This window comes from Rhododendron vialii, chromosome 10a (assembly GCF_030253575.1).
Source record: "Rhododendron vialii isolate Sample 1 chromosome 10a, ASM3025357v1".
NCBI lineage: Eukaryota > Viridiplantae > Streptophyta > Magnoliopsida > Ericales > Ericaceae > Rhododendron > Rhododendron vialii.
Window position 1 is genome coordinate 22,897,806 of NC_080566.1, and position 144,179 is coordinate 23,041,984.

The following is a 144,179-nucleotide window of genomic DNA, read 5'->3' on the forward strand; positions in this document are numbered from 1 at the left end:
CTCATAACCATCCTAAAGATCAAAATACAAATACTTAAAGTAAATAGGTAAAGATACACTTCATATAATTTGAGAATCTACCATTCTTTCTTAGCGGTTCAAAATAACAACATTATACTTGAGTAAGTAAGTAAATAGGAAGTAAGTAAGGATTTCCTTACCGTTCTTCTAGGCGGTAGTAACGGCTTACGGAAAGTACGTCGGTGGTCGGATGGAGTAACTTCCTACGGTATGCCTTCGGGAGCTTCGAAAGAGAAAGGTCTCTCTCGAAACCTAATCTTGACTAAACTACTTAAGCTTTTTGGATCGGAGGGTGGTCGAGTGGCGGTCTAGTGGTGGCTTTGGATGAGTTTCTTGAAGAACACAAGAAGAACTCAAGAACAAAGGAAGAACAAAAAGAAAGAACAAGAATTTCTAGAGAGAGAAGTTGCTAGGTGAAGGTGTGAGTTGAATGAGAAACATGGGGTGCTATTTATAGGCAAAATTCTTGGCTCTTCCTCTCTCTCTATGGCCGGCCCCTCTCTCTCTCTATATCTCCCATGGATTTGCTTCATTAAGTCATCAAATCAACCTTTCAACCAAGTCATAGCCCTTTCTCCAATCTTAGGCCAAATCTTAGGTGTAAGGCTATGAAACCAACTAAGATCTTTAGCCTTTCTAGGTAATTATAACCTAGGTCTAGCTTGTAGTCAAAGTCTTAGGCTAATAAAGGCTAGGATTGTGTCATAAAGGTCCATCATAGGTTGTCATTAGGCAAAAATAGACTAAGGCCTATTTAGGTAGCTTGCATGGCTAGATTAGTCCTTGGATTGGACTATGGGAGATTTGTTGGAAGGAAAGGAGACAAGGGGTACAAAATTTGGTTTTAAACAAAGCATAGAAGTACAATGGGGAGTTAAGTTTGGTTAGGAGAAAGATTCACCCATGGACTTGAAAGATGTAGGAAGATATGGAAGATCAAGGAATGTACAATCCCATCTTCTTCTCTCTTTCTCTCTCTCCCTAGTACTACATATATATATATATATACATACATAAGTAAGATAAGAAAGTACAAGATTTTCCAAATCAAAAATCCTATTAAAGAAATCCAATAAGGCACATGTTGATTTAATAAATAAACTAGTGTACTAATGTACTCTAGGAAGATCAACTCCCCAATAATTTAATCCAATTGGGTACAAAACCCCAATATAAAATAATATAGGAGTACTTAGGAAAATCTTAGGTTTTAAAGACTACCAAGTACTAGCATAATAAAACATTTGTACTGTAGGGGTTCGATTTAGGAGGAGGGACCTTGGCCTGAACTAGTACTTCTCTTCCGCTGCTCTGTTCCTCCGCCGCTGAACCTGCAACAAGTCACTAAGGCTGGAATAGCCTAGTGACCCTCCGACGATCAAGTTAAATGTAAGGAGAGTTGCTTTTAGGTCTAGGGTTAGGAAAGATGGCATACCTCTCAAAGATGAATATCCCTTTGTATTTATAGACCTAGGTTAACTTGGGCTCCAAGCCAGTGCGTGGAGGTCACGCTTAGGTAACCGCCCTTGGTGACATCATAGATGACGCCACGGGATAAGACGGTTACGAAGCACATGGGCAGATGATCCTTTTCGCCACGTATCGCTCATGGTCCCCTCCTGCTATGCTGCATTCTGCCAAAAGTCCCAAGCGGAATGTACACCTCGGTAACTAGCCGAAGTGTAAACAGGAGACTTGACTCCGAGCGAGTAAATAGAAAGATATACACAGGCCCATGTCAATATGAGGCCTCGGTTGATGGTGGTCCGGTTATATTACCGAGACGATTACCGAAGCCTCCACATGTACCTCATCCCATGGGGTTTTTGAAAAAGACTAGTTTATTAAACCCATGTACTTAGTTGAAAGAATAAGGCTATTACCCAATGGATAATAAATACCCTAACTTTTATTATCCAATAGACAATAGTAACTAGGGAACTTTTTATAATAAAATAATCAAAATTGTCTTTTTAGGAAATTATAAAATTCCATTTATGAGTACTTGATATTCTAGCAAAGAATATAAAATTTAGGGTTTCTATTATCCAATAGATAATAGTTTTCCTAACATTTATCGTCCAAAGGACAAAGAATAAATCCAAAATAATAAAAGAAAATAAATAAGAAATTTCTAGGGTTGAAAAGGTTGACTAGTCAAATCAACTTTATTAGAAGGTTCCCTAGTCACATCGGTACTTTATTTGGTCAAAAGACTCTATTATTCAAGGGTCACTAACTTCTCTAACGGTTATTACCCAATGGATAATAATTCTCCTTGCGGTTAATAACCAATGGACAAAAGAGTACAAGTACCTTTTATTAAAATAAGATTTTGAAAAGACTACATGTACTTTTAGTCAAAAGCTTATTGTTCAATGGACAAAAATTACCCTAAACATTATGGACCAAAGGGTAAAGGCAAAAGTTTCAAAAGGTTCAAAAGGTCCAAAAGGTTCATCTAGTAACTAGGTGAGTTCGGTTGCTCGATTCCTCCAAGTAGTCGGTTAGAAACTAACTAAATTGGTCAAGTAGGGTTTCTAGTCGAGACCAAAATCTAACTACGACGAAAATTAACAAGAAATCATATAGCTACTCAAGAGAAAATAAGTAATTCAAATAAAATTCAAATATTTAACGAAATTTTTTACTGACTAAAATTCAGGGTCGTTACAAAAATATTATATTTCGGTAATTGGATGCTGAAAATATATCTCAATTTCGATAACTAACTGTCGAGTATAATTGAAAATTTTTAACGGGCTATAGGAGAAAATAAAGTGCTGCGAATAGCAGCGCCAAAAAATAAATATTGGAGAAGATATACCCCAATAGAGCTTTTGACCCAAACTTTCACTCAAATTTGGGTTACAAAGTGGGTAAGGGTTAGAGATGCTCTCTCTAATCCATCTCTATGGATGAGAAATATTGAAGAAAATTTTTGTAATTTACTCACGGCTCTCTTTATTTTTTTTTACTTTTTTGGAGAATCTTGAAGGGACCCATCTCCTTTTTAAAGATTTGGTCCTCCAAATTTAGAGGATCAGAAGTAAATTTATCAGAAGCAGAGGGGAAGTTGTAGCACTTGTTGAAAACCTGAGGGAGAGGTTAGTGGTATTTACCCCGAAGACGGAGAGAACATGAGAAAACCAGAAAAAAGAGAGGAAAAAAAAGGAAGAAACGCCGTTGTTCTCTTGGTATCTCTCTATCTCTCTCTGCATTGCTACTGAGTAGAGGCGGCCGCATGAATCGAGACTTCTCTCGTCAGAAGAGAAGAGATCTCTCGCCCCGCCCTTGAAAACTTGTCTGTTCTGTTTGTTACTCTACTAGTTCTATAAGCGTTCGTGTGTGTGCGCTGCAGAAGACTGTGGAACAGATTGGGTATTTCCCCATTTGTCATTCCCCTTTCGTTTTATGTTTTGACGATTGTGTGAATGAGCGTAACCATTGACAATCTTACTCGTTTGTTTCTTTAATAAAATATGTTCTTTTATAGGTTCGGAATCTTAAATGTTGTTGTGCAGTTTGCTCCTTTGTATATCCAATGCAATAACAGCTAGGTTTTTCTTTTCTTTTTCACCCACACCCCGAAACTTCTTCTTCTTCTTCTTGAGTTTCTTTATCTCTACATTGTTTATCAGCGATTCAGCGAAAATTACTACCACTTTACACGCTTGTTTCTCTCTCTTCTTTCTCTGTGTGTGTACGAAATCTAGTTTGGATGCTTAGGTGGTTGTTGTTGTTGTTGTTGTAGGCTGTGGATTCCTTGACTGCCAGAATGCCTCTATGTAAAAGAAAACCGTTTCCGTTGGTCGAAAGGCCCCAGGATTTAAAGCCTCAAGAGCTTGTATTCCTGGTTCGGCTAACGAAAGAGATTTTCAGGGATTATGGGTATCCATCCTTACTCTTTCTTTCGCTTTCCTGAAATTGCTTGAGTTTTACTCCTATTTGAGGAGTGCGGTTTTTGTTAGCATTAGCTTTTCTGTGTCGCTCGTCACTTACACTTCTTTTGTGCTTATTCTTAACTTGTGATATTTCTAGTGAATACATGAATCGGATAAATCTATATTGCCAGAGAGTTTGGACATGCAAGGTTACTGGAAAGACTAACTTGACTTTTGAGGAGGCATTGGCGTCGGAAAAACAGGCAATGGAAAAGGTTCAGCAGTTCCCAAAAGAACTAGTCACCCCTGTGCTGCATGATGTCCAATTTAGTAAGGATTCATTGCCCTCATGTATCAATTACTTTTGCAGATCCTTCTCTGCAGGCTTCTCTATCTCTATCAGTCACCTTCTTTCCCTGTCTTTTTACAAGCGAGCTGAGCTCACGCTTGAGTTTTAGGCTTGTTCAGTAAATGAGCCGTGATCGAACACTACGAAGCTCAGCTGCACCCCTACCTATCTCTACTCTACATGCCATTGTCAAATATTTGTTGATCTTATGATCACTTTGAAAGGATATGTATTATGCTTTTCCATACTTGGAAACTTAGTTACAAGTCCGATATTTGTTAATCTTATGATCATTTTGAATCAATTTAGTGTGAATCCGTTGGGAAAATGAAAACAAATCATAAGTTGCAAGTGAAAGTGCTGGAAAACCAAGAAGAGAACAGTTATTAGCCTATCTTTGTAGTTACTGTGCATATCAAGTAATTATTTTATTGGTCATTGGTGGTCTAAGAATTAACTATCATGACTTACTAGAGCTTTACACACGATGATGTTTAGAAACAAAAGAGTATTGTTTTATGAACACTTAACTGAACTTTTTTTTTCCCCGTTCTATTGGCCTTTAATCTCTAAGAAATGCTGACTAACCTGGGTACCATTGAATCAAGTTCAAGGCACAGGTTCCATAATTGCACAAAGAAATTCAGAATAAATACCAATTGAAGGCGGAGTATGCTTCGCTTTTAGTGATAAGATCTTCAGGATGCAAAAAGTGCGTGTTGCGCAAAGTTTTTAGATTGGTCTAGAAGAGCCGAACGAAATACAATCTTAGAAAGAGCATAATTAGACTATGAGGTTGAACCAACACTTGATGTAGCGGCCCATCATAAGATCAATGTGAACATCATGAACTGTCCCATAAGAAAACCAGTCATTGCTGCGTTTCTAGATTCTTAAATTGTCTTTTTCTTCATTGGTGACTATTCATTCTTCCTGTAGTTGCATATACATCCACTTCAATCTATACAAATATATTGGGTTGTTTGTTTCTGCAGGCATGCTCACACTAAAAGATCTAGCCAACAAAATTGCCACAAAGTTACAGGAGAATTTGACCGAGGGCACTGAGCTGTATGGAAAAACAAATAATCGGGTTTATCCTTGCAAAATAGTCAAAGTTCTTGTGGAAGAGCCTGACAGAACCCAATACGAGGTAGTGTGGCTTGACAAAGACAAGAAAATAACTGGAAATGCGGTAGTGAATGGAGAAGATTTGGTACGGAAGAAGCTTCCTTTTAGTAGAGAAGTTCTGAAGTCTTTCATAAGAGAATCTACGTATCGAAGTGTACCTTGGGTGCTACATGATAACTTGGCCAGGAAGCATGGAATCTCAACTGATCCTCCTGAAGGGTTAAGAAGCAAAGTTTCCTTCCAGGATGGACGTGTGGTCATTATTAGGAAAAGAAGTGTAAAAGAGGAAGATGTACAAAACAATGGGGTAATCATCGACGTTCTTGAAGCTTTGTTTTGTTGAAAGTATGTGATTTTGTGGTTTCTATGTTTGTACAATTCAGGGAGGAGAAGTGCTCAGGAAATGTAAACGGAAGAAATCTGGGAAGGAAAATTTAGAATCCTTAATCCCTGAGAAAAATTCTGAAAAAGGTAATGCTTTTTCTGTTTATTTTTTTCATCCTGGGTAGAATGGTAAGAGAGAAAACTACTCTGCCATGTTCGGGCTTTTCTGCTGGAGTAAATGTTTCAGAACTGATTATTGGATGTTGTAACTTATTTTATTCTTTATCATGGAATCTGCAGAGCCCGTTAAATATCCAATTGACGATCTACTGGTTGAACCCGCTTCAAATGATCCAGTTTTCACTGAACGCCCTTCTCCGTCAGGGGACTTCAATGTTCCCATGGAGTGTGTTGGGGATCTTTTAATGACATGGGATTTTTATTCTTCTTTTAGCAGACTGTTGAATTTGTGGCCGTTTTCCCTTGATGATTTTGAAAATGCTCTCTGCCACAAAGACAGCAACTTGATCCTCATTGTGGAATCTCATTTGGCTATTCTTCGCTTGCTTATAAAGGATAACGGGGACTATACCCTGGCTATACAGAAGAAAAATCGGAAGCCAAAGGTTGAACTAATGAAACAAGATATTTGCATACTTGTACTGAAAATAGATATGATCCATCTCTTATTACCTGATTTGTGGCACTGCGGTGTCTTTCTTCCCAGTTATCGAATCTTCTGATTTTGTTTTTTTTCTCTTTAAACTTGCAGATTACATTAATCACTTGGACGGAGTATTTGTGTGACTTCTTAGAAATGGTTGATGTTGCTGAACTATCCAATCATATGACAACAATTAGGCGGGGTCATTATGGCCTTCTTGACATTCATGCGAAATTAGGAATTTTGCGAGTATTGGTTGCACAAGCCCTTAATACGAACCTTATTAGGAAGAAGTTGGATGAATATGTCGAACAACAGCAGGTTCTTGCATCTACAAGGAGAGAGGAAGCATTGGAGGAAGGGAGAAAGAAGAGACAAGATAAAGAACTTCTGAAGGCAGAGTCTCATGGCAAGGAAATTATAGAAGGACGAAGTGGAGAGTCTGTAGGAAGCAGCTCAAACACAATGGTGCATGGAAATTACAGCAAGCAGAATGGTTATGTAGCAGATAAACGGAATAAGGATGCTGTCTCATCTCCAGGGAAACATGCATTTAAGAACATTTTAAAGTTAGTTTTTTCAAAGAGTATTGCCCTATGAGTTGCATTGCATATTCAACCTTTCCTGACTTTCCTACAAAACAGGGGACAAGTAGACACCACAATGAGAAGGTATGGAAAGCAACAGAAGGTCGATGATAAAGCTACAGTGGATATTAAAAAAGGTTCAGCTAAGAAGGGAGCTCAAAAACTGGCTGGGGATGATGGATACAAAGCAATGGATAGGAGTAAAGAATGTAGGGTACGCCTCTCTCTGTCTCTCTCTTGTATGTTCATGAAAGATATGTATGGTCCCAGATATATTGACGGAAAAAGAAGAACAATCATTGCAGGTTATTATTGACAAACATTGGGTATTTTGAGAAATATCTGTCCATTTGTTCTTATTATACAAACTTGCCATAAAAAGAAAAGAAGAAAACAATAGCCTCTACTTCATGTTCTTTTCCATATTTCTTCCTCAACAAATCCAGGAGTCAAACACAACCTAAATGGACACTTAAGCAAATGTTTGTGAGAGCATATTTTCTTGTCCTTTTGTGTTAACATGGTGTACACTACAGAAAGAGTATCTTGAAAGGGAGATGGAGAAAAGATTCATTCGCACCAATCCCATGGGTAAAGACAAGAACTATAACAGGTACTGGTTTTTTAAACGGGATGGGAGGATCTTCATTGAGAGTTCTGACTCTGCACAATGGGGCTATTACAGTACCAAGGAAGAGGTATTCATGCTGCATGCATTCGAAATTTCCTAGTTATCTGTTAATTTCATTGTTCTTTTGGTGATTGTAGCCTCCCTCTCTTGACAGCTTGATGTCTTTATGGGCTCACTGAACCGAAAAGGTGAGAGAGAGAGGGCCCTCAAGAAACAGCTGGATAAGTATTATACTAGAATATGGTGAGTTAGTCTAGAACTGGTTCTCAAGCTACTTTTGAATTGCCTTTGAGTATGCTGGCTGGGTATTCATATTCTTTGCTTTCCTCCTGATTACCATTATTTAGCTGAGTTCGAATGTCTTGGCACAGAGTGTTTCTATTGTTTGATGGCTTATAGATTGTCCATTTCTGTCCTATCTACTTTTGAATTTACTTCCTGTCTGATTCACTACGATTGGCAAGGTGCCCCCTGCAGCTACTTTATCTTTTTCGCCACATACACATACAAACTCAAACAGAGACACATTTACATATATGCCTGTATCCAATTGTGTATCTATGCATAGTTGTTCATGTATGATTGTAAATATCATCTATTCGACAGTACGTTTCTTGGACAGGGAAGTTTTCAAGGATGTGATATATTGCAGTACCAGTCCCTCATATTTGCATGAAGAATCTTCTTATATGAAGGTTTTAGAGAATGGCTCACTCTTGCCTCTTGGTTGCTGTTAGTGAAGCTTGCTAGTCCTTCTAGTCCTTTTATTTTGGGGTTGCGCACTTAAGTATTAATCTTCCTTTCTGGAAATCAGAGTAAGTCTCGCCACTGGTTATTATAACTCAACCTGCTAACTTTGAGGTTGTGGCTTGGATAGCACTACCACTTTATGCATAAAGGCAAAAGACTAGGTCCGTGCCCAATCTACCGGTCCTAAACACCCATTACATGGGACTAAACTGGCCAAACATAAAACTATGTCTTCAACGTCTAAAATGACACTTAATTCGATTATATATAAACAAAAAAAGTCACCCACCTCTGTAGGAAATCACAGGACATAAGTCCACTCAGCCACCTCTTGGAGAATCGTGTTTGTTCACATCCGTCATTCTAGTGTCAACATTACAAAAGTCCACTAAGTGGTTCATTGTCCTGTTCTATGTTTCTCCATTACTCTTGACCAGACCAGCCATTACTTAGTATACTTGCCTTGTCTTCTCAATAACCAACCAACCCTCAACTTCGACCACCATTAACCATTGTTCATACTACTTAACCAATCATTCTTTGATCCTGTCCATCTCAAGTCCTGATTCAACAATCGAGTTTATTCTAGATTTCAGCTACTTGGATAGCCTCTTACATGTCAAATATATCATGATAGCCATCATATTTGGAAGTGGTATCTGCTAGATCTTTAAAGATGCGAAAAAATATTCACGATGGTATAGTTCAACTTGCTTCCCCTTCAGAAACCCAAACACTTCTGTTGGCCCCCTTTTTTTTTTGTATCGGACATGTCCGAGACAATGAAACATTTCCAAACTTGTGTGGGACACGCCAAAACGTGTTTCATTGCATTTATTATTTATTATTCCGATTATAAATGCTGGGTAGTTGCGGGGAGGTTGAACTGCAATTTTGAAAAGTTGGGTCTAGGTTCAAAATTGCGATGAATGCTTACTTATTGAACACTTGTTTAGTGATGTTTGCAATTTGTCATAATGTCATATTCTTGAACTTTTATCCCTACTCCAATATGAATGATATTTTCGTATTGAATAGCTCCCTGAAACTTGCCCATGTGCAAGTCTACGTCACCTTGTTATGTTACCAGTGCTTCTTTAACTCTCTATATTTTCCTTAAAAATCAAATTGTCTTCTCCTTAATTCCCTGAAATGTCATCCAGGTTTCTTGTCAGCTAACCCTGGTAAAGACATTTTGGATTTTCTCATGTTACGGTGTTTGACATGTAAACTTAATTGGGAGTCCTGCAAATGGCCGGTCAGCCGGTGTCCTCCAGGATTAGTCAAGGTGCACATTGAAAATATGGGGGTGTGGATAGGAAGGACATTAGTATGCTGAAGAAGAGCTTTGCAAGATTGATCACCTTCTCTTCTAGCCTTCTAGGAGGAGCGCTACATAGTTAGCTGTAATATCACTAAACCCCCTTTTTACTTGGGTTTACTTTCTGTTGGTGAATCTTGCATTACAGTAATGAAAGGGTGTTGGTTCTCCATTCAAAAGCTAACTTTCAAATTCCAGCAGATTATTAATTTAGGGTAGGTCTAGTAAATAGGGTAGCTTGATGAGAGGATAGCCCTTGCTTTTTCTACCAAGGCAACTTTGCATGATCTATGACCAGAATTTGAGTATATTTTAGTATTGATAGTTTATTTTCGATAAGCATATATATGGTTATGAGAGTAGTGAATCATTGCAAACTGTATATTTCTGTCAATGGTTAAGCAAACGCAAAGATCTATATCTATATAGTTTTCCCTCTAACATTGAAGTTTGCAGCTTGGAACTACAAAAGAGATCAAAGGAGGTAGCTCACAAGATTGCGACAGATGAAGCTGTTCTCCGGAGGTCAACACGGGTTCGTGCCCCGCCTAGGAAGTACAATCCCGCTGTTGCTTTCCTCAGGTATGTTAACAAGTGGAAGGAAGACTAATAACTATTGTCGGAATATGAAGAAAGAATTCGTTTTAGAAATTGAAGAGCCTCTTCATGATTTCTTTAAATGGAAATTCGAGGTTAAGGGGGCCAGTATGGGGTGGAGCATTTTTTGGTTGTTTCCAGCCCCGTAATGATGGGATGGGTAATTGTAACTGAGCCTCTGTTTTCTAGATGACCTCGTTCGGCAATTTAAATTACAGTGGCATGTATTTGTGGATTCTTTAAAGATTCGAAACTGTCTTTCAGTTTTTATTTGTTCCGAATAATCGCTCAAAATGGCACGCAAAGAAGTTGGATGACAGGTGATTCTCTGGATATTTACATGTTTTTCATTTGGGTTTAGGAAACAAGAGAACCTAAGGATATGGTATACACCCAACCGGTGCGATATTCAATTGTCAACGAGAAGGGAACAGTGGAAATGGTTAAAGTGATTTCTTTCTGTCTAGTTAGTTACGACGTAATTTTTGTGTCTTTGCTCGTTCCAAAAATATTGTCTTTCATAAACAGTAACAAAATAAAGAAACAATACTCTCTCGAGACCCTCTCCTCCCAACACACCCACAACCCCCCCACCCCCCCCCCCCCCCCCCCCCCCCGCCAACCGCCTTCCCCACCTTGTCCCTTCTTTTTCGGTTTTTTTTTTTCTTTCACTTTGACTAGTATTTTTTTTGTTTTACTTTTAAAAGTAAATAATTATTGTTTTATTTTTTTTACTTTTACTATTTTTTTTATACTTTTAAAAGATTTTAATTACTGTTTTAATTTTTTTTAATTTTTCCTAATTTTTTTTACTTATAAAAAACTTTAATTACTGTTTTTGTTTTTGTTTTTAAACTTTTACTAGCTTTTTTTTGTTTTACTTTTGTTAGTTTTTTGTTTTACTTTTAAAAGACTTCTTACTATAATTTTAATTAATAAATGAATAATTAAAACATAACTTATACTAACATAACTTGTACTAATGTTAATTAATCAAACCAAACATAACTTGTACTAATTTCATCGAAGAGTGAAAATACATGAAAATTCAATTTCTAATCAATGTTTCCACCAAATTCTGCTCCGATCCCTTTTGGTCTTGTATCTATTATTTCTCGCCACAAACTAATTCGTGTTGTATAACGAGCAGCCTATCTTTTAGCTTGGTCTAATGCATTGTTCCACCACCATATTGGGAATGGTGGTACAGAGTAATGAGGCTGCAAAAAAAGTTGCACAAAGTGATTGTTCCCAACATAGACAATAGCTATTTCAATGTGCTCTTGGGCTGGAACTGGAGGGAATCTCAATGGGAAGTGAGTAAAACAACCTAAAGGAAGCCCATCAAATGTATGTAGAACAAGGTTGTACGCCGAAGCGATGACAACTCCCATATTCATAGCGTCCATCCAATACTCATTTGGTGTCGAATCTTCAAAGTAATTTAAAGACCGTTATTAGGTGGTCTGCCCAACCTATTTCTGGATATAGCGCATCGTATAGATCCATATTTTGTTCAATCTCATTAATGAGATCTCTTCGAACTTGAGCCCAACAATCTTCACCATACCCTATATGAGTGGCTATCGCTCTAAATACACAATGACCGTCATCTCGGACATCATTAATGTGAGAAATATAATGCTGATAAGCTCGAGGTAAATGCTGAATGTAGTCGGTAGGGATGGATGGAACTGAAAATTCAGCACGGTTCGCTTGAGTTTTGTGAACTCCCTCGCCCCTCCCACGTCTCCTAGATTCGACCCTAGATGATGAAGTCGACGCTTCTGTAAAGGAAGGAATGTGTCGTCCACTTTGCTCCTCTCTACCAGTAGGTCGACCTCTATGAGCCGTGTTATAAGCTGGGCCTCGAACTGTGCTCTGAGATGGATCCCTCATATCGATAATCCTGTCTATCATGTGCTCTCGCGTAGATTGATCCATTCCACGTAATCTGTCTATAACTTCATATGTTCTGTCCAGTCGTTCTCCCTCGTCATTCACAATGGGCGCGCGCATGGACAACTTAGTCCAATGATCGTGGATACTCTGAATCGGAATTGGCATGGAGTACCAACGGTAATATGCAAGATCATGTCTGCATGGCAATCCGTGCGTAATTTTTATTGTACAGTCGCACAACTGGAACTGGAGGTAGGATGCATCTTCAGCGCATTGTAGTTAAACATTGATGAGCTCCATTGCCTCTAACGAAATGCGAGTTCTTACTTGTTGAAAAAGTTCGTCATGTATTTGCCAATGGCGGGGGATGTTGATAGATCTCTGAAATGACCTCCGAATGTCCCCGAACTGATTTTTCAACATCTTGTCTATTTTCTTAAAAGCTTGTTGTAAGGATGACATAGTACCCCCCAAATATAGCTTCAGCCTCGCATGTGCGGACTCTGCTCTATAATATAATAATGAACTGTGTTTAAATACGAAAGTTAGAGAAATATTCTTTAGAGTAGTAGAATAATGTACGTACTTGAAATAGTAAAGGTAACAATGCATAAAGTAACTATACCTCTGACCTGAATTGCTTCCGAGGTGCATACACATTTATCCATGCTGCCACAAACCTATCTCTGTACGGCATTAACCATGTATTGAAAATGTATTGTAAGAGCTGCGGGTGTTGTTTATAGTCATCGCACATGGCATTCCACTTCTGATTGAAAGACGCTTCGGTCGTAGAATTAATAAGCGAGTGTCATGACATGTTAAAGTCGTTAAACGACGGACCAAGGACCCCTCTGCAGTGCTTTATTATGCATTGGTTGATGTGCCAAATGCAAAGAATGTGACGTGCCGAGGGGAAACATGCTTCAATGGCGCTAAGAAGCGCCAAATCTCGATTTGTAACAAACACCGATGGCAACAATGCCCCCCTTCTAAGCATCCATTTCTTTAAGGTACTCAGGGCCCATGTCAAGTTCTCTACCTTCTCATTTGTAAGATGTGCAAACATGAGAGAGTAAGTGCACATTGTGGATGTGATACCCATAACCTCCAATAGTGATAACCGGTACTCGTTGGTCTTGTATGTGGCGTCAATGACCAATATGGACGGAAAGTTCACAAATAAGTCTAGGCTTTGAGGATGAATCCAAACAATATCAGTGATTTCATTGGTGTATGGATTTGTACGATATTCATGAAGGTATCTTTTCTGTATTAGTTGATTCAAGACAAACTGAGTAGGACTTAGACCGTCTTGTTCTGCTATGTTATCTATATATTTGAGGTTATATATGCTTTGGGCACATGTAGTGTTTAACGGATTTTTTTTCTTTAAAACACTAAGAATTTCACGAGGCGTTGTGTTGTCCACCATGTTGCGCACAATTTCTTTCTCCTCTGGTGTTAGCCTTGACGAGTACTCATGCCCATCAAAATATTCTGCTGTTTCATGGTTATGGAAACCACATTCAACCCTTATACCCCACATGATACCTGCTGGAGGTATTGGTATACCTCGCAGCTCAAATGAGCACTCGCATTTTTTTGTCTCAGTATTCTTTTGTGAGGATTGCCCTTCAACTGCATTCTGTGCCGATCTATACTTTCCACTTCTTCACAACTAGGAATGCACTTTAGCAGCTTGCCACCAATTAAACTAGCAAATTTCTTAATAACAATAACAATACCATTTTCTTTACCGACTCTTCGCACCCAAGCTACCATGTCGTCTCTACTTTGAAAAATCTATAAGCAAGAAAAAAAGAATACGTATAAGTGCAACATGATCCAATCTAATATGCATAATTTCTGTACTTTTAAATTAAATAACTAATATGCATAAGAACAACAGTTTTAACTAACCTGGTGAGTTGTGAATTCAAGTGTATAGTCACGAAAATTATGGGAGACGCCCTTCCCACTAATAACATCATTCTCAACGGACCAACTATCTGAAAATGACAAGTTGTAGTTATCCATAATGTTCTTCTATGTTTTACGAACCGGTGTGGAAAAGGAGGGAGGAGCCGTGACAGAGGAAGGGAGAGAGAGATAGATGATGGAAAGATGGTGATGTTAGAGGGATAAGCAGAGAGATGGAGGTGATGGGAAGAAGATGGTGATTTTGGAAGGATAATGCTGGATATATAATGATAAAGGGTGATGGATGAATGGTTATAGTTAAAGATAAGAAGATAACAAAAAATCTGAATGTGTGGTTGTAATTGAAGATAAAAAGAAAATCTAAATGAGTGTTTATAGTTGAAGATAAGAAGATAAAAGGAAATCTGAATAAGTGGTTAGAAATAAATTAGATAAAAGATATAAATAAATACAAAATTAATAAATTCAATAACATAAAAGAATTATAAAATTTTAATAAGAGTAAAAAAATAAGAGTAAAATTTCAATAACATAAAGAAATTTACTCACGTATATAATATTAAATAATTTAAAAATACATATAAAGCTTAAAAAAATAAGTGTTCCGATTTTAATTCGTTTGAACCGGTGCGAAGATCTTATTTTCTTATCATTTCATCCTAAATGGTCGTAATGAATTTTTTGCTCTAAGTCCTTTCAATGAGTACCCTAAGAGAGACCTAAAACTAAATAATAAGCCTTATGGTACTTGTTGAAAGGCTTTTGAGCCAAAAATTCATTATGACAATTGAAGACAAAATTATAAAAAAAACAAGATCTTTACATCGATTCAAGCGGATTGAAAATTGGAACACTTAAATAATATTAAATAAATAAAAATGAAAAAAGATATAAAAGTTATTAAGTAAATAAATAAGAAATAAGAAAATGCCGTGGGTTGAATTATTGTCGGGTATAATATTAAATAATTTTAAAAATACATATAAAGAGAAAAAATAAGTGTTTTGATTTTTAATTCGTTTGAACCGGTGCGAAGATCTTATTTTTCTTATCATTTCATCCTAAAAGGTCGTAATGAATTTTTTGCTCTAAGGCTTTTCAATGAGCACCCTAAGAGAGATCTGAAACTAAATAATAAGTCATAGGGTATTTGTTGAAAGGTCTTCGAGCCAAAAATTCATTATGATTATTGAAGACAAAATGATAAAAAAAAATAAGATCTTTGCATCGATTCAATCGGATTGAAAATTGGAACACTTAAATAATATTAAATAAATAAAAATGAAAAAATATATAAAATTTATTAAGTAAATAAATAAAAAATAAGAAAATGCCGTGGGTTGAATTATTGCCGGGGGGTATTTTGGTCTGGGGGGTGGGGTCAGGCGGGGGGGTGTGTCAGGGGGGCGCGCAAAGAGATTTACTACTCTCTCCGTCTCATTTTTAGAGTCCAGTATTTCATTTTGAGCTGTCACTTAATAAATTTCCATTAAGTATCTATTTTATAAAGTTAGTGGTTAAAAGTTTTTGCATTTTCCATTTTGCCCTAAAAGTATATTTCATTTTAAAAAGTTAGTGAGTAAAAGTGTAACGATGATGTCTTCATAGAGGGTAAGTAGGAAAAGTTGAGATAAAAGTTTATGTGAAATATGTAATGATGATTTTTTATTAATAAATTGGAGTTATGAAACATGACACTTAAAAAGGGCAGAGGGAGCACATTTTTTGAACAAAAAAAGTGATTTTTCTTAGAACCGTTAGATTGGAAATTAGCTAAATAACAACTCTTTGCCCAAAATTATGTTCATAAAGTGAGGTTGTTTTGCTAAAATGGTTTTGTGATTTTTTATCATTGAATATTTGACTAAGTACTTGTGAGCATGTAATGAAAGTATTTTGACTCGCTTCTTTTTTTCCCCAAATTGTTTCCAGGACAGAACATTGAAGTGCTAATCCCCAAATCCCGTCCCTAATATTTCTTGTGAGCATGTAATGAAAGTATTTTGACTCGCTTCTTTTTTTTCCCCAAATTGTTTCCAGGACAGAACATTGAAGTGCTAATCCCCAAACCCCGTCCCTAATATTTGTAGTCCTCAATAGTCAATCCTAAATCTAAACCCTAAGCTATGTTTGGTTTAATGCAATGGGAAGTGGAATGGAATGGTTATTCCTATGGAATGTCTACTTTAATGTTTGGTTCACTAAAAATTGAAGGAACAATTATTCTACATGAAATTATTATTCATCCAAATAAAGGAATAGCTATTCCAATTGAAAAGTTAAAGAATTACAATTCCATACCACCATTCTTTTTTGGATTGTTAATGCCACTCCTAAAATTACTATTGCCACTTTAAATTTTGCTAATGCCACTCTCAAAATTTCTATTGCTACTTCAAATTACATTCCGTTGAGATGTGACTTTAGCATAACAAACACAAGAATTGGAATGCAAATTCTATTCTTGCTATAGATTTATAGCCACAACCAAACGTTGGAAGAGGAATTATTCCAATTTCATTTCATTCTTAATTTTATTCCAATTTATATTCCATTCCATTCAACAAAACGCACCCTAAATGTTGAATCCTAAATGGCCAAAGTAATTCCTTAACACTAAGGTATATCGTAAACCCTATTTGTTGAATGCAACCCGTTGTTTGTTGGATGCAGTCAAATTTTGTCATCTTCCCGTGACTTTGCCATGTCATATGCCAAAGCACGGGTGGAAGGTGGTCCGTGAAAAATCAAGTCAATCCGATATGTGTAAGTGCTCGATCCAATTTTTTAAATTTCTATTTTTTTTAAATTGGAAAATCCAATCTTTTATTTTTTTCGATTTTTCAAAAATGGAAAGATTGGGTTGAACACTTACACATATCGAATTGAGCTAATTTTTTACAGGCCCACTCAAATATATATTTTTTAAATTATTGAACGGCTTGAATAATCCGTGCGGTCCCTAGAGTGGGCCCACACGGCATGCGATGGCCGCCCCATGAGGTTGTTGTAGCATTGTTATATTTTGCTAAATGGAGCCATTTTTTAAAGAGGGGTGCTAGGGTCCATGAAAAAGAATCATGGATTGACTCTTTGAACATTCTTTTTCGTCCCATTTTGGTTGTCCTTTTTTTTTTATTATATTCGTGTCAATTTTCATTCGCTTATATCTTCTAGTATGAATCTTCAAAAATATATAATATTGATCTTATTTTATAGATTTCAATTTGCTTTATAATACAAGTTGTCAAAATCATAAAATTACTATAAATTGAAAAATATATTCAAAAGATACAAAAGTGATAAAAGAAATAATTGAAAATCAAAATGGGATGGATGGAGTAATTTGCAGGGACTTGTCACATCTTGAACATATTTTGTAATAGTGACTTGTCAACTCAGCATCAGCATAGATAAAACCCTTCTTCTCCCTCCCTCCCTGTCACGACCCTGACCAGCCTCTTGAGGTCTTAATCATGACAAATGCCAGTGATTTCTCACTAAGGCCAAATCGCAAATCAAATATCATCTAAGCAAGCAATACTCAAAAGGGGCTAAATATAACAGCGGAAGCAAAAGTTTAACTTTTATTAATAACAAACCAAAGTCTTACATAGATTTACAAGCCAAAAGGATAAACCTCTCAGAGCTTTGCTTACCTACAAATTTACAAACTAAACAAATCATACACAAAGCTAAGTGACCATGAAGCATAACTTCATTTTCCAAATATACAACACATCTCAAAAGTAAACACTCTGTCACACTACGCGTCGCTTCCTGAAAGGTGGAAAAGAAAATACATAAGCCAAAGCTCGTGTGAGTGATTAGTACTTAACTCACATGCCTTCCATGGACAATGCAAAATAATTTGATAATATTTCAAAACAAAGAACTCAAAACCATAAGCCAATTATAATGCACATTCCGCTATTCAAAATTCAAAGGCTACAGGGCGTCCCCAGTAGTGGATAAGCCAGACGTCTACGCATTATCCCAAAACACACACCAACCTCAAACACCCTTGCTAGCCATTAAGCCGTCCCCTAGCAAGACCGGACGTTGGGAATGCCATTAAATAGATTCGCAAATATTTCACAAATAGGTCCACCTTTCATTGTTATCCATGGAGTACATAATTTATAAAACATGTTCAAATAAACTTGATAATAAGCTTGATAAGGAAAACAAGTTCAAAACCATGTGTTTAGGTATTAAATCACTCACCTCGATCCACGTGACGATGCGAACTTCCTAGAACATTCAATCAAATGGAAACATGTTTAGACAATACTCAATAATTCTATTTATGCTCAATACAATACTCTAAAAGTGTTTAAGTTCAATTCAATCCAAATAAATCATACTCCCTTTCATCTTAAACCCAAAAATATTGAAACCAATGCCAAAAGTTGCACCACTACAAACCCTACACTCAATAAAAAATCCCAGGTTCAAAAACAAGAGGAGATTAACCCAACAATCAAAAGAAAACAGATTCGCAACCACTTTCGCACCAGTCAACCAACCCTGCTTTAGAAATTCACCAAAAATTGTATACTTAACCAAATTACTTGATTCCATCGCCAATCTCTTCTTAACTTAAATATGCAACTCCTGTAAAAGACCCAAAGCCACCCAAAATGTTCATCATGCCCAGAAGTTAAAAGGAAACAGCCACGCACAGATTCGCACATCCAGCAAACAGACAGTATTCAAAAATTCATAACTAATTGTGTGATTATCGGTTTTGCATGATCTTGGTACCGAAATCTTCGTATTGAAACGTACTTTAACTGTTATGAAGACACCAAAAATTGATTCCTAACAGAAGAGCTCCCAAAAGACAGATTTCCAAAACCCACGAAATTTTCAGCATATACCAGATTTGTTCAAGACTCAAAATAAATGATCAAACTTGATTCTCGTACATTAAACCAACACTTAAACATGTAAAGAAGGCAAGAGATCCCTACCTCGAAGGTTGAAATTTAAAACCCCAAGAATCTCCAGGCAAAACCTCTCCCGGAAACACCTCCTCCGAGCTAGAGCAAGCAATATCCAAGACCTAGAACGTGAATATATGTTGAAAAAAAATGGCCAAACCCTTGTGGACTTGACTGATTATGAGAGACATAGATGAGAGAGAGCGAGAGGCCGAGAGAGGAGAGAACGGGAGAAAGAGAGGCGTACAGGGGAAGATAATAATCTTCCCTGATATTTTGATCCTTATATAGGCCAATTCACACACACACCCTTCAAGTATATAACTACATCATCAACTCCCACAACTTTATATTCTTATACTTTAATCCCACATACATATTATCTACATCAAATATCTTAAACACATTTTAAAATCATAAAGTAAAAGAAAATTATTCCGGGTCTCTACATCCTTCCCTCCTTAAAGAAATTTCGTCCTCGAAATTTTATACACCAAGTCTGCAATAACTAAAATACACAATCGTCACATTAGTCAAGAAAAACACAATAAACCTACAACCGCAAGACCCAAGAAAACGCAACAAGTCTAAAACCACAAAGTTAAAATCTTATACCGATTGTTGAATTCAAAATTTGCAAATAGGCATCACAATCCAAATATATATATATACATATTCTCGTTCTCAAACTAATGAATCCTTCTAGAATCAAATTAGTAGGTTTAATAGATAATTAAAAGCATGCTTCTATCATTCATGGAGAAGACACCAAAAATGTTTAAACCCTCTGATTTCCCATTGGAAGATTACAAGTTTCTTTCTTGACCAAGAATTTCATGAATTTCATGCACACAGTCATGTGAATCTTTTAACAAATAAAAAATAAAAAATAAAAAAAATACAATTCAGTAGTGTCAAGGTGCACTCTACGATTCTTGAATAACCTTTCAAGTAACGATTTGTCTAGGATTCATCAAGTCTTTCACTTAAACGAACGATTATTCCAATACTTCATATTCCCTTCGCAGTTCATCTAACAAAATTAAGCACAATCATCAACCCCACAAGGTTCGCAAACCCATATCAAATCAATCGCCATAACACTATAACAACTCAAAACCAACTCATTGTCTAGGCCTACATTCAACAACACGTAGCACACAGGGGTGCCGATTCACTCTCGATAAGTAAAATCACATAAGCATATATTCCACATGGCACAAAGCACGCAAGCAGGTAAGTGTTAGGCCAATGGGTACATAAGCACATTATCCATAAAAGACACGCAGCAGTCAAACATTAAACAGGACCTACAATAGAGACCAAGTCCTCTCTTTTCAAGGTTCAAAACTAGAGATGTCCAAAGGCCCCTCGTCATCTTTAAACTAAACTACTTCAATTCCTTTTTTTTTTTTTTTTTTTTTTGAGATAGCAGACAAGGTGATTTTTAAAAGAATCACTTGCTTCCCATAATCCACCAATCGGTTCCCTATCTCCTGTTCGACAGATAATAAGCACTAGGTCCTGCCGACACCAACACTTCCTTCACAATCAAACACTTATTCAAGCAAAATATTCAGAACAGCTATCCTCGAAAGACAATTAGATTAGTTCAGGGAGGTAACACTTTACGCAATATCATGATATTAAGCCAAACTTATAAAAGTCACCATTGACAACTCCTTCCGCCAATTCATCTATAGCCCTAGTTGTTTCTTACTAAGACTTGATGACACACATCTTTGAGGTACACAAACACATATCCATAGTGAACTTATCAGACAATAATAGATCATTAAGCAAGCATACTCCTAATAATGTTTCTCTTTGTTTTTCTTTTTTGCAACTAGATTTTTTTTTTTTCCAGCTCAAAGTACTCCCATATCCGAAAGTATGAAATCAACAAGCAAGTACAAATTATTATTATTATTATTTTCTATGACGTCACATGATCTATTTGGATTCAGTTTTATAGCAAAATGTAAATCTTCCCGTTGTTTATCTTGTTTAAAGAGCATCTATTCTAAATGTTCAATCATGAAGTCACGATGGCCAGTCGCACTTCAGGTTGAATATCTGGAAATAGATTCTCAAGGTCTTAGAAAATGAGTTTCGCCTATGAAATATACATCCACATTTTGTAATCCACACATCTCTTAACATAAACATATTAGACACGCTATAGATTCAAGCGCTACCACTTAAGACAACACAAAACCCGCACCAAATGTAAATACCGTAAAATATAAATAAACGCACAGAACACTCACTAAAATGTAACAACTAGAAAGCCTAATGACACCATGTCAACCACATTTATACCCAACTATACTACAAACACACATATTCTCAAAACAAGCAATCTTCAGCCATCACAAGAATTAAAGAAAGGAAGCAATCAACAGAAACCACATCACTTATAAGGTCAAGCCTCCATTTTTTTTTTGTCATGGGTCAACAACACCATACGCTCAACATAATTGCAAACGCAATGCCACGTAGATAATTGAAAGCTACTCACATGATGCACACATAGTTCATGTCCCAAATGCAACCACCAAACCCCACGAGACTAAGTGTCTCCCCATGGTCCCGAGGTATTCCAAACCTATGCTTTGATACCAAGTTGTCACGCCCTCGATTTTCAACTAAAACAATAACATATTTTCTACAAACAAAAGTCTTTCTCTCAACTATATTTACCCTTAAATGTCATGTCAATCCAAACAAAGAATCAAGGTCTCTTTTGATCTTCTCTCTAAATTTTTTTTTTTGTTTAGGTTCAAGGGTCAAGAACAAGGAATTCATAACTCGAGTCGAATAGATTTCTCGATGAACGTTATCAAGGAAGTCAATCAACGATGCCACGCACGAGAAATGATGTAAAGGATGGCCAAAAACCAACCCGAGACCTCAAGGAAACAAGAAATCAAAACTAGGCCAGATCATGATGTTAATCATTCACACTTCAGGTTTTGACCATATCTGATCAAATAACATAAATTTAAGAACGACATTTAAACCATTGAAAAGTAGACTTCTTCTTCTTCTTCGAAACAAAGGTCATACATCAAAAAGAAACGGAGTTCGGGTAACCTTACTACAGCCTTGCGATTATGGCTCAACGTAACCATGAAACTGGTGTGAACGCAGAATTTGGTTCAGTTTTGGATGCAAATCTGTTATCGCTCGGACATACGCATGATGCATGGGATGTATCGTTGGAAAGCTTTATGTGTCTAGTTTCTAACAAAATAAACGGTGCGTCAATTCGAGTCCCGAGCTAGGAGTTTTGGCCATTTTACCAAAGTCCGCCGGTGCTGTCAGATTCTACGCGGGAATAAGTAAAAATTGATTGAAAAATCATAACTCTTCCATCTTAAATAGCACAATAAAATCGACCATCACATTCTGCTCTCCTATTTTCATACCAAATGTTCCTAAAATAGAACACATATGAAATTCAGGCAATTTAAAAAGTCAAGTAGTATGGTTACGACTAGTTAAAAGCAAGAACATATACAAAGATATACAAAGACAAAAACATTTTATACCAATCAGATAACTACATAGGCAAGGTATACCTATTTGCTCTAAATTAACCCCATGTACATCTTTAGGAATTGATTTATCAACCTTAACTCGCATATGCCAATCAATGATACACAAAACACATTTCTATTTCGACATTCAAAACTAAAAAGAAATATACCACATATACATCAAGGTATATAACTTAATATCTCAATACCTTTAGTTCCACCATTCACTAGTAAAACACAACACAGCACATAGTCGCTAAGGATACACATAATCACAAAGCATTCAATTTTCAGTTACACGAGTTCATCCTATAGCTCTGAGGGTAAGTGTAAGTGTAGTCATAAATAGTGCTCCGGTCAAGATAAACAATCCCTTCGAATAACCCCTGGAACCATCCTAAATACTTTACATCGAGACTATGTTTCCATTTCAAACTCTATTGAGGTCCTATAAATCCCAAGGATGTGTCCCTAGCGATGTGACCTTCCACACTTTCGGTCGGACCATGCTCTGATACCAAAAACTTTGTCACGACCCTGACCCGCCCCTTGAGGTCTTAATCATGACAAATGCCAGTGATTTCTCACTAAGGCCAAATCACAAATCAAATATCATCTAAGCAAGCAATACTCAAAAGGGGCTAAATATAACAGCGGAAGCAAAAGTTAACTTTTATTAATAACAAACCAAAGTCTTACATAGATTTACAAACCAAAAGGATAAACCTCTCAGAGCTGTGCTTACCTACAAATTTACAAACTAAACAAATCATACACAAAGCTAAGTGACCATGAAGCATAACTTCCTTTTCCAAATATACAACACATCTTAAAAGTAAACACTCTGTCACACTACGCGTCGCTTCCTGAAAGGTGGAAAAGAAAATACATAAGCCAAAGCTCGTGTGAGTGATTAGTACTTAACTCACATGCCTTCCATGGACAATGCAAAATAATTTGATAATATTTCAAAACAAAGAACTCAAAACCATAAGCCAATTATAATGCACATTCCGCTATTCAAAATTCAAAGGCTACAGGGCGTCCCCAGTAGTGGATAAGCCAGACGTCTACGCATTATCCCAAAACACACACCAACCTCAAACACCCTTGCTAGCCATTAAGCCGTCCCCTAGCAAGACCGTGTAGACACCCCAATCTGGGCTTCCAGATTAGTTTACTTACGGTATTTGATTCCCCGATGATGAGTCAGGTCGAAACAGTCCCGAGAACTTGGAATGGCTTGAGTTTGGCATGTGTGGAACCCATCCTTAACCCTTAAACCCTTGAATCAGAACCTGGACCTTGGTCTGAATGTCGCGCGACAATCTAGAACCCTCGCGCGATGGTTCGTCTGCCAGGTGGTGGTCAAAGTCAAAGCTTTGACCATTGACCATCGCGGGGCTGGCTGGACCCTCGCGCGATGGTCTCACTCCATCGCGCGATGGTCAACACCTGTCATTTTCACCCAGATTGCGTGGTGGTCAGGGGGCTACAGGCCTATGTGACCCCGTTTTCTCGGCTGAACAGCGTTCTGGGGGGGCTCCCCTTGCACCACCTCACCCCCCATTCTCCCATCACCTTTGCCACCCACTCCTCCACCAAGCATTTGTAACCAGCATTGTTGGCTGGTTACAAGGCCTTGGTTAGCCATCCACTAACCCCCTTCTCCTATAAATACCCCCCCATGCTTCCTTGCAAAGGGTTACCAATTTCTCTCCAAGAAAGAAAAAGGAGAGCTCAAGCACAAATACTTCACACAACTCAAACCCACATAATCACCCTCCAAATCTCACCATCTCATCATTCAAGCCATTTCCAAGGCACTCAAGGCAAAGGTATAATATCTTTCTGTTCACTGTTCGAACCCCTGAGGGGGGCTGGCAGGGTCAAGGCTGGTAATTGATACCAGTTCTGGCCCTAAAGCTGGCAGAGTTTCAAGAGCCATTAGCAGGGAAACCCTCGCGCGATGGTCCCAGATGCTCGCGCGACGATTCTGTCTGCGTGAGAATGGACCACGTGGGGAAGGGACCCTGGTATTTAAGTTTATTATTGTGCTTATAGTCTGTTAAAAGTCTTTAAAGGAGATTTAGCTCACTGCTTTGCTATTTTGCATGTTGAAAATCATTGCTAGGCTTAGTTTATAACACCTCTTGGTTTGGAATGCTTTTGGGATGCTCCTGAACATGTCTCAGAGCCCCAAGTATGCAAAGCAATTCCTGGAAGTCCAGTCAGAACAATCGCGCGGCTGTCTCACACTGTCGCGCAATGGTTCTCTCTCTCCCAGGGAATGCCCTTGCATGAGCAGCTTGGCCTTGGCCTTTGTTTAGACACCCCCACTGTTTAGGGGTTGCTTTTTCATAATATTTCTATCTGTTGGTTGTAATATTGTTTACTTTCAAGTACCCATAAACTGCTTGGTTTGCACCTGGGTGAGCACTGGTCCTTCCAGAGCCCAGAAGGGAATGAAATTCAAACCATTGGTGAAACATGAACACTCGCGCGAGGGTATGGATATGTCGCGCGACGGTTTGCTCGCATGCGGATGAACTCACGCATGCAAGCTGGCTGTTTCTTCGTGCCAAAATCATACACAGCGCTGTCTTGATGTATGATCGATGTTTTGAACTTCGTTCCATTTATTACCTGTCATCTTACTAATCCATGCCATATCTCATCACATCCTGCAAACTGCTACAGTTTTAAATCCCCGATTAACTGTTCCCCCGCCCTAATTGGCTAAAAATTGATTAATGAGACAAAATCGCAAACAAACATTTTCGCAAATGCCTAAGTAGAGACCGATCTCCGGATTGGGCGAGAGGGGTGCCATAAAACCCTTCCCCTCTCGTAACCTGGCTCCCGAACCCAGATATGGTTATGACGGACTGGTTCCTTAACTTTTTCAAATCAAACAGCGCGGCAAGTGCTTCGAGATACGGTTCCTTGGGTGTCGGACCTTCAAAACCCAAGTGGCGACTCTGTATTTTGCGAGCGCTTGCTTCCCCGCTCGCGCTCCCTCGATCCGGGCATTCTCGCGTTTCGGAATCCGGAAGTTCCGAAGGGCACGCTGCCCACACCCGCTCGCGCTCCCTCGACCCGGGCCCCTTGCCTCGCTTTTCGGAATCCGGAAATTCCGAAAACGGGCACGCATGCCCACAGTGGCGACTCTGCTGGGGATCGAACCAATATTGGTCTATACTCAAATTTTAATACGCTTGAGAACAATCCCACAAAAGTCTGTCAAAATAGTGAGCTTCGCGCTGCTAAAGAAAGGATTGGTGATTTAACAGGACCTCGTGTCCGGCCATCCTGACTGGGGCTTTTCCGATTGTTCTCTCGTGTAGTTTCTTCTAAGTATTGATCAATAAAGAGAGCCACATTTGAAAAGGCATTTGCGAATTTGCGATTCTATTTCATTAATCAATTTCTTTAGCATTTTTCATATGCATCGATGTGGGATAAGCCTCGTTGGATCGTTTTGGCAATCCGGCACGGTTTACCGGAGCACGGGGACCCCGAATGACCAACAACCTTCGACGATGATGAGTCATTCTACCGTTCGACTGTTGCTCTGCGATTACGCGGACGACGGGAGGTATATCTTGGCTCTAGTCCGAGGAACCCGTTACAAGCCAAAACCAGCCTTTGCATATACAAAGCATTAGAACTCTCCAAAATAGGACAGGTACCTACAGGGTAAGATCTATTTGCATCTAACCCCCATATACTGTCTACGTGTTACTGCTTTCCCTATCGCATGTACTGTACATCTATAGGAGCATACTTAAGGTTGTTTTGTCTTTCGAGTTTGTCTTACGCTGTCTAAGACGTTGTTGGACCCGATGAGGAGTCGTTCATTCTGTCGAATGTTCGTTATCAGTCGCAAAGTCCTTAGTTCAATGAGACTTTGGGAAATCAAAATTTACTACATCCTTGGCTCATGCCCGATTAAGGATTCAACCAACAATAAGGAACAACGAAGTAGTGATGCCGTGTCACTAGCGCCACCCAGGTTGAAGTGCGTTGTCACTATACACCGCGGTGTTCAAGGTTAAGGTGTCACGCCATCAACGCCGAGTTGTTCCAAGTTCGAAGTTGAATTTTCAAAAGGGACTAGCCAAAGATTTAGTCTATTTTGACTTCTTTTAGGATCTGTCGATTTACTCAAGGACACATCGCCGAAAAGAATTCTGAGGATTCCGGCAACGTCTGAAACTCGTGAGGCAAACTCGTCTCTGGAACTGTACATACATACATTCTGTTTTGCGTAGGAGCATGTTTAGGGCGGCTTCTAGGTTGTCTCTCTCTTTCGAGTCTGTCTTATGTTTATTAGGACGCTGCTAGACCCGATGAAGAGTTGTGCATCTCGATGGTGCACGTTGTTAATTTTTTTTCTCAAAGTCCTTAGATCAGCGAGACTTTGAGAAATCAAACCTTATTAAGTCCTTGGCTCATGCCCGATTAAGGATTCGACGGACAATAAGGAACCACAAAGTATTGATGTCGTGACATTGATATCATTCAGGTTACAAGTGCCTTGTCACTTACAACCACCCCGGCTAAAGCACAGCGTTGCTCACGCCACCCCGGTTAAGGTGTCACGCCGTCAATACCGAGTTGTTTCTAATTCAAAGTCGAATTTTCAAATGGGACTAGTCGAAGACTTAGTCTGTTTTGACATCTCTTAGGATCAGTTTGATCCATTCAAAGGATACACCCTCAAAAAGAATTCCGAGGATTCTGGCAACCTCCGAACATCATGAGACAGACTTGTCTCTAGTTCTAGAGTCTAGGGTTGACACCGACAACGACGTGTACATTGCATTTTGCTGTAGGAACACCACTGAGCTTTTGTCTTACTTTGCTGTCCAAAGCTTAAGGCCATTGCATCGTCGGAGAGTACCGAAAAGAAGAGCCAAATCTGCTTGGGAACATTTGCCGGAGCTGTTGCACCTTTGCTTCCAAGGTCATATCACCTGCCTCGTTCATCAATTCAGAATGGCAGTACAAATGGAGCTGGCTGAGCTCAAGAAGGCTGTAGAAGAATTGGGTCACAAGATGGACAAACAGATGATTATGGTCCAGGGACTCGTTGGCCTCGTTACCTCCACAGTCCCGCAGCCAGATATGGGGCTAGTCAAATAACCTCCTCAAGCCTACCATTCTCCAACGGTCGGAATCAAACTGTGCTCAGGAGACATGTTCAACGACCTGGTTGAATTCCATGAGGCTAAGACTCACTCGAAGGAGGATGTTGATTCCTTTGTTGAAGCCATTGCCAAAGGGGAGGACATACTTAGTGATGAATTCAGCCCCGAAGGCAAAAGAATGCATCCTATTGATGAGGCAATGTGTTACAACTGCGAAGCAAACAAGGGTTCCGCTTTGGATTCTCAGTTCACTCGCCGAAACCCACCAAGGACTTTCTCAGGCTTCTCTACACCTTTGGCCTCAATTTATGAGAAGCTCCTCGATGCTGGTTCCATCAAGCCCCTCAATCCAACTCCTCTACCCAAAAATCCATCACCCAACTTCAAGTATAACCTCTATTGTGCCTACCATCAGATGCCTGGCCATCCTACCAATGCTTGCTTCCGGCTTCGACATGCCGTTCAAGATCTCGTTGATTGTGGTATCATCACAACCCCACCACCATCAACAGCCGATACCAATCAAGTTCAAAACGCTCAAAGCTTCCGAGCCCGAACCCAACCCCGGAGTTTCTCTGTCTTCGAGGCACCTCTATCTACAGTAATGGAGAAGCTTTTCCAATCTGGGCATCTCAAGCCTTTGACCCCGACTTCCCCACCCAAAGTCTTACCAGCCAACTGCAATGCAAACCATTTCTGTGCCTTCCACCAAATGCCTGGCCATCCCACTGACGCATGCTATCGTCTTCGACATGAGATTCAAGATCTCATTGACAATGGCACGGTTCAAGTTCCACCAAAGCCTAACGTCATTTCCAACTCCTTGCCTCAACACAACTCTGACCCTCTGGTTGGTCAGATATCTATCACCTCTACTCAAATCAACCCGAGCTCCACCATATTCAATCCTAGCCACTATATCGTCCCAGAGAGCCAACCCAAACCAATTGTATCCATCCCGTTCGAATCGGAGATTAACATGATGGCTGTAGGTTGGGCAATTGAGGTCTTCACTATCGACACCTGGATTGACAGTAATGAGGAGCTTACAAAGGAGCGGACTGGCCGGTTGAAGTCCGTTGATCAAAGGAGCACCGAGTAGGTTTGGTCAAAGAAGCTGAGGAAGCCGAAGTGCTGTTGCTTGGGCCTGACACCTGCTGGATCCTACCTCTTTTTGTGGAAGCTATGGGTAGCTTTTTAAATATTGCGTTTTCAAAACCGCGTCTAGTTTGCATTGGCGTTTTGTCTGAGTCTGACACGGAGTCTTTTGCATTTGTCTAGTCTAGCTCTGAGTTGGAGGTTGTGCCTCTTGGCCCTCCACGTCGTAGCTTTTGTTTCAAATTTTGAGTCTGCTGTACTTGGTAACCCCGAGGGGCTTTCTTTATGATATGCATTATCTTGCTTCTAAGTACTTCGCTGGCTTTTATATAAACTTTGTCGACTCTGACGACGAAGGGATAGATTTCGATGGGATCATCCCCAAGGAAATGTGTTCCCTCGCCGAAGGGGAAGACAAAAGGCGTGCTCAGCCTATTAAAAGGAGAAGTAGTTTCAAATAAACTTTAAAGACAAGTATAACCTCCCGAAAGGTTCAAGGTTGGTCCAAGCACTGCCCCCAAAGGAGCATTGCGCCCGGTCAGACAAGCTCGAAGAATTCAGCAACGACTTGGCATGGTCTCACAAAGACACGCCTGGTATTGATCTTGAGACAAAGAAACATCGAATCCCTTTGCTACCAGATGCCAAGCCAAAAAGCAGAAGCTCAAAAGGTCCAGCGCCTCATACATGTTCAAGTTTGTAGGAACAGCGTTCCACCAAGTACAAGTTAGCAAGTTCAAAATTGGCCTGGAACGAGACATGTCAACCGAAGCACACTGGACTCTGTGCTATCAAAAGCCATCTTATCTGGGGCTACAGCCAAACGTCGACGACCTCGATGGCAATCAATTTCAAATACCTTGGTCAACATGGATCAATTCAAAAGTCTTTTTCCTGAGAGAAGCTCGTTGGGCTGAAAACCCCAAGGGTGGGCAGTTCCAAGCAAAAGTTAGAGCAGCCTGCTAGACCAAAACCTTTGAAGGTGGTTTAGGCAAAAATGAATAGGCAATATTCAAAAGCTCGCTAAACCGAAAACCCGAATGGGCGGTTCTAGGCAAAAGTTAGAGCGTAAAAGGTGAGGTAAAATACTCGAGTGAACCTTGGCCTGAACTACATTTTGACCTGATTCCCTAGCTTGGGATACGTAGGCAGTCTCTCTTTGAGACTCGGTCACATTCTATCAATTGGATCCATGGTTGACATTTTGGGTACACATCAAAGGTCGAAGAGGATCGAAGATCAGATCAAGCTGCATTGGAGGAATCAGAAGGGGGAAAACCTTTGTCTTTCAATTTTATTACAAACTGCTTCTTCAATTTACAGGCTGAGCATAAGTCTTAAAATATTTGAAGCATCAAAAACAGAACGAAATGCTAGAGGCCTTAACCGGCTCACAATTTATTTTAAGTTCAGCGAATTCTGGTATAAGCAACCGTAGCGCGTTTGTTCGAAGTGATGCGCGTTAGTCTCAAACCTGCGCACGCTTCTTGCAACAGATAGTAGCAGCTAGCTACTACCCTCGAATGTCATTCCAGGGACTTTTGCCAAGTCTTGTCATACCATGCAAGTCATATGGACTTAATGTGACTGCACGGGAGTGTCGGTTTCAGTCCGGGCCTATACGAGTCATTATCTGCGTCTTATGTCCGTTTTTGCGACATTTTTCCAGCTTTTCAATCAACTGTTGTTTCGAGATGCTTTTCTCGGTTTTGTTTGTACAGGTCTTTGTGCCTTTTTGCGGCTTTCGCGAGTGTCAGTTTCACCTGTCTAAGGAATGTTGAGAGTTTTTGGCTTATTAATACCCAAAAACTTCATTATGTTTCGTGTGTCTAAGGGTTTGCATTATACCTTGGGGCTCTTTTTCCCTTTTCATTCGAGCTAGGCAAGTCTGTTTATGTGCGCACGTCAGTGTGTCGATTCAAATCACTTGTCAATGCAAATTAGATATTAGTGGTTAGTTTTTGCATTCTCTTCAACACTTGTAAAATAGTGTCAATAAACTGGAAAACGCAATTGTTACATTGCTACCCTAGTATCAGTAATCCGGAAGCAGCGGAATCTCTTGAAGCAGCAAGGGCGCGTCAGCCCAAGGCCAAGCAAAGCACATCCATGGGGCTCGTCCGCCCAAGCATCAAAGAAAGGGCACGTAGGCCCACTACTATTGCTACATGCCAATTGGGCACGCCAGCCCGCTCAATGTCTCTCTATCTTGGTGTGCATCTCCAGGGCAAAAGGCAGTAAAGTACTTGGGCTCAGTGGTAGTTCTTAGGCGTCGTTGTCCTCGTAGGAGCCGCCCTTAGCTTGCATCTACATTTTCAATTTGTGCATTTTCTTAGTATGCATCTTTGCATATTGTATATCAAATGTTTAAAGCAGGAAAATTCTATGACGGAATCGCTTCTGTGGGTTAGTGCAAGTATGGGGGAATGACACACGCCACTTTCCTTGTCTCATTTGCCATGGTAACCATCAAGCGCACAACCTCGCTGTCCTGTTCTGTTGGCACTTAGAATGCACTTTGGGGAATCAGAATTCAATCCAATTCAACGGCTCGATCATTCTGCACACTGATCTGCCCGACTCAAATCAACGACAGCCGGTCCTGTCCATTTCTCAACGGCATGATCATTCTGCACACTGATCTGCCCGACTCAAATCAACGACAGCCGATCCTGTCCATTTCTCAACGGCATGATCATTCTGCACACTGATCTGCCCGACTCAAATCAACGACAGCCGGTCCTGTCCATTTCACAACGGCTCGATCATTCTGCACACTGATCTGCCCGTCTCAAATCAACGACAGTCGATCCTGTCCATTTCTCAACGGCTCGATCATTCTGCACACTGATCTGCCCGTCTCAAATCAACGACAGCCGGTCCTGTCCATTTCTCAACGGCATGATCATTCTGCACACTGATCTTCCCGTCTCAAATCAACGACAGCCGGTCCTGTCCAAATCTCAACGGCTCGATCATTCTGCACACTGATCTTCCCCTTTCAAATCAACGACAGCCGGTCTTGTCCAATTTCCAACGGCTTGATAATTTTGCAAAGTGATCTTCCCGTCCATCCAAATCATCGACGACGGTCAGCCATATCGTCCGACTCAATCAACCCGATGGTCAGCCATATCATCGATGACAGTCAGCCATATCGTCCGACTCAATCAACCCGATGGTCAGCCATATCATCAACGACGGTCAGCCATATCGTCCGACTCAATCAACCCGATGGTCAGCCATATCATCAACGACGGTCAGCCATATCGTCCGACTCAATCAACCTGATGGTCAGCCATATCATCAACGACGGTCAGCCATATCGTCCGACTCAATCAACCTGATGGTCAGCCATATCATCAACGACGGTCAGCCATATTGTCCGACCCAATCAACCTGACGGTCAGCCATATCAGTCATTCAACGACGGTCAGCCATATCAGTCATTCAACGATGGTCAGCCATATCATCCATGACGGTCAGCCATATCAGTCATTCAACGATGGTCAGCCATATCATCAATGACGGTCAGCCATATCAGTCATTCAACGATGGTCAGCCATATCATCCATGACGGTCGGCCATATCGTCTATCTCCACCAAATCAACGGCTTGATTATTCTGCACACTGATCAGCCCGTCTTCTGTCATGTCTGCAACGGTTCGATCATTTATACTGATGATCCTTCCATCCTGTCTTCAACGGTTCGATCATTTATACTGATGATCCTTCCATCCTGTCTGCAACGGTTCGATCATTTATACTGATGATCCTCCCATCCAGGCTTCAACGGTTTGATCATTTATACTGATGATCCTTCCATCATGTCTGCAACGGTTCGATCATTTATACTGATGATCTTCCCATCTAGACTTCAACGGTTCGATCATTTATACTGATGATTCTTCCTGTCAAATCCCCCAACGGTCTGATCATTCGGCACATTGATCTCTCCGTCCGCATTCACGACAGCTAGTCCTGTCAAATCCCCCAACGGCTTGATCTTTCGGTACACTGATCAGCCTGTCTCCTATCAAATCCCCCAACGGCTTGATCTTTCGGTACACTGATTAGCTCGTCTCCTGTCACAGTTCTCCAATGGTTTGATCATTCGGCACATTGATCTCCCCGTCCGCCTTCACGACAGCCGGTCCTGTCAAATCCACAAACAACGACCAGAACATCATTCGATGGTCCGTTCATCCGCAACTGATTGTTCCCCAGGAGAGTCCGTCTTGGCCTGTCCCGAATGACAATCACCCTCAGTCTAGCCGCGAGTGCATCTTCCAGCAGGCTTATTGCTCTGTCTCGGATGGTCTTTGATAAGGAGATTGGCTCTGATTCCCTACAGATGGAATTCAACCAGCCTGACACGACCTACCCGTGTTTGTTGGAATACTTTGTGCCGAGGATAGCTTGATCCCCAGCAACGACGGCCTGTCCCATCAACATCTGCAGCGACAGCCTGTCCTGTCCAAATTCGATCAACAAGCGGCGATGCATTCGTCCACTTCTACTTCCATCCCCAGCGACGGTCCGTCCGTCAATTCAACCAATAAGGTTCTGTAAGTATGCTTGTCTACTTTGCTAGTATGTTCTGCTCTGGATTGCCTTGAGGGGTGTCTAGAATTCTTTGACGTTACTTGTACCAAGTCAATGGTGCTTCAAGTGCCGTCAAAGAGGGGCTACTGTAGACACCCAATCTGGGCTTCCAGATTAGTTTACTTACGGTATTTGATTCCCCGATGATGAGTCAGGTCGAAACAGTCCCGAGAACTTGGAATGGCTTGAGTTTGGCATGTGTGGAACCCATCCTTAACCCTTAAACCCTTGAATCAGAACCTGGACCTTGGTCTGAATGTCGCGCGACAATCTAGAACCCTCGCGCGATGGTTCGTCTGCCAGGTGGTGGTCAAAGTCAAAGCTTTGACCATTGACCATCGCGGGGCTGGCTGGACCCTCGCGCGATGGTCTCACTCCATCGCGCGATGGTCAACACCTGTCATTTTCACCCAGATTGCGTGGTGGTCAGGGGGCTACAGGCCTATGTGACCCCGTTTTCGCGGCTGAACAGCGTTCTGGGGGGGCTCCCCTTGCACCACCTCACCCCCCATTCTCCCATCACCTTTGCCACCCACTCCTCCACCAAGCATTTGTAACCAGCATTGTTGGCTGGTTACAAGGCCTTGGTTAGCCATCCACTAACCCCCTTCTCCTATAAATACCCCCCCATGCTTCCTTGCAAAGGGTTACCAATTTCTCTCCAAGAAAGAAAAAGGAGAGCTCAAGCACAAATACTTCACACAACTAAAACCCACATAATCACCCTCCAAATCTCACCATCTCATCATTCAAGCCATTTCCAAGGCACTCAAGGCAAAGGTATAATATCTTTCTGTTCACTGTTCGAACCCCTGAGGGGGGCTGGCAGGGTCAAGGCTAGTAATTGATACCAGTTCTGGCCCTAAAGCTGGCAGAGTTTCAAGAGCCATTAGCAGGGAAACCCTCGCGCGATGGTCCCAGATGCTCGCGCGACGATTCTGTCTGCGTGAGAATGGACCACGTGGGGAAGGGACCCTAGTATTTAAGTTTATTATTGTGCTTATAGTCTGTTAAAAGTCTTTAAAGGAGATTTAGCTCACTGCTTTGCTATTTTGCATGTTGAAAATCATTGCTAGGCTTAGTTTATAACACCTCTTGGTTTGGAATGCTTTTGCGATGCTCCTGAACATGTCTCAGAGCCCCAAGTATGCAAAGCAATTCCTGGAAGTCCAGTCAGAACAATCGCGCGGCTGTCTCACACTGTCGCGCAATGGTTCTCTCTCTCCCAGGGAATGCCCTTGCATGAGCAGCTTGGCCTTGGCCTTTGTTTAGACACCCCCACTGTTTAGGGGTTGCTTTTTCATAATATTTCTATCTGTTGGTTGTAATATTGTTTACTTTCAAGTACCCATAAACTGCTTGGTTTGCACCTGGGTGAGCACTGGTCCTTCCAGAGCCCAGAAGGGAATGAAATTCAAACCATTGGTGAAACATGAACACTCGCGCGAGGGTATGGATATGTCGCGCGACGGTTTGCTCGCATGCGGATGAACTCACGCATGCAAGCTGGCTGTTTCTTCGTGCCAAAATCATACACAGCGCTGTCTTGATGTATGATCGATGTTTTGAACTTCGTTCCATTTATTACCTGTCATCTTACTAATCCATGCCATATCTCATCACATCCTGCAAACTGCTACAGTTTTAAATCCCCGATTAACTGTTCCCCCGCCCTAATTGGCTAAAAATTGATTAATGAGACAAAATCGCAAACAAACATTTTCGCAAATGCCTAAGTAGAGACCGATCTCCGGATTGGGCGAGAGGGGTGCCATAAAACCCTTCCCCTCTCGTAACCTGGCTCCCGAACCCAGATATGGTTATGACGGACTGGTTCCTTAACTTTTTCAAATCAAACAGCGCGGCAAGTGCTTCGAGATACGGTTCCTTGGGTGTCGGACCTTCAAAACCCAAGTGGCGACTCTGTATTTTGCGAGCGCTTGCTTCCCCGCTCGCGCTCCCTCAATCCGGGCATTCTCGCGTTTCGGAATCCGGAAGTTCCGAAGGGCACGCTGCCCACACCCGCTCGCGCTCCCTCGACCCGGGCCCCTTGCCTTGCTTTTCGGAATCCGAAAATTCCGAAAACGGGCACGCATGCCCACAGACCGGACGTTGGGAATGCCATTAAATAGATTCGCAAATATTTCACAAATAGGTCCACCTTTCATTGTTATCCATGGAGTACATAATTTATAAAACATGTTCAAATAAGCTTGATAATAAGCTTGATAAGGAAAACAAGTTCAAAACCATGTGTTTAGGTATTAAATCACTCACCTCGATCCACGTGACGATGCGAATTTCCTAGAACATTCAATCAAATGGAAACATGTTTAGACAATACTCAATGATTCTATTTATGCTCAATACAATGCTCTAAAAGTGTTTAAGTTCAATTCAATCCAAATAAATCATACTCCCTTTCATCTTAAACCCAAAAATATTGAAACCAATGCCAAAAGTTGCACCACTACAAACCCTACACTCAATAAAAAATCCCAGGTTCAAAAACAAGAGGAGATTAACCCAACAATCAAAAGAAAACAGATTCGCAACCACTTTCGCACCAGTCAACCAACCCTGCTTTAGAAATTCACCAAAAATTGTATACTTAACCAAATTACTTGATTCCAACGCCAATCTCTTCTTAACTTAAATATGCAACTCCTGTAAAAGACCCAAAGCCACCCAAAATGTTCATCATGCCCAGAAGTTAAAAGGAAACAGCCACGCACAGATTCGCACATCCAGCAAACAGACAGTATTCAAAAATTCATAACTAATTGTGTGATTATCGGTTTTGCATGATCTTGGTACCGAAATCTTCGTATTGAAACGTACTTTAACTGTTATGAAGACACCAAAAATTGATTCCTAACAGAAGAGCTCCCAAAAGACAGATTTCCAAAACCCACGAAATTTTCAGCATATACCAGATTTGTTCAAGACTCAAAATAAATGATCAAACTTGATTCTCGTACATTAAACCAACACTTAAACATGTAAAGAAGGCAAGAGATCCCTACCTCGAAGGTTGAAATTTAAAACCCCAAGAATCTCCAGGCAAAACCTCTCCCGGAAACACCTCCTCCGAGCTAGAGCAAGCAATATCCAAGACCTAGAACGTGAATATATGTTGAAAAAAAATGGCCAAACCCTTGTGGACTTGACTGATTATGAGAGACATAGATGAGAGAGAGCGAGAGGCCGAGAGAGGAGAGAACGGGAGAAAGAGAGGCGTACAGGGGAAGAAAATAATCTTCCCTGATATTTTGATCCTTATATAGGCCAATTCACACACACACCCTTCAAGTATATAACTACATCATCAACTCCCACAACTTTATATTCTTATACTTTAATCCCACATACATATTATCTACATCAAATATCTTAAACACATTTTAAAATCATAAAGTAAAAGAAAATTATTCCGGGTCTCTACACTCCCTCTCTCTCTCTCTAGACTTCTAGCCTCTCTCTCTCTCTCAAATCTTTCATCTTCGGCAACCGCCGGAGGGGGGAGGCGCCACCCCTCCTCCCCCCGGGCTCTTTTCCTCCATCTCTCTCTACCTCTCTACCACACTATCCCTCCCTCTCCGCCTTTCCTCCTCTTCCCCTTCCGCTTCATTTTAACCCTTTTTTTTTCTATTATTCACAAAATTGAACGGCGACGATGGTTTCGGTGGTGGTGCTGGTCGTTTGCTGGGTTTTTGCCGGAGCTTGTGGCTATCTATGTGTGGGTTTCTCCAGATTCGTCTTGTACATGCTGATTTCGGCCGGCAGATCATCGTTGGGGTTTCTCAGTCACCAGAGAGCGGTTTTGATAAGATTTGTTTCGTCTAGTAAGGCTCCGTTCCCTCGTCTTCTCCGTCTCATATCTATTTTTTTCGACCCCCTTTCTGTAACGCCCCGAATTTTGGGACAGTTAAATAGGACAATTTCATTGAATATTAAAAGGAGTCTGGCTCAACATTACAACATAATTTCAAAAGAGTACTTCTAATCAACAAAGAAGGGGTAGCTAGGGTTCCTATCTACTGCTCCGTTTCCTCTTCCATTCGGGCCAGCTCTTTGGCTCCAAAAGCTTCCAAGATATAAAGTTCACCCTGTTCATCTATGAGATCTGACACATTATACTGGCATCACCACCAATATAATATGTCAGGGTCACCAAAGGTAACACCGTGAGCTACGAAAGCTCAATAGAAATACCCATACCCGCTAACCCTTATCTTACAAACAATTGATCAAAAGTTAACGATTTCGACATGTACATGATTAACTCCACAAGTAACACCACATTCACTATTCAACTAACGTTGGTGTCTATGAGTCCTGAGTTTCTCCTACACGACTTCTCGTAGACCGTGTCATCATTTTTGCACATTTCATTAACCTTATCATCATTTCCAAAATCCGTTTAACACACCCAACCTCGGTTCCGCCATTCTGGGTTTCCGAGTATCCTCTCAATGGTTCCGCCGCACCGGGTTCCTATTGGCACACTTTGCATTGGCTCCTCTCCACGGATAACCAAGCCACACACCCAACCTCGGTTCCACCGTTCTGGGTTCCTGAGTATCCTCACAATGGTTCCGCCGCACCGGGTTCCCATTGGCACACAAAACACACACCACACAATGGGCTACCATGTCGGGCCACATTGCGGTTCCAAAACATTTCACCTTTTCAAACATGCCTTTTCATTAACCACACCCTAGGTGTCATGTTTCTACTTTCTCGATTTTCGTGTCTTGTTTTCATGCATAGACTTCGCGGTAGGACTTTTCACAAACATAATCATTCATTGTAATCTTGAATCTAGACTAGCAAGATCATCCAACTCTATATTAGTAATCATGCTCATAACTATCCGAAGATCAAAATATGAATACTTCTATCAACGATAAAGTCTTATCTTTTGAAAACCGTTCTTTCTTTCTTTGTGGGAAATTCAAAACAACACATGTTTGTTAGAGTAAAAGTAGCTTATTCAACATGCTAATTTTTCCATTATTAAGATACACTTGTTGACTACCATGCATGACGATAATAAATGATAGATAACCTTATCTACTTGAAAACTAAACAATAGATAACCTTATCTCCTTAAGGAAAACGACGAGGATATTGATACTTTAAATCAAGAACATTCTACTTTCTAACGTACGATTCTATGCTATACATAGAGTTAGTGGACTAGGGGTTCTACCTTTCTTCTTGGCGGTAGTGGCGGCTACGGAAAAAGTACGTTGGGCGGAGTAACTTCTTAAGGTATGCTTCCGGAAGTTTCAGAAGAGAAATGTTTCTCTCGTAACTTGATCTTGACTAAACTTCTTGGACTTTATGGATCGAAAAGGTGTTTTAGGATGAGTTTTAGGAAGAACTTCAAGAATAAATCGAACTAGGCAAGAACAAGCAAGAACACAAACTTTCTTAGAGAGAGAAGTTGCTAGGTGAAGGTGTGTGTTGAATGGCATGAGGGTGGTGCTATTTATAGCAAAATTTTGGACTCCCCCTCCTCCCCCATGGCCGGCCCTCTCTCTCTCTTCTTTCTCCCATGGATTTGCTCCATGGTCTTGTCATTTCAAGCCTTTAACCAAGATTCTAACCTTCCATGACTTGTCATTTCTACTTTAAGCCATACCTAGTTCATCATGAAGATTTTTATGGCTTGTCATGTCTTAGCGTGGGCTATCTTGTAAGAAAGAACAAAATGATGGCTAGGATTGTGTTCATGAAGTCTAAAATGGGTTGTCAAATAGGCTTAAGGCTAGGAAGGTAGCTTGTGGGAGTGACCAAAGTCACATGCACACACCACACTCCCTCCCTTTCCCTCTCTCCTTCTCTCCTTCTCTCTCTCTCTCTCTCTCTCTCTCTCTCTCTCTCTCTCAGCCCATCTCTCTCTCTCTCTCGTAGTAGTAGTAGTACTATGCATATATATATATAACCTTATATGTGTTCCTAGAGAATCTAGTAAAGTGACTTTTATGGGTGATTTAGGGTTAAGGCTATAAGTCTTCTAGGCCTGCATGCATGCATGGCTAGCCTTGCTTCTTTTGGAAGCAAAATGATGACTCTCTTTGTATGACTTGTCTTGTCATATATATACATTCAATGGCAAAGCCTAATATCTATTATCCAATGGATAATATTTCCCCTAACATTTATTGAACAATGGGTAAAGAAATAAAGGTGCTAGGTATGGGCTTGAATGACCATTCAAGGGGTAAAATGATTATCCCTAATGGCCTAATGGTTCAATTAGGGTTTGGAGGGGTTCATAAGGCTCAAAGATGGTCAAAAAGGTCTAATTAGGGTTAGGGTAATGTAACTAGGTGAATCGGTGATCCGGTTCCTCCAACTAATCGGTTGGAAAATAACTTTACTAGCCACGTGGGCTTTTAATCGAGAAATGAAATTTAAAGGACTAAAATCTAATTATGACGGATTATAGGAATTAAAAGAAAATTAAAAGCAATTATTATGTATTTAAAAAGAATTTCAAATAATAAACGAGAATTTTTATTCATAAAAAAAATTCCGAGTCGTTACACTTTCCCTTGTTGTTTTGCTCCCGTTCGTCGGCCGTTAGTTTGTTCATTTGTTCTCGGTCGGAGGTGCTATTGGGTCTTCTGATTTTTGCTTAATGGCTAGGGTCCTTTCGGGTTTGGATGGAGCGGTCGGCGTTGGCTTCCGCCGTGGCTGTCGTTGGGCAGCCCGATTTTTGCTTAACGGCTTGGTGCAGCTTCCTCGATAGTTTGGGTTTGCTGGCTTCAGTTTTCTTACCGTGGGTTGCCTGTGGTGGCTTGGTGGATGTCAGTGGTGAATTTTGGTGGTGGTGGTGGTGGTTGTGGTGGTAGTGGTGGCTCTGTCTGTGGCGAGAGGAGGCAATTGTTGGGTTAGGTTTAGGATTTTCTTATGTGTTGGATTTTCATTGTTGTATTTGGGCTTGTAGGCCCTTCGGGTTTTCTATGTTGTTTTATTGTATATGTGGGCTTTTAGGCCCTCAGGTGTTACATTGGGCTCGTCCCAAAGCCTTGGTTCCAATTCTTGGTTGGATTCCTTTCCTCTCCCCCTAAAAAAATGGGAAAATGACGGTCTAGGACGTGTTTTGATAATTAATACCCGCCACAGACATGCTAAAAACATTTTGTTAATGCTGAAAATTTCGTTGACGGGGTATTAATTATCAAAACACGTCCTGGACCGTCATTTTCCCTAATAAAATGCTATTTTGCCGTTAAAAAAAATATAAATCAGCATCGGCATGCCTTCGATTACACTATTCTTATAAATGCAACCCATATTTTTGCTGACAACATCCGATTTCCTAATTGGCCGCACCCATTCACTTGGAAACCAATGACTTGTCAATTTAGCGAACAATGCCTCGTTTAAATTAAACTAGGTCCACCTTCGTGCACAGCACGAATGCATACCCGTTGAAGGAAACAAGTTTTGATATAGGCTAGATATGTATTGTTTGTAATTTTAGAGCCTGAAGCAATGGAAATAGGTAGGAAGATATATTAAATAAATTTATCAAAGTAGCAAAAGCATTATTAGATGGTTTACACACTACAAGAAATCACAATTTTCCCGGCATTTTTTAAACGCCGGCAAAAGTGAAATGAACGCCAATAAAAGTATTCCAAGCGTTTATCCCGGCGTTTTCCATGAACACCGCGACAGTCGGTGTTGGGAATACTTGCCGGCTTTTACAAAACGCTAGGAATAATCCCCGCGTTTTTTCCAGCTAGAATCCATACCGCCTCCGACAGGGAATTCCCCGCGTTACTAAACGCCAGGAATAGTTTTACTGATACCATTTTTCCCCATTTGCTATTATTTTCACTTGTTCATAATTCTTTAACAAACATATAAGTAATAAAGTAACAAATACACATACAAACAATCCATAATATCATACAAATCTGCCTCTCATAATTCTAAATGAAAAACATATTGTCCAAAAATATTCACAATATTTTCTATCAAACCACATACAATGTTTCGTAATTATACATTGAGAGTACACTACTCAACAAATAAAAAGATGCTTTCTGAATTCTTCTTGTACTGACGAGGTCTTCAAGAAATGAAGAGCACTACATCAAAGCATCACTGAAAACCAAATAGCAGCACCTCCATTCTGCAGAACATTAAAATATCATTCCTAAGTAGCAGCGACGAATATATGCATCAGAAATAGAAGATACAACATCAAATTGGGAACAAATCGGTCTGAAGACAGAAGCTGAGACATTAAACCAACATGTACTCAATGCTTGGCATCTCAACTGTTGTCAAATTCAATTCAAGCAATTCCAGTTCAGTTTTAGAAAGGATCTCAGTAACATTATAGTAAATGAACAAAGATCTGCCTGCAAGGGGAACCAAACAGAAGCACCTTTAGAGTTGTGGAGGTATTTTACATGTTTGTGGCTAGAATAGAGCACGATACTATAGAATTCATATTTGTGCAATGTAAAAAAAATGACGACAGGTATCAGAGAAGAAAATAGTTTGCCATATCAATTAATAGTAAAAAAGAGTCAATATCATTTTTGTGCACCAAAAGCTGGAAAAATAGTAAGATTCTTAGAAGTACCACTCTCCTACATGCAAGCAGCAATAGCAGGCGACTATCAGTGATGAAAAAGTGGTTACTTTCGCTGTTCATATGTAAGCCCAACGCTTCTGTTCTATCTTCTAGCAAGACTTGTATATTAGTAGGAAAACAAGTCCAGATTCTAATACTAAAAGGTTGAACTTAGGATACTGGACTTCAATCTCAAACTTGCAGTTCAAGTGTTAGCAATCCAACTATTATACCCTTTAGCACAATGTCAAATTGATGACTCACAATGGTAAAATGACAATTTTAAGTCAGTAAAATACTTGTAGAAACCTACCTGCTCCACTAAGCACAAAGAATCAAAATGCTTGATATTGGCATCAGGTGAGGCCTCAAGAATGTTCTTCATCTCCAGTTCCTTGATCATCAGAATCTAAATCCTTCTTAACATTTCTTTCAAAAAACTGCACAAGTCAGCGAAAAAGAACCTTTTATAAAGGAAGAGCCCTAGTTCTATTCTAAAAACAAACATTAAAATAAAGAAAGACTATAAGGAAAGAGAGTTCAATATTTCTTAAGAAGTAAACAAAATTAGGATACATCAAAGTCTGTCTGATTGAAAGAGAGTCCAATAAATGGGGTTCAAAACAAATGCCAAGAACTAAGTTCCGTGAAACCTACTTTTAGGACCTGTTTGATAGTAGGATTGGACCATAGGATAGGATTACCAAAGTGATCTACGAACCAAAAACCATGCTTGGGTGATTTCATCCCATGGATTAGGAATCCCATGTGATGCCCAATCCCCCTAGCTGATGGGATTAGCCAACCTAAGAGTGGGGTGTTATTGCTAATCCTGTCCCATAGGGTACATGATGCCTTCGTATATATATAAAGTTAAAATAATTTATATGTAGGTATATATATAGTATGCAGGCATGAATAATAATTAGACAAAACTATGTAAATAATTTAACCATTCATAGCCAAAACAATGACATTAAGGCAATAATATTGGAGGACACTTGATGGTTCTCCATCAATCCATTTCTGGCCATACAACAATCTGATGAGAGAGTAAGAATAGCTTGGGCCAAATGCCATGAATTACACTGACTCATTCACTCAACAAGTTGGATTTTAGAAAATTATAGTCCTAAGATGATGGCTAGTTGCATAGGATGGGAAGTTTGTACAATGAAAAAGGCAAAGTTAAGAACATATCTCCTCTTTGTCTATAGTAGTTTATTTGAGGGAGAGAGTAGAAGCACTTGAAGCTCAAATTGAGAGTCAATTTTGGATCTTTTAGTTGAGACGATTTGGGAGATAATTTGGGATACTTTTATGCAGTAATATGGATATGATGATATATAATGAACAATGGGGTCATGGGCTCTCCATTTGTACTCATTGAATCAATGATATTCCCTACTAATGAAAAAGAAAAGCAAAAGCTTTTAACTCAATCAATTATCCCTATCAGCAAAATCCTCAATATGTTGCTGAACAGAGAAGGAAAGTAACGATAGAGAGAGAAGACAAAGAAATGAGGGCTGCAAGTGTTGTTCAGCACACTACCCTCAAATTTTTAATATTCCAACCCCAGATGCAAATCTCATCGTCCAACAAGTAACATGACAATTTATAAATCAGAGAAAAGTTTGGTCAAGCAAATCTGGATCATGTACTCTTCTGCTATAGGTGATACAAAACTCAAGCCTCATTGATTAATTATTGGGCATCTAATTTACATCAAGAAACCCACATCTCAAAAAAAAAAATTGAGAAACTCCATGTAAGTTATTGGGCTTTCTTGACTAAATCAAGAGACCCAGAATCAAAAACTCGTAGGTATATTATTTGGTGTTCTTAACACCTGCCATGGAGAGAGAGAGAGAGAGAGAGAGAGAGAGAGAGAGAGAGAGAGAGAGAGAGAGAGAGAGAGAGTGAGTGTGTGTGTGTACCAGATCTATGGCGGCGACAGATTTTGGAGCAGGAAAAGTGCAATCTTGGAGTTGTACGGGTAAAACCTACCTCTTGCAGTCGATGAGTGACTCTGACGCCGACGCCTCCATGAGACAGAGGGAAACATAGACGTGAGAGAAATAACAAAATCGAAATTGAGATAACCCTAAAGACACTTTGAACATGAGGTTGAGAGGTCAAGAGAGATTACCCATGAATATTGACGACCAAAGCGTTGACGATCTTGTTCTTCAAAGTTGAAAGTACGGAGGGGATGAAAGAGAGAAAGAGAGAGATGTTGCAGCGGTGTGTAACTTGGCACGGGATCTTTTGTCTGACTTTCCCTGTCCCAGCCCTCCGTCCCGCTCCTCAAACAATAACACGTGTAGGTCACACCAAAAACCAAAAGGCTAAGCTACACCCAATCTTTTTCTCTACTGTGGAACCCTTGTCGACGAAACACAATTTTCTCTCTTCGACATATCAACTCCTCCGTCATCGATAGCACTCTCATCTTCCGCCGCTGCCGCCCTGCCATCACGCCCTTACTTTGATCTCACCCAGCCTCCACAAGTCAAGAATCAGGAGAAACCAAAATTCTTATTTTGCATGAAATTGAAAACCTAATCACTATAACCCCTTTTTTATTGGGAAAATGGCGGTCAAGTACAAGTACATGTTTTGAGAATTAATATTTGTCAAGGACATGCTAAGAATATTTGTTAATACTGAAAATATTTTTGACAGGTATTAATTATCAAAACACATCCTGGCCCGTCATTTTCTCTTTTTGATTCTCCAAAATTTGAGAGTGAATCGCTAAAGATTTGGGCAATAGAACATTACTAAAAGGATCTAATCAGGATGGATTGATTAATATATTTTTTTTTTTTGAGGAAAAAAAAAATTCTAACTTACCCCTTTTAGTATTATATGGGGGGGGGGGGGGGGAGTATTTATATGTGTATATATATACTGTAGAGAGAGAAAGAGAGAGAGAGAGAGATCAGTGGAAAAGTGATGGAGAGAGAAAGAGAGAGAGAGAGAGATCACTGGAAAAGTGATGGTGTTGTAAACCAACCAGATCAATTTGCACTACAAGAAATTACACCATTCCCGACTAACAGTTTAGTCGGCAAAAGGTAGGATTTTAGTCGGCAATTAGCTTTCCTGACTAAAAAATTTGGTCGGCAATTTAGTCGGGGAATTACGGTCGGCAAAGGTAATCGCCGACTAAAAAAAGTTTAGTCGGCATATGTAGGTTTTCCCCGACTAATTATTTAGTCGGGAAATATTTAACAAATTACCGACTAATAATTTAGTTGGGAAATATTTTTATAAATTACCGACTAATTATTTAATCGGGAAATATTTGATAAATTACCGAAATATTTAATAAATTACCGACTAATTATGGTTTTAGTCAGCAAATATAATGTTTTAGCGACTACATGGTTGGTCGCCAAATGTAATTTTTGCCGACTAAATATGATTTGGTCGGTGAATATACGTTATTAGCGACCAAATAATTTAGTCCCCAATTACTATTTCCATGTCCACGTCATCACCAAAAATGAATATTCCACGCTGGCACTATCTGGCCCCTCGAGCCACCACTTAGAATTTTGATTTGTGTACTTTAATTGACAAAGTGCTATTCCCAGGATTCGAAAGCCCGACCTCCAGTCCCATGCGCAGTAACTGTACCAATCCGGCTAGCCACTCTCTTGTTTAAAGCATGAGGATTTAATTTATATATTATATATTCTATACTCCTTAAGTGAATGCATAAGCATGATTTCTAATTGCGCTTTGCAAAAAAAATTAAGTGCTTTATTTTTTAATCTTTTGAGCTAGCTCGAAAATTTTATTTTTCTGATTAATATATTCTAAAATGTCATAATTAATTTTGTTTATCTCCAGGCTCTTAAAGTATGTGCTCTTTCATTTGGTTCAATGGCTATTTTGGCCCTATAGCCAAAAATTAATTTTGGACTCTTTAGAATAAAATAATCAAAAAAATAAGATTTTTTCACCGGTTCAAACAAATTAAAAATGAGAGCACTTAATTTTTTAATCATATTTTTTAATATATAAACAGTCTAATAAGTGCTCCAATACGGTTTAAAGTCCTGCCGATAAAAAAAATTGGTTAAAGTCCCTATAGTGCACAGCTTGAGGGCGGCCTAAGCTTCTTTTTTTTTTAAATCGGAACCGTCTATCTTTTTACGTTAAGAGGAATTCCATCATTCCTGCAAAAAAAGAAGTAAATCCCTTATCTTTACATACTTTGATCGGACGTAAAATATCATTCTAACAATGAATTTGCGTCCCGATCAAGGGGCTTTCAAAACTCGATAAATCCAAAATTTAACGAGAATGATTAAAACATGAAGTACAAAAAAATGAACAGTATTGATCATTGTGATTGTATTGCGATCGTCTGGCTACTATATATTAGATTATAGCACAAGACATTGATTCATAAACAAGTAAAATCAATGTATAGATTTTAAAGGTAGTTGTCGGCTCATTTTTCTTAATGCTTTGATCTAAACTGTTAGGATTTTACATCTTACCGATTATAGCATTGTCACAAAAAATCGGAGATAATTAGATATTGGTGATCACATGATCAAAAAGACATTTAATACATTTGAAGATTTCGATCGGGAAGGTTGCATCGTGATCAATGTATCGGATCAATTATTTCCCTTCTTGAAGTCTTTTTCCACTATCAAAACCATCTATCTTTAATTTATTATGGGTTAGATCATTCTTACCGAGATTATAGTTGATCGATTTTCGTTAGACAATTGATCAAACAAAAAATACCTTTTTTATAATGAGTTCATGTGTCAATGAAGGGGTTTTCTAAACCTGATCGAATCACAAATTTACAAGAATGAATAATTCAACAAGTGCAACAATATCAACGGTCTCGATCGTCATGATTGTCTCGCAATCGTGTGGCTACTACAACAACGAGTGCAACATAAGACCTAGTTGATTACCAAGTAGATCAAAAGTATAAATTATAAAGGTAACTACTGAGTCACATTTTATAATCCTCAATCTGAACCGTTAGGATTTTATGTCTTACCGATTATAGCATTGTCACCAAATTCAGATATCATCCAATATCTGTGACCACATGATCGAGCTATTTAATGCGTTCGGAGACGTTTAAGTGTTATAATGCACTAAATGAATCCCGCCGGAGATCTTTCTTGGCAATCGAAATCATCCATCTTTGACGCAATACGAATAAGATCATTTGTACCAAAAATGAAGTTAATCCCATATAGGTAGACACTTGATCAAACAAGAATTTTTTTTAATTTAAGAATTTGTGTGCCGATAAAGGGGCTACTTTAACCTGATCAAGCCAAAATTTTACAAAAAGCCTATGATTAAGAAGGACAAAAAAATGAATGGTTTTGATCGAAAAAGTTGCGTTGTGATCTATGTAGTCGGAACAAATATTTCATTATTGAAAGTTTTAAAAAGGGGGAAAAAATTGATATTTCATGACTAAAATTGTTTTTAGTCGGCAAACATATATAAATCCCGACGAAATAAATTAGTCGGGAAATTTATTTCATTTTTTGATTTTTTTAAATTGGTGAAAAATGCTTATTTTTCCAACTAAACCTATTATTAGTCGGTAAAACTAAATAAATGCCGACTAAACTAATTAGTCGGTAAATGTATGTCGTTTATTGATTTTTAAAATTCGTAAAAAGTTTCTTTGTTACCGACTAATCATATTATTAGTCGGCAAACATAAATAAATCCTGACAAAATTAATTAGTTGGGAGATTTGTTTCATTTATTGATTTTTTAAATTGGTGAAAATTGCTTATTTTTCCGACTAAAACTCTTATTAGTCGGTAAAACTAAATAAATGCCGACTAAACTAATTAGTTGGTAAAATGTATTATATTTATTGATTTTTTAAATTCATAAAAAATGATTTTTACCAACTAAAGTCATTATTAGTCGGCCAATATTAGTAAATACTGACTAAACTATTTAGTCGGTAAAATGTATTTTATTTATTGATTTTTTAAATTGCTTAAAAAAATTAATTATCGCCGACTAAACTTACTTTTAGTCGGCAAAAAGGTACTATTAGCGACTAAAATATTCTTAGTCGGTAATAATTAACACTTCTACCGACTAATTTGTATTTAGTCGGTAATTGGTCAATATTTGGCGACCAACGTTTTTTTAGTGTGCAATTTTAGTCGGGAATTGTGTAATTTGTTGTAGTGTTGGTAGGAGGTTAAAAAGAGAGAAGACAATTGTTCAACGAAAAGGGGGTGAAGACAAAGGTGAGATTGTGTGTGGCTTAGCCTTTTGATTTTTGGTGTGACTTACACGTGTCATTGTTTGAGGAGTGGGATAGGGAAAGTCGGACAGAAGATCCCGTGCCGTGTAACTTCAGGAAGGGAGGGAGAGCAAAGTGGAGAGGAATACTTGGACGGGAGAAGAACACGTGTACTCCTATAGGAATGGTACATTTTCAATTGCCGTCTAAGACAATTGTAATTACCAAAACAGAAGCAAGCAAATGGACGCAATTACCCCCAACCTCCATCCTTGAGGTTGCCCAATCAAGGGACTTAATTGGAAAAATTGAGCCAAAAATTGCCGTCCCCCAAACTTGTTCTTATTACTCCGTGTGTGTGTGTGTGTGTCTACATATATATATATATATATATATATATATATATATATATAATAAAAAAGAACGGTTTTTGAATTTTATGTACTACATAAATCCAACGGCCCTTATCCCTACAACCCAATATAACGGCCAGAAAGATGGGAATACCTCATTAGATAAAAAACCCTCCTCAAAAATAGAAACTACCGGTATTAGTTTAGGACCCGCAATCTCACATTACCAATAATGTTTTGAGGTAAGCGTGAGATTGCTATTTGTATGACTGTGAATTCTTAGGGGGTTTTGACCTTAATTTTTTTTTTTTTACCTTAGTTTCTAGGCATTCGGAACTCTAGGAATTTTATATCGCATTCAAGGTTTTGAACTCTTAGGGGGTTGTGGTTTGGGTGCTTGACCTCTGATGCAGGCCCCTTGGGCCCTTTGTCGTGGTGCCACTTTTTAGTGGCGAGGCTCTTGGGCCTGCGTCAGCTGGGTTGACTCCCACATCGAGAGTTTGGGTATTGTGTGTGTGTGTTTAAAGGGTCCATTATGCCTCTCCCTAGTCAGCAATTGTCTAGGTGAGTTAGTATGTGGAATTACCCTCTTGTCCTCTTTCAAAACTCTAGGAATCGCTATCTTAAAATTTTTCCAATTGGGTTATGCCAGTTGTGATCAATAATATGTAGAGTGATCAATACCCTATGATCAATTGGGTTTATGAATAGTTGGTAGGGTGATCAATACCCTGTGATCAATTGGGTTTTTTTTTTTTTTTTTTGACCCTGTGTAGTTGCTACTTTTGCCTAATCTAGCAGAAGGAAAAAGATGTAAGAATTGTTTTGCTATTTGTTTGTAAAAATTGGAATGCTAATTTATTTACCTTATTTTTTAGGTTGTTACGAAAGTAAGCAAAAGTGAGAGAAATGCTGGCTAAAAGGGAATTTTGTCTAAGTGATACAGAAAAATTATAAAAGAAATTTAGTTGAACAAGTTTAGTATTCTGTGTTGTCTGTTTTGTTCATGATTAATTCAGTTACACACTTGCAAAACTATATGTTTGATTTCATTGGTTTTAAGCTTATTTATTGTAGTTGTGAAGAGGAATATGGAAAATGATTTGGTCATGGTCAATAGTAACAATTTTATTGGTTGGTCTTGATATATTCCATCGTGCCTTTAAATACAAACAATTGAAGCTTGCTAAAAAAAATGAGTTTCAAGACATGACGATTTCTTAAATGCCGATATTCGAGCCGTATCTTCAGGCACGGATAAACCCTAGTGTGTGTGTATATATATATGGGCTGAACACAAGGCGATTTTGGCTGTATGCAAAATAATATCATATGGCACTTCTTTTTTTTTTTTTTGGGTGCAACGGAATAGTTTTCTTCGTGTGGATCTCATATGGTACTACAAAGATTAGGGGTGAAGGGTTAGAAAAATAATGTTGGCAAAATTAGCAATAAGGACGGTAAAATAGTTTTTATTTAGGGGAAGAATGCTAGTAAAATAGTTTTCAATAGAGGTCCTTCAAATTTTTGTGTTTTTTAGCCATAAGGCCAAAATATGTTTAGGCACTTTTATAGGGTTTTAGGATGCAATTTCATATTATAGGATTTTAGTGGTTTTTGGCACTTTCATATATAGGTTACCCTAGGATTTTAGGCATTTTCATGGAATACCCTAGAGTTTTAGACACTTTCATAGGCACATTTATTCTTATGTTTAATTGCAAAAAGTGCTTGTCATTGAGTTCAAAAAATATAAATATGAGGAATTTTTAGCTAAGTCTTCCCGGAATGTTCAACCAATCTACTCACTGCATATGAACAATTTAAAAAATACAAAAGGTGAATTTTTTCTTTTTTAATAAAAGTTAAATTAAAAGATGAAAATAACCAAAAAGAAATTATGAAAGGAAAATTCTAAAATCAGCCCAATGGGCTGACAATAATGAGTGTGTATTAAAGGGTATATAAAGTACACAGAAATACATATTTTTTTTATTTTCTAGTATGCTTATCGTCAGCTAATGAACTGACAATAGCAAGACCGATTATTGAAATCTGCAAACAAGGTGTTCCTCTCCTTTTTTCCTGGAAAAGAGTGTCTCCTCATTTAAACAACAGAAGTGGATAACTTCAAATACCACAATACGCTGGATCGATCACTCTCTCACCTATGCGTTTCTTCCAGAAAACAACCTAACCGGTGGTCGGCCGTCATACCGATGACATCCAACCAAACTGCGTCGTACAGTGGTGCCGACATCAAGATGACGGCATCAGAGGGGTTTGTGTTCCGGAGTGGGCGGTGGACCACTTGGACGAGGACGAGGACGAGGAGTGGGCGGTGGGCCACCAGTTTGGAAGAAACAAGACCACATGGTTTTGGTGTTGGTGCTTTCCGGAGGATCTACGGTGGGAGCAAGAGGAACAGGAGTCGCCCACCCAACGTGCAAGAGCAGTGGCTCAGTTACCCGACACATCCTTCAGCAATTGCAGAACATGAACATCATTGACTTCGACCCCAATGGTGGAAGGAGAATAACATCAAGTGGGCAGCGTGATCTTGATCAAATTAAGTTGCTGGGAGGATTGTGGTTACTGCTCCTTATTCGGAGCCTTGATTTAGATTAATGGTGATAGCACTGTTTCATGGTAGTCCACTTGTTTTGTTTTTTTTATCGGCAAAAATAAAGTTCATTAACTTATAACACAAAGTACAGAGATAATAGGGGCTTGGGTACACTGACTTGACCATCCAAGACCCTCTTCTCCAAACACATGGAGGAAACTGATTTTAGCTCAACAGGCTGAGCCCAAACTAGGAGGAAAAATCCGAATAAACCCAACAGTTGGTAAGGAACCAACCCAAACACCATTGAGACATAGCCTATAACACGTATTGGGACAAGTTCATAACACCTTTTGGGCCAAGCCCAGCACCTAAAAACCTAGAAAAAAAACAGAGCCTGAACCCTAATGTTTGAACCAAAACCAAAACCATCCCAATCGCAACCAAGCATTCCATTTGCAACCTAATTGGGCCAAGCCCATTTGCAATTGTTCCGGCCCACACCAAACAACCAACACTACAAACCCTAGGACTGAAAGCACCACTGCCGCTGCTGCTCCTCCGCCGACACTGCTCCTCCTTTGAAACAACTCCATAAAGCCGCTCCTCCTCTAATTGTTGTAGCCGTTGAAAATAGCCCTTGCTGCCTAACCCGCTGCCTCCGCTACACCGTGAGCCACCGTCCTCCGACCCCACGCCTTGATGCCACCGCCCCTGAAAACACCAACCTACTCTAGCTCTTAAACCGCCGCCGCCACTACAACCCCTCAAAACCCCTTACAGCCGCCATATTCCTTGCTACCGCTAGACCGTTGCCGCCACTAATCTCCCAGATCCTACCTGCTGCTACCCATCTAGATCACCAATGCCTTGCTGCTTTCATGAGTGGACACCACCACGCCGCTACCCCGCAAAACCACCTCTCCACCTCACCTTGCCGTTGCATGCCCCAGTGTACACCTGGTCACCTCTCCACCTATCACCGCCATCTACCGCCGATCGAGAAATGGCCCCTACGTCGCCACCAGAGTACAACCCTTAAGGACTAGAGAAACAAGAGTGGAATGAAGAAGGGAGTGGTTCAAACTTATTGAGGCAAAAAAAAAACTGTCGCAAACGGAAACCTGCAAAAGAAAAAAAGTGACGGGGAAAGGAGAATAGAGGGAGACCCCGGGGGAGGAGGAAGGAGGCGGCACCTCCCCCTTGGTGGAGGAAACCCTAAGTGTTTGTGTGGAGAGAGAGAGAGAGAGAGAGAGAGAGAGAGAGAGAGAGAGAGAGAGAGAGGGGAGAGAGAGAGAGAGAGAGAGAGAGAGAGAGAGAGAGAGAGAGAGAATTACTCAACTGAATATATAGATAGATTCAAATAGATTTAAATATTACATACTCAACTGAATATATATTCCATTAGTCCACTTGTTTTGTTATATACATTTTTTAAAAAATATGAAGAAAAAGGTTAAGTGTAAAGTGAGAACAATAATAATTTTTTGTAGTATTTATGTAAAAAACAAATAAAGACCGGATCAATTCCTCTGTGGTCTTCGAATGAATGCTATTGCAATATTTTTTTACGACCCCAACCACATATTTTAAATCGCTATTTGTTTTGTCATTTTTACGAAAAATCAAGCTTTTATGATACCGATAATTGCTTAATCTATACACATGCATAAAATAACACTATTTATGAAACCGAGCCACTCCCTCCTCATATTTCCGCCCTGGCAACCCATTCAATTGAGAACAAATGTTATGAATTGGTCTTAACTAGTGCAACTATCTCAATAGTTTAGGGATCAACGGTTGTTCAAATTGGCTTTGGGTGTTCAACTAACCCATACAAGATTTCAAACATAATTTTCGCTTCCTCCATGAACAGGTATTCTAATAAGGGCCACTAGCTGGGGTGTTCAACAAACGTAGTCGCTTCATACAGCACTTTTTTTTTTTTGGTTTTTTGCAATTGGTAGACGTCATTGATTAACTCATAGGAGGAACATCAACAGCTGTACTTCGTTGGACCCACCTTGGATAATCCCCAAGCCAAGTACTCGAAGGAGATCTAGACTCACTGGATAGGGCATAATTAGCAATCTCATGCGCTACCCTATTACAATTACGATGAACAATGATTAAAACAACTAGTAATGGATAATGAATCACGAATAATGACTTCAATGTTGGTCTTCACTTGTAGCTTTCGTATCATCCGAATCACTGCTTGGGCATCGCCTTCAAAGATGTAGCGAGTTTCCTCACGGTTACTTGCAAAGACAGCAGCTTCTCTGAATCCCATTAGCCTCCACCATCTGTGCAGATTGGGCCCTATCAATGTGGACAGCCCGCATACCACAAATACCAAAACGAACGAGCGATTATCTCTCATCATGACCATCCCAACACCTCCCTTCCATGTCCTCATCAAAAACTCCATCCATATTGATCTTGAGAACCCATAGGCTGTGGTTCCCGCATCTCAACATTGACATTACTGACTTCATGACCTAAACATTCCTTCTTATCCTCACTGTTGCAAAACTCATTAAAATCCTCTACCGCTCGCGCGTTTATCTGTGGTACCTCCTCACTGTTGGAAAACTCATTAACATTCCTTCTTTTATTCCTCCCACGACCGTTTGAAAACCCATTTGTTGCGTGCTTTCCAACATAGCATTCAGTACTTGCGGAGGAAAACATCCGTTAAAAAAAAAAAAAAAAAAATTCAAGCGTTGCATCTATTCTTGGCCTTTTAGTTAAGATCAAGAACAGTATCGCCGATTAAAACAAAAAAACAAGTGTGGCATTTGTCCTCGGCTTTTTTTCTAAGATCATGAAGTGTAGTATTGCCGATCGATCATGTAGCTTCTGTTCTCGCCTTGGGTAAGATCAAGTGTAGTATTGCCGGTAAAAAAAACAAAAATCAAGTGTAGCATCTGTTCTCAACCTTTTGGGTAAGATCAAGTGTAATATTGCAGATAAAAAAAAAGAGTAGATCAATTATATCATATTTTCTCGTCCTTTTGGCTACGATAAAGGGTAGTATTGCCGTTCAAAAAAAAGATAAAGTGGAGCATTTGATCTCGGTCTTTTAGCTAAGATAGATCCAGCGTAGTATTGCTGATCTAAAAAAAGATCTAGTGTGGCATCTATCTATTCTCGGTTTTTTGGCTAAGATCAAATGTAATATCGCCATTCAAAAAAAAACTATCAAGTGTAGTATTTGTTCTTGGCCTTTTGGCTAAGACTAAGTGCAGTATTGCCGCTTCAAACAAAAGAGCAAATGTAGTATCTGTTCTCGATCTTTTAGCTAAAATCAAGTGTAGTATTGCCGATCAAAAAAAAGATCAAGTGTAGCATTTGTCTCAGCTTTTTGGCTAAAATCAAGAGTAATCTCGCCGTTCAAAAAAACAAATCAAGTGTAGTATTCGTTCTTGGCCTTCTGGCTAAGATCAAGTGTAGTATCACCGATAAAAAAAAAACAGATCAAGTACAGCATCTATTCTTGTACTTTTAGCTAAGATCAAGTGTAGTATCGCCCATTGATGAATCGGTTTACAAGTGGACTCAGACTGGATCATGCAAAACAAAGAAGAACTATGGACACCGGTGTGGCTTGGCAACACCCCTCCGAAGCCTAAGTCAATTGGGATTTAAAAATATGAATAAATTTCAAATACTAGAACTTGAATTGTTTGAAGGTTTTCGGATATTAAAATCTGAATGGTATTAAACCTCTAGGCATTTAATATAATTTTTTGTAGAATATGATATTATCAACAATATTCAAATTCTAGAGTTTGAATTATTTGAAGGTTTTTGGATATTAAAATCTGACTGGTATTAAACCTCTAGGTATTTAATACAATTTTTGGTAGAATATGATATATTGTCTACATTATTTGAACTCTAGAGTTTGAAATTTTGGCATAATTTCAAGTTATAGAATATGATATTGTCTACAATATTCAAACTCTAGAGTTTTAAATTTTGGTATAGTTTCAAACTTTAGAATTTGACAATGTTGGGACAGAACCAGGTTAAAAATGGAGGAATTATGGGTTATCTTTTGCTGCTGTTTTGGCTCCGAAACTACAACATCCATGGCTACCTCATCCTCGTCAACTTCCATTTTCATTGCATAGCCTTTTAATCCCCAATCAAAATGCACATTGCTCTCATTTGTTGGGTCCAAGACTTCTTCTTTACCAATGGAGGAAGAGGAAGCAATGGAGGTTTCTATTGAGAGTTAGGAGGTGGGAGGTCAGAGTAAGGAGGCAGAGGTGGATTGGGTTTATGGTGGGAGGTGGGAGCTTCTAGAGCTTGGTAGTAGGACCAATGGTGGTGAACGTGGAAATAGAAGGAAGAAGATGAATATGATTCTCTGATGGAGAATATGGAGGGAAACATGGGTTATGGGCTATGTTTTAATGTGGTTATATGTTTGTGGTTGTATGTATTAAAGTAGGGGTATTTTTGTCCATTTTTTTAGGGCATTTTTTTTTTCCGAATATGATTTACCAAAAAACAGGCTACATGTAGTAAATTTGCAGTTGTATTTATAAACTCCTATGGAAAAACAAAGTTCTTTTTCTTCTTTTACTTTTAGGCTCCGTTTGTTTCGAAGTAAGTATTTTTCTGTAAAATGTTTCTCATTGTCCGGTGTTTGGCTCCCCAAAAAGTGCCAAAAATATTTTTTTATGTAAAATATTTTACATTGCACGGGCAAATTTGTTTTACCGTCGAAGGCCCCGTAAGTCGTTGGTGACGATCTTCGTCGACCTTCGTGTCTGAGTCGCCCCATTCGTCTCAGTAACTGTCCAATACCTAACTAGTTTTGCAAAAGAAACCCTTAACACGAGTCGGAATGGGACCTACCAATATATGTCCATATACATACTTATGTTTTTATGCCTATTATAATACTGTATATAGATATTTTTTGGGTTGGTGTTCGGTGCTATTCCACCTCCCATCAAAAGGTCGGACTATTTTTTCTTTCAAACAAACACCGGAAAATGAATTCGAGAAAAATTGTTTGCTCTCATAATATATTACAAGAAAAATATGTTACTTTGTAAAATGTTTCACATTGAAACAAATGGAGCCTTATTCTCTTCCTCTCTCTTCTCTATCTCACTCAATCTGTTATTTGCAAACAACAAATGAAGTGTTAGCCTAATTCCTGACTTAGTAACACTATTGTCTTCTTATAACTAGTAGTTAATTCTCAAGAAAAAAAAAATGGGCATTCCAATTTATTTGTTCTAGCAAATAATTTCAAGGATTCAAAGAATCTGGGCATTCCAAATTATTTGTTCTAGCAAAAAATTATCAAGCAAAAAATCTCGGCATTCCAAATTCTCAATTCAAGGATTCAAAGAATTTGTTCTAGCATTGTTTTGGATCAAAAAGCCTTCTCAATTTATTTTCTTTTACCAATCAAAAGAACATCTTTCTCTCAACACCCATGGAACTTGTAGCTCCTCGGCATATATCTCAATAGAAGTGGTATAACCTGGGCATGCTAACCAACAAGATGTGACATAACTTGTGCATTATAACATGCTAAAGCCAACCAAACAAAAAAAACAACAACTGTAAACAGCTAAAAGCCATCACTTAACCAAATAAAAACTTATACTAAAGCCATCACATAACAAGCTAAAGCCATCACAAAAAGGCATAACATAAAGTTACGCTCATGTTCCAAAAGTGCATCACAAAAGGCATTGCATTTGTTAAAAGTGCACCCCACACTGACCAACGAAAGCTAAAATTAAACATAGGTTTAAGTTTTGTTCCAACTAGACTTGAAATTTAAGGACACAAGTCACACAACTTCTTCACCATTATCATTTTTTCCTCATCATCAAGGCTGAAAAAGTGATCAACCTTTTGTGCATCTTGGGTGATTGCCATTCCGGCAAGGGCCCTAGACTCAACTGTGATTAGAAGTTTCCTAAGTGCATCATTAACTTCGGCTCTTTTCTTTGAGAGGTCATGTGCATAACTCATCCTACCTCCAAGCATCTCAATCTTAGCATCAGACCTCTCAAAATATATCCCCAACTTGTCGGTGAAATTATTCATTCCAGCCAAGATGTTCTCAAAAACCTTAGCCTTTTTTTTTTTGAATGCTCTTCAGGTGACTTGTCAATTTTGTTCACCGTGGTTGAATCATCACAGGCTTCCTTGGGAGCCTCATCTAAGTTCTCAATCATATCAGCTGCACTTTCTGCTATCTCTCCCGTTGCTCTGTCATTCCCAAAAATCATGCACCAATCTTCATAGTAAGGGAATGACTTGAACCTTAGCCCCGACGCATTATTGTCTATCTACAAAAGATTTAAAATGCAATGGTTGTTTACATGGTTAACATGCTGTAAATTGCTAGACTTGATAGGGAAAAAAGATTACCTTGCAGTAGTTCTCCCAAATTTTATCGTCCACTACTTCGATCATATGTGTTGAGTCATTTCAACTTAGACAGAGTAATAGTTTTTTTTTCCAAACCTTCAACTTAGACGAAATATGAGGACTGACACGAATCACTACAAGAAAATGCACTTTTAGCGACTAAATTTGCCTACGCAAGACATTAGTCGTTGGCAAAAGCATGCTTTTAGCTACGAAAAATCAAAAGCGTCGGCAAACTTATCGAAAATATTAATTACTTTTCGCGACGTAGATACTGTCGTAGGCAAAACAATTGGATTTGGATTGGCTGCCCGTCAGATAGAATGAGGGAAATATTTGCCAACACTATCGTACTTTTGGCGATGCAATACGCGTAGCTATAAGTAAAACCTTATGGCAACAAGCATTTTACGTTGGGAAAAGGTAGTTTATTGGCAAACATTTTCCAACATAGGTTAATTGTGGTTAATGTGTTTTTTTTTCTAAATTAACTATTAATAGAAGCCTTTGTTTCTAAATTTAGTATTTCTAAATTTTTCTCTCCCCCACCTCTAAAAATTTCTCTTTTCCAAGTGAGTTGTTGGAGTAGGGAAAACACTAGACCAATCTATCTTCCCATCGAGGGAAAGATTTATCTTTTTTTTGGATATTTTACCAAAGTTAATTCAATGTTGAAACAAATTGGGGCTAGCCTAGTTGGCTAGGATTCTTTTATTTCACCAAGAGGTTAGGAGTTCGAGTCTTTTCATTGTGTGGATATTTTTTTTTTTTTTTGTATTTGTATTTGCTGGGGTTATTTCCCCCCTTAGGACTTGTAGTTGAGTTGGGTTGTTGAACTTGTTTATCTCATGGACTTGATGTAGTATCCCGTGGTTTGTACTTTATATTTTATACATGATGTAATGATCTCTCCTACCAATTAGCAAAAAAAAAATTTCAACATCAGGATTGTGTTATTTTTCCTTTTTTGTCTTGAAACAAATAAAACATTTATCCTTGCTACGTGACATTTTTTGTAGTGTCCAATAAGTGGACGATATATCAATATGATTATAGCGGCGCCCATTATTTTAAAGCAAATATTTTTTCAATTGTTTGATGATACTAATTTTTCTCTCTAGGACGTCTTAAAACTTTAATGATATTGAAATACAATCGGAATTATTTAATTTTAGGGATATTTTCTTTAGCTTTTTATTAAAATTTTTTGGAACAAGTATTCGTCTCGGCGAGATCAATCAGAAAAGTATAACATAAATCGAAGTTGAAAAAATTCAGAGAAGGCAACACTAAACACAAAAAAGACAATTGTTAATTTCAAATTTTCTCCGTCTCTAATACTTTTTTTTTTTTTAAACTTTTGGTTGTGAATTTTTATGTCTAGACTCCTCTAATTCAGATGAATAATTAATACTCTAGAATAAATCCAATACCAACTAACAATTTTTTTTGAAAAAAGTAATAAACATCCAAAGAAAAATTTAGCCGTTCCAAAGAGCTCCAATTAAACAGGTTGAATTGTTGGATTTGGATCCATTATGGCCCCACTAAGCAAATGTAATTGGAACTGGCACAGAAAAGCATAAAATTTTAGGCGGTTTAATTCCGCGCTCTAATTTATTTTCGTTTCATTCCCAGTTTTCTCATGATTTCCTCCTCTCTCGCCTCTTTGTTTCTCTCTCCCACCTCGTTACTCCTCTATTCTTCCTCTTATATATTAACCAATATCTAAGTAATATTACTCCTATATGTTATGCATTTTTTAATAATGTTTGATACAATTATTTAGTGGATCTCAATAAGACGAAACTATTTTAACAATCGAGGCCATTGATTTCATTGTGCTTATTGATTAAATCATTATTATAAAAATTTAGCTCGGCCGGGTTTAGAAAGCGCTTTGATTGGGACGCAATTTGTTTTTTTTGGATGATAATTACCATCCGATCAAATGTGTAGTGATACCCGATCAACTTCATTCTTGGTACAAATGATGAACTTCATAATATGTATAAGACAAACGGTTCGGATCAAAAAATAAAGACTTTGGAGGGGGTTGGGTCTTGCAATTTAACACTTTAATGCCTCAGAATGTATCAAATGTTGTCCGATCAGGCGGTCCTCGCACTACAAGAAAAATGAAAATTAGTGACAAAAAAGTGGCGACGAAATTTAATTTTGTCACTAAATGAGTATATTTGGCGACGAAAAAATAAATTCGTCACTATTTTGATAACTTTTGTGACGAAATAATTTCGTCACCAATTATGCCTGTTTAGCGACGGAAAAAATATTTTCGTCACTAAAGGTACCCATTTGGCGATAAAATACATTTTTCGTCGCCGAAAACTTAAAAAAGGTGACAAAATTATTTTTTGTCGCCAAAGATAATCATTTGGTGACAAAAAATATATTTCGTCGCCAAATGTGAGCAATTTAGTAACGAAATATTTTTTTCGTCACCAAATGCTTAACTTTGGTGACGAAAAATAATTTCGTCGCCATTTTAACGCTTTCAGCGACAAAAAATATATTTCGTTGTCAAATGGGTACCTTTCGTGACAAAATTTATGAATTGCGCTTTGTCACTAAATATATTTCGGACATAACTCTTTACTAAAATCTCCGATTGAGATAATTCAAATTGGGTTTGAACAATAACTCAATTGCCTACAACTTTCATGTTTATCAAAATTGCTAATTTTAATGTTTAAAGGTCCAAAATTACATTCGAAATATATTTTCATGTTAAACATATGTGTTATATATTAGATATTTCAAATATTTACTGAAAAGTGTGTGTAGTGCAGTTGGTTGGAGCTTGCGCGAAAAACTCAAGGGACTCGGGTTCGAAACCCAGCAGGAGCAAGAAAGATGGATTTCTTTTCCCATATGAAAACATCTTTCGCAACGAAAAATTTCGTCACCGATTTCTTATATTAGTGACAAAAAATTTCGTCACCAATGTGATCTATCGGTGACGAATTTTTTCGTCGTCAAAAAGCACAATAAGTGAGGAAAAAAATTTCGTCACCAATTATTCACTTTTTGGTGACGAAATATTTCGTCATCAAAAGACACTATAGGTGACGAAAAATAGATTTCGTCACCAGGTAGGAATCCTCGACAACCTTTAGTCGATAAATTTTTTTTCGTCACCTATATTATTTGTGACGAAAAACATGCAATTTATGACGATTTTCATTCGTCACCCAATTGAATTTTTCTTGTAGTGTCGATATCCGATGATCTTCGATTTTTGTGACAACTATGGAATTAGTGAGACGTGAAATCTTAACTGTTCAGATCGACCACTGTAAAAATTTAAGTTGGTAATGACTTTTTAACTTCTAAACGTTCAATGTAATTCTTAACAAACTAAGTCTTGTGTTGTACTTGAACGTACGGTAGCTATTCGACCGCGACACAAATACGATGATCCAAACCGATGCTTTTGTTTTCCATATTGATTATATCATTCTCGTAAAAATTTGTCTCGATTGGGTTTAGAAAACTTCTTTATCGAGACACAATTTTATTAACAAAATGAGTTTTCTATCCGATCAAGTGTATAGCGATACCTGATTAACTTCATTTTTGGTATGACTGATGTACACCCTAATACATAAAAGATGAACGGTTCTGATCGGGGAAAAAAAACACTCAGGTGGGGGTCAGATATTGCAATCCAATACTTTAATGTATCAGGATGCATCAAATGTGGTCTAATCAGGCGGTCGCTGATATCCGATGATATTTGATTATTGTGATAATGACAGAATCAGTGAGACGTGAAATTCTTATGGTTTAGATCGACCATTACTAAAATATAGTAACTGGCTGATTAAGAGGCCGCAAGTTCGAATTTCATGAAGGCCAAATATTCTCAACCTTTGGGCCACTAGAGGTTGCCCGATCATTTATTTCAACGCCCTGAAATCAATTGTGTTGGGCGTAAACTGGTCCGAACATTTGATATTTGAAAAAATAAAATAAAATATGCAACGAAAGGGCATAGAATTTGTATATGTGATACGTTTATATATATGATACGATACGAGAAGGCATGGGTTTGGTAAAGTTTTATATTTTGTCTTTTTTTCTAAGTAGTATAGTTTTTTGATTTTGTTACATATGCAGATATGACCCATAGACGTCATCGACATGGGGGAGAGTGGATAAATGACAAGGCTCGAGAGCATCATGTATGTATATTATACATTCTTAGATGTACTGCTATTCTGTTTTTGTTTTATCTTTGCAGTTTTCTTGTCACGAACTAACAGATTTAAATTTGACAGGCTACATTAAAAGCAAAGCTTAAAGAACAATCGCAGCCTAATGTCACTAATCCTTCATCCGAGCGACAAATTTTCGTTGATGTGCTTGGAAAGAGGTCAGTTTATGTGAAGGAATACGGGAGCCGCATGAGTACTATTTCATCATTCAATCAACCTCAAGAACCTGATCCCGAGGCAAGTGTTCTATAGAAGAAGGTTGACGATCAAGCTAAGACCTTGACTAAGCATTCTCGGACAATGACAGTAGTTCAAGGCCTTCTTCAGGTGTTGGCTATAAAAGCAGGGGTTGATCCAGCCCAAGTTCAGGAGGTGATCGATAGGTGCAATAGTGAGGCGGGCACATCAGATGAAGAGGCGGATGCGATGGGCAACTCAAACGAATTAAACACATTAGATGAAGAGGATGATGAGGCAAGCATATCAGGTGAAGAGGATGATGCAACTTCTACTGGATAAGTTAAAGGTAAAACGATAATTTTCTCCTACATCCTCATTTGTTCAATTCCCATCAAGATAGGAGTTACCAAATTAAGTAATCAGATATTATTTAATACATGTATTGTATGTAGCATTTCATACATCTATCATTAGTTGTTGAATCAAGGGCACTCGGCCATGATCAGGACCACACTCAAGAACTACTCCTAACTCATGGTTCTGTGCACTCTAGGAAGAGTTCGGAGCAGCTCTTGTGGTTCAACCAACTCCTTAACCCAAATTGGGCAGTCTAGTTCTAGGTGTGTGGGAGACATGAAAATTCTCTCCTGGAATGTTAGAGGCTTGGGCATGAATGAGAAAAGAGGCATTGTGAATGAATAGAAAATTGGAATGTTGTTACTGCATTGACAACACTAAACAAAAATTTGTAACAAAGAACTCTATTTTTCTATTTTTGGAGAGACTGTGACTATGGTTACTTAGAAGTGGATCCAGAAGCCAGAAGGTAGTGCTGGTAGTTAGGACTATTTGGAATTGATTAAAAAAACCAGTTGGTTTTTGAAAATAAGCAAGCTGACTGGATGGAAAACATTGATTTAATCAAAGCAAGGGTGGCATTATGGGTAACAACCAAAAATGATGGATTCTCTATGGATGATATATTATGTTTAGACTTTACTCCATTGTGAAAGCTGGATAAATCAGCTTGGTCTGTGTTGTGTGTGTGGTTCATCTTGGGGGGGGGGGGGGGGGGGGGGGGGGGTGTGTTCCCTTTTCTCTGGGGAGTGCGTGTAGGCAAATGATGGGTCTTATTTGGCTTTGATGTTCCTGTGGAGCCACTTAATTCAGTGTGGCTAGTGGCACTAAATCATATTTGCAGATCAATCATGAAGTAAAGGGCTTTAGGTCTCAAATGAAATTGGTAATCTTGGGCATATGATATTGAATCTGTTGGTGCACATGCTGAATCTATTGGTGCACCTGGTGCCAATTCTCTTTTGTGTCTAAGGATTTTTGGATGATGTTTTTTTGGATTATTTACTTTTTTGGTCCCCAAAGTATTAGTGAGTGACCAATTTTGTTCCCAATATAAACATTTGACCAATTTAGTACCCAATGTTTAAAATTTGCGTCAATTTGGTCCCGATCCATAACGCTGTTTCTTGATTCCGTCAAAAAAAGGGGCATTCTTGATATTTCACCTTATCATCATCTTCTTCACACCCCACACCCTAATGTTGTGAAGTAAGCCTGATGGCTTCAAGGGAAACCCAGAATCTGCAAGAAGCAGCTGGAAAAGGTGGAAGCTTCACAGCCACCACGTGCTCAACGTGGTGCCGTCCATGGAAGCTCCAAGGTAAGAAGCTTGGTTTGACTGTGACTAGAATTGGTCAAATTACTTAGTAACTAAGAGATTGAATTCGTAGTCTATACATACAGACTTGTAATCCTTGTAGTATAATGAATTAAGTTTGAAAAATCAGTGAGATACTGAGAGAGAGAGAGAGTTCCAGGGAACCCAGTTTCTCCTCTCCTGTGAATTGTAAAATTCGTGCTTGTTTGTTCAATAAAAATACAAATTGTTTGTTACGTGTTGTAAACGGTGACCTTGCGATCCTCCAACAAGTGGTATCAGAGCACGGGTCTCACCGGAGGTCATCGGAATTTGTGTTCGTTTCACTGCTGTGAAAACAGGTCTGAACACGAAGTGGTCTAAAACTTTATTTGACCACAGGGGCTGAAGCGTCTCACTGAGACAATCACAAACGTTGTCGTCCGCCGCTGTAACTCATCGAAACTAAGCTACACGTGCCAGTTGCAGGAGACGCGTGTGAAGCGAGTTAGATTCACTCGCGTGAATAGCCAAGGGATTTACCCCGATGAAGTGACCATGGCAACTATTTTTTTTTTTTGGCAACTGACCATGGCAACTGTTATTTCAGCTTGTGCTCATATTGGAGCATTGGACTTGGGTTAGGGTGTGGAGTGTGAAGAAGATGATGATAGGTGAAATACCAAGAATGTCTCCACTTTTGATGGAATCAAGAAACGGCGTTATGGATAGGGACCAAATCGACGCAAATTTTAAACGTTGGGTACTAAATTGGTCAAATGTTTATATTGGGGACGAAATTGGCCACTCGCTAATACTTTGGGGACCAAAAAGGTAAATAAGCCATGTTTTTTGTTGCAACTATTTTCTGCTGCTATCAAGGGATGTGGGTGCTTTATTTGGCTATGGGTGTGAGGTTTTTCAGGTTAGGCTGCTGTCAAGTAGTTCAGGCAGTGGTGTTATCCCAATTGTTGGAAAGGTCAAACATGTGGGAAGCTATACCTCGTACACTTTGTGGGGTACTTAGCCTAGGTTTACTTTAAACCTTTGGTCCCTTCCAACATGTGGGAAGCTATACCTCGTACACTTTGTGGGGTACTTAGCCTAGGTTTACTTTAAACCTTTGGGGTGTTCTGTTCCTCTCCTCCTTTTGGGGTATTCTGTTTCAATAAAAGTAGGTACTATTATTTTCACAATTACAATAGTAATTATAGTTCTCATTGATGTTTTTTTGGATTTATTGACAGGTTGATGATGCATTGGTTTGGCAAGGCAATGCGATGGAATCACTTAATGTTTTCGGATCATATATATTTTTTATAATAGCTTTGTTGGTAGGATACTTGGATATGGTAGACTTGGTAAATTACTCTTGGCTATTGAAATGTATTGACAAAGTTCCTTTTTGGATATTTTAGACTGTTAGTTTCTTTTGGGATGTACTTGGATACATATGGTATTGATTTTGTTGAAATTTGATAACAGATTCTATGTTTGTGTGTTTTTAAGGAATTTTGGTGGAATATAAATTTAAATTTATGAAAATTGAGCTCTAAATTTAAATTTATGAATATATTTAAGAACTTTGCCAACGGAATTAACTGTGGGCAAACGTATGGAACATACAATACAAATTATTTTTCCCACGCATTTTAGGTGTTGGCAAAAGTAGTACAGGAAAAAAATTAAATTATAATTTAATGCAAATGGTGCTCTTGCCAACGAGCAATTTGTGTTGGTAAAAAGCTTGTCCTTTGCCCATGAAGAAAGCCATTGCTAAAGTTTCTCTTTTGCGTTGGCAAAAGTAAAATGTTGTCCCCATTTTTCTAGACTTTTGCCAATGCACAACAATTACCAACACAACTTGGACCTTTTGCCAACCCTGAAAGTAGTTGCTAAAACTCATTCATTTACCCACGCATAGACTTCTCGTTGGCAAAAACTATTGTCGACGCACCTTTAGCCGTGCCTTAGCGAAGCAACAAATTTTGTAGGTAAAATCCTATGCCAACGAGATTGAACTTTTAGCCACTTTTTTAAAAGCGAAGGTGATATTGCTTTTTCTTGTAGTGAATGCTAGTGCCAGGCAAAGCAACAAGTAACATTCCCTCTACTTTCCTCAAGTATCCAGACTTTCAATTCTTTCACCTTTGACAACCATTTCCTTCATCGCATTAAGAAGTGCATCTTCCTCCCTTTGATTCCATGAACGCCTAATTGCATCAGCAACGTTTTCTTCGGCATTCCCTCACTCCTTTGCCTTCCCTCCCTTCTTACGAGACTTAGTAGGCTTCTCCATGCCTAATATAGTCGATGCCCACATTCATTTTTACACAATTAAGCACATCAATGTCCACAAATTCGTGTTCAAAGCCACAAATAAAGTCTTACAAACAAATACATGATAAAAACCCCAAATAAAGTCCAAAAACCAAAGACGACATCAAACCCACAAATAAGTATTCAAAGAATTACATAAAGTCGTACAAATAGTATGTGATCAAAGCCACCAATAAAGTCTTAAAAATAAATACATGATTAATGACATGATGTTACAAATAACAAGGGTACTCTAATTGCCACCATGGCCCCTTCATTCCTGCCACTCTTGATAAATATGTTGTGCAAAGGCATCTCTCCAGTCAGTCCATTGACCCGATGTCTCGACTGTATCAATGTATTCATCATCATTATCTTCGTCTTCGAGGTTATTAAGTTCATGTTCATGTGGGTCAACACTCATCTCTTTTCTAATGTGATTATGGACTAGACAACATGCCATAACAATACGACACTGCGTTCTAATGGGGAAGAATGAGTAACTCCTAAGAATAGCCCATCAAATTTTTAACAAACCAAAAGTCCTCTCAATGACATTACGGGCTAGGGCATGCTTCATATGAAAGTACTCCTCATGGTCCTGACGAGCTGGACCATCCCATTCTTTCAAATGGTAACGCTTTCCTCTGTATGGAGCTAAGAATCCTACTGCATTTGTGTAGCCGGCGTCAACAAGGTAATACGAACCTGTGTATGATTGATTTACAAATTTATGTACTTTTTTATTAAGAAATATGTTGATAAAGTTACATATGTAATAAAAAAAATATACCAATGGGAATTTTTAGCCCATTTGTCCTAGTCATAGCATCGCGCAAGATTCTAGAGTCTGCTACTGACCCTTCCCAACCAAATAAGACATAGATTATTTTCATATCTGTGTTACAAACACCCAACACATTTGTAGCCAAATCTCCTTTTCGATTCCTATACCTTGGTCTGACAGATGGACCAACTCGAATATCAATGTATGTGCCATCTAGTGCCCCCAAACAATTCTAAAAATATTGCAAGAAGTTAATTATTTTTACTTAGAAACTTAAAATAACCATATGAGTTATGTACTCAATTTCAAATGTTACTTGAAAAATTTTCCACCTATCATCTGTGCATGCTTGAGTTATAGGCTCAGGCTTGACGAGCAGTTGACCTTGCAGGCGTATGACAGCCCAAAGAACATCATTGAAATGCCTACTAACAGTTTGACTTGACTGGAAGAAGTGGTACTTAACAACTCTATTCTTATGGTCGTGTGCTATGGTGTACAAAAACATCGCAACTTTCTCCTCCAAACAAACTGACCTTGAATGGGACAACCCCCCAACTGTTTCAATTAGGTTACATAGATGCATAAAGCAATTCCTATCCATCCGAAGTTGCTCCAAACAAGTTACGTCGCTACGATGCACTAACCGATTGATGTTATCGATTTGTTCTTGGAATTGGTTCTGTTCCGTAAACCTAGATTCGTGTTGAGAGTAATATCTCTCAAGAGCAACTTGGACCACAATTATAGCCAAACCACACACCACTTTTTTCTGCCTAATCAAATGCGTCACTATGGTGAATACCTCGGTCTCCTCCGAAGTATAATCCAACTCATTTCTAGTGATATCCATCTACTAACAAAATATCAAAGTAGAAAAAAAAAATCAGTGTTCTAGATCTGGACACGACGGCCTACACTAGTATATTGCTTACTCAATATACTCGTTCGGAAGTAATATATTCTAGGGTTTCAAAAAATCAATTGAAACAGATTCTAGGGTTTAGAAATAGTTTGTGACTAAACATTATTAAAACTAAAACACATGAAGCAGAAATCAAAGCAGAAATCTCAAGATCTCAAACGAAAACAAAGCAGGTTTCTCAAACGGACTCATTTCCAGAAATCTCAAGATTGAGATCGAGAGATCGAGATCGATCGAGAGAGAGAGAGAGAGAGAGAGAGAGAGAGACGAAGTACCAGGTTTGGAAGACAATCGCCAATTTTTTGAATCGCCTCAGAGCTGCTCTGGTGTAGAGAGAGAAGGTGCGGCGAGAAGAAGAAACGTGGAAGCGATGCTTTTATATCAGTGGCATTTTTGCAATTCTTGGAAAGTTCCCTTCCATGTTTTTTTGTCTGGGATAAATAATCCCACAAACACAACAACACCCCCCCCCCCCCCCCCCCCCCCCCCCCCTTCCCTTTGTATTATATAATACACCTCATATAAGGATTAAAACAATCCCCAGATTACCAATCCCAAAGCGCAAAACGGGAACCAAACGAGAGAAAACACGGGATTTAGACGCGTTTAGTCCAATCCCAGGCAGCTAATCCTTGAATCAAACAAGGCCTAATAGTAACTAAACTCGGCTGTTGGAGATGGCTTCATAATGGATTTCAGATCTAGAGTGATTGCAGCTTTTCTAATATGGGTCTTAAATATTGTAGTATCACAATAAATTCCAACCATCTACGGCAATTACCCTGTTGAGGAGGAAGTGGGAGACATAGAGACCCTTGGATCAAAATGATCCTGACCTTTGTTGGGAAATGTCTTTTTAGACGGCCCGCACCGTTGTGCGAAGTAAAATAGATTTTCTTTTAACCTCTTCATTTCGTAAATTCTTTTCCTCGTTCATCAATATGTTCTTTTCACGTGTGCGTGCATACATGGGTTGCAACAAAGTAGAACAACAGAAGTCAAATATTCCAGAATGGTTCCTGGAACTGGTTTCGAAAGTTCTTACAAGAGGTGAATTTAAAATTGTTAGCTCCATTAGTACTAGGCGAGGCAACATTTCAAGGGATAAAGAAGGCTGCCCTCATAATTCATATGGAGCTCACCTGCCTATACAATGGATGTCTAAACCCAAGTCCAAGTGGGTGAAGGTAAACATTGACGAATACATCCAATCGAATGCAGGCTTTATTTGTTCATGCTTTAACTTAAAAACTTCTAGCATTTTGAATGGAGGGAGAAGCCGGAAATGAATTTGAATGGACCCTACTTTGCTTATTTTTTTTGTTACAATAAAGGTAGAACTACAACAATCAAATTACACACAACGCTGGCAGTGAGATTTATTGGAAGCCAGATCAAAGGAAATACGGGCTTGAACAAACATCACATCTACCTGAAGGACCATTGAATTTCCTCTAGGGTTCATCCTTTGGTTTTGGGACCCATAGTGTCACAAACACCACAGTAAAAGCCGACACTATTGCATAACTGGCAAAGGTCCCTGTTGAAGGGTACTACATAGTTAGTACTACCTCCGTTCCATAATGTTTGTCCAGTCCGCAAAACGAAGACGTAAAAATAATACTCCCTCCGTCCCTTTTTAAGTGTCCTGCTTCGTAATTTCAACTTATTAAAAAAACACCATCATTACACTTTTCACATCAACTTTTACCTCCACTTTCTTTCTTTACCCTCTATGAAAACATTTTTTTTTGATCCGTCTATGAAAGCATCATTATTACATTTTTTGTAACGCCTCTAATTTTGGGAACGTTAAATAGATAATTTTATTGAAAAACTAAATAGAGTCTGGCTCGATATTAAATTGTAATTCTCACAAATATACTTTTATTCAAACATGAAGGGAAAACTAGGGTTCCTATCTACTGTTCTGCATGTTCCTCCATCCTAGCCAGCTCTTCGGCTCCAAAAGCTTCTAAGGTGTAGAGGTCACCATGTTCATCTATAAGGTTTGACACATTATACCAGCGTCGCCACCAATATAATATGTCAGGGTTACCAAAGATAACACCGTAAGCTACAAAAAGCTCAATAGAATAATCTATACCCACTAACCCTTCATTTACAAGCAGTAGATCATAAATTAATGATTTCCACATAGTAAATGCATATTCAACAAAACAGCTAACAATGACACATCCACCTTCACTATCCAAACTAACGTTGGTGTCCATAATTTTCTGAGTTTCTCCTACGCGACATTTCGTAGACCGTGTCACTGGTTTCACCTTTCATTTACCAAGTCAACATTTCCAAAATCGTTTTTAATACACCCAACCTCGGTTCCGCCATTCCGGTCTCCCGAGTATCCCACAATGGTTCCGCTGATCCGGGTTCCAATTTTGGATTTTTCGAAAATCATTAAAACAATCATGTTGGCTCCTCTCCACGGATAACCAAACCACAATTCATCCCTCGGTTCCGCCATTCCGGATTCCAGAGTATCCCCACAATGATTCCGCCGATCCAGGTTCTCAGTAGGTTTTTCGAAATCGTTTTCACACTCACACCACACAATGGGCTATCAAGCCCGGCCCCATTGTGGTTTCAAAACTTATCTTGCCTTTAACACACCATAGGTGTCATGTTTCAACCTTCTCGATTTAGGTGTCTCGTTTTCATGTAACGACTCCGCGGTAGGACATTTCACATTCGAAATCATAAATCGTTCATTGTAATCTTGAAATTAAACTAGCAAGATCATCCAACTCTATTTTACTAATCATGCTCAAATCCCTACTTAAAGTATAACGCCACATGTACGGACGCCTTTGGAGTGAAAATCACTTATGCTTTACAATAAGACAAGTAATATAAGCAATTCATGTATACATGCCCATAACCATCCTAAGATCAAAATATGAATACTTCTATCAAACGATAAAGTCTTATCGTTCAAAAGCCGTTCTTTCTTCCTTTGTGGGAAGTTCAAAACAACATATGTTTATTAGAGTATAAGTCAATTATTCCAACATGCTCATACTTTCATTAGCAAAAATATGTTGGTTAACTATCATACATTCCAAACTTTATAGGTGATAAACAACTTTATAAACTTAGAGAAGACGGTTAGGGATGTTCTACATTATATTTAGAACTAGAGAGTAAGGACATTCTACTGTTCTTCTTGGCGGTAGAGCGGCAACGGAAAATGAGTTGACGATCGGGCAGAATGACTTCCTATGGTAAGCTTCCAGTAGTTTCGAAAGAGAAAGGTTTCTCTCGAAACTAGATCTTGACTATACTACTAAACTTTTTGGATTGAAAGAGTGGTCGAGTGGTGGTTTAGTGGTGGCCTATGATGAGTTTTTTGAAGAACTTAGGAAGAACTCAAGAACAACTCAAGAACAAGAAGAACAAAGTAAGAACACAAGAATTCTAGAGAGATGAGTTGAAAGGTTTCAAGGTGTGAGTTGAATAACATGAGGAGGGTCCTATTTATAGCAAAGATTTGGGCTCTCCCTCTCCCCTCTTGGCCGGCCTCCTCTCTCTCTCCTTTCTTATGGATTTTGCTCCATTGTTTGGTCAAATCAAGCCTTTCAAGCATGCCATGACTTGTCACTTCCATTTTAGGCCATAACTTATGTTATCATGAAGGATTTTTGGCTTGTCTTGTCCTAGGAAGGGTTAACTTGTAAGGAAGAACAAAATAATAGGCTAGGGTCATGCTTAAAGTAGTCTAAAATGGGTTGTCAAATAGTATATAGGCTTAAGGCTAAATGGTAGCTTGTGGAAGTGAACAAAACACATGCACACATTCCACCTCTCCCTCTCACTCTCGGCCTCTCTCTCTCTCTCTAGTACCATGTGTGTGTGTGTGTGTCTATATATATATATATAAGTATACTAACGTACTAAGTAGTCCTATTAAGTCTATGGAAAAGGAGATGATGAGAGGTAAGGCTTTCAATGATAAGAACATTGTCCAATGGTTAACACTTTTCCTAGATAGTGTAAATATGTATATATAGACATATATAGGCATGCTTATAATAGGCTATGAGGTGTGTATACCTATATATAATCACATATATGTACTTAGGGAATCTAGAAAAGTAACTTTGGTGGGCAATTTAGGTTAAGGGCTATAAGTCTAAGGTTGACATGCATGACAGGGCTAAGTTTGCTTCTTTTGGAAGCAAAATGATGGCTTCCTATAGTCCATGATTTGTCTTGTCAAATCACATATTCATTGGCAAATCCTAATGTCCATTATCCAAGTTATAAAAATTTCGCTAATAATTATTGACCAATGGGTAAAGAGGTAATGATGGTAAGTATGGCCTTGAATGATTAGTCATGGGTATAAATGATTATCTCTAGAGGTCTAATGGTTCAATTAGGGTTGGGAGGGGTTCACAAGGCTCAAAGATGGTCAAAAAGGTCTTCGGTTCCTCCAACTAATCGGTTGAAAACTAATTTTACTTGCCATGTAGGATTTCTAGTCAGGAAATATAATCTTAAAGGGCTTAAATCTAATTGTGACGGATTATAGGGATTAAAAAAGAATTTTTTAAAAGTAATACCAAGTAATTAAAAAGAAATTCCAATATGTAACGAAATTTTTATTTATTGAAATTTCAAGTCATTACATTTTTACTCACTAACTTTTCAAAATGGAATCTACTTTTAGGGGCAAAATGGAAAATTCACCAACTTTTACCCACTAACTATACAAAATGGACACTATTAAGAAACAGCCGAAAATGAAATACTAGACTCTAAAAATGGGACGGAGGGAGTACAATTTTTGTAAGAAAAATTCAATTTTTTTTTCAACGATTCACTAGATATCAATGAGTCCTTTTAATTTATGAAAAAAGTTTGAGTTTTTTCTTGAAAGAAGTGCATATTTTTTAGTCCTAGTTTTGCAGATCTGACAAACAATTTGAAATGGAGTGAGTACAAGTTAAACGAGAGAGAGAGAGAGCCTCCACTGCTCCACACGAAAAGTAAGAGAGAGAGAGAGAGAGAGAGAGAGAGAGAGAGCCTCCCCTGCTCCACACGAAAAGTAGGTTTGCAGTCATTGTAACCACCCACGAGGTCATCCAATTCAACAATGTTGCTACGCTGCCAGCAAGGCCTTTTTAATTTACGAGAAGAATCTGAAATAAAAAATTCTTGTAGTTTGAGCACTTGAAAAAGAGCAAGTCATCTCTATTATTTTTGGCAGTTTTAAATTTCTATGAAGACAACTCTCATATGTGTAACATTGCATTCGGTAAAATAACAGGTTAATCTACATGCTACCGACGTTTTTATTTTAAGACGCAGAAAAAGAAAAGAGGTTTTTTTTTTAAATTAAAGAGGACAGGTAGGAGTCGGTAGTTAAAAGCTTTCAACAATCCACAAGGGGTTGCCAAACTTAAGCTTCTAGACATGTTTTATGAATTATGAACGCAAACTAGAGTCCTCATTGAGTGGCCAGTCAAGTAGGGAGACAAATAGTGTGTTGTTCCCATTCAAAAGTTCAAAGTAACTGCCCCATTAGCTTGACATTTCCTGAGCCTATACAGCAGTACTTAAAAGGATCTCTGGAGTTATAACATCACTTGGTAAAGCTTATACGTCTGATAGAAATCAACCCCCAAACAGCCTAAGGTGAAATGACTGGTGGTTGGACTGGGAACCAAAAACCAAACGATTTGCTAATCTAACAACTGACAACACGATACAGCATTTCTCAGGACCGAGAATTAAAAAAAAGAAAAAAGAAAAGAAGAAGAAGCTATATTCTGTTTTACATACACTCACTCTTTTATCAGTTAAACCCAAAAGTAAATTCAGAATACCTCAGACATAATAATCCAAGGAATGGCTCCAACACCCAAAGAAAAGGCAATCACGAAAGCCTGGAGAGAAACAGTCCTTAAAAGCTTAAGATGCAGCCACAAGAAAAAGAAGAGCATAGACATAAAACTGAAAGAAAAATATACTGAAGATAAACAAATAGAAAGTTAAGTAGAAACATACCACAAGTCCAACGAGTGACAATATTCCCAAGGTGCTATGAAGATGAGAGTTCTTTAACACCCACTCCTGCTTAGTGAAAACAAAAAGAACAATGAAAACAGGAGTTAGTTATTTATGGAAAATCAACTCTTCCATCTCTAAATATTTGATTCAAACAAACCCTATTTGGAAATGGAAAAATGTGGAGCAACTGAAGCATTACTGGCCCCTAACAAAAAATGCAAACAAAAATGCAACAGAGACAAGGAGGAGACTAGCATGGATGAGGATACCTGCATCAAGGATTTACAGATCGTGTTACTTTGGTAATTTGGTGATTTTTTCTAGCAATATAATAAGTGTAGGTGGACAAATTCAAGTTGTGCTCTGAACAGCACTGGAATGCAGCGGCTTCACGTGCCTCTTGAACGTAACCCTAATTTGTTAACGTAACCCTTGTCCTGCAAAACAGACAAGGAGTGAGTGCACCTTTGCCTCTCGTGGCAAAGGCCCTCCGATGCCTTTGTTAGTATTTCGTACTAGCGATCAAACCCTAATTATCAGTAGGAAAGCAATAAGAATGCAGTGTATTGCGTACCTTTTACCTCTAGGTTTACTTTCTATTTATAGATTTATGGATGCTTGCTGCCCAAGTATCCATATTGCCTTAGGTTTCCTACCTCGTATAGGAAAACCAGGATATCTTGGATTCTCGTTCCCTTATCAGTTTATTTCCTTAATCCTTGTAGGACTCTTTCCATAACAAGCCGAACATCCCATACTCGTTGGGTATCTTTCTTAGATCCTATATTCTTGGGATCTCATCCCGTAACGGAATACCAGTGATTCTGGACACTTCTAGAATGTTCCCTCTAATAGGACTTCTCTCTTTGTTCGGCCATCTCATGGCCGAACAGACGGCCTGGACCAGTTACTTCTCATGTAACTGGTCCTAAGGAAACAATTTGGACCATATCCTTTCTAAGGAGCTCGCCTCCTGTTCGGCTCTCTCTTGCTGAACAAGTTTCTTGAACAGTGGCATTTCTTGTAATTTTCCTTGTATTCGGTCCAATAACGTCTCGTGTTATTGCACCGAGAATCGTACAATCTCTCTGGACCATTGACTTCTCATATCACTGGTCCATAATGCGTTGACCTTCTCTTTGACCGTGCTCGGACTCGTTTTGTACTTGTTCGGGAATACCTCCCTACAATTGCTCCCCAGCTTTGCTCGTTTATATTTTACTCAAATGACGAATAAAGCTCTTTTACCGAGCAAATTCATTTTGTTTCTGCACCCTATTTCATATATTGGTGCAATGTTTCATCACGTTGCTAAGAAAAAATCATCCTTTCTTGTGGCCGTCACAGGCTTTTAGCCCTAACCTTTACACGTGTCGATCATCATATTGCTTTACATTAAATACGAACAGACGTGTTTATTGGAAAACGGAACACTCAAACGGCGTCTGTGATGACGTTTCACGTACGCCACCAATTTTTAGGGTATTTTTGGATTTTCGTCCCATTTTCAAAAACCCCAATCTCTCTCTTAGACTCCTTCTACAGGAAAAAAAATGGTTCAAGCTCTTCCCCGCCATTGAAGCTCTGTTCATCGTCTCAAGGCCTCTTCTTTTCTGCTCTTTAGGGATTCCATCGACTATTCTCGTAAGTCATCACTTCTTCTTCTTTACAACTCCATTTCTCTAGTAGATTGTTTACAATCACGTTTTAGGGTTTTATCGTCCCCTTTTTTTTACTTCAAAAGAACCTCAAATACCTCTCTAGTAATGGGAAGATTTCGAAGACACTGTAATACTCCTCAAACCATGGCTAGTTTCAGATCTCGATATGGGATTCCTGACAACGTAGCTATTGTTTTGGCTCCTGAGGATGCCATCCGTGAGAGTTTCGATTTCGATACTCTTCACATTCCAATGGTAGCTATTGTTGAGGGCGGGGTTAGGTTTCCCTTAGCTCCTCTGCTCCGCCAAGTCTTAGCATATTATAGGCTTTCCCCAGTGCAGGTTTCTGCTAACTTCTTCCGAGTAGTTATGGGCATAAATGCCCTAAATCAAATGTTAGGGACCTCCCTAGGCTTGTACGATATCCACCATCTATATAGCATTTCCAGAACTGGGGATGCCCTTACGTATTATTTAAAAAGTAGGGATTCTAGAAAGAAGCTCGTTCTCGAACTCCCTGACTCTGCTTGAGGGGATGACGACGACTTTCTGATCGTTACGGGCAACTTCGAACCCAGAGACGAGGACGACCAAGTGATTGGTTTTCATGCCCCTCACATATTCGGGAGCCCACGTTAGTGCTCTCCTTTAATTTCATATTGTTTGTCCTTTTTCATAGGAAAAGCTTTTTCGTGCTTCTAATTGCTTGTGCTTTGCTTTGTTTCAGCGTCAAACATTAACCGAGGTTATAATATCATAACCCCTCAAGTGCACGTAACTGACATCAGACGAGCACTTGCTTTCAACGGTGAAGGGACATACCTTGCTGGCCGAGCAAGAGCGGCTCAGGTACTCTTTAGCTACAAAGCATCATACGGGGGTTTTATGGATCGACGTACCCGTGCAGCTGACAACCCTGCAATAGCTGGTCCTTCAAGACCAGTTCCCGAACAAGAAGAGAGGCATTCTCGGACACCTCCAATCTCCGACGAACCTATTCCTCTTGCCGAAGAAGCTTCCAGCTCGACATCTGATTCTTCTTCTAGTGGCAACACCCCCTCACCTCCTGATATGAACCGACCAATTGATTTAGGCAGCCTTCTCACCATCCCTGGTCAAGGTCGTGGCACTATTCGGGGCCAAGGGGGTCAAGGTCGTGGCCGCCGCATCCAAACTCAGACTGATGCTCTTCCTGGATTTTCCCCAGAAGACATTGAAGCCATTCACAGAGAAAAACGTCAAAGGGTGGAGGAATCCCAAGAAAGACCCCCACCTTCTTCCTCGTCTCCTGCATCTGCATGGGCTCCCTCTTTCTCTCATGGGAACCGAGCCATCACTGCTCGGGACTCTGTTGAGACTGAAGGGACTGCACTTGCATTGTCCCAGGCCTTTCTTTTGCCTGTGGACATGCAAAAGGAAGTTGCAATGTCTCCTGACAACCTCCTTAGCTCTTTCATGTCCCATAACGCCAAGGTAAAGTTTCTTTTTGTAACCATAGCGTATATAGCGTTTGATATGTATGTTTATCACAGCTGTTGCTTGATCGTTCCAGGTGATGCAAAAAATGGTGGCCATGGCTCAAAAACTCAGCCAATCTGAGCCCCAACGTGCCAAACTGGTCAGCGAGAACAACAAGCTTCAACGCACCATCATCAGGCTTGAGAGAGAAAGAAACCTAGCCCTGGGAGAAGCTGATGGACTTAAAGGACAACTGAAGGGAGCTGAGGATAGCTTACATCAAACTCTGAAAGAATTGGAAGCGAGCCAGACGGAAGCCAAAGCTGCTTTTGAGAAGGGGTATAACGAAGGAATCAAGGTTGCCACTGAAAGCTACACAAGCCAAATGCCTGGAATTCAGGACCAAGTTTGGGTGGCCTCTTGGACAGCTTGCCTTGCCAAAGCTGAGATTCCTGAATCATCTCCTCTCTGGACCAACATTGAACTGCCCAGTGCTGCTAGTCAAGAGGAAGATATTGCAGAGGAGAGAGATGAAGAGTAGGTGGTGAATATGTCTGAGCAACATTCGTCTGAGCAACATGTTCCTGATGTTGAACCAGGTGAAGTCATGACCAATCCTGGCCAGAAGGAAGTCAGTGGTGGTCAACCTGAACATACTTCGGAAGGCTCGACTATTCCAGCAGCTCCTACGACTGCTCCTACAACTGTTCAAGATCTCACAGAAGACGAATAAATGCAATCGTCGTGTTTTTGACAATCTCCTCCTATTCTCACACTTTAAGTTTCGCGTACTTAGAACATCACACAAGTGTTTCGTACTTGCGTTCTCACAAGTGTTTCGTACTTGCATTCAAGTGTCACGTACTTAAAAGTTTTCGAAATCTCACAAGTTGATAGCAGTGATTAATGTTTCACGTACTTAAACTTGAGTTTAAGTTTCACGTACTTAAACTTTTGTTTTAAGTTTCACGTACTTAAATGTTTGAAATTTACACAAGTGTTTCGAACTTGTGTTCAAGTGTCACGTACTTAAATGGATATCCTTTACCCTGCTCCCCAATACGAATGAGGGAAATTAATTTCGTAATTCGTATTTAAAACAAATACCAAAAAAAAAACAACAGTTTATACTAAAAAAGTAACTTTCATTCATAAACTGTAAAACTATAGAGGGCGTTACTCGTACCCCTTGTAGCTAAAATAACAAAACTAGAACACAAGAGAGTTTTATTCGTAACTCTCACACAATCACGATGTGCAAAAAGAAAAATTTATTCATATAAAGAACTTTCTCAGATTATGGACATTCCAAGGTCTTGGCACTGGGTTCCCGTCCAAGTCCGCCAATCGATAAGCCCCAATGCCCGCGATTTCTGTAACTCGATATGGGCCTTCCCAATTCGCCCCTAGCTTTCCCTCATTAGCCACTTTAGTATTGCCGAGCACTTTTCGTAGCACAAGGTTTCTTACACCAAACTCTCGTGGGTGTACATTCTTGTTATAACTTTTGATGAGCTGCTCTTGGTATGAGGCCAAGTGCACCAGGGCCCGCTCTCGTCGTTCCTCGGCAAAGTCTAACTCAATCTCCAAAGCTCTGTCATTTCCTCCACTTTCAACCAAAGTGGTCCTGTTGGTCGGCAGACCTATTTCCAATGGAATAACAGCCTCTGTTCCATATGCTAATGAATAGGGGGTCTCTCCCGTAGACCTCCTAGGCGTTGTTCGGTATGCCCATAGAACCAATGGCAATTCATCAGGCCATTTCCCCTTTTGTCTTATCCAAACGTTTCTTAATCTCATCAAGAATTGTTTTGTTTGAAGCCTCTGCTTGTCCGTTGCTTTGAGGGTAGGCTAGAGTTGAGTAATAATTTTTTATCCCATACTGGGCACAGAAAGTTTTGAACTTCTTCTGAAATTGTGACCCATTGTCTGTAATCAACGAATAAGGTACCCCAAAGCGAGTTATGATGCTCTTCCACACGAACCTTTCTATCATAGGTTCAGTGATCTTGGCCAATGGCTCTGCCTCGATCCACTTAGTGAAGTAATCTGTTGCAACTAGTAGGAATTTTCGATTCCCAGTTGCTTTGTGCAGTGGACCTACTATGTCCATTCCCCATTGAGCAAACGGCCAGGGACTTGTTAGCGGCACCAGGTCCTCGGCTGGTGTTCGAATCATAGGTGAAAATTTCTGACACTTCTCACAAATTTTTACGTACACCTTAGCATCTTCTTGCATGTACGGCCACCAATACCCTTGGGTGATTGCTCGGTGGGCTATGGACCGACCACCAGCATGGCTTCCACAAGTTCCCTCGTGAATTTCGTGGAGGAACTTTTGCACCATCTCAGGATGCACACAAAGCAAGTATGGTCCTGTAAAAGACTTCCTATATAGTTTTCCTTCTGGGGATAACCAGAACCGAGCAGATTTGGTCCTAATTTTATGAGCCTCCTTTTTGTCCAAAGGGAGTGTTTCATCTCGTAAAAACTCCACTATTGGGTCCATCCAACTTGGTCCTTGGTTCACGTCCAAGACCATCTCCATACTTCTCCCAATGCTCGGCTCAGTCAGATACTCCACGGCTATTTTTCTTTTAAACTCAGATGGTACAGCTGCGGCTAACCATGCCAATGAATCTACATGAGCATTCTTTCCAGAACTTATCTGCTCAATATACACCTTTTCGAAGGTATCAAGCAGATCTCTGGTCACCTGTACATATGCCGCCATCTTCTCGCTCCGTGTTTCATATTGCCCGGACAGCTGATGAACTACAAGCTGTGAATCACAATATACCCTAACATGTTCGGCTCTTAGGGTTTTTGCACTTCTCAAACCAGCTAAAAGTGCCTCGTACTCCACCACGTTATTGGATGCATTGAACCCAAGCCGAACTGATAGCTCCAACATTGATCCTTCAGGGGGGAAAAGAACTACCCCTATACCTGATCCGGTATTGCAAGCTGACCCATCAACGAACAACTTCCATTCCAAGGGATCTTGTTCGGCTAATGCCTGTTTCTTCGTTACAGGAGACTTTGCTTCACACTCCTTTCTCGTAGGAGGCAAAGGTGCAACTGTAGGTGAGAATTCTGCCACAAAATCTGCGAATACCTGGCCTTTGATTGCTGTGCGCGGCTGATAGTCGATGTCATATTGGCTCAACTCAACGGACCAAGTCGAGATCCTTCCCGAGAAGTCTGCCTTTCGGAGCAGTGATTTTAATGGGAACTCAGTGTAAACCACAACTTTATGGCTCTGAAAATAATGTGGCAATTTTCTTGTTGCTGTCCTTAATGCTAGGACCAATTTTTCGAGGGGCAAATACCTTGTTTCGGCATCTAACAAAGTTTTGCTCACATAATAAACTGGGATTTGCTCGGATCCCTTATCTCTTAAAAGTACTGCACTCACAGCATGCTCAGAAACAGCTAAGTATAAAATTAGAGACTCACCTGTTTCTGGAGTCGAAAGAAGAGGAGGAGAGGCCAAATATCCCTTTAGATTCTGGAAGGCTTGTTCACATTCTACTCCCCATTCGAACCCTTCCCTTTTCTTTAACAGCTAAAAGAAAGGTCTGCACTTGTCACTTGATCGGCTAATAAATCGATTAAGAGCTGCTGCCATCCCGGTCAATCGTTGGACTTCTTTCGTTGTTCGAGGACTTTCCAGATTTTGTAAGGCCTTTATTTGGTCGGGATTCGCCTCTATTCCCCTTAGAGTTACAAGATGGCCCAAAAACTTTCCAGAAGCGACTCCAAATGCACACTTCAAGGCGTTGAGTTTTAACTTGTATTTCTTCAAAATCTCAAAAGCTTCTCTCAAATCTGCAATATGGCCTTGCCCAGCTTTACTTTTTACCACCATGTCATCTATGTAAACCTCCATAGTTTTGCCGAGCAATTTTCTGAACATGATGGTTGCCATTCTCTGATACGTTGCCCCTGCATTCTTCAACCCAAAAGGCATGACATTATAACAGTACAACCCTCGTGGTGTAATAAAAGACGTCTTCTCCTGATCTGGCCCGAACATTGCAATTTGATGGTATCCTCGATATGCATCGAGAAAACTCATCCGCCCATATCCCGTTGTTGCATCAACCAACTGGTCAATCCTTGGAAGAGGAAAACTATCCTTTGGGCACGCCTTGTTTAAATCTGTGAAGTCAGCACACACACGCCATTTTCCGTTCTTTTTCTTGACGACAACAGTATTTGATAGCCATTCTGGATAATAAACTTCCCTTATTGCCTTGGCTTCCAACAAATGATCCACTTCTTCGATTACAGCGTCAACGTGCTGTACGGCTGCCCTTCGTTTCTTTTGAATGACCGGTTTATGCTGTGGATCTATATTCAAGTGATGGCAAATAACATCTGCACTTACCCCAGGCATCTCCTCTGGTGTCCAAGCAAATACATTGACATAAGTTTTCAAGAAACTTATCAGTTCACTCTCTTCCTCTTCTGGCAGTGATTCCCCAATTAGAAAATACCTATCTGGATCAGTCTCGTTGATCAGTGTTTTCCTCAAATCCTCAACTACCCTTTCGGTTGGGTCTTTTCCAATATCCTCAATGGTCGGCAGATCTGGAATTTCCACAGTATTAACATGGTGGGCATTATGGACTCTTTTTATGATGGATACCAAACATTGTTGAGCTATCTTTTGGTTACCTTTGATGTGCTCAATCCCATTAGACCCTGGGAACTTTACCATCTGATGGAAAGTTGAAGAGACTGCCCTCATCTTGTGCAACCATGTTCTCCCTATAATCACGTTATAGGAAGACGGTACATCCACCACTAAGAAGTCGGTTCATAGCACCACTGTCCCAGCCCGAACAGGCAGAGTTACCTTGCCTAACGGCCAAACTGCTCCTGCTCCAAATCCGACCAATGGAGTTACTGATTGTACCAAATCTTCTTGTGTGAGCCCCAGTTTCTTGAATGCATCATAGTATAGCACTTCCGTGCAACTCCCTGAATCCACCAGGATTCTTTCCATATCATATTCCCCAACTCGTAGGGTTATGACCAAAGCATCATTGTGAGGTACCTGGACTCCTCCCAGATCTTCATCTGTAAAAACTATGCCCTCGTTGCTTGCCTCTTCGTTGCGCTCTCTTTTCTTCCCCAACTGCATTACATGTTGGTCATGTTTCACTTGTCTCTGAAGCAATCTCACCTCATTTCTCGTATAAGGTTCGGCTAATCCATGTATCATATGGATTACCCCTTTTGGATTCTGTTCGTAATCCAACTCCATTGCCTTGTCTTTATCCTTGGAATCTTCTTGGATAAATTCTTTGAGATAACCTCGTGAGACTAAATCATCAAGATGCCGTTTAAACATCTCACAGTCCTCAGTCATGTGACCCCAATCCTTATGGTAACTGCAGTGCTGATTCGTAGCACGTTTTGCATCTTTATTCCCACCAAGAGTTGGGGGCCATTTGAAATATGGTTGATTCTTTATTCGATAAAGAATCCTGTAAATGGGCTCTTTCCAAACCGTGTTTATTGAAAAGAATGACTTGGGATCCGGGGCTTGTTTATCCTTGTACTGCTCCTTCTTCGCCTGCCCATAATCTTTTCTTTCACGATAAGTTTTGGGCTCTGGCTTGTCAGCTTTCTTTATAGGCCCCTTTACTTGCTCGGCGGCCAACTTTCCATCCTCTCGTAGGATGTCATCCTCGTTCCTGGCCTGCTGCTCAATTCTCTCCATCAATTCTGCCAATGTCTGCACGGGACTCATGTTTAGAGACTTACGCAGTTCCCCCCGAACAGGTAAGCCTGTTTTAAACGTGGCTATTGCGTATTCTTCACTACATCCTTCAATCTCGTTGAAGGTTTCCCAGTACTTTTTTGCATAAGTCCTGATCGGCTCGTCCTCTCCTTGCTTCATAAAAGTAAGACTCTCAAAGGTTTTGGGAGCTTTCCTGCTCGTCAAGAACCGTGCAGTGAATTCCTTGGCCAACTGCACCCATGTTCGGATAGATCGTGAGCCCAATTTGTGGAACCACGATAAAGCAACCTTCCCTAAACTCGACGGAAACATCTTGCACATGATTGCATCATCCCCTTCATGCATAAACATTGCTTGCTGGTAATGCTGTATATGGGCCACGGGATCAGCATCTGTCTCGTAGAGGATGAATGTTCCGTGCTTTACCCTGGTCGGCAATCTATCCTCCTGTAACTTTTTTGCAAAAGGGGAGGATGCTATATTCTGAAGTGCTTTCCGTGCTGCTTCCCGTGCAGTCATGGCTTCATCCTCTGGTCCTTTTTTGGATCTAATTCGTTCCCAATCGGAATCAGGTCTCTCGTACCTGTCCCTATGATGTTTTCTACTCCCTTCCTCCTCGGGGGTAGAGCTTCGACCTCTGCTTCTCCTCTTTCTTGGAGATACCCTCCTTCGCTCGGGTGTTCGGATCTTGCTCCTCCCTTTTCGTGGAGAAGTTTTATGTCGCCTCGGGGTCAGACTTCTGCTTCTGCTCCTCCTTCCTCGTGAAGGAGCCTTTTGGTACTGTACCAAAGCGTATTCACTGCCTCTAGAATTTCTTCGAGATAGTCCAGAGTCCTCCGGATGTTCTCTGATTCTCTCTAGTTCTCTGATTTCATGTTCTCGTTTTTTGATCAAATGAGCATACTCCTCAATTTCTTGTCTCTTCTTATCAAGAACGTCTTCGCTACGGTATACACTTCTGGAGTGTGCAATCGATTCATCCCCTCGATAGGATTTAGTCCTTCTCGTGGACTTTGATGCTGTCTCTCCATCTCTATTTCTGGAGTTGCCGTGGATAGTAGGGGGTGGCCCTTACTCGTGGTCCTCTTGTGTCCTCCTTCGGGCTTTCTCGGAGCCCCTGGTGGAGACTTATCCCCTCCTCCAATTAACACATCCTTTGGGTCGTGTGGCGTTGCTGGATCTACTTCCACCATGGTCGTATTTCAAAGGGAACTCTTTTGTTTCCCACAGACGGCACCAATTGTAGGTGGACAAATTCAAGTTGTGCTCTGAACAGCACTGGAATGCAGCGGCTTCACGTGCCTCTTGAACGTAACCCTAATTTGTTAACGTAACCCTTGTCCTGCAAAACAGACAAGGAGTGAGTGCACCTTTGCCTCTCGTGGCAAAGGCCCTCCGATGCCTTTGTTAGTATTTCGTACTAGCGATCAAACTCTAATTATCAGTAGGAAAGCAATAAGAATGCAGTGTATTGCGTACCTTTTACCTCTAGGTTTACTTCCTATTTATAGATTTATGGATGCTTGCTGCCCAAGTATCCATATTGCCCTAGGTTTCCTACCTCGTATAGGAAAACCAGGATATCTTGGATTCTCGTTCCCTTATCAGTTTATTTCCTTAATCCTTGTAGGACTCTTTCCATAACAAGCCGAACATCCCATACTCGTTGGGTATCTTTCTTAGATCCTATATTCTTGGGATCTCATCCCGTAACGGAATACCAGTGATTCTGGACACTTCTAGAATGTTCCCTCTAATAGGACTTCTCTCTTTGTTCGGCCATCTCATGGCCGAACAGACGGCCTGGACCAGTTACTTCTAATGTAACTGGTCCTAAGGAAACAATTTGGACCATATCCTTTCTAAGGAGCTCGCCTCCTGTTCGGCTCTCTCTTGCCGAACAAGTTTCTTGAACAGTGGCATTTCTTGTAATTTTCCTTGTATTCGTTCCAATAACGTCTCGTGTTATTGCACCGAGAATCGTACAATCTCTCTGGACCATTGACTTCTCATATCACTGGTCCATAATGCGTTGACCTTCTCTTTGACCGTGCTCGGGCTCGTTTTGTACTTGTTCGGGAATACCTCCCTACAATAAGAGAACTAAATCTTCATTGAAATTTGAAAACTTGCTAAACCCACTATAAGAAGCAACCTGCGACCAGCTTTGTCAATTAGCCACGTAGTAACCCCAGTTGCAATAACCTACATCAATGACAGACAGGTTTCTAATCACAGCTCTTGGCACCTGAATGAACACAATAGAGTTGCAATAGTTTGCAGTTTACCTGAATTGCTCCAAGTCCAAATGTTGCCATATTGCTTGATGAAACTCCTGTTAAAATTTTGAGACAATAAAAGAGCCATCAAGGTCAAGTCTTTCAGAAGAAGTTACTTCCTTAAATCACCAAAATTAAACTCCTCAAATGAAGCCCAAATTCTCTTCCAATACATTACAAAGGATAAAACAGAGCCTTTGTAGTGACATTCCAACATGGCAAGAAATAAGATATGAATGGGGCACAAGCACTGTTCGGTTAAAGTGAGAACGATTTTCTTGGCGTTCATACAACTGAAAGGACAATGGCATCTTCAGTAGGTGCAATATCACAGCAACCTCTTCTCAAGGGGCCACATCCAAGAGTTGGTCTTGCTTGTCATGCCTAGGTTCATGTCTTATAGCCTTGAACTGTAGCTTTTGTATCCCCATCCCCTAATGTCAATGGTTTCTAACAACAAGAGTTATCTCGTAAATATGAAGTGTCAAAGCATACAACTCAAAACAAATCAGCAACGAGTGGAGAGGCCGCCTAGGCTCATATACTAGTTTTCGAGGTGATAATTAACCGATGTGGGACAATTTTTAACCTCCCCCACACGTGTGACCCCCCAACTTGGACGTGGAGAGGTCAACAAAGGATTTGGAACACATGGATCACAAAGAAATAAAGTGCAACTATGACACAAACAAAGGGAAAAAGCCTCTGAAAACCTATCTTTGATACCATGTTAAAGTATCCAACTCAAAACCAATTGGCAACGAGAGGAGAGTTCGCTCAGGCTCATATACTAGTTTTCGAGGTGATAATTAACCAATGTGGGACGTCAATTTCAAACAAAAGCCAATCCACCATACCCTCCATACTTCTCTCCTTGAGGGCCCCATTTCGGACCCACATTGATGATTTATACCATTGATCTCGTACATCAGCCTAGAAGAATATCTCTGAAATAAATCAGTTTGTTTGAATATTGATAGATAAGTGAATAAACCATATGCATGTGAACAGAATAGACCGCTTAAGTTCAAAACTATATTTACTGTCCCTTTTGTACAAGTTATTCACACATCGATCAAATGTCCAACCAAACATGATTTTTTTGGAGATGTTCTTCTAAGCATGATGTACAAGATTAACAGTTTGGATCATCAATGTGGGTCCAATATGGCTCCTCAAAGAGAGAGTATGGAGGGGTATGGTGGATTGGCTCTTGGAGGAGAGCTGACCCCTCATGATCAATCCCTTCACCCCATCTCTCTTGGCAGAAGCAACAAATGTGGATAAACTATGATGCTCCAAAAAGCCAACTTTAGTGTTTTTAGAAAGGTCTCCAAAGTTTGATCTCACAACAATCAGAACGTGGAAGGAAAAGTGACATTACATCTTAAGCTAAACTCTAAAGAGATATGTACCCACTGAGCCAATTTCAAGGTTTCTTGATGAGAGAAGGAATCTCGAGTATTTCCACATCCTGTACAACCACATATTCTAGTAAATTAGGTATTGCCAAAGAACTGTTTTACAGTTTTACCATAAATTGCATCAGTTATCAGTTCTCGCACCCATAGAAAAATCACCCACGACAATGGAAGTTCAATGGTTGTTCTAAATTTTGATTCCATTGTTTGATTTCTACACCAACCAAACATGAAGAATAAGTGGAGGTTTTGAAGACTTGTACAATCAGAGAAGGTACAGAGATTTGAATTTCAAGGATGAAGATCTTGTTAGATAAACATGTTATTCACTAAATATTCTCCTCATTTAGTTCTCCCTCATTGATTTTGAAAGTTTTATGGCTGTTTACTTGGTTCCAAAGAAAACTTTATATCCAACTCAAAGCCAATTGGCAATGAATGGAGAGACCCAAATGTTATTAAATGATTACCCGTTCCACTTCCAAGCAATGTGAGACAATATTTTCCTTAGCCCCCCCCCCCCCCCCCCCCCCCCCCCCCCTTGCAGCTGCATGTTTGAGGTCTGTCACGTATAGCCTCTTTTTGGGTCTATCAACATGCAGCTTTTTTGTTGGTCTGTCATCGTGGGGTGTAGATTGTGAATAAAAAAATATTGGGTGGAATGGGCCCCGTTCTGATACCACGTGGAAACTTTATATCCAACTCAAAGTCAATTAGCAATGAGTGGAGAAGTCCCAAATGTTATTAAGTGATAACCTATTCAACTCCCAAACAATGTTGGGACTATATTTTGCTTAACAGTTCCCTTTGTTTATCCAACGTAATTCGTACTATTCGAAGATAACACATCACAAGTCCAATTAATCTTTGATTTAAATGTTTTGAGTCAATTCTGCTCTGAAAAGGTATAAATCAGTTTGTTAGCTTTATGCGGATAGTAGAATGGGTATGAGAGAGAAGAACGTCAAGAATGTGGCCTAATCAAGGTGTTTCAATTTACTGTTTTTGTTTTAAACTTTTTAACATCGAGTCATTAGCAAATGTGGTTTCATAATCCCACTTGCTCATCACTTTGCCCAGCCTCTAGTAGAAGCAGTTCAGTAGAAGTTCTTAATGCGCAATTCAATCTGCTCATGTTTCAAACCTGAACAATATCGAAGGCACAATCCTAATTCTGCCTTGTAGGTTTTATAAAACACGAATTTTTTTGTTAAAACAATCTGTGCATGATATCAACAATTCTTTGGTATTCATTCCAATGATGCTGTTACGGAACGCAATAAGCCTGCGACTTTACTTATTGCTCTATTGGCCGTCTTGGAACTCGGCACCCACTGATACTATTACCTAATAGCCTAACCAGTATGATTTTTCAAATTGTGGGCTCATCAGTGGATTTAAAGGGAATTAAGAATTGATCAATGGAAAATTCTAAATATCTATTCACCTCTTCCCTGGCAATTCAAATTTGACGAACAAATTAAAAAGCATCTCTGACACCATAAAATTAGCTACAACTAAATAGATTTCTTGAATATTTTTGACACATTAGCTATATCTAACTATATTTTTGACAAGTAAATAATGTGTCAAATGCACAATAGGGGATGCAAGCGAGTAACCAATGTATGCACAAAAAGTAGTATACTCTATTCTTCTTGTTATGTAACTGGCATGGGCAATCGAAATTACAAACGTCAATAAAGGAGGAAATCCAACTACCACCAGTCAAAGCCTCACAAAAATGCTCAAATTATAATTAAATGAGAGAGTGCTGAACTAACCAGCAGACTTAAAGATATTACTGGAGTAGAATAGAAATTGATACCACAGAGTTGCTGGAGCACAAGTAATCCAATTCCTACCTGCAGCACAATTTATCATCAAAGAAGAAAATAGAAAAAAAGTACTAATATCCATTGAATTTTGTTTTTGATCAGATTATCCATCGAATTTCAATGAGATAGATGTTAATATTGTGCTAATGCAAAAATTAAACCAGAAAGCCAGCACACCATCAAAGGATACCACTAACATTTCCGCTTCAGATCAACTAATCGAATGGAAGCTCTCTTGCTTGATGATGCCACAGATCTCTGTACAAGCTATCATTGTATGAGACAGCACAGGGGTTACCGTGTAGAACACAGTCCACAAGAATAAAAATTATGGTTTGAACAGGAGATGAATGCTCAAAATTGGCTACTGGTTGAATTGAAATAAACAAAGTGCTAGGAGTCGAGTCAGTACCTTTATCTCGTTCACTTCTACAGAAATATCTTTGTCAAATCCCCGCAATACTTGCAAAGAGGTCTCAAAGTCTTCTGTCAATCCCATATTAGCCTATATATCATTACAAAAGAGCGATATCAGTGTTACAAAGAATCAAGTGAAACCAAATTAAGAAGACCTTTGTTCAAGACTTTACCAACCAACGAAGAGATTCTGGAATGAAAAAAAGACCAGGTATCAAAATAGTACATGGTAAAGTTCCTGCAATAAGTTGCACAATTTCCACGTTTCAGATCCCATCTAAACTTGTTCATTCAGTATATTATGAACAGTTGAACTGGGACTGTGTAGCAGGAACATGAACAAGTTACATCTAACAACAAACAACAACACTTTGAGAGCTAGAACAACTTTACTAGATACATTTCTTGCTAACCGAAGCTCAGGAACAGTAATTTACTGCTAGGCATCTCAATAGCTTGACTCTATCATTCAAACACAATGCCGTTTAAGGTTACGGAGAAGGCATCACCACATGCCCCCTCCATTTTCCAACTAACATACCAATCAAGCATTTGAAAGAGAACATAGCATTTACTGCAATATCGACTCATATACTTCTGTTTAAAAAAACTCACAGACTTGCATCAGTAACATTTCAGCAACTTCCTAAAGCTGATAAAAGTTTGGCTAGAGTTGTGGTAGTGCTCACCTATAGCAGCAAGAACTCTCCAATTGAGAAATAGTCCAAACAAATATGCCAACATAATTCCAATTGTCACAGCGAGCTATGAAGGGAAAAAGGAAATGAGTATAGCAAGTTGCTTTACATGGACAGGGATATTGACTAAAGTAGTGCGGAAAGAAAGTTGAGTAGAAGCAACTAACAAACCCAACCTAGTTCACAGATCCAAGGCTACCTCTCATGTTTTGAGGTGCTATCTCAGCTATATATACAGGGACCTGAGAATAAACAACAATCTACCGAAGCTTTCGCAGTAATTCCAATCGGACACTTCAAGGAAAGAGTTACCGTGTAAGAAATTATGCCCACACCGAATCCTTCCAACAACCTTCCCATGTATAGAAATGAGGAATCCTATGGGAAAATAGCAACATTCATAAATAATACTGGGCAATCAATTCAAAAAAATCATGAGTTATAACTCACTTTGGCAAATGAAATTGTGAGCCACCCGATTATATTTGGAATTGAAGCAATCATAAGTGACTGCAAGGCGATGACAAACACCATTAGAAGTGCATCTCCATAGCAATTCCTAATCAGGGTTCAAAATGCCAACAGTACTGTTTACACCCGTTTTTGGCACTCAGTCCTGGGTAAGCGTTGGAAGGCCATTTAATTATCTTTTAATTAAATTGTGCCAAAAATAAAGAGGTATTGGATTAAAATTAATGGGCCAAGACAATATTTATTGGGCACGGTTAATTTTAATTTAATTCGGCCATGGGCTTAGTGTTTCTGGGCCTATTTGCAAAAAGGAATTAGTTGGCCCATGACCCATGAAAGTTAATTAGGTGTTTTTGTGGGATAAACATATAAATAGGCCATTTAATTTAATTAAATGGACCATTACCCAAGAGTCCCATAAAAAGTGGAAGGTGGGTAAATGCTTAGTGTTTTGCAATAGTTGCTCCTGTTGATCCACGGAAGAAAAGGAAACAAGTTGGTGGGAATACTTGCCCCATGGCCATTTGACTAAGTCAAATGGCCCACTACTCTTTGATACCCACGAAAAGAGGGAAGAGGGTGGCCCATTACTCTTGTTTAATTTCCAGTAACTTCTCATGGTAAAAGAAAACATGTGGGTTTCTCTTATAAATCTCCAATAACCACCCATGATCCCACTAAATATGTTAGTGGGTAGTTATTTCGGACACTTGGCAAGATTTGGAGGCTACTCGGGACACATGTCAGCTCGTGGCGAAGGCAGATACTCGGCCCAGATCTGGATCAGTGCACTATTTGCCCATGATCTTTTGTAACCTCCAATAACTACCCATTACCCATGATCTCATGAAGGGGAAGTTACAAAAGACACATGGTGCCATGAGAAGAGGACAACAAGCCATTTACATGCAGAAAATCGAAGACCCTTGGCCTATAAATACTAGAAGACAAGAAGAAAAAAGGGTTCCCACACCAATCAAGCTCAACGCTTAAAACAAAAGCCTTCCCAGCGAAGCAACTATCTCTATTTTCTCACCCTCACTCAATTACTTCACCAAGTAATTGGGGTTTCTATCTCTCTTGTACCCCAACTTTATTATTACGAAACATAATAAAGTTATTCATATCTCTCTTCATCCTTTACTTTATTATTACGATATAGTAAAGTAATTCTACGTTGTTACTTTCTTTCCTACACGATTAGGAAATTATTAAGTCCTCGCACGAAGAGGCAAAACCACGGACCTTCACTGCAATCCAGCCCTTAGGTTGCAGCACTATCGCCCTCCCAGATCTAGAAGTCAGAACAGGGACGCTCAGCCCTTTACGTTAGACGCGACAAGTCTTGGCACGCCCGCTCAGTCCTTGAGCCATTTCGGAGCCGAACATCTTTTTGGCACGCCCGGTGGGACCCTAATCGTCTAAGGGTTTTATCATGGTCAGGAAGCCGCAGCAACAACCGGATCCACCCATCCCGGATCCACCACAGAGTCCTGAGGGAGTGGCAGTCGACGTGCCATTACTCGAGGAAGCTGGTCCTCAGATAAGCGCCCAAGATCTTAGCGACGCTACCGACAGCGTCAAAAATTATATGTTCATGGCAGGACGTGAGATCTCCAACAACGTTACGAAGTCAATCTCGCAATCGTTCACTCAGTCCTTGGAACCTCTGACCATAGCAGTCAACAAGATGATTGCTACGCTTACAGAGAGGCTACCGCTCGCTCCTCAGCAGGAGGGCTTTCCACAGTTTGGTGTCTTTGGCAACGGTCAAGACCAAGCTGGCTTATTGGGGGTTCCTCCCCCTCCTTAGACATTTTACCATGCCACTTCGTCTAATAGCCCTACACTCGGGGGGCAAAAAGAGAAGGGAGTTGTGATTGGAGGAGCTTCGACGCCTCCAAATAACGATCAAAGGTTTCTTTTGGTCGAGGACCAGAACAAGCCCGACAAAGGTGATAAGACAGACAAAAGGCCTTTGCAAGGAGGCCAGGGCTCGGGAAAGGACAAAGGAGGTACACATACTCCTCAAAACTCTGATACTCGGGGGGCAAGTCCTGCCCAGAACCAGCAGGCACAAGAGGCGCACCCACAGCCGGCTCCTGAGCCAGACCTAGTCATGGGAAGGAATCAAGTCTTGAACCTGCTTCAGGAGCAGTTAGGACCTGGTTTCAGACCTTTGGGAAGGCCAATGTATAGGAAGCCTCATACCGAGGAGGTGGACAATACACCTTTCCCAAAGGGTTATAGAGTCCCAGAATTTCAGACCTTCAATGGTGAGAGCATGCAGTCGACGGTGGAGCACATTGCGAGGTTTCAAGTTCAATGTGGAGGAGCTGGGACCATCGATGCTCTGAAGTTGAGGCTTTTTCCCAATTCCCTTACTGGGACAGCCTCCACTTGGTATATCAACTTGCCACCTAACTCGGTGCAGACCTGGGCACAGTTGGAAGAGATGTTCCAACAGCAGTTCTACAGGGTAGAACCAGAAGTGACGTTGGCAGACCTGTCATGCTATCGTCAAACCCATCTAGAGTCTGTGGAGTCCTACCTCTTACGTTTCAAAATTGCTCGATTCAAATGCAAGATAGTCCTTCCCGAGGCCGAATACGTGCGTATAGCACTAAACGGCCTGGGCTTTGAAATGAAGAAAAAGTTTTATGGAACGGAGTTCAGAGACCTGTTCGAATTATCTTCTAAGGCTTCTCATTATGAAAAGTTCTTAACGGAAGAGCAGGACAGGAAGACGGCATCCAAAGGGACGTATTACCGCGACCCTAATTACGAGGTTGCTGCAATGGAAGCAGAGGCAGACCCAGACGTGGCAGTGGCTGAAATTATCAACAAAAAGCCATATGTTTGCAAGGCCTTTGTCAAGATGGAGCCCACAAAGCAGTCAGCCCAGAGCTCTTTCAATAAGTCAACCAGAACCTATACATTCGACGTGGGTAGGGCTGAAGCTATCTTTGATCAACTCCTGGCCGACAAGCTGCTCAAACTGCCCTTTGGTCACAAGATTCCAACTGCAGAAGAACTGAAGGGCAAAGAGTATTGTAAGTATCACAATTCTTGGAGTCATACTACTAACAACTGCATAGTATTTAGAAATGATATCCAGGACAAAATTGAGCGGGGAGAGTTCAAATTCCTTGAGAAAGACAAGCAGCCCATGGGGGTGGATGGCAATCCTTTTCCTTCAGGGCTGAGTACAAATATGGTCTCCGTTAACATGAGGGACATGCCTAGGACTGTTCCTAAGCAGAAGATAAGTTTGGGAGCCCCTTCCAGAGCAGTCTATAAATCCAGCCCAGGCAGGTATTGGGATCCTTATTATGATGAGGGTGATGTCAGGACAGAGCGGGTTAGAAGGTTCGAAAAACTGAATTCTTGGTGGTCCAGACCTTCGGGAGTGAGGAAACTAGAGAAACCAACTTGTTCCATGGTGTGTACAGAATGTGGACATCATGCCAGTCCTAGCAAGCCAGTCCTAAAAAACATTATTGTGGGAAGGGCTGAGTCAAGTCCTAAGGAGCCACGCAGGTCTAAAGGGAGAAGGGTTGTACGCGAATCTGTGTTCAACCGAATTCAGCCAGGGTTAGTTGAAATTGAAGATGAACTCGTCAACCTGAGGATATCTGCTCCTTCCAGGGATAAATTAAGGGTTGTGAAGCCTCCAGTTACTCCTCCGGATGAGTGGCATAGGGTTGAACATCCAAAGTTTCCCACTGAACCTCCACCTTTGTCCAGATCTCAGAAAAGGCGCCGCCAACGTTTCAGGCAGGCAGCAAGAAGGGCTGAGGAGGAAGCAGACTTACTTGACGATCCCATGAATGAAGACGACCTCATAGATGGAGATGATCCCAAGGGGAAGATGAAGATGGAGATCCCAGTGGAAGAGCCTATGGTCGAAAAACCTAAGGCTAAAAGAGTGCACAAGCCCTTGGAAAGGATTGTGGAAAAGGCTATCGTTGAGCCTCCTCCAAGGACTTTACCCCAGAGGAAAATCCCATTCTAAAGGACGTACAAGGAGGTCGTTACCAAATCACCTCCAAAGCAGGCAATGGTACCCAAGAAACAACCTCTCCTGGAAAGAACTCTTAAGGAGGCTAGGATTCAGCCTCCACCAAGACAAGTTACTTTGCTCCAGAAGACAACCCTCGAACCTAGAAAGTAGGACTCGGGGGGCAAGTCGAAGTTGAATTCGCAGGCCAAGGTGTTTGTCCCTGGACAGGGGCATAACATGTAGTGCAACATGGTTGTGTTTTTACCAGCAGATTTGGAAGCCAAGGACAATACTCCAACAGCCATGGAGGGAGATGTTGTAGAGATGGGGCAGACAGCAGAGATCTTAAATGAGTCCTTCTCTGTAGGACTGAATGGGCCTTCAGTGATCGTGCTGAAGGACGAGACCGAAGAGAAGAATGAAGATCGTGCGGCTAGCGTGATCTTTGAGAGGCCGAGTCCTACAATGAACAAACACATCAAGCCCTTGTACATTGCTGGATGCCTTGATGGGATGCCAGTGAACCGTATCCTGGTAGACAACGGTTCAGCAGCCAATCTCATTCCTAAGGCCATGATGCAGAGGCTCGGGAAGACTAATCAAGACCTGGTTTCATGCAACGCCACCTTGACTGACTTCACTGGAAAGGAGACAGCATGCCAAGGTATTTTGATCATGAATTTAACGATAGGGTCCAAGACCTTAACAACACCTTTCTTTGTGGTCAATTCACACTCTTCCTTCAATGTTCTACTGGGGAGAGATTGGATTCATTCTTGTCTAGCGGTCCCCCTCAACCCTTCACCAATGTCTTATTTTTTGGAATCAAGACGACGTGGAAGTAATATGGGCTGACCGTAGACCATTCCAGGCCTCTACAAACCATGCTGAGGCCCACCTGTATGATGAAGGGGTTGGTCCAATGAAGGTGGCAGGCCTTGACAAGTATGGCCGCCACAAAATAGCCCCCATTCATAACAAGAAGTCAGCTGAAGAGGTGAAGGCACTTTTTCAAGAATTAATCGGTCCAATGATTACGGAGTCAAGTAGGCCGATTATAGCTTCATCCAAACACCCTTTTCAATGTCAGTAAGCCCTTCAGAAGCAGAGAAACATGTGGCTCTTTGAACCACATTGTCAAGGTTTGAAGCCTATTTACTAGAGAAGAGGCTGATGGGAAGTCAAGAGTCCGAGGAAGATTTTTCGGCTTGTGCGGCCGAAGTAATCAACGAAGATGAAAACCTGGTTGAAGATCTTGATGAAATCCGCCTGGAAGACCTGGAAGCAGCCCCAGCCAAGTTGGATGATTTAAAAGCTGACGTGCAAGATCCTTTGAAAGAAGTTAATTTGGGAGATTCAGAGAATCCCAAACCTGTATATATTAGTCAACTTCTGCCAGAGGACGTGAAGAAAAAGTTCATCCAGCTCTTAAGGGAATTCAAGTCCTGTTTTGCTTGGACTTACGAAGAGCTGCCAGGTTTGTCCAGAGACCTAGTGGAGCACAAGTTGCCTATACAACCAGAATTCAGACCTTTCAAACAACCGCCAAGGAGGATGTCCAATGAGGTTTACTTACAGGTCAAAGATGAGATCGAACGCCTCTTCAATGCTGGATTCATACGCACAGCCAGGTATGTTACTTGGCTCTCTAATATTGTGCCAGTCCTTAAGAAGAACGGCAAGGTCAGAGTATGTGTAGACTTTAGAAACTTGAACTTGGCTTCCCTAAAGGACGAGTATCCAATGCTAGTCGTAGATCAGTTGGTAGATGGAGCTTTTGGTCACAAGGTCTTGTCCTTCATGGATGGGCATTCTGGTTACAATCAGATCTTTATCGACGAGGCCGATACGGCTAAGACCGCTTTTAGGTGTCCTGGAGCCCTAGGAACCTTTGAGTGGGTTGTAATGCCCTTCGGCCTAAAGAATGCTGGTGCTTCGTTCCAGCGAGCAATGAACGCCATATTTCATGATTTCATTGGCCATTTCATGGAGATCTACATTGATGATATTGTGGTCAAGTCTCAGTCCTATGATGAACATTTGGAACACTTGAGGAAGTCTTTCTTGAGAATGCAACAGTTTGATTTGAAAGTAAACCCCTTGAAATGTGCCTTCGGAGTCTCCGCAGGCAAGTTCCTTGGATTTTTGGTCCACAACAGAGGGATTGAGGTTGACAAGAACAAGGCCAAAGCAATCATGGAAGCGAAGCCTCCTACCACCAAGAAGGAGTTGCAGAAGCTCTTGGGTTCGTTCAACTTCTTGAGAAGGTTTATCTCAAACCTAGCTGGAAGGGTTCAAGTCTTTTCTCCACTCTTGAAGCTGAAGGACCATGACGCTTTTGTTTAGGAGGCAAACCATCAAAAGGCCTTTGATGAGATCAAAGGCTATTTAGCAACGGCTCCAGTCCTTATGCCTCCCATCAAGAACAGGCCGTTGAAGCTCTACATCTCGGCAGTTGAGGGCTCTATTGGAGGTCTCTTGGCTCAAGATAACGCTCAAGGAAAGGAACAGGCGATTTATTACTTGAGTAGGTTGCTGACTCCTTGTGAAAGGAGATACACCCCTATTGAAAAGATTTGTCTTTCCTTGTACTTTTCAGCAATAAAATTGAGGCACTACATGCTTCCTATTTTGGTTTACATTATGAGTAAAACAGACCTACTTAAATACTTGCTTTCTTGGCCAATCATGAGAGGCCGAATCAGCAAATGGTCTTTAGCTTTAATGGAGTTTAGTTTTCAATACGTTCCTCAAAAGGTTGTAAAGGGTCAGGCCTTAGCAGATTTCCTTGCTGATCATCTTGCGTGGATATCGGCGACGAGTCCGAGTCAAGTCTTAGCGCCCTTGAGATATCACTCACTCCTTGGACACTACTCTTTGACGGATCAAGGACTCAGCAGGCCTCAGGCTGTGGAGTAATTGTTATTTCTCCTCAAGGCCTGAGGACTGAATTGTCTTTTCAATTTGATTTCCCATGTACAAATAACCAAGCTGAATACGAAGCAGTTCTTATAGGCCTTGAGATCCTAAGAGATCTAGAGGCAAGAGAAGTAAAGATTATTGGGAATTCAAACCTTGTAATCAATCACTTGGCGGGAACGTTCAAATGTTATAGTGAGGACCTGGCTCCTTATTATATGGAAGCAGTGCAATTAATCCAAGATTTTGATAATGTCACGGTCAAACACGTCTCAAGGAGTATGAACACTGAAGCCAATAGCTTGGCTCAGGCTTCTACAGGTCTGAAGCTAGCTCCAGAAACAATCCACAAGATCATCACAATCCAAAAGAGGTTGTTACCTTCTGTTAGAAGGAGAGGTCTAGGACTGGAGGTATTTACTTCTGACTTCACAGGTGAAGAATCAGATGATGAACCAGAGAATGATTGGTGTACACCTATTATTTCCTTCCTAAAGAGGCCTCATCACAGAACTTCTAGGAAAGTAAGGAGAAGGGCTATGAGCTATATCCTCGTGGGCGATGAATTATATAAGAAAAGCTTTAAGGATGATTTACTTTTAAGGTGTTTAGGGCACCCTGAGGCCATGAGGGTCATGAGCGAAGTCCATGAAGGAATCTGTGGCGCCCATTAATCTGGAATAAAGATGAGATGGCTAATCAGAAGGTATGGATACTATTGGCCAACCATCTTAGAGGATTGTATTCGTTTTTCTAAAGGATGTCAACCTTGCCAAGCCCATGGCCCAATTCAGCGTGTTCCTGCAGCTGATTATCATGGTGTGGTCAAACCTTGGCCATTTAGAGGTTGGGCCCTTGACGTAATTGGAAAAATTTATCCGCCCTCTTCAGGAAATCATACTTACATCTTGGTAGCCACGGATTACTTCACCAAGTGGGCAGAAGCGGTGCCATTAAAGTCTGTAGATCAACAAGAGGTAATCAAGGTGGTCAAGGAAAGAATCATCCATAGGTTTGGACTACCTGAACACTTGGTTGCAGATAGGGGTATGATATTTATGGGAGAACAAGTGGTTAACTTTGCTGCACAACAAAATATTATTATCTCCAATTCTACTCCTTATTATGCACAAGGAAATGGCCAAGCTGAATCCACCAACAGGACTCTTGTCAACATTATCGAGAAAATGGTGGAAGATAATCCAAGGGCCTGGCACGAATTGCTTTCTGAGGCCTTATGGGCCTACAGAACCTCAAAGAAGGAAGCCACCAATATAACTCCTTATATGTTGGTATATGGGCATGATCCAGTCCTACCAATGGAAGTAGCAGTAAAGTCAGCAAGAATTGCATATCAAAATGGCCTCACTCCTGCAGATTATACTCAGGCCATGCTGATGGAGCTTGAGGACTTGGACGAAGTTAGGCTTGCAGCCCTTAATCACATGTTGGTTCAGAAAAGAAGAGTCGCTAGATCTTATGACAAACGTGTAAGGAAAAAGAGCTTTACTGAGGGTGACTTGGTTTGGAAGGCGGTCTTTCCCTTAGGGGAAAAGAATCCAAGATATGGCAAGTGGTCTCCAACCTGGGAAGGACCGTACCAGATTGCTTAAGTCCTTAGAGGTAATGTTTATCTTCTTATGGACCTAAATGGTGGTTTATTTAAGCATTTAACAAATGGAAAGTACCTAAAGCATCACTATCCTACTATGTGGGAGATGAGAGACTTTGGAGAAATTCAATCTACCAAACCATAATGAAATTTCATGGCAAGGCCTGAACGGAGGCCGTAGTACTTACTATGCAAAATTCAAAAAGGCCTCAAGTTCAGGCCACCTATCATCAAACCAAACCATTGCCTTGGCCATTTAAAGGAAAGTTCCAGGCCAGGCAAGAAGCAGATAAACTAATTATTACAAACCAAAGTTCAAAAGTGAAAGTTTTAAGGTCAAGACCTACAGGAGGCCTTCAAGACTGCTTTTGAGGTTTGCCCACGAGGTGTCAAGGTTGGCAAGCTGAGCTTCAAGTGTATCCCTCTGCCCACGAAGGCTGCGACTTCTTCAACCAGGAGGTTCAACTTCATTTTCTGGCTTTTTGATCCAGCTTTTAGCTCTTCATGATGTTAGGCCAGGATTTTGGATTCCTTCCGAAAGTCTTCCATTCGGCTTTCAGCTATTGCCAATTGAGTTTTGAGATCTTGAATTTGGTTGGAGGTGGCAGTGATATTTGCTTCATTGACCTTGATATCCTCCTTCAGCTGATTCCATTCAGAACTGAATTTGGTGAGCTCCATATCAACCAGATCCAATTCTGCCAACTTGGCATTGACCTTGTTAAGTTCGTGGGTGGAAGAATCATGGGACTTGACCATGGTAGGGAAGTCTTTATGGAAATACTGAAGGGAGGTCTCCTCTGTACCCAGGGCCTAAGATTTAACCAATACTTCCATGGCTTTCTTGATACTCGAGGCTCGAGCCGGATGGACAACAGCCTTGAAGTTTTGCAGAAGGGCCATCCTAAGAGCTGTTTTGGCCTCAACCACTTCATCCGGTGTAAATTGAGATTGGGAAGTTGATCCAAGACCATTACCTGAGGTTCCAGAATTGGCTGCCTTCAACAAGTCCTGAGCAGACTGAAACAAAGTGTCCAGATCTTCTTCTTCTTCTTCTTCCTCTGTTATGATGACAAATTCAGGAATGACAGGAGGATCAGTCGAGGGGATAGGTTTGGTTGCTGGAGAGCTGGGCTTCTCTGGAGTCCTGGAGGAAGCTTCATGTTCAGGTTCTTGTTGGGGCATGCCTAGCCCTTTGTCTTCTATCTCTTTCTCTTCCTCGAAATAATCATCAAGTTCCTTGGGATTAAGAACAAGAGGTATTAGATGATAGTAAGGGGCCATAAATGCTGGAGAGGACATGTCACAATACATTCTTACAATGGGATTGCCCGCTGTGGCAGACACGGTATTTTCAGAGTCAATCGGAGCAGGTTTTTTCTTCCTTAATCTCTTCTTGGTAGGAGCAGAATCAGCTTGTTCTTCTTTGATCTTGGAAGTGGGCTATCAAGAGATAGGAGATTTAGCAACAGGTTTCAATGAAGCTAAGGGCAAAGCCAGGAAGAAGACAAACCTTTTCCAAAGGGTCAGACTCAGGAGAGCTGGTTTTTGCACAACTCCTAGTTCTACCAGCTACAGTGGTCTGAGAGGCCTGTGAGGAGATTTAAAGCATAAGTAATGTACGAAAGGAATGGAGGGATGCTAAAGGAGTTTTACCTCTGGCGCCTGCTTGCGTGCGAGCATCTTAGTCCTTTTGGGCTTCTGTGGGGCAATTTCAGCAGGGGTCTCATCGGGAATACTCTCTGAACCTGGAGACAAGGAAGAGATTAGCCCAAAAAATATTGAATGAATTCAAGAAATTTGCAACGGCAAAGGTGTGGGTCTTACCTTTTCTTTTCATGGTTAAGGATGGAGAAGGACTGATCTGTTGCAAGGGCATGGTTAGGCCAGGCTCAGGAATTCCAGCAGATTATGGCAGAAGTGTGGTTAAGACATCCAGATAGGGTTTGACGAAATGCATTCTTGTGTAGCCTCCCCACAAACTATCAAATTTGGCTCCTTTGTCAATGCGTTCAGCATAGCGATGAAGGGCAAAGGCCTTCCTAAGCTCAGGGAAAGTGTTCCTAACCCTTTCTAGGTCCTTTGGTTGAACCACTGGCCTGTCAGTGAAGTCCTCATTCAAGGACTGGTATGGAGGTAAGGGAGTAAGTTGACAAAGGCCAAACTGTCTAGCAAATTGGGCTGCATTATAGTATTCAACTCCATACTTGTAATTGGTAGGAGTATAAGCCATGCCATACATGAGGTCCCTGGAGATCAGAAAGCTGCTCCAAATCTCTAAATGGTCATCATAGTCGTCACCCGGATTTGAGGCTTCTTGTTTCAGCCACCAGGGCACCGTGTCCCTGACAAAGGGCAGCCAGTTCTTCCCCATCCCAGTGAGTTCGTGGTAGAAGAATTTGAAGTAGGTCCCGAAAGCGTATCTAGGGCCACGAGCATTAGTGTAATGGAGGCCGTAGCAGGTGTGTTCTGACTTTTTGACCATGGGTGGGCCAAGTTTAGGGAAATAAGACCATAACCATAGGGTCATGACCCACAGGGGTCCAGGAGCAAAGATAAACTTGTTGCTGATCAGTTCCTTCATACTATGGTAAAGATGGGCTAAAACCAAGGGGCCTAATGCCAGCTTCTGCCCAGAAGCTAGGGCACAGGCCAAGTCTATGAAATCCTTGGTGACCCTATTCGCAGAAACACAGAAGATAAATTTGTTTAACCAATACAGGAGGAAGGCCACGTGTTCATTGTAACGACCTTGAAGTTTGGTCAATAAAAATTTCGTTAAATATTTGAATTTTATTTAAATTACTTATTTTCTCTTGAAATGGCTATTTCTTAATTTCCGTTGTAGTTAGACTTTGGTCATTGGATTAACTCTCGACTAGAAACCTTACTTGACCAATTTAGTTAGTTTCCAACCGACTACTTGGAGGAACCGAGCAACCAACTCACCTAGTTACTAGATGAACCTTTTGAACCTTTTGAAACTTTTGAACCTTTTGCCTTTACCCATTGGTCCATAATGATTAGGGTAATTTTTGTCCATTGGATAATAATTTTTTTTTTTATAAAAGTACATGTAGTCTTTTCAAAATCTTATTTTAAAAGATAAGGGTACTTTACTCTTTTGTCCATTGGTTATTAAACGTAAGGAGAATTATTATCCATTGGGTAATAACCGTTAGGGAAGTTAGTAACCCTTGGGTAATAGAGTCTTTTGACCAAATAAAGTACCGATGTGACTAGGGAACCTTCCAATAAAGTTGATTTGACTAGTCAACCTTTTCAACCCTAAAGAATTACTTATTTATTTCCTTTTATTGTTTTAGTTTTATTCTTTATCCTTTGGTTAATAAATGTTAGGGAAACTATTATCCATTGGATAATAGAAACCCAATTCTTTATATTAAAAGGGTTTGAGCAAAGTACTTGAATAGACTTTTATAATTGCTTTAAAGTACTTTTTAATTATAAAAAGTTCCCTAGTTATTATTGTCCATTGGATAATAAAAGTTAGGGTATTTATTATCCATTGGGTAATAGTTTGGTCTTTCAACCAAGTACATGGGCTTATTAAACTAGTCATTTTTCCTAATTACCCATGTAATGAAGTACCAATATTTTATTTTGAAAGTACTTATTAGCCTTAGTAGCCTTTAAAGCCTAAGATTTTTCTAAGTACTCCTTTATTATTTTATAATGGGATTTTGTACCCAATTGGATTAAATTATTTGGGAGTTGATCTTCCTAGAGTACTTTGTACACTAGTTTATTTATTTAAATCAACATGTGCCTTATTGGATTTCTTTAATAAGGATTTTGGATTTGGAGAATCTTGTACTTGTACCTTTCTTATTCTTTCTTGTAATATGTGTGTATATATATATATATATATATATATATATATATATATATGTGTGTGTACTTTTGCTAGAGAGAGAGGGAGAGAGATTGCCGAGAGAGAGAGAGAGAGAGAGAGAGAGAGGGAAAGATTTTTGTTGTACTTCCTTGATCTTTCTCATCTTTTCAAATCCTTGGTGAATCTTCTTCCTAGCCAAAACTAACTCTCCATTGTACTTTTATGATTTGTTTGAAACCAAATCTTGTACCATTGTCTCCTTCTTTCCAAACAAATCTCCCATAGTCCAATCCAAGGACTAGCCTAGCCTTGCAAGCTACCATAATAGGCCCAAGTCTATTTTGCCTAATGACAACCTATTGATGGACCATTATGACACATATCCTAGCCTTTATTAGCCTAAGATTTTGACTACAAGCTAGACCTAGATTATAATTACCTAGATTCACCTAAAAAGCCTAATGATCTTATTTGATTTCATAGCCTTACACCTAAGATTTGGCCTAAGATTGGAAAAAGGGCTATGACTTGGTTGAAAGGTTGATTTGATGACTTAATGAAGCAAAACCATGGGAGATATAGAGAGAGAGAGGGGCCGGCCATAGAGAGAGAGGAAGAGCCAAGAATTTTGCCTATAAATAGCACCCAATGTTTCTCATTCAACTCACACTTTCACCTAGCAACTTCTCTCTCTAGAAATTCTTTGTTCTTTCTTTGTTCTTGCTTAGTTCTTCTTTGTTCTTGAGTTGTTCTTGAGTTCTTCAAGAAACTCAACCTAAGCCGCCACTAAACCGCCACCCGACCACCCTTCGATCCATAAAGTAGAGTAGTTTAGTCAAGATTAGGTTTCGAGAGAGACATTTCTCTTTCGAAGCTCCCGAAGGCATACCGTAGGAAGTTACTCCGTCCGACCACCGACGTACTTTCCGTAGCCACCCTACCGCCAAGAAGTAAGGTAGAACCCCTTGCCCCCTAACTCTACGTATAGAACCGTATGTTAGAAAGTAGATTATCCTTAACGGATTTTGAAAGATCGAACTTATCGTTTGTTTAGAAGTATTGTATTTTGATCTTTAAGATGATTATGAGTATGCATATATGAATTGTTTGTATTACTTGTGGTGTGATAAAGCATAAGTGATTTCACTCCAAAGGCATCCGTACATGTGGCGTTGTGCTTTGAATAAGCATAAGTGATACACTCCAAGGGCGTCCGTACATGTGGCGTTATGCTATAAGTGGTGATTGAGTGTGATGAGTAATATAGAATTGGATGATCTTGTTAGAATGTTTCATGCTTACTTTTGTCCTACCGCGGAGTCTTTACATGTAACGAGACACGAGAATCGAGAAAGTAGAAACATGACACCTAGGGTGTGATTAACGAAAGGAAATGTTTTCCGAGGAAGAAAATATTTTGAAACTACATAATGACCGGTTTTGGGTGGCATTATATGAGTTGTGTGTGTGCGTGTGCAAAAGTAAGATTTGTGAAAAACCCAATGAGAACCCGGAGCCGGGAATCATTGTGAGGAAACTCGGGAGACCGGCGCGGCAGAACCGAGGTTGGGTGTGTAGCTTGGTTATCCGCGGTACGGAGCCAATGCAAATGTTTTTGTGTGCCAATGGGAACCCGGCGCGGCGGAACCGAGGTTAGGTGTGTAGCTTGGTTATCCGCAGTACGGAGCCAATGCAAATGTTTGTGTGCCAATGGGAACCCGGCGCGGCGGAACCATTGTGAGGATACTCGGGAGACCGGCGTGGCGGAACCGAGGTTGGGTGTGTAGCTTGGTTATCCGCGGTACGAAGCCAATGCAATTGTGTGTGTTAAACAAATGATTTTGGGTGTGTGTGTGCCAATGGGAACCCGGGACGGCGGAACCATTGTGAGGATACTCGGGAACCCGGAACGGCGGAACCGAGGTTGGGTGTGTTAAACAAGTGGTTTTTGAAAAGTTGATTTGTAAGTAAAAATGTTGACACGGTCTACGATGAGTCGCGTAGGAGAAACACGGAAAATCTTGGACACCAACGATAGTTGATTAACGAATATGGATGTGTCATTGTTAGCTGCGTATATATGTATCATGTAGAAATCAATGTTTGTATAACTTGTTGTTTGTAAGCTATGGGTTAGTGGGTATGGGATTTTTCTGCTGAGCTTTTGTAGCTCACGGTGTTGCCTTTTTGGTGGCCCTGACATATTATATCGGTGGCAATGCTGGTATAATGTGTCAGATTTTGTAGATGATCAGGGTAAGCAAATCACCGTGGAGGCTTTTGGAGCTGAGGAGCTGGCAAGAATGGAGGAGCTGAAGAGCTGTAGTTAGGAACCCTAGAACCCTTTCATTTGTGTAAATATTGAACTCTTGTGGGAATTTTGTTGTAATAAGAGCCAGACTCTATTTTGAGGTTTTCAATGAAATTGTCTTTTTAACGTAACCAAAATTCGGGGCGTTACATTCATTATCCTCAACGGGTCCCTTTTTTGCATAATGGTTAATGAAAGGGGCAAAAGACAAGGGTTCTTTATACTCAAAGTAAGAAGTTTTTTGTGACAGGAAGTAATTGGCCTCTATCCCATGGGGACGGAGGCCTGTCAGGAAAGCCAAGTCCTGAAGGGTGGGGCTCATGAGGCCTACCTTAAAATGGAATGAGTTTGTGGTAACTGACCAGAATTGAGAAGCAGCCAGGAAGAGGTTTTTGTCCATATCAATAAGTGATCGACTGAGCAGAATGGCGTCTCGAATCCCTATTTGCTTCCACAGATCACCCTTGGCCTCAAGCATCCGATCAAGCCACTCTACGTACTTGGCGTCAGGTCTGTGCCAAAGGCGATTGGGAATATCAGAGCTGAAACGATTCCAGTCAAGGGACGGAGATTCAAAGGGAAGGACTTCCTCAGCCAATGGGTACATCGGGGCAAGTTGGGAGGGAAACCCTAATTGAAACGCAGGCCCCAACCCAACTCGATCAGCGTTTGCAATAACCAGGACGTCATTGGTAATTGCTATGCGCTCTTCGTCGATGATCTTGCGGATTTGAATGGCGAGGCTGTTGGGATTTGGGGGAGGAGCATTAGCTTTGTGGGTCGCTATCTCTGGTGCAGATCAAGAGACTTGAGTGAAAGAATGGCAGTTTAGGGCTTTTTCTGGACTTCGTCCGTGCAAGAGGAGAGGAAGCAGAGAAGATGTAGAGAGAATGAAAAGAAAGAATGGAGCATTGTGGGTGGCGGCACAATTGATGCCGTTGGTTTTTCCTTTCTATCTCTATCTCTTTGATCGAGATTGAAGAAGCAACTCAAGGGTTGGACTCTTGATTGACGCAAAGAGTCCTGACGGTTTGAAAAGCTGCATGGCAGCCAATGCACGGCCTGGGGTGATGACACGTGTCCCTCAGGCCTAAAAAGGTGATAGTTGTTGCTGTCAACAGGACTCTTTAGGGGGTTGTTTATCTCGAAAATTGTTGAGATTCAAAATGGAGGGATCCAAACTCAATTAAGGGGATATACTTTGGAACTCAAAAAGTTGTTAGGCTTGTTATGGCCTGATTATCTTTTTAAGTGTAAATATTTGAACTTTTGAAAAATTCTTAGGCTAAATAAAGCCTGATTATTTTTTCAAATCTAGCGATAAGGACTCGTTTGGTTATGCCAAAAACTGTACTTTGTCCTAATTTACAAGCCTAGATCTTGAACAAGATCAAGGCATGGGGGGGCATTGTTTACACCCATTTTTGGCACCCAGTCCTGGGCAAGTGTTGGAAGGCCATTTAATTATCTTTTAATTAAATTGGGCCAAAAATAAAGAGGTATTTATTAAAATTAATGGGCCAAGACAATATTTATTGGGCCCGGTTAATTTTAATTTAATTCGGCCATGGGCTTAGTGTTTCTGGGCCTATTTGCAAAAAGGAATTAGTTGGCCCATGACCCATGGAAGTTAATTAGGTGTTTTTGTGGGATAAACATATAAGTAGGCCATTTAATTTAATAAATGGGCCATTACCCAAGAGTCCCATAAAAAGTGGAAGGTGGGTAAATGCTTAGTGTTTTGCAATAGTTGCTCCTGTTGATCCACGGAATAAAAGGAAACAAGTTGGTGGGAATACTTGCCACATGGCCATTTGACTTGGTCAAATGGCCCACTACTCTTTGATACCCACGAAAAGAGGGAAGAGGGTGGGCCATTACTCTTGTTTAATTTCCAGTAACTTCTCATGGTAAAAGAAAACACGTGGGTTTCTCTTATAAACCTCCAATAACCACCCATGATCCCACTAAATATGTTAGTGGGTAGTTATTTCGGACACTTGGCAAGATCTGGAGGCTACTCGGGACACATGTCAGCTCGTGGCGAAGGCGAGATACTCGGCCCAGATCTAGACCAGTGCACTATTTGCCCATGATCTTTTGTAACCTCCAATAACTACCCATTACCCATGATCTCATGAAGGGGAAGTTACAAAAGACACATGGTGCCATGAGAAGAGGACAACAAGCCATTTACATGCAGAAAATCGAAGACCCTTGGCCTATAAATACTAGAAGACAAGAAGAAAAAAGGGTTCCCACACCAATCAAGCTCAACGCTTAAAACAAAAGCCTTCCCAGCGAAGCAACTATCTCTATTTTCTCACCCTCACTCAATTACTTCACCAAGTAATTGGGGTTTCTATCTCTCTTGTACCCCAACTTTATTATTACGAAACATAATAAAGTTATTCATATCTCTCTTCATCCCTTACTTTATTATTATGATATAGTAAAGTAATTCTACGTTGTTACTTTCTTTCCTACACGGTTAGGAAATTATGAATTCTTCGCACGAAGAGGCAAAACCACGGACCTTCACTGCAATCCAGCCCTTAGGTTGCAGCACTATCGCCCTCTCAGATCTAGAAGTCAAAATAGGGACGCTCAGCCCTTTATGTTAGACGCGACAAGTCTTGGCACGCCCGCTCAGTCCTTGAGCCATTTCGGAGCCGAACAAGTACATAACCAAATAACTCAACAAATCACAAGAACTCAGCATTTCTTATCAACCTTACCCATTTAATTTCTTCCAATGTACTCCACAATCTGGCCACTGGTTATTGCACCAACCATGGCTCCCACATTGGATAAAGAACCAAATATAGAGAACTGCCGAATACAACATTGTGAGTCCAATAAAAATCTCTGTACCTATCAACATATTTATGCATGTATATCAGCTAAATTAACTTATAGTTACCACATCAAGGTACAAATAGTTTGGAAAAAAATAAATGATTTGTCAAGATAGGAAACCGAACAGGTGGGACCATTCGCCAATGTATTAGTTAAGGTACCGAAAACATGTGTAGTAGGCCGAGCATAACTGGGATCCCACCATTGACCACCTCTATTCCTCTGCTGCTGCCAGTCGTGGTAAAGGAAGCTAATCAATTCTATATGTGCTCGGCATGAGCCGAGGCACACCAGTCGTCGGCTCTGCTTTTGCTTTGCGTCCGGCGACGGAGGATATTCGTCAAGCTCAGCAACCATTTGGGGTCGGATCGTGGAGTGTCACCTGGCCCAAATCCCCTTCAGGCTCGGCTTCCCTTTAAGCTAGGCAACCGACGAGTTCCTCTGGGCTCGGCCACCCGCGCGGCCACGTGCCCACCCACGTGCGGAGACGGTTAAGCCCTGGGATAATCATGAGCGCACATGGGTGTACTAGCTCAGCCCTAAAAACGGTTACCAGATCTATTTGGTGACGTCACGATGACATTGCCGGGCCCGCGTAAGGCACGTGTTTGTGCTTGGAGAACAAGTCAGGGAGCTCTATAAATACCTAGCGATGGTAACCCTAAAGAGGGACATGCTACTACATACTCACTCTCATAATCTTCTGCCTACTCTCTCTGCACATTACTTATCCTCACGCCGGAGGGCCTTGCCGGGACAACCCCCGGCCTGGTCTTTAGTCGTGCGCTTACTGTGCAGGCTAGGAGAAGACTCAACCATCAAGCCACCAACGGAGGAGAAGATTGAGGATCACGGGCCACACAATTGGTGAACCTGACGTGAATCGCTTTTGATTCAAACGGCTCTCACGTCCTCCAGACCACCTACTCCTCCGTGAAACAACGACAAAACCACTCACCATGGGCGGAGATCAGACGGATGTAGCCATCTCAGGGACCAAAGACGCTAGCAGAAATGTCATCCCCACAACACCCCATGAGAGGCACATGTCCATCTCCCTAGCACCAAGATCCGGTCTCTCACCAGTCGCGGACGACGTAACGATGGCCTACATCCGTTTGCTGCAGCGTCGCGACGACGAACGCGATAACGAGTTGGCCGCGCTAAGGGCGGAGGTGGCCCAAATGAAACAGCATATGCAACAAAACACCACCCCCGCCGCATCCAGATCTGGTGGAGGAAGGGGTAGAAGAAGGCAAACACCACCCCCACCACCACCGCAAAGATGTCAGGACGAGGGAGGCCAACGCGGGTCCGTTAAAGACCGCCTAGGCTTCACCCCGGCTCCGGGCGACGCCAGAGAAATTATCCTTTACAAGCAACCCACCGCATCTAGAACACATCGCTCAAAAGAACACCACGATCGAACCAACACAAAGGACACCGAGTCGTTCACAAGCACCTACTCCACTGGCCGCGCAGAATTTTCTCTCACAATGGTTTCACACCGTAGCCGAGATTCCTCGCAGACCAGACGTCATGTATCCGAACGACTCGGGGAAATCCCTGCAGAAAAGTTTGACAACAGCAACCTGGCTCGACGGAACGGAAAGGGCGTGTGCATCGACGAGCCAAACAACGAGACCAAATCCCGTAAGGACAAAAGAGAAACGGTTGACGAACATTGCCGGGTAGCAGCAGATTTACGAGACAAACTCCAGCGTCGAAGCCGCGAAAAGTCTCCAGATAGGGAGCCCAAGAGAACAAGGACGGATGAGCACGGCAAGCCGCCACGCCCTGGTTTTGAGCGACAGCTAAAGGATCTCGGCGTTTCCCCATTCGCACCCCACATAATCAACACGACGGCCGAACCCAACTTCCACCTGCCAAAGTTTACAAAATTCGATCCTACCACATGCGAGGCCTACACCCACCTAATCCACTTTCGACAAACCATTGAGCTATGCACCACGGGGGACGAAATCAAATGCAAGGCGTTCCCATCCAGCCTCGGCTCCCTTGGACTCCAGTGGTGCAACAAATTGCCCGCTGGATCCATACGGAACCTGGCCGACCTTGAATGCGCATTCAACACTCACTTCATCACCAGTAACAGGACAGCCAAGGAGCCCGAGTCCTTGTCTTAGATGAGGAAGCTCCCAAACGAAACACTCAGACAATACGCCGAGCGTTATTGGCAGCTGTTCAACGAAATTCCAGGAATCGATGAATATTGGGCTGCGCGAACTTTCAAAAACGGTCTGGAGACCGGCAGCAAGATCCTTGACGAACTCGCCATCTGCCCACCACACGGCATGGGGGAATTGATACGCGTCGTGGAGAGATTTTGTGCTCTTGAAGAGTTTTATGCGGACCGTGCAGCCTAGGGATTCCCGAGCATAACAGCATCCTTCACCTCGATCGCAACCCAACTGCCGGCTCCAGCAATCACTCAGCACCTACAACCCAAGAAGCAGGTACACAACATCAAAGAAGGGAAGAAACGCCAGCCAAAGGAGCACGACTACGTGGCCGAAACCACCCACTTCAAGGAACCAATTTGGTCTTTTCTGAAAGAGATAATGAGGCAACCATGGTTCGAATGGCCGACGGGCAAGCTCGGCACAGACAACGGCCAAGCTGATCAGAATCCGAGGAAGAAGTGCTCGTATCACAATGAGCTCGGCCACTACACAACGGCATGTGCTCCGTACAAGGCGCTGTTGGAACGTTTGGCAGCCCAAGGCCATCTCGATCAATACATTGACCGATCAAAAATGCCCACCCGGCAGACAAATCCCAACCCCAACGAACAGCGCCCACTGATACACGTCATCCACGGTCCAGTTTCCAAGGCATCCGAAACCGCCCTCAAAGCCGACATCGACCACGCCTCAACATCCAAACAGATACTCTCAGTCGGTTGCGGATCCAAGCGTCCACGAACAGAAGAGTTGCCCAAATGGACGATTACTTTTACCGAGCGCGATCTTGAACGTGTGCAAACACCACACTCCAACGCCCTCGTCGTAACTGTCCAAATTGGAGTACATGATGTCAAACGCATTCTCATCGATCAAGGAAGTTCAGCAGAGGTCATGTATTACAACCTTTTCAAAAAATTGGATCTACCGAAATCAGCCCTACAACCTACTGAAGTACCCCTCATCGGCTTCAACGGTGCACCTGTCTGGCCGCTTGGTCGAATCTTCCTCCCAGTCGTCGTCGGCTCAAAAACTTTGACCGTCGAATTTATCGTCGTCAACGTACCAAGCCCATACAACGCCATCCTTGGCCGAACCTGGCTCCACGGAATGCAAGCCAATGCTTCTACCTACCACCAGGTCGTCTGTTTCATCGGCGCCACAGGAAAACAAGAAGATTTGCGAGGTGACCAAGTGGCCTCCAAAAAATGCTATGTCTCTGCCGTCCACAACTCCACCATAGCCAAACAAGTACAATGGGTTGAAGTCCCCGACATGGCAGCAATCGACGACGTCGGCCAAAAAGCCGAAGACAAAGCAGAGGAAGACCTCGTCCAATGGCCAGTCAACGAGGATGGCTCTCGATTCTTCCTCATCAGCTCTTCCATCAGCGAGGCTGACCGCGAAGAAATGTTTCAATACCTCAAGAAAAATATCGAAGTCTTTGCTTGGACCCCCAACGAGATGCCGGGGGTCGACCCCAAATTCATCAGTCACTCCCTCAACATCAAGAAGGACGCTAAACCTGTCATCCAGAAGGCACGGCGTTCTGCAGCTGAACACGCCGACGCCATCGTCGAAGAAGTCAAGCGTCTGTTGGAGGCCAAGGCAATCCAAGAAGTACAATACCCGACATGGCTATCCAACACTGTGGTTGTTAAAAAGAAAAACGGCAAATGGCGTGTTTGCGTGGATTATACCAATCTCAACGACGCTTGTCCAAAGGATTGGTTTCCACTCCCGAAGATTGACCAACTCGTTGACGCAATAGCAGGACATGCTCGGCTCAGCTTTCTGGACGCCTACCGTGGCTACCACCAAATTGCCATGGACCCCGACGACATGGAGAAAACTGCTTTCATCACGCCATATGGCATCTTTTGCTACCGCGTCATGCCCTTTGGACTCAAGAATTCAGGGGCAACGTTCAGCAGAGCAATATTCAAAATGTTGGAAGAACAAATCGGCCACACCGTGGAAGCTTACATTGATGACCTGGTCATCAAAAGCAAGAAGGAATCCAACCACCTGCGAGACTTGGCCGAAGTTTTTGAAATCCTCAAGCTACACAAGCTACGGCTGAATCCTGAAAAGTGCGCGTTCGGAGTAAGCGCTGGGAAATTGCTCGGACACCTGGTCACTCGAAGAGGTATCGAGGCCGACCCCAACCAAATCAAGGCTGTTCAAGATTTGTGCCCACCCAGGACGATCAAGGAAGTTCAAAGGCTCACTGGGATGGCAGCGGCTCTCAACCGATTCATCAGCAAATCCACAGACAAATGCCACGCATTCTTCCACGCCTTGAAGGGCAAAAGCAGACGCAGCTTTGAATGGACCCTGGAGTGTGACTCAGCTTTTGCCGAACTAAAAGACTACTTAAAATCGGCCCCGCTGTTGGTAAAACCTAAAGAGTTCGAAACTCTTTATCTCTATCTTGCCGTCTCCGCCCACGCAACCAGTTCTGCACTTGTACGGCGGGAAGGCGCCGATGACAAGCCCATCTATTTCACAAGCAAGACACTCCTCCCAGCTCAAACTCGTTACCTACCGCTTGAAAAGTTAGCCCTTGCTCTTGTCTCAGTGGCTAGGAAACTCCTACCCTACTTCCAATCACACTCTATCATCATCTTAACAGAACACCCCCTCAAAGCTCTCTTTCGAAAGGCAGATCTGTCTAACAGAGTCTCCAAGTGGGCAGTTGAGCTAACAAACTTTGATATCCGTTTCGAACCATGAACGGCGATCAAAGGACAAATCCTTGCGAACTTCATTGCTGAGCTCACTCCACAAGACACTGAACTCATCAACACACCCATCCCAACAAAAATCGTTGCCGAGCATCAATTGTCTCCAAAACCTTGGCACCTTTTCCAAGGCGACACATGGCGTCTACATGTTGACGGAGCGTCAAACAGCAACGGAGCAGGGGCCGGTGTCGTCCTAGTCTCCCCATGTGGAACACTACACGAAAGTGCTATCAGCATCGACTTCCCCGCCACCAACAACGAAGCTGAATATGAAACGCTCCTAGCCGGCTTACGCTCTGCAGTTGCCATGGGAATTTCCAACCTTGTCGTTTACTGTGACTCTCAACTCATAGTTAACCAAGTACTGGGCGACTATGAAGCTCGGGATCTGCGGATGTCAAAATACCAGGCAACCGTAGCCGAACTAATCACCAACTTCCCCAATTTCAAAATTGAGCAGATTAACCGCGAACACAACGCGCATGCCGACGCACTCGCTGGCCTTGCCTCAGCTTCTAAAGCCTCAGGATTCCGAACTATCAACTTCGGCAGCATTGGCCGCCCGTCTTTTGAGCCCACTTCAGAAGTACTCAATGTTGAACTCGGCCCCAGCTGGATGGATGAGATTGTTGCGTTCCTAAAGCACGACACCCTGCCCACAAACAAGAAGGAGGCTTACCGTGTGAGGAACAAGGCCGCCTACTACTGGCTTTCTGAAAGCGGCCACTTATACAGGAAATCCATCTCCGGACCGTATCTCTTCGTTGTCCACCCCTCCCAAGTGCCCGAAATTCTGACAGAACTTCATTCAGGCAGCTGCGGCTGCCACTCTGGCGGCCGCTCCCTTTGTCAACGTGCCATGAGCCAAGGCTACTTCTGGAAGAACATGAAGAAAGACTGCGAAGAAGTTGTCCGCAAATGCCGACCGTGCCAGCTGTTTTCTCCCATACCAAAGCAACCCGCCCAAAACCTCTCCCCTATTACCAGCCCTTGGCCCTTTGCACAATGGGGGCTCGACATTGTCGGAAAACTACCAACAGCTCCAGGAGGATTCAAGTTCTGGATCACCGCAACAGACTACTTCTCCAAATGGGTAAAGGCCGAACCTCTTGCAACAATCACAGAAGCTGACGTTCGAAGATTTGTGTGGCGAAACATTGTTACCAGATTTGGAGTTCCGTACGCCATCGTATCAGACAATGGAAGCCAATTTGTCGGTAAAGACCTGACCAGCCTCTATGAGGAATTTGGGATACACTTCTTTAACTCCACACCAGCATAGCCCCAAGGGAATGGACAAGCCGAGGCTACAAACAAGACCGTCTGCGCCGGGATCAAGAGACGATTGAACTCCAAGAGAGGAAGATGGGCTGAGGAACTACCACGTGTCCTTTGGGCCTACCGCTCTACACCTCGGCGCTCAATAGGCCAAACTCCCTTTTCAATGGCATTTGGCATGGAGGCGGTTATCCCACTAGAATCCAAGTTCCCCACTCTGAGGACAGAGAATTTTGATCCAAAGACTAATGAAGAGGCAGTTGAACATGAATTGATTTTGGCAGAAGAAAAACGCGACGGCGCTCAGCTAAAGCTCGCCGAATACCAACAACAAATAGCAAGAGGCTACAACCGAAGTGTTCGAACCAAGACCTTCAAACCAGACGACTTGGTTTGGTGAAAGGTGGTGCAAGCTAGCAAGAAGCAAAAGTTCAAACCCAACTGGGAGGGTCCCTTTCGCATTGTCAAGGTCGCTGGTGAAGGTGCCTATGTGCTGGAGGACATGAATGGGAAAGTTCTCAGCAACCCATGGCATGCATAGAACCTCAAGAAGGCATACATGTAGCCGAAACCCCAACAGTGTGCCTCATGTTCGGCCACTGCCTATCCTATTTTTCTTTTAGCTTCGGCCCATGTCTTTACATTTCAACCTGTACTTCATGTTTGAAGAATCAAAGAAATTTTATCTGACAAGCTTTCATTTTGCAATTCAAAGTTATTCTTTTTTACTTTATATATACTACCTTGGCTAACGTGGCCGACCACAAACGTTGACCTCGGTCACACCCACAAATGGCTCCTATGCCTCTGCTTCGGCCACTATTACTGCCCAAAGAAGCAAAACGGACATCAGGTCCACCGAGCCCAAAGACACACAATATGGCTGGAATTTGGGCTCCGGTTCGGCTTAGCAAGACATTATGGTCGGCTACAGCCCAGTTATACTCACGCATTGGTGAGCAAACTACCCGCAAACGTTAAACACTTCACCTACACGATCGGGGCTGGCAAGTTGATCGAGCCCCAAAGCACAGGTGCGTGTCCTCCACAACTTTGGCAATTAACCTAAGTATCATCCACGAAACTAGCAACTGTCCGAGAACAAAACACGCTCGGCAAACTCTCTTCTATTACTCTACTTTGGTTCAAGCTCGGTAATACCTACAGCTAGCAACTTCAACAATTGAACATTCCTACCACTAGGCCAAACCCAAACCAAAGTGGGGGCTAGAGAATAACTATTACACCATTAAATTAGGGCTCGGCAACATATCACATCAACATCTCTACTACAACCTAGGCTCGGCTGTCATATCAATATGCATTGTTCAAAGCTCGGCAAACACCAAAATGATGAAGTTTCTACTTTGCTACATGTCAACACAACTCAGCCGACCCAAAACTATAGAAGAGGCTACGGATAACCACGATCTCAAACAAATCTTAAATCAAGCAAGTATGACAAAATCAAGGAAGCACTGCAAAAAGAAGTCATCCGTTTCAAAAAAAAGTCATTGCATTCAAGCTCGGCGAAACGCTCTAGCCTTCATTACATCTGGCATGGCAAAATCCAAACTCGGATCCGTCCAGTCTAACAAAAGTCCAAATTAAAGGAAAACAAAAAATTAACAAGTATCAGTATTTCAGCCTCGGCCTCAGCAGCCTCAACCTTGGGCAGCCTCTTCAGTATGAACTCCAGTTCCAGCTGCGTCGACATCAACATCAACACCACCACCGCTAGCACCACCTTCGGCAAGAACATCTTTGTCAACGTTCACTGGCCCCTGCTCGGCTTGAGCAGCAGCTTTCTCGCCACCACCACCAACTTGCTCCAAACCTGTCGAATCTACTGCAACGACGTCAGCATCGGTCAGGTCTTCAACATCATCCTCGCTCTCGGGAAATTCCTCTGGCGGGAGAGGTGCACACTCCTCTTCAGTATATGGGAGAACAAGCTCGGGAGCTACAGGAGCAGGAATTGACTTCATCAAATTCGTATCAGCCTCCAGTTGCATAACTCCACAAGCGGCCTTCACGCCGTCCTTGTACCCTGTTCGGTAGGCGATGGGCATCCTTATCCTTATGGCATCATTCACCATGGACCGAGCCTCACGCATGTACTCGGCACCGGCTCGGTCAAAACCGGCCGGATAAGCTGCCCCATCAACCTCCATCATTTTTCTCTTCTCCCTCCTCAAAACTTTGGCCACTTCACCCTCGACCTTCTTCATTTTTTCCTCCATCTCATCTCTCTCCTTCTCAAGCTCGGCCACCTGCGCTTTCACCGTCTTCAGACTCCCCTTGTAGCTTCTCACTTTCTCTCACTCGACCCTCAAGTCATCATGAAAGCGGGCGCGCTCGGCAAGAACAAGCTTGGCATTTTTGGATGAGCGGAGCAAAGCTTGTCCGGCCTATTCAAAAGTAAGAACATGAGTTTACTTGACAGCAAAAATGATGAAAAATAAAGAAGGGCTGGGTTCGAATCAAACCTGAACAAGGTAAGCACTTGCATGAACTATGCTCGGCTGAAGACCTTCGGGAATTTTCTCCATATCCCTCGGCAAAGCTAAGCCTTGAAGCATCGCAGTGGCAAGCCCTGGCTCAACCTTAACAGAATCTTCAACGGTGACGACCCTGCCCTCGGCCAAGGCGTAGGAAGGAGCGAACTCCTGAACGGCGACGGCGTCAGCCGAACCTAAAGACATCTGAGCTGCCTTTGAGCCACCAGCAGCCGATGACTCGGTCTTCTCTTGCACGCCCGGATGGGGAGCCGATGGCCTTGTCGGGAAGAAGTCATGAGTAAGCTTCTGCCTCTTCTCAACAGGCTCGGCAACACCAGTCTCCTGACGTACGGCTTTGCCGTCCCTAATGTTCACACGAACAACATTACGTCGACCCATCTCGTTGAGATGTTCTGGCACGAGTGTTTGAAGAGGGGTATTAATACTGGGGTGCTCGGCTTGCTGGTTCACTCCGAACCAAAACTCGGCCGGCTTTCTGAAAGTCGGCAACTTTACTCTCGGCTGCTTGCTTCTTCCTGTCGGAACGGCCTTCTTCCGTTGGCTTGGACCCTCTTTGCTCGCCTCTGATTCCTTCCCCCTCCTCCTAAGCTTCCCCCTGTAAGAAGGTTCGTAGCCAAGCAACGTCGGCGCGTCCCTACAAACTTGAGACAAAAGAATATCAACGTGCGCTTCGACGGACAGGGACTGTTGAGTCTTTAAGATTGCTCGGTGATCTGTAAGAGGAAACAACAATCAACGGTCAATAAAAATAGTAAAATATTTTTGCAAAATGTCCGTGCTCGGCTACGACAAAAGCGATAGAGCTACCTCTGAAATCTTTGACCTTCGGTACGCTGAATCTACGGTTAGATTGGTTGCCGAACTCAAAGTTACCGCTCACTTCAACGTAAAAGTTGGCCCATTTGTCAGTGTCGGGCAAGCCGTCAACTAATGGCTGTTTTTTGCTACGTGTCGATAAATATCGACGCTCGGTCTGGCCGTGCCTAGACATAATATAGGTGTGGAAAAGATCGGCGACGGTAAACTCAAGGTTGTGAAGCTCCTTCAACTTAATTACCGACATTACTATTCGGTAACTGTTGATGGCAAAAAAGTGTGGGACGATGCTAAACCGAGCAAGAAGTTCCCTCAAGAAGGGATGAAGAGGGAACCTCAAACCAGCCTCACATATCGCCATCAAAGGGACAGTGATATGCTCGGGATGGTCCCCCCTCGTATCCTTGATTCTGTTGCTCGCCACTTGGTTAAGTACTACGTCGTTGGGGATGCTGTATTCTCGGCAAAAATCTTGGTACTCCCTAGCATTTTCGGTGAAAAAATGGGCATGGGGGCAAACTTGGCCCCTCTCATAAAGATCATCTACCCCTTTACCCTCGGATTGGGATTCACTATGCCCTGAAAGAATAGGGGTTGGGGCGTCAGCCTGTGGGATGAATCTGGACTCGGCCTCTGGTCCCAGATGAGGCTCGGCATCAGAATGGGTCGATGTTATGAACGATATCTCGGGATCGATTACAAACTCGTCGGCACCGTATTCAAAAACACGTTCGGCATTCGAGTCACAGGAGTCGGAAGACATGTTTGAGGCAATGGACGATATTTGGTGTCGGCGTCTGTGTTTTTCCAACCACTCACGGAAAAACGAATCTCCAGAATCTCCCCCTGAGCTTTCAGAGTCGGAAGAAATGACAATGGTTGGGTGAGCCAGACCTAACAAAAACAAGAAGAAAACAATGAGAAACCTCATCATCGGCCAGAAGGCAAGGGATCTCTATGCTCGGCTACCCTATTGGCCCACCCTATTTGTCTCTTCGAGATTCAAGCTCGGGAAATACTAAGACACGAAATGGGGCTCGGCATGCCCGCGCCCTAGGCTGGGCTCGGCAAATCCCAACAAAGGCCAAGTATGGGCGTTGTTACAGACTCGTGCTCGGAAGAACAGATTGAAGATGAAGATGAACAGTCGTCGTTCATCTTCAGACCTCGTATTGTTCACTCAGGACATAAAACTCCCAAAACCCAAGAAAATAGAAAGGAAAGCATGGAAAAATTGCACAAACTATGAGAGGGATGAAAATCGAACGCATACCTGGAAATTTCAGCAAGATTTGATGAAGAAACCACAGAGAATCGAGACTGGGAGATGAACGAGCGTGGAATGAAGCTCTGGCAATGGAGGTTTAGAGAGAGAAAGCAACGGTGGCTTCTCTCTCTAACCCCAGCTCTTTATATAGACGTAGGGTTTGGGATTCGAGTTTCCCGCCCAAATCACCGTACCGCCGAACCTATAACCATTAAGCATCTGACACGTGGCCTGATGGGACGACCTGGCAGAGCCCCACGCGTGCCAACCGTCTCCCTGTCAGTTATACCCAACGAGAAATGGACACCTGGCGTATCTCCATTGATCCACGTCCGTGACCGTTTATTGAAAAAGGTTTAGGCTCGGCTAAGTTCTGTACAGCAACCGTGATCCACGCTCAGTGGTAAGATTGCTCGGCTAAAGTTAGACATCAATCTTAACCGCGCGCTCGGCGACGGCTGAGATTGAGGGGCTATTGTAGTAGGCCGAGCATAATTGGGATCCTACCATTGACCACCTCTATTCCTCTGCTGCTGCCAGTCGTGGTAAAGGAAGCTAATCCATTCTATATGTGCTCGGCATGAGCCGAGGCACACCAGTCATCGGGTTTGCTTTTGCTTTGCGTCCGGCGACGGAGGATATTCGTCAAGCTCGGCAACCATTTGGGGTCGGATCGCGGAGTGTCTCCTGGCCCAAATCCCCTTCAGGCTCGGCTTCCCTTCAAGCTAGGCAACCGACGAGTTCCTCTGGGCTCGGCCACCCGCGCGGCCACGTGCCCACCCACGTGCGGAGACGGTTAAGCCCTGGGATAATCATGAGCGCACATAGGTGTACCAGCTCAGCCGTAAAAACGGTTACCAGATCTATTTGGTGACGTCATGATGACATTGCCGGGCCCGCGTAAGGCACGTGTTTGTGCTTGGAGAACAAGTCAGGTAGCTCTATAAATACGTAGCGATGGTAACCCTAAAGAGGGACATGCTACTACATACTCACTCTCATAATCTTCTGCCTACTCTCTCTGCACATTACTTATCCTCACGCCGGAGGGCCTTGCCGGGACAACCCCCGGCCTGGTCTTTAGTCGTGCGCTTACTGTGCAGGCTAGGAGAAGAATCAACCATCAAGCCACCAACGGAGGAGAAGATTGAGGATCACAGGCCACACAACATGTTTATGCAAATGTGCTAACCATTAAAAATCATAACATTTTTTCACAAGTTATTATGATTCCACAACAAATTAAAAAAGATATATAAAAGGGTTATACCTCTGAGATGGAAAGTCCAAGATCCCTCATTATTTCAGATTGCGTAGGGGAAGAGTATCCACACTGCAAATAGCATCATCAAAGTAAACAATTGTGCTATATACATACCTCCGTATATACACATCAAGTTAAGGTATTCGGAATGGTGCAGTTAAAATTAACAAAAAAAAACTATGGGTCCCGTACAAATAATCCAAGCGGTTCAAATTGTTATAAGGAAAATTCTAAAAATTGGGCTGACAATAATAAGTGTGTGAATGTATATTAAAGGGTGCAAAAAGTACACAGAATTACGTGTATTCCTTGTTTTCTAGTGTATTTATCGTCAGCTCAGCTGACTGACAATAGCAAGACCGATTTCCGCGAACCAAAAATCAATTAAATGGATTGCTCTAGCTCTTACCCAGTGGTGGATCTATGAATTTTTTACAGATGGGTCACCTAGTCTTATATGTTTCAAAATCGTATGCGAACTGACATCAATTTTTATTATTTAATTCAAAAATGGGTATATATATCCATCAAATATTTTTTTTAGTGGCAGTTAATTTTGAGCTTGTAAAAAAATAAAAAAAATGTTAAAGCAAAAACGTATTTTTGTTGTGAATTAAAATGTTAAAGTAAATACGTTTTTGCTACAGCAAAATGTTAAAGCAAAAACATATTTTTGTTAAAGCATAAGTAAAAAATGTTAAAATTTTAAAGCAAAAACGTATTTTTGTTAAAGAAAAATGTTAAAATGTTAAAGTAAAATCTAAATATTTTTGTTCTGATGGTTAACCATTACCCAAAAAAAAGGGAGAAAGGCTGGCGACAGCAGCAAGAGTCAAACTCACGTCACTTTTGAGAAAGGGCAGCATCCTACCGCTCAGACCATCTAGCAGATTGGGTAATCTTCGGGATATTTTATATATATTACTTCCCTGAACTTCGGGGCCCTTCTTTAGAGTCCAATTTTCAAGTGGGTCACGTGACCCGTTTGTGCTTACACTGGATCCACTCATGCTCTTACCCATATTCGAATGAGATGATATTTACAAACATTTTTAACAAATATATTTTAAACAAATTAAACTATCATTTGTGTGGACCTCGGCTGGGTTTCCGAACAATCTGGTACACATTTTAATGTACCCTAGTGTGGGGCTGGTAATTAATCTTACAGTGAATCCAAATTGGATGGGGCCTAAGGCGACGATGAGGACGCATAGGAGGACGGAGACAGAGCCGTCGCGGATGAATTGGGCAGAAGAATTCATGATGCTGCTGGATTGCCTTGACCCCATACGATACCAGCTTTCTGTGTGCAGCAATGGCTTCCTCAACCCATCCTCTACGGTTTCTTCTCTGTTGCTACTCATTTTTAATTAAACCCCCCCCCCCCCCCCCCCCCCCCCCCCCCCGTCCTCTGTGATCAAATTTATCACAGAGCCGCCATTGGTTCTTGGATTAGGCCAAGTTTAGGTATTTTGATAGTTAATGGTATTTCTAGTTTTGGAGGTCGGTGGTAGATTGTTTTAGTTAGTTAAATTTATATTTCTAATTTTGTACAGATCAGATTGTTTTAGTTAGTTAAATTTATATTTCTATTTTTGTACAGATCAGTCTCTTTTTACATGTTCAAATTGCATTGTTCAAATTGCATTATCCTTAGACCCAAATGAGTGGTTAAACATGTTATGTACTTGTAAAACTTTCCCATGTCTCTTAAATTATTCTTTAGAAAATTCATAATTGTTTATTGGAAACGCCCAACTGTTTCGATTGGTAATTTTTATTGGCATGCGGTAAATATTTGGCGAAACCATCTGAATCTCTAAAAATGACCTTTTTGGTGAGAACTTTGTGGATATTGTGGGAAAATATTTTGGAAAGTCGAGGAAAATTAGTCCTCTATGTGCAGGTGAGTCTGGCCATTGGGGAAGAGACTTGGATTAGGCTGGTGACCCTAATGCTCCACGTTTGATTTTGACCGGATTGTTCTTGTGGAAAAGTTCCACAAGCTACCTACTCATGGTGGCTCTAAGTTTCAATATTGGATCCAATTTTGAAAAGTCCCCATTGTAAATATTTTTTTTTGGGTAAGTAGTGGTTGGTTCCCCATTGTTGTTGGATATCATATTATAGGGGGTGACTATTCGCAGCCCCGTATTTTCTCCCTTAGCCCGTTAAAAATTTTCAATTATACTCGACAGTTAGTTACCAAAATTGAGATACATTTTCAGCATATAATTACCGAAATATAATACTTTTTTCAACAGCTATTTACCGAAAATATATGTTCGGCAGTTGTTTACCGAAGGTTGAACAAATTTTCGACATGTAGTTACCGAAATATAATCTTGTTTTCAATAGCTATTTACCGAAATGTTATGTATGATTTTCAACAACTATTTACCGAAATGTAGTGGGCTAAGAGAAAAAATACGAGGCTGCGAATAGTCGCCCCCATATTATAATCACCACTAAGATTCTTTATTGGTTAAATAGTTAATTGAAATAATTTATTGATTTGTTGTACACATCATATGCCAAAATTTATGTTGACACTGTAAACTGTTTTAATTTAATCCATGTTTTAGAACTTTACTCAATATAATTTTTTGTCATTTACTGAGTTTTCAGCTGACATATTTATTTCAACGTCTTTTTTAGCCAAGCTGAGGGGTTAGGTGAGGACTTTGGCAGCATTTGGGAAATTTATAGTATATATCCTCCATAGGATATTGCATTTTAGTATTAGGGTTTTATTCATTGCTTACGCTCTTTGCATAATCTTTGGGTAAAACTTGGAATCCTATTTTTGTTGATGGTAAATTTTTATTGGTTGGTTCATGGGATGGTTGTGCCCTATACTCAACATTGAGATTCGTTTGGCTTGGGTTTTGTTTAATAACAAAAAATCTTTTATTTTTCAATGACTTTATTTTATTCTAGGTTGCTTGTTCCATGGGTTGGCCTTGTGATACATAGCCGGTCACTTTTTTCATTCTTGGGTGTGACACTAGCATTTTTTAACAACATATTGGACATTCTGAACTTAGTATGATTAGTCAAATCTAATAAAACCTAGGGACTACAGCTAGAAGGGCTCACCGAAGATTCAAATCTTTCCCATGTTTGTTAATTAGATAATAATATACCTCTTAGCATGTGTGGTGTCCACTTCTCAATTCATTAGCTATCTCAAACTGCCCCTTTATGTTTTTATTACGGAGTAGTTTATTTGGTGATTTGTACTTGTGGCAATTTTTCTGCATATGTGTTTGTTGAACCTAAGAACTTGTTATTTGCTGGTAACCCTACATTGCTCATGCTAAGTTCAGAAAATTAATGACCAATTGCTTCACTTGCATGTCTATTTTCTTGTAGCTACAAATTCATGAGGCTCAAACTTGAAATCACTAATATTTCTTCGTGGTTGTCACCATTCTTCAACTGCAAAAGTGGGATGGTGTGTTCTTTCTTTTTGATGCCGTGGAAAGGCATCAAGCATGAACATCGCACCACGTGGGGAAGTGGGAAATTACAATTATGGGCAACCGCAGAGTACATGAGGCCAACAATTGAGGGGCATAATTGTCTCAATTAGCGAAAATTCCTCCAAAGTGCTTCTTATTATGAAGGGGGAGGATAAAAGGTTGGACACAAGTGTAGTGGCCTCGGTTAATGGCTCGGTACCCTGGCCAAATAATCCGAACCGTTACACCGTGATGGCCTAGATCGCAACTTGATAAACACCAATATCTTTGACATGCTAATCGGTATAACGCTCAGCGAGAAGCCTTCTGTACCCGCTTCGGTAAGTATCAACAGTATGCAATGTATTTGTTTGGGTGTTCCCAAGGTTGATGAAGGAAGGTAGTTACACAAAATGGGGACCATAAGGATTACGTGGCAATTGTAATCATTGGGATCAGATCTGGCCATGTGCTCTGTAACCGCTTTACCTCTCTCGTCATGTTTGACGTCACTCGAGGCAGTTACCCGAGCATACCCTCCACGCGTTAGCTTGGAGGCCAAGTAAACCGAGGTCTATAAATACAAAGTGATACTCATCTTGAGAGGTATGTTATTCTTCCCTAACCCTAGATCTACATTCTCCCCTGAGATTTAACTTGATTGTCTGAGGGTCACTGGGCTACCCTAGCCCTAGTGACTTGTTGTAGGTCCAACATCAAGAGGACGGAGCAACAAAGGGAGAACCCTAGCCTATACCGCAGTTAAGGTCCTGTCAAATTGAACCCCTACAATTGGCGACTTTGCTAGGGACCAAGCCTCCCTTTCAGTGTTCATCTCCCTCTCTCCAGGAAACTCTGTTCATCGCTCCTACTTCAACAATGGTGGAGGTCGAAGAAACGTACCACAGCGACACCACCCTAGGGCTCGGTCCACTCGGGGACCATAACCTAGCCTCCGGCGGAGCCAATGCCCTAGGAAAGGCTCATATGTCCATCGGAGTTGGAGCTGGAACCACAACGCCGGACGGCGGCCCATCCTCTGAACTCCATACTTACATCTGCCACCTGGAAAGGAAAATCGACGACCTAACAATGGTCGTAGAATGGGACATGCACGTTCGAGACGAGCTGGCGGAGATCAAACATCTCCTGCAGATCTCCCCATCTCATTCCTCCGGAAGAAATGGCGAAAGAAGAAATCATCATAGCCCTTCCCACAGTCGCGAAGGCGGCCACCTGGTGGAGCACCGGTCCCGGCCCTCAGTCAAAGACCGCCTGGAGCCACCAAGAGCAAAGGATGGTCTAACCGAATGGGGAACGAGGCATAGGGAACATTCCATTTCCCCAAAGCAACCTCATCAGAAACCATCCGCCTTCGAGAGACTCAGAGCAGGAAGCATCTCAACCTCTTCCACTCATTCGGTTCGGATCGGTAAGGGGCAGCGTGAATCCACCCCAAGCATTACAAGGGCCGCAAAGGAAGATGACGGCCTCTTGGAGTTCCAAACAAAGGGGTACCGTGAACGTTTGAAAAATGCCTGAACTAATAGCCTCATCATCTCACACCCTAAAGAAACTCGTAATAGAAGCCCAGTCACCGAGCGCCTCGAGCCCTCCCTTCGGGATAGCTGTCGAAGAAACCACCACAAATGCTCTCCCTGTAAGTCGGCAAGCGTCGTGCCGAAGAGAAAGGAGTATGAAAGGCTGGATCAGCTTGCCCTGAAGATGCGTATAGCGACCGAGCGTCCAGACGGCTCCGACCGTTCGATCCGACCTCATCGCGAAGCCAGACTCGAAAGACTCACGACCTCTCTCTTCACGAGAGAAATTGACTCGGTCACCCCCCCAAAGGGATTTACCCAACCCAAATTTGCCAAGTACGATGGCAAGACCGAGGCATACACTCACCTTGTACAGTACGAAGCTTGTCATGTCCCTTTTTCTCCAGAACGAACCTTCAGACGATGCCTTCTTATGTAAGGTCTTCCCCGCCAGCCTCAACAACCTAGGTCTCACATGGTTTAACCAGCTCCCCGCCCGGTCAATCTCCTCGTTCGACTCCCTATGCGATGCCTTCATTGTGGAGGCTTCGGTCATGGTCTCGGTAATCTTACCGGACCACCATTAACCGAGGCCTCATATTAACACGGGCCTGTGTATATCCTTCTGTTTACCCGGTTGATATCGAGTCTCCTGTTCACTCTTCGGATAAATACCGAAGTGTGCATTCCGTTAAAGCCTCTTGGAAGAATGTTGCATAGCAGGAGGGGACTAAGAGCGACGCGTGGCGGAAAGGATCAGAAGGGCCAAGTCTGGCCATGTGCTTCGTAACCGTCTTATCCGGTGCGTCATCTATGACGTCACCCGAGGCGGTTACCTAAGTGTGACCTCCACGCACTAGCTTGGAGCCCAAGTTAACCTAGGTCTATAAATACAAAGGGATACTCATCTTTGAGAGGGATGCCATCTTTCCCTAACCCTAGACCTAAAAGCAACTCTCCTTACATCTAACTTGATCGTTGGATGGTCACTAGGCTATTCTAGCCTTAGTGACTTGTTGCAGGTTCAGCGGCAGAGGAACAGAGCAGCGGAAGAGAAGTACTAGTTCAGGCCAAGGTCCCTCCTCCTAAATCGAACCCCTACAATTGGCGACTCTGCTGGGGACCTAGCCATCCTTTCAACTTCCACCTTCCCCTTTCCGCTCCGTTCAAACGTCCAGAATCAAACATGGTGGAGATCGACGACGCACATCACGGTGGTACCGCCCACGGGCTCGGTTCCCTCGTGGACCACAACCTGGCTTCTGGCGGAGCGACCGCCCTTGGAAAGACCCACATATCCATCGGAGTTGGCGCCGGAGCATCAGCTCCAGACGCAGGCCCATCCTCCGAGCTCCACTCCTACATCCGCCATCTCGAGCGCAAAATCGACGATCTCACGACGGTTGTGGACCGCAACAGACACGTCCGAGACGAGTTGGCGGAGATCAAACACCTCCTCATCTCCCCATCTCATTCCTTAGGGAGCCGCGGTGGAAGAACAAACCGTCGCCCCCCCCCCCCCCCCCCCCCCCCCCCCCACGCAGTCACGAAGCCGGTCACCTGCTAGAGCACAGACCCCGCCCCTCAGTCAAGGACCGTCTTGAGTCACCAAGAGCGGCGAACACTCGAGCCCCAAAAGACGCATCGCACAGGGACCGTTCTCGTTCCCCTGTGCAACTTCGAAGGAGACCATCGGCCTTTGACAGGCTCGGTGGTGCGAGCGTCTCTGCCTCCTCCACCCACTCGGTCCTCATGGGCAAGACAGGCCGAGAATCTACCCCTAGCCTCACAAGGGCATCCAGGGGAGATGACGGCCTTGTCGAGATCCAAACTAGAGGATACCGAGAGCGCCTGAAGGGCCCTCGAGCCAGAAGTCCCATTGTCTCGCACCCCGGCGGCGCACACAGCAGGAGCCCGATCACCGAGTGCCTCGAGCCTTCCGCTCAGGATAGCTACCGACATCACCGCCAAGAGCGTTTTCCCAGGAAATCGGTTAGTATTGACCCAAAGAGAAAGGAGCATGAACGATTGGACAAACTCGTTCCCAAGAAGCGTACAGCGGCCGAGCGTCCAGACGGCCACGACCGTTCGATCCGACCTCATCGCGATGCGCGACTTGCACGACTCACAACCTCTCCCTTCACAAGAGAGATCGACTCGGTCACCCCCCCCCCCCCCCCCCCAATGGATTCTCCCAGCCCAAGTTTGCCAAATACGACGGCAAGACCGAGGCGTACACTCATCTGGTACAGTATAAAACTGTCATGTCTCTGTTTCTTCGGAATGAACCCTCGGACGACGCCTTCCTGTGCAAAGTGTTTCCTACAAGCCTCGGCAACCTAGGCCTCACCTGGTTCAATCAACTCCCGGCTCGGTCAATCTCCTCGTTCGATTCCCTCTGTGATGCCTTCATGGCCCGGTTCGTGACGAGCAACAAGCACGAGAAGGAGATCGACTCCCTCTTAGCCCTCCGCAAGAGGAACGACGAAACGCTTCGGCAGTACGCCGGCCGTTATTGGGAGTTGTTCAATGAGATAGAGGGTTGCGACGGTGTCATCTCTGCCCGAGGATTCAAGCTCGGTCTCACCTCCCAGGACGAGCAAGTCTACGACGACCTCGCTCGCCATAAGCCAAATTCTATGAAGGACCTTATGACTCGAATTGAGGGCTGGTGTTAGCTCATCGAATCCAAGGCAGAGAGAGGCATCGGGAAGCCCACCAGTTCAAAGACATTGAACACCACGGTATCCATACCGGCACCCACACCTATCTCAACACCGAAGAAACAGGTTAACACAATCAAGCAGTCGCCGAGGAGGGGACCGAAGCCAAGCGATTTCAATGCAGAAAAAACCGTCTTCACCATTCCAATCTACCGGATCATCGACCAAGTGAAGGACCAGCCCTTTTTCTCCTTCCCAAATCAAAAGCTCGGAACCGAAAATGGGAAAATCAAGAATCCCATCGTTCGATGCAGTTACCATAGCGAACAAGGTCACTTCACCACAGCATGCAAGCCCTTCAAGGCCTACTTGGAACAGTTTGTTGCTGGTGGCCACCTCGGCAATTTCATCGATCACGAGAAGACGACGGCTCGGGCACAGCGGACCGAAGCAAATACCGAGGAAGAAATACAGACAATCCATGTCATACACGATCCCTTGAACCCCGAGGCCGCTCGCGTCATCCGGGCTGAGTTGAATGAAGCCTCCTCCTCTAAGCAGGTCATGCTAGTCGGGCCCGAACCGAAGCACCCCAGAACCGATGACGGCTCCAAATGGACGATAACGTTTACCGAGAAGGATCTCGACGGCGTCCAGCTTCCCCACAACGACGCCCTCGTGGTCACGCTACGCATCGAAAATTTCAACGTCCGTCGCATCCTCGTAGACCAGGGTAGCTCGGCCGAAGTCATGTACTACTCTCTTTTCAAGGACCTGAAGATTCCCGAGACCGACCTCCGTCCCTCCGAAGTTCCCCTTATCGGCTTCAACGGAGCTCCTGTCTGGCCCATCGGTATGATCACTCTTCCTGTTCGTGCTGGCTCGGTAACGCTTGAAATAGACTTTGTGGTGGTCGACGTCCCTGGCCCTTACAACGCCATTGTCGGTCGAACCTGGCTGCATAGGTTTAAAGCGATTGCCTCCACTTATCACCAAGTGGTACGTTTCATTGGCACTAACGGGCACCAGGAAGACTTGTACGGAGACCAGACCGCTGCCAAGCAATGCTATGTCAACGCCGTCCGAAGCACCAAACAGACCTCCCGGGTGAATCTCATTGAGGCCCCCGAAGCCCCTGTTTTGGACGACGTCGGTAGATCCCCCGACGAAAAAATCGTTGAAGACGTGGTCACCATCCCAATCACGGAGGACGGCTCCCGCTTCTTCCTTGTCAGTTCCTCACTTAGTGATACTGATCGGAATGAGACGGTAGCTTTTCTCAACCGAAACATTGAAGTGTTTGCCTGGACCCCCTATGAAATGCCGGGGCTCGACCCCTCTTTCATCTGCCACGAGCTCAACATCGACAAAGCCAAGCGACCGGTCGTACAGAAGGCACGACGGTCCTCTCCTATTCACTCCAAGGCCGTCATTGAAGAAGTCAACCGACTCCTAAATGCTGGGGCAATCAGAGAGGTCCAGTACCCCAAGTGGTTGGCTAACACCATCGTAGTCAAGAAGAAGAATGGCAAATGGCGTGTCTGCGTCAACTACTCCAACCTCAACGACGCTTGCCCGAAGGACTTCTTTCCTCTTCCCCGTATCGACCAGCTCGTCGACGCCACCTCCGGACACGAGCGACTCAGCTTTTTGGATGCATACCGGGGCTACCACCAGATCGCCATGAGCGAAGGCGATATCGAGAACACCGCCTTCATTACCGAAGATCATTTACCGGGCCATACTTATTGGTTGCGCACCCACATCAAGTTCCGGGCATCATTGAAGAGCTTCATGCCGGCGACAGCGGTTGTCACTCCGGTGGACGGTCGCTCGCCCACCGAGCCCTCACTTAGGGATATTGGTGGCCGACAATGAAGAAGGACTCTGAAGAGTTCGTCAAGCGTTGCAAAAAGTGCCAGATGTTCGCTCCCATTATCCATCAGCCGGCCCGGGACCTGAGCCCTCTCATCAGCCCCTAGCCCTTCTCCCAATGGGGCATGGATATTGTTGGAAAGCTCCCAGTCGCTCCAGGTGGATTCAAGTTCCTTTTAACCGCAACAGATTATTTCTCGAAATGGGTCGAGGCCGAGCCCCTGGTAACCATCGAAGAAACAGACGTCATCCGCTTTGTGTGGCGCAACATCATCTCACGCTTCGGTGTGCCGTTCGCCATAATTACTGACAATGGAGGGCAGTTTACAGGGCAGAAGTACCGGGCTCTGCTTGACGAATATGGTATCAAATGGGACACGTCCACTCCGGCTTACCCCCAGGGCAACGGACAGGCCAAGGCTGCAAACAAGGCAATTTCATCTGGACTCAAGCGCCGACTCGAGTCACGACGGGGAAAGTGGGCCGAAGAGCTACCCAGGGTACTCTGGGGCTACCGTACGACGCCTCGGCGATCAACCGGTCGCACTCCCTTCTCCTTGGCATTCGGAATGGAGGCGGTCATCCCACTCCAAGTCGGACTCCCAACAATGAGAACAGAAAATTTTGATGAGTCGGTCAACAACACCACCATTGCTTCGGACCTCGATTTAGCCGAAGAAGAACGGGACAACGCAAGGATCAAACTCGCTTCATACCAACAGGAGGTTGCAAAAGGTTACAACCGAAGCGTGCGCCTCCGGTCGTTTACGCCTGACGATCTCGTTTGGAAAAAGGTGGTGGAGAAGTCCAAAAAGCGAAAGCTAATGTCCAATTGGGAGGGTCCTTACCGAGTTCTCAAGCATCTCGGATCAGGTAACTACAAATTGGAGAAGATGGATGGTTCCCCCATTGCTAAGTCATGGAATGCAAACAACTTGAAAAAGTTCTACGGATAGTGCTCGGTTACCGGAGCCCGTTTGGTCTTTATTACGTTGCATTTTCTTTTAAGAAAGCTTTGAAGGCAATCTGCTTATGTATTGACAATACTCCACCAAGTTTTAATGAGAATTATCTCTTTGGCACTATTCGTACACTGATTGTTTAAATTACTTATACTTGGTCTGTTCTTGCCCGGCCCATTTTATACCGACTTCAGGGATATTGTTCTCACATAGGTGATACCCTCGGACAAAATTCCCACCAAGTCGCCCAGGCCTCTTCGGTCGTCTTGATTTCTGGTCACTCGCTGTAAGGATACTCGGCCTCTCTCTCCGAGCCCCTTATACCGACCCACCGGAAATTTCCCACTGTTCGGACTCGCTGCGTCACGAACCTATGGCAGAAGCCATATCCCTTCGTGACCCCGGCCTACGTCCCTAGCAGTAATACCATCCCGCCTCTGCTCGATAAATTCATTTTTATTAATAAGCAAGGGCGTCCCAAGTCAAAAATGCATTAAACAGTTGCTTCTGATTCGATCCCTACCGACCCTCCTACTAGCAGGGGCTTCGGATCAAATCACTTTTTCTTGATTAAAACATCTTTTTTATGCTTGACAAATCGATTCGGTTAATGCTTCGGTTTATACTTGCTTCTACAAACTTTTCAAGTCTCACCGAAGCAGGGGCATCATAACCAAGGAGCAAACCAATCATACAAGCATTTCAAAGATACTTTTAAGAAAACAAAGCATTATAAAGTTTCAGCAACAATCCATAAACAAAAAGTCAATTCTTCGATATCAGACATTTACAAACTCTGGAACAGCAAACTCCTAATGTCTGGAGCTGTCCAGTCAAAAGTTGCAGAAACTAAAAACATGAAAAAAGAAAGAGGACTATCCTAAGAGTTAGTTAGGTGGTCGAGCTGATCCTCGGACGCTGGGGCATTTGGATCGGTTTGACTCCCGAGACCCTGGCCCTCGGACGCAGGCTCCACCACCTCCTCCTCCTCCTCAGGAAGGAAAAGCTCCTCGGGAGGCGCCTCAGGAAGTATGCGGAGGTCAGAGTCTTCAGGGAGGTTCAGCTTCGTCACCAAGGCTTCATGGCCATACCGAAGGCCATCCAAGAAACGGTCCCGGTGCAGCTCAGCCTCAATCTCCCGAACCTGTTTCTTGTATTCTACTCCGGCTGCATCCCAACCTTCATCGTAGCTCCTCTTTCTCGCAAAGTCAACCTCTGCGGCCCGGGTGACTCGCAGTGTATTGGCATCCTCCTCAGCCTTGGCGGCTCTAGCCTCTGCCTCCACTCTCTCCCTGTCGCATCTCTGGAAATCCGCCAGGTAAAGATTGCAAGTCTCCCGAGCTAGCTTGAGGTCTTCCTCCTTCCGAGCCAGCTCCCGAGCAAGCTTGTCATTCTCCTCTTCCTGCTTCTTGCATCGGTCATTGATAGCCAATGCCCGAGCTCCAGCCTGCAAACAAAAGATACGGGAAATTCAACAAGTGCAAACTTTCAGATCGAAGAAAATGGGACGTAAACCACTAGCTTACATTGAAGAGGGCCTGAGCTATCTCGGCCGTAATGTCCTCGGTCAAGCCGGTGACAGCCCGGGCGTCCCTAGGAAGAATGCTTCCTTGGAGCATCCCGAAGGCCACACCGAGGTTCTTGACGCTGTCGGCGTGGTGGATCGGCCGGCCAGCAAAATGCCGAAACTCGGGAGCCCAGGGGAGTTCCCTTGGATTGACCCAGGAGCCTTCCTCTGCTCCACCGGTTCTCCCTCCGAGCTCCCCCCGTTCCTCCTCGATCAGGATCGTCTCCTGACCTCCGGCTCCCTCCTCCCGCCGAGTCCTTTTCTCCGGGGGCTCCTGCGGTGAGACTAGGGTCGGCCTTGAAGTCCCGGCACCAGGAGTACCGGGGACTGTCCCCCTGCCCCGGCCAGCAGGCCTTTGGCGCCTCAGGCTCAGCACCTCTTGGGTTCCCGTGCCCGCCATCTCCGCGCTTAAACCGGTCCTCTCCGGCGTCTCTCGATTGATTTCCTCTCGTATAACCCCCCGAGGCGCGGATGTGCTGCCTTCGGTTTCGTCCTCTTCTCCTGCCCACCTTTCCCCCCTTCCTGCTCCTCTTCCGGCTCTCCCTCCTCGGCCTCGTCCTCGGCCTACCCGCGGTACCCCTTGCTGCCTCGGCTTCTTCTTCAGAAAGCTCGTATAGGTTGGGACGTACCCGAGTAGCTCAGGAGTGTACCGACTGGAGATCGGGATGGCGAAAGCAGCTGTAATTCGGGCTCGGTCAGCTTTCTCCCGAAGCTGCTGAACGATTCCCTCGGCTGCAAGGCAAAATCAAAACAAGGGATTACTACAAAGTATGCAGGGCATAGCGAAAACAAACAAAACGTCTACCGAAGAATAAATTCTACCGACCAGGAGCCCCGGTCCAGAATTGCACCCTGGTAGTCGTATCGGCATTCTCCCCGGGCCCGAACATGAAGTTCCCGGTTACCAAGAGGTAAATATTTGCCCACTCCTTGGAGTCGGGGAGATGATCGACAAGGAAAGTATCGTATCCCGTCCGGCAAGAGAGGTAGTACCGGTTGCTCTCCCGGTTGACTCCTAGGAGGTATACTCCGAAGAGCTCCTCGACCCCAAAGTCAGATTGAACTGCCTCCTCAGCTCAATAATGCTTGTGATGATCCGGTAGGAGTTTACTATAAGCTGGGAGGAGGTAAGGGAAACGGTTCGCAGGACTCGTCGGACAAATTGGTGGAGGGGGAATCTGATCCCTCCCTCGGTGATTGCCATCAAGGGAAAGATCAATTCCCCCGGTCGGTGAGGAAGTGTCTTCGGGTTGTTGTCAGGAAGCAGCCGGACCTCCACGTCCGGAGGGATGCTGTAAACCCTTCTGAACTCGGCGAGGGCAGCCGGTGTCCCATTAAAGTATTGGTTCAAGTAAAGGCATGGCCTCATCGGTCTCCTTCGTCCCCGAACCTCCTCGGGGGCATCAGCGAATGGGCCCGGTCCACGGCCAGAAGTGCTTGGGGTTTCCATCTCCCAACATGCGAGGGCTGTAACTGGGCGTGAAGCTCTAAGGTGGTCCGAGGGCTCAATGACGTCCAGCGGAATTCGGTAGACGGCCTGGGCACGACACTCCTCAAAAATCTCCTCAAGATCGGCAGAAAGGGAGCTACTGGTACTGTCCGAGGAGACTTCAATGACCATTCGCCCCTACCTAGCAAGAAAAGACGTGCAAAAACCCGTTAGCTATATGCTCAAGGAAAAGCAACATGACCTAGCAAGCATGGGGCGAAATGGTCATCGCTCCTCGGTAGGTTTCTAGGCACCTCTCCCTGAGAAAGGTGCCCGAGGCCGGTGGTCGTTTTTATGGTCTCAGGTTGAAGATTGGCCTCGGGAAGAATGTGGGCCTCGGGTTGAATCTGGAGCTCGGGAAAACTATGAACAGCGCAGGAAACGCCCAGCGCCGCCGCGGGAAGAACGACGGCGAGCGGCGGAACAGTCCCAACGCTTGAGAAATGGGGATTGGAATGAAGAAAACTTGAAGAAAATGATCAAAATGCGAAAACCAGCGACTGAAGATCGTCATACCTGAGTTTCGTGACGAGATCCGCGTCCAAAAACGCTCAAAATCTCAATCAAATGCTGGAAACAGACGGCGGCGGCGGTTCGACTTCAGAAGCAGCGAGAGCGTAGCCGTCTTCCCTCTGCCTTCCCTATTTATAACAAGAGAGATGGAAAGCTGCGCGGGAAACGAAGCGTCGTGCACCGAGCCGTTAGATCATCGACACGTGTTATCATCAGACGGCTAGTATCAAGGACTCTGCACCGAGGACAGGCGCCGGATATTCAGACCTTAGCATGTTGACGCGTGTCACCGAAGCGACGTTTCGTACCAATCAATTGACATGGCACGTGCCGAGGCAGCCTTTTGATTCTGAGACCTTGGCAACAGCTGACACGTGGCTCTTCTCTAGCGCGGGTTGAACGGAATCTACCGAAGCAATTTTTCTCTCCGGTTATTCTCTAAAAAAGATCAAGGCCTGATATCTCATACGATGGGATCAAGACCCTGAAGCAGAGGTGCAAAGCTCCAGGGACTTGAGGGGCTATTGTGGAGGCTTCGGTCATGGTCTCGGTAATCTTACCGGACCATAATTAACCGAGGCCTCATATTAACACGGGCCTGTGTATATCCTTCTGTTTACCCGGTTGATATCGAGTCTCCTGTTCACTCTTTGGATAAATACCGAAGTGTGCATTCCGTTAAAGCCTCTTGGAAGAATGTTGCATAGCAGGAGGGGACCAAGAGCGACGCGTGGCGGAAAGGATCAGAAGGGCCAAGTCTGGCCATGTGCTTCGTAACCGTCTTATCCGGTGCGTCATTTATGATGTCACCCGAGGCGGTTACCTAAGCGTGACCTCCACGCACTAGCTTGGAGCCCAAGTTAACCTAGGTCTATAAATACAAAGGGATACTCATCTTTGAGAGGGATGCCATCTTTCCCTAACCCTAGACCTAAAAGCAACTCTCCTTACATCTAACTTGATCGTCGGAGGGTCACTAGGCTATTCCAGCCTTAGTGACTTGTTGCAGGTTCAGCGGCGGAGGAACAGAGCAGCGGAAGAGAAGTACTAGTTCAGGCCAAGGTCCCTCCTCCTAAATCGAACCCCTAAATTCATGGCTCGGTCGTCACGAGCAACAAGCACGAGAAGGAAATCGATTCCCTCCTCGCTCTCCGAAAGCGAAACGACGAAACACTCCACCAGTACGCCGGTCGCTACTGGGAGTTGTTTAATGAAATAGAAAGCTGTGACGGTGTCATCTCGGCCCGAGGATTTAAGCTTGGGCTTACTTCTCAGGACGAACAAGTCTACGACGACCTTGCCCGCCACAAGCCCAACTCCATGAAAGACCTCATGACTCACATCGAAGGATGGTGCCAACTTATTGAATCAAAGGCCGAGAAGGGCATCGGGAAGCCCACGAGCGCAAAGACGGTGTTAGCTTCGGCGGCCGCTCCGGCTCCCACACCTTTTTCGACCCCTAAGAAGTAGGTCAACAACATCAAGCTGTCACAAAGGAAAGGACCAAAGCCTAGTGACTTCAACACCGAGAAAATAGTCTTTACCTCTCCAATATACCGGATCATCGACTAGGTGAAAGATCAGCCTTTCTTCTCCTTCCCAAACCAAAAGCTTGGCACCGAGAATAGGAAAATAAAAAACTCTATCGTTCGGTGTAGTTACCACAACAAGCAAGGTCACTTTACCATCGCTTGCAAGCCCTTCAAGGCTTACTTGGAGCAGCTTGTCGTGGCGGGCCACCTCGGTAACTTCATTGACCACGAAAAGACAAAGGCCCAAGCACAGCGTGCCAAAAACCATATCGAAGAGGAGGTTCAAACGATCCATGTTATCCACGACCCTCTCAACTCCGAGGCCTCTCTTATTATCCGTGCTGAACTAAATGACGCCACTTCTTCCAAGCACGTTATGTTGCTCGGTCCCGAGTCAAAGCGCCCCAAGACCGACGACGGCTCCAAGTGGACCATCACTTTTACTGAGAAAGACCTCGACCGCGTCCAGCTCCCGCACAATGACGCTCTCGTACTCACGCTATGCATCGAAACCTATAACGTTCGACGCATCCTCGTTGACCAGGGCAGCTCGGACGAGGTCATGTACTACTCTCTGTTTAACGACCTGAAGCTCTTGGATACTGACCTCCGTCCTTCCGAAGTTCCCCTCATTGGGTTCAGCGGAACCCCGATATGGCCCCTCGACATGATCACTCTCCCCGTCCGCACTGGTTCAGTGGTCCTTGACATGGAGTTTGTGGTGGTCGACGTTCCTAGCCCTTACAACGCAATCGTCGGGCGCACCTGGCTCCATAAGCTGAAGGCCATCGCCTCCGCTTATCACCAGGTGGTCCGTTTCATTGGTGCCAACGGGCACCAAGAGGACGTGTATGGAGATCAAACCGCAGCCAAAAGATGTTATGTCAATGCGGTCCGAAGCAGTAAGCTGACTTCCTGGGTCAACCTTATTGAGGTCCCCGAGGCCCCAGTTCTGGAAGACATCGGCAGACTGGCTGACGAGAAAGCAGTAGAAGACCTTGTCACTATCCTAATCACCGAAGATGGCTCCTGTTTCTTCCTCATCGGTTCCTCACTTAGTGATACCGACCGAAACGAGACGTTTGACTTCCTCAAAAAGAACATAGAAGTATTCGCATGGACCCCATATGAAATGCTCGGGGTCGATCCCTCGTTTATCTGCCACGAGCTCAACATTGACCGAGCCAAGTGCCCCATTGTGCAAAAAGCAAGGCGATCCTCCCCGATCCATTCAGTCATAGACAAAGTCAACCGGCTCCTAAACGCGAAGGCCATCTGAGAAGTGCAATACCCTAGGTGGTTGGCCAACACCGTAGTGGTCAAAAAGAAGAACGGCAAATGGCGGGTCTGTGTTGATTATTCCAATCTTAATGACGCTTGTCCGAAAGATTTCTTCTCCCTTCCACGGATTGACCAGCTCGTTGACACAACAGCCGGCCATGCCCAACTCAGTTTTATGGACGCCTACCGGGGTTATCATCAGATTGCCATGAGCGAATGAGACGTCGAAAATACGGCATTCATCACCCCTCGTGGCATCTTTGGATATCTCATTATGCCCTTTGGCCTGAAAAATGCCAGAGCCACCTTTCAGCGAATGATAACCAAGATGTTTGAGCGCTTACTTGGTGACACCATGATGGCTTACATTGACAACATGGTAGTCAAAAGCATGGTCGACATTGACCACCTAACCTACCTTGCCAAAGCCTTCGAAATTCTCAAAAAGCACAAGCTCCGCCTCAATGCCGAGAAATGCGCCTTCGGTGTAAGCTCCAGTAAATTTCTTGGCCACCTCGTCTCCCGACATGGTATCGAACCCGACCCCGCTTAACTACTTGCCATTGAAAGACTCTCGGCTCCACACAACAAGAGAGACGTTTAACGTTTAACTAGCATGGCTGCCGCCCTCAATCGATTCATCAGTCGCTCCTCCGACAAATGCAAGCCATTTTTCGCCCTCTTGAAGGGCAGTCGACGGAGCTTCAATTGGGCAGAAGACTGTGATCCAGCCCTCCAGCAGTTGAAGACTTACCTCTCCACGGCCCCACTCTTCATCACGCCTCGGGATCAGGAGGACTTGTTCCTATACCTAGCCGTCTCTCCGCACATAAGTTCGGTGCTCGTTCGACAAGAAGGGTGGGAACACCAACCCATCTACTACTCCAGTAAGACAATGACCCCCGCCGAGAAGCGTTATCTACCACTGGAAAAACTTGTCCTCGCCCTCATCTCAGTCTCCAGGAAGCTTGCTCCCTACTTCCAGTCGCACCGCATCATCTTCCTCACCAAATACCTTTTTAAATCTCTCCTCCGGAAGGCGGACCTTTCTAACCGAATCTCTCAGTGGGCTGTCGAGCTCGCGAACTATGAAATCCATTTCCAGCCTCGGACAGCAATCAAAGCTCAGGCCCTTGCTGACTTCATCGCTGAACTCACTCCAACCGATCCTCCCGCTTCGGGTCCAGCTCCAAGCACCGAAGCCATACTCCAGGCAAGCCCAAGCACAGCATGGAAGCTTTTTCACGGAGATGTGTGGAAGATGTATATCCATGGCGCCTCCAACAGCCGAGGCGCAGGAGCCGGAGTCGTCCTCCTCTCCCCTTCCGGCGTTTTACACGAAAGCTTCCTCTCTATCAACTTCCCAGCCTCTAACAACGAGGCTGAGTACGAAGCACTGATCTCAGGACTCAAGAAGGCCGAAGCCCTGGGTATCGAAGAACTTGTGGTTTACAGTGATTCCAAATTAGTAGTCAATCAACTCTCTGAGTAATACGAAGCTCGGGATGATCGAATGCATACCTACCTTAGCTCCGCCGTCCGGCTCATCAAGAATTTCAAAGCTATCCGAGTCGAACATATCTCCAGGGAACAGAATGCCCACCCTGACGCCCTTGCAGGGCTCGCTTCGGCTTGCTCCTCCTCAGGACACCATTCTATTTTCTTCAATTCCATTGACAAGCCCAATTTCGAGCTCGAAGTATTGAACCAAGAGGTACTTAACATAGAGCTCGGCCCAAGCTAGATGGATGAAATCATTGGCTACCTGCGAGATGACATCCTTCCTCCCGATAAGAAGGACGGTCACTGACTCCACAATAAAGCCGCTCTCTTCTGGCTCAATCCGAACGTTAAGCTCTACCGAAGGTCCTTGACCGGCCCGTATCTACTGGTTGCACACCCCCACCAAGTACAAGGCATCATCGAAGAGCTCCATGCCGATGATAGCGGTTGCCACTCCGGTGGATGGTCCCTCGCTCACCGAGCCATCTCCCAGGGCTATTGGTGGCCAACAATGAAGAAGGATTCTGAAGAATTTGTCAAGCGTTGTAAGAAATGTCAGATGTTCACCCCTATCATCCACCAGCTGACTCGGGACCTTATCCCTCTCACCAGCCCTTAGCCTTTTTCTCAATGGGGCATGGATATTGTTGGTAAGCTCCCCGTTGCTCCGGGAGGATTCAAGTTCCTCTTAACCGCCACCGACTATTTCTCAAAACGGGTTGAAGCCGAGCCCTCAGTAACTATCGAGAAAACAGACGTCATTCGTTTCGTTTGGAGAAATATCATTTCACGCTTCAGTGTCCCCTTTCGCCATCATCGCAGACAACGGACGACAGTTTATTGGCCAGAAATACCGACCCCTATTAGATGAGTATGGCATCAAATGGGACACATCCACTCCGGCTTAACCCCAAAGTAATGGACAAGCCGAAGCCACAAACAAGGCAATTTATCTGAACTTAAGCGCCGACTCGAGTCACGCCGACGCAAATGGGCCAAGGAGCTACCTAAGGTACTCTGGGGCTACCGTACTACACCTCGGCGATCCACTGGCCGTACCACTTTCTCCTTGGCATTTGGAATGGAGGTGGTTATTCCCCTCCAAGTCGGGCTCCCAACAATGCGTATTGAATATTTCGACGAATCGGTGAATAACGACAGCATCACTTCAGATCTCGACTTGGCCTAGGAGGAAAGCGAAAATGCAAGGATCAAGCTCGCGTCATACCAACAGGAAGTTGCAAAAGGCTACAATCGCAGCGTTTGTCTTAGGTCATTCAAACCCGACGACCTCGTTTGGAAAAAGGTGGTGGAGAAGTCTAAGAAAAGAAAGCTAATGCCCAACTGGGAGAGCCCCAACCGAGTCCTTAAGCACCTCGGCCTAGGAAATTACAAGTTGGAAAAGCTGGACGGTTCTCCCATTACTAAAACCTGGAGCGCAAATAACCTGAAAAAGTTCTATGGCTAGCAGCCCTTCGGCTCCATGGACCCGTCACTTCCCCTTTTTATCAGCCTTTATCCAAGTAATTTTGTTTTGGAGACAACCTACCTATGTAATGACAGTATCAAATAAGTATCAATGAGAATTGTTTTTTCTTGCCAATGCTTGTTCTTTCTGTTTCTGTTGTTTTACTTTCTCCATTCGATTCGTTAACAATCGAATTGTTTTATTTCAACTTCAGGGGTTGTCTTCTCTTGGGTAATACCCTTGGACAAAATTTCCACCAAGTCTCCTCGACCTCCGCGGTCGTCTGGACTATTCGGTCGTTCGCCTTAAGGATACTCGACTTTTTCCCGAGCCCTTTATACCGACCCACCAATAATCATTCACTACTCGGTTTCGCTGCGTCCCATAGTCATGGCCAATGCCATCTCCTCTTCGGGACTCCAGCCCAAATCCCATAGCAGCCCCACCTTATCATGAGTCTGTTCATCCCTCATCTAATTTCTTAAACATTTAGCTGAGGCACCCTAACCCGAATCAGGGGCACGAAAATTCAAAAAATTACTTAATACTTGCTTCGGATTAGGTCACCCGGCCCCTTCCGACCCTCCAGGAGGCTGGGGCTTCGGGAATTAACCCTTATGCTTCGGTCCCCTTCCTGTTTGTACACAACAGTCCAGCCCAAAGCAGGGGGCACCCACAAACCATCTTTTTCTGAACTAACATCTTTGGGTATGTTTGGTTCATGCTTCAGTTAAACTTGTTTCACAATTCCACAAGTCTCACCAAAGCAGGGGGAACAACACCTGAGCAGCAACCATAAATTCATACAAGCATTTCAAAGATAAACGTAACATTCAGGAAAAGAAAGCATTCATTCACAAAAACCACAATGGATCGCAAGCTTAAATCCTACTTAAAACTATTACAAACGATCAGGCTTTGGTCAATTGTTCGGCTCCTATCACAATATCAAATATTTACAAACTCTAGAACGGCAAACTCCAAATGTTCGGAGTCGTCCAGCCAAATGGTAAGTCAAAAAGTTGAAGTATTTCCTAGAGAAGAGGGTTGGAGTTCTCCTATGCATCACTAGGAGCAAGGGCATTAGGATCGGCCTGGTTCCCAGGCGCTTGCAACTCTTCCAGGTTCCGCACCACCTCATCCTCTTCCTCGGGCAGCACAAGCTCTTCGGGAGGGGGCTCGGGATCGGAGCTCGGCGTATTCCGGTAGATTAAGCTTTCTTACCAAAGCTTCATGGCCATACCGAAGTCTGTCCAAGAATCGATCTCTACAGAGCTCGGTCTCAATCTCCCGAACCTGCGTCTTATACTCCATGCCAGCTGCGTCCCAGCCTTCATTGTAACCCCTGTTCCTCGCGTCCTCCACCTCCCGAGCTCGCGTGACCCTTGGAGTTGTTACATCCTCATTGGCCTTCGTAGCTCATCCTTTGGCAAGCACTCTCTCTCGATCACATCTCTGGAAGTCTGCGAGATAGAGGTAGCAGCTTTCCCGAGCTATTTTTAGATCAGCCTCCCTTTGGGTAAGGGCCTGCTTCAGCTCTTCAATCTCCCTTTCCTACACCTTGCATCAGTCATTGACCACCAAGCCCGAGCTCCAGCCTGCCAACAGAAAGCCGAAGTATTCAGAAATGCAAATACCCAAATCAAAGGGAGCAAAGCACAAAACAATACCAACTTACAGTGAAGAGGGCCTGTGTTATCTCCGCCGTAATATCCTTGGTCAAGCCTTTGACAGCCCGAGCGTCCCTTGGAAGAATGCTTTCCCAGAGCATCCCGAACACTGTACCAAGGTTTTTGACGCTGTCCGCAGGGTGAATCTGATGCCCGATGTAGTGATGGAATTCCGGAGCCCAGCGAAGTTCCCTTGGATGCACCCAGTGGCCACCTTCCCCCTCCACGGTCTCTTGCTCCTACTCCTCTATCCACTCTTCTTCCTCGAAGATGTGGATGGTTCTTTTTCCTTCTCTCGGTCATCTTCTCCTTCCTCATACTAAGCTCTCTTCTCCGGGGGCTCTTGGGGAGACACAGGTGACACCCTTGAGGTCCCGGGATCAAGCGTACTAAAGACAGAACCTCGGCCTCAGCCCTTCAGTCTTTGGCGCCTCAGATTCAAGACCTCTCGAGTTCCTGGACCAGCCATTTCACCGCTTAGCCCGATCCTTTCAGGCATCTCTCGATTGATCTCTTCGCGTACAACACCCTGAGGCCCCGAGGTGCTACTTTCTGCTTTAGTCATACCGCCTCCTCTTCCTTCTCCTCTTCCGCTCTCCCTTCTTCTGCCTCATCCTCGGCCTGCCCTTGGGACCCCCTGCTGCCTTGGTTTCTTTTTCAAGAAGCCGGTGTAAGTGGCGACATACTCGAGCAAATCAGGGGTGTACCGGCTTGTTATAGGGATGGCGTAGGCAGCTGTATCTGAGCCCATACAGCTCTCTCCTGAAGCTCCTACACGACACCCTCAGCGGCAAGAAAACACCAAACGAAGTCAGTACATGCAAAACATGACAACATATGCAAAGTACCAAGGCAATAATTTTACCGACCAGGAGCTCCAACCTCGATTTGGACCGTGGTGGCGGTATCAACGCTCTCCCCGGGACCGAACATAAAATTCCCGGTGACCAAGACGTAGATACTCGCCCACTCTTCGGAATCGGGCAGGTGGTCGATCAGAAATGTGTCGTACCCCGTCCTACAGGAGAGCTAGTACTGATCATTCTCCCGGTTTACTCCTACCAAATATACGCTGAAGAGGTCTTCGAGCCCAAAGGTCAAGTTGCATTGCCTTCTCAGCTCTATGATGCTAGTGATAATTCGGTAGGAGTTCACTATGAGCTGGGAAGAGGTGAGTATAAGGGTTCAAAGCACCAGTCAGATAAACTGGTGAAGTGGGAATCTGACCCCCCCCCCTCCTTCGGTGATTGCCATCAAAGGAAAAATCAACTCCCCCTGCCGGTGTGGAAGATCTTTGGGGTCGACGTTCAGAAGTAAGCAGATCTCGACATCTAGAGGGATGCTATAAACCCTCTTGAACTCGGCGTAGACGGACGAGGTGCCATCAAAGTATTGATTTTTCTCAGGGCATGGCCTCATTGGTCTCTTGCGACCCCGGACCTCCTCGGGGGCGCCCGCATTTGGTCCCGAGCCTTGGTCCGAAGTACTAGGAGCTTCCATCTCCCGGGGATCGAATGTTGTTACCTTTCGAGGAGCTCTAGAGGGGTCAGGCAGTTCAATACGGTCAACCGGGGTTCAGAAAAACGATCGGATTTGAAGTGCTTGGCGGATGTCCTCGGGAATCTCAACAGGAGAATCTGAACTACTGGAGCTGCCCGAAGAAAGCTCAATGACCATTCGCCCCTACCTAACCAAAGAAAATAGTGCAAAAACCCGTTAGCTATGTGCCTAGGGGAAGCAAGAAGATCTAATGCTCGGGGCAAAACAGTCGTTGCTCCTCGGGATTTCTCGGCCTCGGTTACTATCAAAGCACTCCTCCTCGGGAAGAGCCCCTGGGGTCAAATACAATCCTTATGGTCTCGGGATGAAGATAGGTTCGGGATAAGTTTAGGCCTCAGGAGGAATTTAGGCCTTGGGAAAAGCAAGAACAACGCCGGAGATGTCTAGTGCCGCCGTGGACCAGGCAGTGGCGAATGGTGGCACAGTTGCAATGCGTGCTAGAATCGAGGAAAAGCTTTAAGAACCATTGTGATTGTAAGGGAATTGTTTAAGAACCATAAGCCCCCTTTGACTTTAAGAGAAGGGAATTGTTTTCAAAGTTCCCAAAACGAATTGTTTTAAGCACTTCAAATGTGAATAGAACCATTGTGATTGTTGGCAGAATTTTTTTTAAGGGAAATTATATGGTTTGGCCGTATTTGGATTATGACTATGTGCGTAGATTTATGGACGAAAAAGAAAAATAGACAGAAATTAAAAGAGAGAGTGAAGAAGTTAAATCCATTTCTCTAGTCTTCCTATCATTATATGTTGCGTGATAGATCCTCCCAATATTCGTCATGCTTACACAGCTTCAGAAAAATATGTCTAGTTCATTCTTGGAAAAAAAAAATACCTAGCGGCAGCCGCAACACATTGACTGAGTATTGCTGAGGTTGACAATGCTGTGATTTGTATATTACTAACTCTGATAATCCTTGTAATTGCACTATGGAATTAGTAAAGGTCAGATAGCATATTCTTGGAATATAAACTAATTCTGAACCATCTCCTCCTGGTAATAAGAAGGACGTTGCATATATAGTTATATTGGATCATATGTGACAAGTACCTGCATTCAATCTCCACCAAATTCACAGCATAAACATCATTATAAAAGGATTTTGTTGCTAGGCATGGACTGCAGAAGAATTCAGTAATAATAAACTAACGAAACACATACCATTTTGCCTCATTTACCTCATCTATATGCACCTTTCGCATGAGTTTGAAGCATTACATGGGTACAAGCCATACATGCATTAAGCTGAAGCAGTCACAGGGCAACTCTCCTTTGGCATGTCACTGGATTTCTATGCTGGAAGCACTAATCACCGTTGCAGAGTACCGAGGCAATAATTTTACTAACCAGGAGCTCCAACCTCGATCTGGACCGTGGTGGCGGTATCAACGCTCTCCCCGGGACCGAACATAATATTCCCGGTGACCGAGACGTAGATACTCGCCCACTCTTCGGAATCGGGCAGGTGGTCGATCAGAAATGTGTCGTACCCCGTCCTACAGGAGAGGTAGTACTGATCATTCTCCCGGTTTACTCCTACCAAATATACGCCGAAGAGGTCTTCGAGCCTAAAGGTCAAGTTGTATTGTCTTCTCAGCTCTATGATGCTAGTGATAATTCGGTA

At 42.5% G+C, this 144,179-nt stretch overlaps 3 protein-coding genes, 3 long non-coding RNA genes and 1 pseudogene across 9 annotated transcripts; 2 read left to right on the forward strand and 5 right to left on the reverse strand.

The window, feature by feature from the left end:
- Nucleotides 1–3,177: 3,177 nt before the first annotated feature.
- LOC131303915 (uncharacterized) lies at nucleotides 3,178–10,527 on the forward strand. 3 transcript variants are annotated; one of them, XM_058330978.1, is made up of 11 exons: nucleotides 3,178–3,402; nucleotides 3,776–3,912; nucleotides 4,063–4,235; nucleotides 5,250–5,692; nucleotides 5,769–5,856; nucleotides 6,010–6,335; nucleotides 6,482–6,942; nucleotides 7,018–7,174; nucleotides 7,497–7,658; nucleotides 7,746–7,834; nucleotides 10,119–10,527. In XM_058330978.1, the coding sequence occupies exons 2-11, from the start codon at nucleotides 3,800–3,802 to the stop codon at nucleotides 10,270–10,272; spliced, it is 2,166 nt and encodes a 721-aa protein (XP_058186961.1). In that variant the 5' UTR covers nucleotides 3,178–3,402; nucleotides 3,776–3,799; the 3' UTR covers nucleotides 10,273–10,527. The 3 variants fall into 3 exon arrangements, with proteins under 3 accessions (XP_058186961.1, XP_058186963.1, XP_058186962.1); XM_058330979.1 differs by having other exon boundaries at nucleotides 3,194–3,402; nucleotides 4,097–4,235; XM_058330980.1 differs by lacking the exons at nucleotides 7,746–7,834; nucleotides 10,119–10,527 and having other exon boundaries at nucleotides 7,018–7,169; nucleotides 7,497–7,589.
- Nucleotides 10,528–11,693: 1,166 nt separating this feature from the next.
- Nucleotides 11,694–12,858, reverse strand: LOC131303002 (uncharacterized). Its single transcript, XM_058329794.1, has 3 exons — nucleotides 12,794–12,858; nucleotides 12,489–12,687; nucleotides 11,694–12,407 (listed from the first exon to the last, which is right to left on the reverse strand). The coding sequence occupies exons 1-3, from the start codon at nucleotides 12,856–12,858 to the stop codon at nucleotides 11,694–11,696; spliced, it is 978 nt and encodes a 325-aa protein (XP_058185777.1).
- A 114-nt stretch (nucleotides 12,859–12,972) lies between these two features.
- Nucleotides 12,973–14,201, reverse strand: LOC131303003 (protein FAR1-RELATED SEQUENCE 4-like). Its single transcript, XM_058329795.1, has 3 exons — nucleotides 14,085–14,201; nucleotides 13,826–13,967; nucleotides 12,973–13,715 (listed from the first exon to the last, which is right to left on the reverse strand). Exons 1-3 carry the CDS (start codon nucleotides 14,199–14,201, stop codon nucleotides 12,973–12,975), a joined length of 1,002 nt encoding a protein of 333 aa, XP_058185778.1.
- A 3,465-nt stretch (nucleotides 14,202–17,666) lies between these two features.
- Nucleotides 17,667–23,731, reverse strand: LOC131303357 (uncharacterized). The gene is made up of 2 exons (XR_009191992.1): nucleotides 23,519–23,731; nucleotides 17,667–18,327 (listed from the first exon to the last, which is right to left on the reverse strand). It is a non-coding gene; the product is annotated as an uncharacterized LOC131303357 (long non-coding RNA).
- Nucleotides 23,732–41,375: 17,644 nt separating this feature from the next.
- On the reverse strand, nucleotides 41,376–44,219 carry LOC131303358 (uncharacterized). Of its 2 annotated transcripts, XR_009191994.1 has the most exons (3): nucleotides 43,999–44,219; nucleotides 42,368–42,498; nucleotides 41,376–41,836 (listed from the first exon to the last, which is right to left on the reverse strand). It is a non-coding gene; the product is annotated as an uncharacterized LOC131303358 (long non-coding RNA). The 2 variants fall into 2 exon arrangements; XR_009191993.1 differs by lacking the exon at nucleotides 43,999–44,219 and having other exon boundaries at nucleotides 42,368–43,950.
- Nucleotides 44,220–61,807: 17,588 nt separating this feature from the next.
- LOC131303359 (uncharacterized) lies at nucleotides 61,808–65,233 on the forward strand. Its single transcript, XR_009191995.1, has 3 exons — nucleotides 61,808–61,873; nucleotides 61,970–62,432; nucleotides 64,988–65,233. It is a non-coding gene; the product is annotated as an uncharacterized LOC131303359 (long non-coding RNA).
- A 3,966-nt stretch (nucleotides 65,234–69,199) lies between these two features.
- Nucleotides 69,200–120,830, reverse strand: LOC131303004 (sugar transporter ERD6-like 4; annotated as a pseudogene).
- Nucleotides 120,831–144,179: the final 23,349 nt, after the last annotated feature.

What these genes read in the sequence shown, in the direction of transcription:
- LOC131303915 (XM_058330978.1), top strand. Translation starts at nt 3,800, where the DNA reads ATGCCTCTATGTAAAAGAAAACCGTTTCCGTTGGTCGAAAGGCCCCAG. An exon ending in AGAAAAATCGGAAGCCAAAG is followed by an intron (nt 6,336 to 6,481) that starts GTTGAACTAATG and finishes TTAAACTTGCAG; the next exon opens with ATTACATTAATCACTTGGAC. An exon ending in ATTACAGTACCAAGGAAGAG is followed by an intron (nt 7,659 to 7,745) that starts GTATTCATGCTG and finishes CTCTCTTGACAG; the next exon opens with CTTGATGTCTTTATGGGCTC.
- LOC131303002 (XM_058329794.1), bottom strand. Translation starts at nt 12,858, where the DNA reads ATGCCGTACAGAGATAGGTTTGTGGCAGCATGGATAAATGTGTATGCA. An exon ending in GCACCTCGGAAGCAATTCAG is followed by an intron (nt 12,688 to 12,793) that starts GTCAGAGGTATA and finishes ATTTAAACACAG; the next exon opens with TTCATTATTATATTATAGAG. An exon ending in ATGACGAACTTTTTCAACAA is followed by an intron (nt 12,408 to 12,488) that starts GTAAGAACTCGC and finishes TCCTACCTCCAG; the next exon opens with TTCCAGTTGTGCGACTGTAC.
- LOC131303003 (XM_058329795.1), bottom strand. Translation starts at nt 14,201, where the DNA reads ATGGATAACTACAACTTGTCATTTTCAGATAGTTGGTCCGTTGAGAAT. An exon ending in TTGAATTCACAACTCACCAG is followed by an intron (nt 13,968 to 14,084) that starts GTTAGTTAAAAC and finishes TCTTGCTTATAG; the next exon opens with ATTTTTCAAAGTAGAGACGA. An exon ending in TAGTTGTGAAGAAGTGGAAA is followed by an intron (nt 13,716 to 13,825) that starts GTATAGATCGGC and finishes TACCTCCAGCAG; the next exon opens with GTATCATGTGGGGTATAAGG.